At 38.2% G+C, this 136169-nt stretch overlaps 1 protein-coding gene across 4 annotated transcripts; it reads right to left on the reverse strand.

The window, feature by feature from the left end:
- Positions 1–52897: 52897 nt before the first annotated feature.
- Positions 52898–102959, reverse strand: gabrg2 (gamma-aminobutyric acid type A receptor subunit gamma2). Of its 4 annotated transcripts, none has more exons than XM_062432637.1 (10): positions 102844–102959; positions 92728–92867; positions 84820–84887; positions 80989–81209; positions 78863–78945; positions 76556–76693; positions 60414–60566; positions 57996–58201; positions 55833–55856; positions 52898–53176 (listed from the first exon to the last, which is right to left on the reverse strand). In XM_062432637.1, exons 1-10 carry the CDS (start codon positions 102957–102959, stop codon positions 52898–52900), a joined length of 1428 nt encoding a protein of 475 aa, XP_062288621.1. The 4 variants fall into 4 exon arrangements, with proteins under 4 accessions (XP_062288621.1, XP_062288619.1, XP_062288622.1 ...); XM_062432635.1 differs by having other exon boundaries at positions 52898–53179; XM_062432638.1 differs by lacking the exon at positions 102844–102959 and having other exon boundaries at positions 60414–60563; positions 92728–92863.
- Positions 102960–136169: the final 33210 nt, after the last annotated feature.

Below are 136169 nucleotides of genomic sequence, written 5' to 3' on the forward strand. Positions count from 1 at the left end.
GGTTATAATTATTAACAAATCAAAATGTAACAACATTTGATTACATCTTATGCTCCAGATATGCTTGTTTAAGCAGATGTTTTGAGATGATTTTATCTGGAAATTCCTTGTGTCGTATACAGTAATTTGCATCAGGGGACCATCTCTTTAGAAAAATCTTCCATAACTACAGTCAACAGCCACATTATCATTAGAAAAAAAACATCTGAAATGGACTGTAACTTCATGGATTGTATGTACTGTAATCATACATTTGTAAATAAATAGTACACTTCTATCAATTCTGCATTACTGATTAGTCTTCAAACTTTGATCATTATACAATCATTGTTTTGATCTTTTTCATTTTTAAGTATGACTACTGATATTCATATTGATGGTATCTTAATAAGACACTTTTGGCCTCTAACCTCCCTTGCACAATGTTCCATTTCTTACTCTTTTTTTATGTGCAAATAAACTAAACTATGGGCAAGAGAGCCAGTGAAAAAGTGATGGTTTCTGTTAGATGTGGTTGTGTAATGACTTAAGTGCACTTCACTCATTGGTTTGGATTGGGGTGTGTCCAAGCGGCAACTACCACGATTTGAGGCCGGATGGGTGACATCCATCTTTATACAGTGATGGGTATGTTAGACGCATTGTACCCCATCAAATACTTGAGACTGGGTGACGTTAGAAATTGTTAGACGATCGTTTATTTTCACAGCAAGCGCTTTAAGATTGGCCTTAATACAGTATATAAACAAAAGTCAAATTTCTGCATGTTTTTATTCGCATATTCTGCCCGTTACACACAGCCCCCCCCCCCACATAGGCTACTTGGTTTCTACCAGCTGGAAAGCGCCATGCATGTGCTCAGGTGTAGCAGTGAGTAAAAACATGGATGGGATAACTGAAGTGTAAGGTATGCATAACCAACCTCAGTTTACACCTTAAAAGTGTAAGACTTGAAATAATTTGTAAATAACTCATAACTTCAGAATATCTGTTTAATGTGTCTTAAGCATTACATGTTTAACCACAAGCAATGCTAGTTAGCATTAGGGTTAGCTTTTATTTATTATCTATTATCAGTAGCTAAATTGTTGCTTTTGTCAAAACAAATTTAGCATCAATAATGAAATGCTGCCAATTAATCCTTAACAAGGAGTCAATATAAACCGTGTAAGTAAAAACTTCTTAAAGTAATCAGTGTTGCTGGCTAGGTAACCAGCTAACTTAACATTACCCCTCAGTGTAAAGTGTGAATGTTCTTAAAATAATTAGTTGTGCTGGCTAGTTTACCAGCTAACATGACCACTGAGTATAAAGCCTTTTTGCTAAGGTTTTCTTTTTCAATACAGCTATTAAATGCAATATAGTTTTAATAAGTGTCATACAGTTTTAGGACAGTTGGGGGGTGGTTAGATCATAAACATATCAGCTATGTACTGGTAAAAGTTTAGTTCACACATTGGTGCATTGTGAAACTGTATCCTCTCAATACAACTGCATGACAACCCTGTGTCCTCCACTGTTTGGATTATCTTCAGTCAGCATTTATTTTTAACACACAGGTCCTAATCTTCACTAAAAATCTGTACACACAATCAGAATCGCTTTGGATGATAACACAGACTTGCTCATGTATGTCTTTGTAAATGTGTATCATTTGGCTTAATTATGTAATTATTTGACATTGGAGTAACTTTAAATAGAAAAACCACCAAATCCCTGCTTGCTAGATTCTGTTGGACAGTGTAGACCCCCTCAAGCCTTACATTTACTTGTTGCATGTATCACCTTTTAAAGATGCTTTTTTTCTCTTCTTTTGACACCTTTTCCTCATATACAGGCCACCTCAGGCTAATGAAGACTGAGACATGGGTGAAGAGAGATGACCATCACTCTTTCTGTCCAGATGACAAATGAAGTTGTCATTCTCCTCAAGTGTGACTGGCTATTTCAGCTGCAGGACATCCACATTTGTTTTGCCACCTGTGCTCCAGCCCTTCTCCAATGGACTGTAATAGCTCCCTTCAACACCTGGCCAGAACAAGCACCAGCAGGGGGTGGTGTTTATCCTCTCAACGTCAAATGCAACGTCTAGGTAAGACAAGATGGGCAGTAGTTGGAAGTGTGGTCTTGATTAATCCTCTGTCTTTCTGTCTGTCTATCCGTCCATCGATCCATCTACTGTATCTACCAGTCTTTCTTTTCCTGTCTGTCTTGTTTCTTATATCAATCTTGCAACTCTTTCCTTATTTCTTCTCTTTTTATCTCCTCATTTATCTAATTTTGAAGGAAGGAAGACAAGTTAGTTTTTACATAATCACAGTGGTATTGACTCAAATTGAAATACCACTCAGTCTGGTGTAGGCTTTTGTGTATTAATTTCAGTTTGACTGCTGTTGTTTCTGCATTATGTGTTGGATACCACACATACATCTGTTGTTTTCCACTAACTGACTCTTTATTCTTGAGTCAGCACTTCATTGCAAAGTCTGTCTGGGTTTAGGGATTTGCATGGCCAGTTGGCTTGGTACATGAAACTGTAACTTGTGGATGATGTGCGGCTGTCCTTCTCTTTTGACAAAGCTTATTTTCTCTCTCAGTGATGGTGGGAGGAATCTGATGAAGCTTTGAAGTGGAGAGTGCCACAAACACACCACCAAGCTGTTAATGAACAGCCTCTCTCCGAGAAGCACAATGCTTTTGTTCCATTGCTTGGTTGTTTGGTTGGGTGGGTGGTTGGTGAAAGAGTCTGCAGGGATATGGAAGATGTGAGGGGTTTCTCTCTCTGCATGTCCCTCCCTTCTTTCTTTCCCAGTCCACTTTTGTCTTAGGAGCTGAACCTGTCTCACAAAACTGAGACAGCAGCATTTATTTAGCTGTTGCTGTGTGGCGTTCTGCTCTGTCTTTGGCACATTCGCAGCTTGTCCTGTGTATGTTTGAGCGTAAGCGTCTACGCATATGCAAACGATTTTAAAGGCTGTGCGTGTGTGACTGTGTGTTACTCTGCACTTCAGCTTGATCTTCAAAGGCAGGCTTTTAGAAAGCTTCTCTGTGCTGTCTCATGCAACTCTTGTCCTTTTAATGAGGTTTCATCCACGCCAAAACTTTGTGGATAACAAGACAGTTTGTGGAGAGAGGAGATATGTATATGATCTTGTTTGTAGTGTTGGTATTACAGATCATACAATTTCATAGTGGAGAACTGCATAAATATCTCAATCACCTTGTGTATTATAAGCCTCCATGGTGCAATAATTTTAGGAAATTGAGTGCTCTTTAACTTTATAGGGTATGCTTTGTTCCTGAGCAAGAAATGGGCCATGCAGCTACACAGTAATGCTTCATTTAGAGTGGAATGCTTTAGTGTAAAATGCCTAGATTAAAAAGTTCACGAGTTTTGAGGACATTGTGTCACATCCTCATACAACTAGCTCCCAATAGCTTGCTGATTGTTCCAACTTCCACCTGCCGAGCTTGATTGATATTGGGTGGTTGTTTTCCAGGATGAAATTTGATAGCTTGTAGGTCACTGCAGCAGCCTCATATTATCCAGAGCAAAGGCAAAATTTGAATTCATGCTACTTAAGGCCTGAGCAATACACAAGTGGTATGCACAGTCATCTGATTCTTTTTTAATATTTGGTTGTTGACAACTTCTAGTGTTTTTCAATTTCAAGTGAGGATAAAATTTACAAACTAAATTTAGGATTAAAGATATGGTAGATCGCTGCAGATTTCAATTTGTGTATGGGAAAGTGATCCAGGCCACTTCCCCTTTGACCGAGTTAAGAGGAGGTCTGTTGGGCTGTGCTGGAATATAATAAGTGCTGTCTCCTGGTAAAGTGCCGCTTTTACAGGAACAGCATGTAATAGCATGTTTAAGTATAAATTGCTTAAGTGAGCCCATTAGATTCCTATCAAGAGCTTATTTCCATTAGTTCTAAGGTGCATTGATCAGATTCTGGCAAGCGTGCCTGATCAGCATTTATACTGAGTCAGCTACGATTGTGTGTGTATGTGTGATGTATGTATGCATGTGTATGGCTGTGTGACTTTTGTCAGGTCACTGCTGCTTAGATAAACACTTATGGTTAATTGATTGCAGTTTATTAACCACCTGCTTAACCTTAACTTATCTTAACTGCCCACCCCAAAAGGCTATGGGTTTCACTGGAAATCTCATTAAAGGTCATGGCAGACAAACCCATTTAAATGTTGAAATCTGATCAGGGAAGATATGACCTGAATGTGTCACTGGATGAAAGCTTAGAAGGTTGACAAAGATAATGAAGATAATTAGGTATTATCCTCAGGGGTCCCTGAATATCCGAACTACAAAGCAGTCTTACAAGTTAATTATTGGGCTGGATGGGTGGAAACACTGAGAGACTGACTGGTGGACTGATTTACTGACCGTCACCACCATTATTTATAGTCCAATAGCTGGACTAGAAGAGAACAACTCACCTTGGACAGATCAGTTTGTAACCAGGACTGGAAAATGAAAGCAAATAGAAGTCTTAATGTTGATTGTAGAGGGTAATGTAACTTTAGCTATATGAACAATTCTTAGAGGAGACAAATGTAATGATTTTAAAATTTGAGTTATTTTGTTAACATCCCCTTTGACAGTCAGCACATTATTGTTGTTGAGGGGCCACTATGACTCTGGGAGCTATGTTTATAGGAAAAACAGACCCCAGTAGTGTCACCTGAGGTTAATTGGTTCTCAGTAAGGACCCGTCTAAGAAATCAAAGGTCTCTATGGAACTGATACTTCAGGAAAGAGCAAACTAGGGATACTGGGGCCCTTTTTAAAGTATAAGGCCTAGAAAGGAGGCTTTCAGGCAACTAGAAAGAGCTTGAACCTCTCTCCATTACTTAGGGTGAGAGGCACTGTGTGTGAGGATACTCATGAACCTCCAGCTCAGCTCGGGTGTGTTAGAGTTTTTCCCAAAAGGCAAAGAGTGCCACCTCTATGTGATCCTCCTTATCTGAGGCCTGTGTATTCTGCAGTGGTGTTCCTCCGCTGCGCTGGGAGCAAATTGTATTTAAAAGCCTTGTTGACAAGCGAGTTTATGGTGGAATATAAGATTGACTGATCGTACATGCTCAGCAAAGATTTTTAAATGGGTGCAATCCATGTAACTGATCATATTTCATACATAAATATACACATTTATCATAATTGGTAGAGGCATGCTGCTCTCTTCTATGTTGCACAATGATGACAGTTTGGAAAAGCACCCCTCCCACAGCTGATGTAGAAGTTGACAGGCAATTTAAGATTAGATCATGCTGGGAAGCACTTTGTGTGTGTGTGTGTGTGTGTGTGTGTGTGTGCATGTGGCATGTGTTCAACTGTGTGTAATAATAGTGGGTGTGAGAATATATTATGACAATAAAAAGCATTTGTCATTTAAAACAGACATATGCACTGTTAATAAAAGACAGAATTATTAATCTTAGTCTTGTCTCGTCCATTTTTTTTGCATTGTAGCATCTGTGCTTTGGTGTAAATGCATGCTTGTGTGTGTGTTTCCTTAATCCATCACTCTTTGATGGATTACACACAGCTGAGGAGCCACAGTCAACTAGGCCGTTAGAAAAGCTTTATTAACACTGTAAATAATGACAACCGGTCCTAAAATTCAGAAGACATACTATAGCTTGAGCTGAGATTCTGTTATCACACACAACTGAAATATGTCAGATGATCCAATGTAACCATTTTAATATATATCAATTTTATATTGTCACAATGACAGGTGAGTGATAAAGATTTTTTAACCTAACCACACCGCACACAAACGACATTGTGTGCGGATAAAATACTTTGAAATGAATACTTCTTCAAGAGAAACTGAAACTTTTTATTCAACCCTCCAAAACAATCTGATTTCACATGCTCGATCCTTTTAGCAGTGACCCACTTTAAATATACATAGTTTCATTCATTCACAAGTGAGGGCTTCTCACTTGTCTGGGCATAAAGTACATTCACTGGAGCTGTGCATAAGTGCATGCTCAAGGATATCTACAGGGGGAGAGGATAACATAAAAAAACACTCCCTTTGTGCGCCACAAGTGCTTTTGTAGAAGCTTCAGGACACCATTGCTCTTACTGTCTGCACTCTGTACCTGGATTTAAACACACATCATACTGCATGAAAATAATGGCATTAAAAAATATATGATATATTTGCAGTGCTTGAATTATGTAGTTAAGTCACCCCTTTAGACATATCACTATTCAAAACAACAAAGTCTCATTTGTTGTTTGGCTTTAGGATGAAACATCCTGATGAGATTTAATGTGAGAGGTGCAAGTCTTTTGTTTTGAGCTGCCCATTTGCTGCCATGACAGTGAGACACCTGAGGGAAAGTTTGTCCTTCCCAACTACCTCTTGCTCCTCTTCAGCCCTGACTCATTCCAGGTGTGCATGTGCTTGTGTGTGCATGTGGGAGACAAAGAGAGAAAGAGCGCACAGTGTGTGTACGTGCAGGCAGATACAGGAGTCAGCGAGTGTTTGTATGCGCACTTGTGTGTGAGTCTTTACGCTGCTGCTTACGTGTCAGCAGACAGACACCCTCTGGCCAGAGCCAAATAAAGTCTCCTCACCTGTTTGTGGCCTTTGAGGAAGACTGTGTGTGTCACCTCCCAGGGGCCAATGCCATGCTTACTTAAAGCTGCTGGAACAATCAGCAGACTCTACAAGGCAGGGTCAGATAGAATAGCCTCAGCCCCTCTGAGTCCAGGATCAGGATCTGTTTTGTCTCTGTATATATGCCGGATGACTTTAGCCCAAAGTGGATGACTTTAGAGGATAAGTGTAGAGCATGAGCTGAAAGAGCTTAGACCAAGACTTGCTTATGTAAATTGTTTGAAGGGTGTTCCATGATGGAATTTAGGGATTAGGGGAAATGCCCCAGTGAAACTGTTTGACTTCTATTTCCATACTATCTCCACTTATTCCCATTCAGAACATCTCTGGTCAAAGGTTATCAGACTGGCAAAAATTCACTCCTTGGTGATTTCATGGCATAGCTGCATATGAAGAGGGAAGGCTTTGGATTCCAGACCAAATCCTGTGTTTTTGGATTGTTAGAGAACCAGATATCTTGCATGTGTTTAAGGCAGTTTAGCATTTTACAAGCATTTTGAAACACATGCTATCCCCTGTGCTAATCCTAACCCTAACCTGTCAAATCCAAATATAATATTCACTCATCTTTAATCCCAGTGTTTAAACACCCAACGCCTTAAAATATGTATTTCTATATTTGGCTTAGTAGATGTTTGACCAGATACTCAACTCTCTTCTGCCGAGTAGCAAGTGTGTCTTTGACCTCCATGGGGGATTTGGTGAGAGCTGGGAAGAACTAGTCAAATCCAAAATGAGTTGAAGGCTGTGCAGAGCTTCAGTCTACGCTGTTGATTCTCAGTGGGATATGCAGTGTGGGATGATTATCTCAGTATTACCAACCAATCTTAACCCTTTAACACCCACCTCCTTTTTGAAAATAATGGATTATTTTAAATTGGATGACCCTTGCAATGAATTTGGATTACGGTTTTCACATATTTTCTACACTCTTGGCTTGTCAGGCCGCTTTGAAGATTGTATGTTGGCATCTAGATGTTTTTGAAGTAGAAACGTTCTTCCTCTATTGAATTTGAGCTAAACCTGTAATCATGAATGGAACACTGTTGGTTTATATTCTTAATGTAGCAGTTCAGCAAATCACAATCATACCCAGAAATGTGTGTGAGCTACCCCCATCTTTCAGTCACAAACCCACACACATATGGTAACTCCCATTGGGGTCTTGCTTCCCCTATAGATAGATTATGCTGAGGCCAATGTCATTTCTATTCAGGCAGGTGAAAATAGCTTTCATAAATATTCTATTATGTGTAGGAATGCTCAGATGATAAATATTCCTACAACATTCAGCTTAGAGGGACCACACGACCGAAAAACAACAGCCTTATGAAAAGCTTTACTGACCTTCAGAGCAACCTTTCAAAAGTGTAGTTTCCACCAGGATAAACTCATGCCCTTTTCTAAAATCTGCAGTTTTGAATAAGAGTGAGATGAAACCAGGAGATATGACAAAATTAATCAGGTGTCACTTTCTGTCAGTATTTTAGCTTCCTTGTTTGTATAGTTGAGTTTGCTCACTTCTCACATTAACATCTCATTCATGTTAAGTTTGAGATGTAATCTGTGCTGCAAACCTCCTAAAAATCAGATTTACAAGCCCTCACTTTACACAGTCAACAAACAATTTCACACATGGTTTCAGAGGAGATTTCTGGGAAGCACGCTTTTAGATAAGTTTGTCTCTGTGAAAAGAGCTGATCATGTGCATATTGGCCCTTGCCACAGAGCTATCTTTTGAATTAATCAACCCTAGAATGGATAAAGTAGCGATTGGTGAAATTACTTAACTCTTAACTTTAACCACCTCATGAATTCGAACAGTTTAACCAAAGCAGATTGGCAACCTGTGAGTGAAGCAACACAGGTTGTTTCAATAATTCCTTCCATACCAACAACCAAAACACATCAGAGATCTCATCATGTGATTCTTGAAGAGAGTGAGTTTAATCAGGAAACTGCTGATTACCCTTGTAAATGTATGAAGGCATTTTAAACTCCTGTTGAGCTAGGTGGTATGACTAAAATTCACAATAATTGTTACATTTACCCTAGTAAGGAGTAATGAAATGAAATAATCTCCTTTTCACTTTACTGTCTTTAAGGATTCTCTGTCCTCACAGTAGACTTCTTGATCATTTTATAGACTGAACAATACAGATAAAATCAGTGATAACATCCAAGTAAGATTTAGTTAACTTGAACAACTCTTTTATACATTTGTTTGCATTTTGTCTGCTCTTTTCCTTTCTTGGCTCTATCTGACATCTTGTGACTTGATTTAAATAACATTCACGGCTTCCATTATTCCATCTGTGGGACTTCTTTTATTGCTTTAGTAGTTTGGAGTACCATGTTTGTAATTGGCTGCCTTTGCCCTTTTCTTGGCCATTCACTTGGTAAATTGTGTGAGCAAATTTCTTGTGTGTCCTTTAGGGGTGTGCTGTTACTGACCTTATTAAGCAGATAGATTTGTACCCAGATGTACAGTAGAGTTGTAAGAGAGAGTAGCACATACATTTTTCTGTTCTGCTCTGTCTGTTACTGCTGATGCATGTGCTTCCCAATAAATTCAATCTTACCTGGAGGCAGTGGTAGGTCTTTATGTTATATGTGCTGACAGTGACTTTACCGTTTAGCTATTGCAAAGTTAGCTTTGATTTATGTTCCGTAGTTCAAGAGCACTTTGTAATTTTAAAACATTACATTGACAACATAATCATTGTTACATGTTACACAAACCTCATTAAAGGAGACAGGCTCAAAAACAATGATGGATATGTACAAACTTTTAGCAACTTTTAGCAAACTGTATAGTGATAAGTACAGAGGTTTTTGACAGTATCTACAATAGTTGTGCCCCTAGCCCCCTATCAGTTATATTTGGTCATGTGGTTCATGGTCACACTTTGTAGGATCAATGCCACCTTGTTTTATCCTTTTCTGAATGATCCCACATAAGGCACTTGGGGTGGGCGAAAAAATTCATATAAAAATCATGATTCTTATTCTCTGTGATTCTGAATCGATTCACAAATGTTAAAAACTGATTTTCTGAATGTTAATTTATAATGTTACGTTGATGGAATGAAAAGGCAAACTCAACTGCGGGCAGTGCAGCACAGTGACAGACTACAGCACACACATGTTGTAGTTCTCTTTTATATCACCAAGGCAATAATTTGGTCATTTTTTGATTTAATGATGAAATAATTACCCTTGCAAGGAAAATGTTAAGTATATTTTGAATACTTTATATGTCGTCACCCAGAGACTAACATTAGCGGAGCAGCAAACTCCAGCAGTAACAAATGAAACTGGCAGACCAACACACACTGCAGCACTTGAAACAAGTTTAACCAAGTCTGGTGTGAAGAAAATAACTCTGAACAGTCTGTTTCACCTCAAAAACCCTGTGCCTGCTCAGAGCCTTGGACAATGATGGGATTTCCCCAGAGCTAATGGTGCAGCAGAGAGGCTGCTCTCCTCTGCTGGAGACATAACGTTAATAACAACACAGCAGAGCACTCCACTTCCCCTCACTTCAGACCAAATACAATTTGTGTTTAAAAAAAAAGAGAAGACATTTAACCATTGATGTTGGTCAGCAAATTACACTTTGATTTTGTTATTCTCATACAGGCAGAAGATGCTTTCATGTTAATTGATGAATTAATTAATGCAGGTAACTTTTTAAAATAGAAAAGCCTAGGACCTTTTATAACTTACAGTATAGTATATTGCAAGCAGTGAATGGTTTGGCACAGAGTGTTGTGGAGAAATAAACTAAAAAATAGTGCCTGCAGTTCTATCCATTCAATCAATAATTAGTTTTGAATTGAGAGTTGATTCTGAATTGAATGGTACACAAATAATCAGAATACAATTGAATAGTGACATTCCCGACGTTTCCCTCCCCACTAAACATGCAAGCACACTGATCCCCAGTGATAAGTTGTTAGATTTTAGATGTTTAGCTTAGGGTTAGATTCACTGTAGTACTTTCAGATGAATTAAAGATGTACGGTACTAGAAATCACAGCCTACCCGAAGAAATTAATTTACTGAGTATACTGACAAGACTTGAATTAGGTTGCAGATAAATCTAGATCTAAATTTAGGTTTAGAGCCCTGCCCCTCCCTTCCCTAAAGTTTGAAAAGTTTGCATTTGCCTTCTTTGAAAGGGCTAAAACTGCACTGCTGTGTCATGGATTTCATGCCTTTTTGTCAAGTGTCATTACATTTATATGGCCTTTTAATTTGATCCAAAAGAGCAGCTGTTGTAGCAAGAAGTGGGTTCCATTTATATGTCTGAGGTAGCTTTATCAGTGTGAACACTCCCAGTAGTCCAACAATAACAAACATTGTATGTGCATATGTGTTTGTAAGCGCATGTGTCTACATGACCATTATGTTGTGAGTATCATTTCCTTTCACATTCATGCTGGTCATGGTCTGTCGATAGAATATGTTGTTGCATTGCAGTATGAGATAAAAGGATCAAGAAGATACACCGCTGCCCTGGATGTGCGCTGGTGTGTTATCTCATTTTTTTTTTGATCTTTTTGAGAGAGCAAGCTTGCGATCTTTGCCTCTGGGGGCCTTCTTAATATTTCATGACTGTGCAATGTATCTTTTGACACTGAAATATGCTGTGAATTAAACATGACTGACTGCATAATCAAAAGCTTTTAATGCAAGTAGAAGGGCAAGCCTCTTTGGGTTTGCCTTTTAATTAAAGTATAAATGGCCACAGATTTTGGTGAATTTAACGAGGTGTACACTTGCTGGGCATAGTACAGATGTCTTTGGACATCTTAGAAAGGAGATCTCTCTGCTTTTGCTGGCCTCCTAACATTTATAGCCATTTCAATCACTTTCAGTCACACTGAAACAGATCCACCACTTTGTAGAGTCAAAAAGAAACAATAAAACTATGTTTTTTTGTAGAGCATTATCGTAAATGTGGAGGCAGCCTCAAAGTTTTTATTTTCCTGCTGAGGCTCTATCAACGGAGATGGTCACTGAGTTCAGTTATTAAGAGTTGTCATGGGAGTAAAATGCTAAATTGTAATTGGTATTAGTAACAATACTGGGCTGTGCTACATTCTCAGTAAAGTATATGGTTCAGAGTAAAGCCCAACCAATCCATCGGCCAATATTTATTTTTTATAGGCAGCATTTTATGTATAGTTGATCATTTTTCTTAATTCAAGTTTAATGTGTATGTAGGCTAAATGTTTTTATGTCTGTGTTTTTTTCATTTACAGTTATTCATGATTATTAAATTCCCAGTGAAGTTTACTGTTTCAGTGCACTGTATATAAGATTATCGGCCGATATATTGATGTTCCCCTATTGGTAAAGACATCACCCCCAAAAATCCAGTATTGGTTGGGCCCTAAGGTTATCTGAGAAACTCCTATTAAAGGATGAAAGGTTTCTTTCCTTCTCACATTGCATAATGAGCTATTAGATTTTTACAATGTTTTTTTAAATACCGCCCTAAAAATGTGTGTATGGGATCAAGTGTTTAACTTCTTTGACTCATCTCAAGCTACACTCATTCATGCTTCCATGTCATGCATAAATGATCATGCAGAACATCATGGAGCAAAGGCATATAGTGTGTCATAGAGGGGGAAGACATTGTCACAGATCTATTATGAATGCATTTCATGATCAAACATGCCACATATCCACAACAGAATGACACATCACTCATCATATTTCAGCTGGGACAAGCCCAGATGTCATAATAGTCTAGATATGCTCAGTAATACGTTCTTTTTTAGACCCAGCAGTTTAGAAGTAGTCAACATTTGTAGGAAATTAATATTTGATAAAAGTAATGATGATCTGGATGGATCATGATTACTCAGTAATTCTGCCTAAATCATTGCACTCTAGATGTCAGTTGGTTTGGTTGTATCAGAAACTTTGTGGTTATTTGTCTTAAGACATTATATATGTACAGTGTTTCCTATTAATTATATAGACTGTGGCGGCCCGCCATACTGTAATTTGTGCCGCTGAACATGTCTGTACACTCTCCAAAATGTTATGTTGTTTTAGGGCTGAGCGGTATATTGAGTTTTAAGACATATCAAGATATTTTCAAACGAGATATAGGATGAGACGTTGTCTTATTTTGTGTCGATTAAATTACTGAATGAAGTTGTGACAACTTTCTACTGTCTCTGACTCTGCTACACGGAGGTTCAGCTCCGCCCCTCTGAGACAGAGAGGAGCAGCTAACGTTATCCTCTGCTGCAGTTTGCTGTCACTTCTCGTCACGTTGCTGACCTCTGCTCTCAGAGAGTCTGTTCAATGCGGGAATACTACTACTTTATTCCTTCCTTCTGTATAAAAGGTCCAGACACTGAATAGGTGGACAGAGTTGCTCCGTTATTAAGCGGCTACAGGACGCTGTTATTAGCAGCTGTGGTCGAGCGAGGTATAGAGTGAATGAAATGAGGGAGCACTGACGGTAATAAAGCCGGTGAATCAGATCAATAAAACGTTATTTTCTGGTTGTTTTATAGCGCTTATGTTCAACAGCACAAATAAACTTCCCCACACACCTCCACTTAACCCTGCAGCTCTGCCTCAAACCTCTGAATCTGAAACACCTGCGTGCTGTTTAAAAGCGCAGCAACAGCTTTGTGCTGCTTTAGATGGTTCAGTTTAAAAAAAGCAAAGTCTTAATGTGAGATGTTTTTTATTTCCATCTGTAAAATAAATCAACTCTGAACCTGATCCACTTCTAAGACATCTGGAAGTCGAGTCTTTTATTCATTAGCAGACAGTTAGTTTACTTATTTGAAGAAACACAATGTAGAAAAAGGTATTTACTGAAACAGTGTTTTATAGATTCATGAGTAATTACCTAGTTGAACTTAGATAATCACTTCTGCTTTCTTTGTTTCACAGCGGATATGGGCATTGGTCTTTTTTGATTGTTTGATTGGAACATTAAATGAACTGGTAAAATGTCTTTCTTGTGCTCAGTGGGTGTGTCATCACCAGTTCAACCGGTAGTTAAATTACTAAAGAACAAAAGAAAAATTAGATGTAACCTCTTTATGATACTTTCAGAGTGCACCAGAATGATGTACTTGACTTTAAAATGTACACAATTTTCTTCCGGGGGAGCATCTCCCTGGGCCCCTTCTACCAAACCCTAACCCTTCTCAACTACAAGATAATGTATGTTTCAAGAAATTTGACAGTAAAATAATCAGATCGTTAGCCGTGATCTGCAAAGCTACATCTTTGTACAGTTCTCTTGCAGTAGAAGTAACAGTAGCATGACTAAAATAGCCTGAAGCATCAAAGTCAGAGGCGACGGCAGTTCAACCACTGTTCCATGCCCTCCTTAAGCTAATTATTGTTTTATTCATACAAACGATAATATAATACATTACACTCAAAAGCTATTTCTAGCACAATGTACTAGTGAGTGGCGACCAAAGTTTAAGATTTATCATCTTTTTGAAAGGAACAACGGGCTTCTCTCAGATCTGTATATTCAGAACATTTGTCATGACGCAAAGGGCTGAAAGGACCAATTGGTCAGGGTTTTTCACATTTTAATGATCCTCTCTGGGACTTACTCCCCATTTCGCTTTCTCTCCCTCATTCGCTCTCTGTCTCCCACTCTCTCCAAGGAGAAATCCCAGAAATATGGATAAGGATTGCCCCACAGAGAATACATGACCTCATTTCCATGTGTCACAGTGATCTAATAGCCTTGGACACTACGGGCAAGGATCTGAGGGGTTTAAACATTTTCGTACTTCACTCCTCTGACTGTTTGTCTATTATAGGTGAAGATAATGAGGCCTTGGCAGCAGAAAGGATAGAAGCACTTTAAAGTAAAATGTAAACCTGTTCTAGCCCTAGAGGAGAGGTCAGATCAAGTTAAGTAAAGAGACTTGGAAAAATGTAACATTTACTTGTTGCTTGCAGATGAGAAAAGTTAATTCTAAAAGAGAAAAACACACAGTAATCTAATAACGTTGAACTGATCCAAATAATTAAACAAATTTGACAAAATACAAAAGGAAAAGAGAGAATATACCTTAGAGAGCTATGTGCAGTAAGTTGGAGAAAATAAATCCTGACATTGCACTGCTGGGATTTTGTACAGAAACTATTCTAACAACCACTGACAGCTGAACATTAGCGAGGAACTGCACTGTATGTAACTAGCAACCATCAGCACTATAAACCAATTAGAAGGTGACAGGAACCAAGCAGACATTAACACAAGGCTATTAAGCAATCACAGAGCCCACAAAGGAGACGTCACTTCTTTTTTTGTAATTACTACTCCTGTTATTATCCTTGATGAGGGAAAATTATTTTATTTAATAAATGACTGAAAATTAAGCCATAAATGTATGCAAGTGTGTGAATCTGACATGCCTAATGAGAAGATGGATTTATCCTGCTGCTAATTATGTTCTGTACGTCTATGCCATCTTACATTGTGACATTTGCATTGTTTGTGAGGCCATGCTTTCCTTATCAATCAGGTATGCATATAAATGTAGTGAAAAACAACATTATAAAATATGTAATTGTAACTAAAAGATAATAATTTCACTAGTTTGATAATTCAAGAAAGTCCCAGTTTATACAAATATTTAGCATTCACTGCAGTCAAAAAATTGCTTTTTGGTGTTAAATGCAGCTGAATAATTACTTTATCTTTTATATTTTTTTAAACAGAGGATTGTATGATTCTGTGTATAGTTTTCTTTATCCTGCTCAAGAAACTCCACAGCTGTCTGCCCATCACAGGGCTATCACCATTTACAAGTCAACCTACTTTTCTTGAACAAAGCTGACATCTTACAGCAAACCACTTAGACTGTTCTCTCACAGCTGTTTATACTCACACAAATGGGATGTTGTCCATAAACCTTTCAGTTAGCACCAATCCCATGGGATTTTTTTTACACAGTGCAGACACCCTTAACTTTTCCATATTGAGGACCCACAGATAGATCTGTCATTGTCTTTTGATAGTATAGTATAGCAGCGATTCCTATTTGAAAAGCTTTTTCTAATTATATGTAATTCCTAAGATGTGGTAATATAGCCTTTTTTGAAGCATTTTTATTAGAGCCCAATCGATATGGAATTTTTGAAACCAATGCCGATTTCATTGTGGAAAAATTCACAGATAACCGATATGGTGGACGATATAGTGAATTTTTGAACTGGAATGAAAATAGACCTTTTCTATGTGGATTTTTCATTTATATGACTATTGTCAGCTTTGATGCTAACTCCGCCCCACATCCTACTGACAATATTGTGAACAATGGAGTCGAAGTGCGCTCTGCTGGACAAACTATGTAAGTTGTGTAAGAAAGTTTTTATATTGATGCATATTGGAAAATATGTATGCCGATACCATTATATCTGTGAAAGGCTCATATCAGCCGATAATATTGGCCAGCCGATATATCGGTCGGGCTCTAATTTTTATAAATACTGATTCTATTTTAAATGTATCTGTGCCATTTTATTCACAAACAGTTGTTTAGATTTCTCTTAACCTTACAGTCCAGATTCCCTTCTGTCCTCAATGCAAACACTGTCTACAGAAGTTACATATGCACTCATCGTAGTACCAGGGGATGGAAAAAAAACTGCGGCCCTATTAGTCACCATTTTAGTGAGTAATGCAGTAGTGTCAGTCGTGTCAATCAATTTAATTTAACAGTCTGTATTTGCAGACCAAAATGAAGTACAATTAAGAAAACAAAAATGCCAAAACTCATGTTCAGAGTAATCAAACCTTGAGGTCAACATTCAAATAAATCAGGTGTAATCCCAAAAGTTTTTGGCCAAACATTGTGTTTTTATCACTTCATTTTCATTGAGTCACATTGGGAGGACTGCCTTCCCAAAGCAGAGAAAGATAAATAGTTATTTCAATACCCCAGAAGTCATAATATGTAATGATTTAATATAGACAGATTATTATACTGTATGTGCTCTGGTGTAAACATTGAATAACCTTCCCACACAATAACTTGCATGTAATTGGCTTGTCAGAGAATAAAATACCATTTTCACAGGGTATCAAAAAAATAAAAGTCAGTGGGAAACTGTAGATTGTTATGAAACATGAGGCAGAAGAGGAGGAACACAATAAAAATGCCAATATGCTAAAATTGCATAATGTATAAATTGTATTTCTATTGTGCACTGATGCAAATAAGCAATATTCATATAAAACCATTCTCCAAATGTGGCTTACAAATAACAGTGACAAAAAAGACGCAATGGTGGAGGAGGTCAGCCTGGGCAGATACTGCATCAATTGTGTAACTCATGTTTTGAATGACAAGAAGATGCTGGCTGGAGAGCAGTTAGTCATTAATGGCTATGTCAGAAGTTCAGTCAAACAACAATACAGGCTGCTTTCTGTGGAAGGAAAGGGACACATTTCCTTATCTATTTAAAATACTGTGCACAGATTAAAAAATGAACAGAAATAACATATTATCTGGTGGTTTGTAAAGAAAGTGAGAAAACCTGCAGATGAAAACATGCCTACCATAAGCCAAGTTATCCATCCACCCTCTAATCTTTAACCCAGCACACTCTGACAGAGATAAACATGTTGTGTTGCAGCAGACAGTGCACCGCGTGAGGCCTTCATTAGGCCCTGTGTAGCTGTGTCCATTGAAGCACTGGGATCTCACTAAGATTGATTGTGGCAGACCACAGATCAGTTAGGAGACCTCCCCCACTTTCTGCCGCTGGTCCAAACCCAATAGTTCTTGCTAGGGAGGAGCTTAGGGACCCACACTCTACACAGAGGCAATATCATCTGATAAATTGCCTTTCCTGGCACGATTATACAGCGGAGTGTTCCCCATGGTCTTTGGGAGCTGTGTTTTAGAGCTTCAGCATTGGGGGAAGGTTCTAAAAGTGGGGCAATTTGTTATAGGAATGGACAAGCAATGATAGGCTTAAATCATGTGGTATATAGGCATTAAATCAAATGTAGGCATTAAAAGTAAATGTCACACTATCTGCAGTTTATTATGTGAACATGATATGTCTATATTCAGTGCTGGTTTGCATTTTTCCTTTTCTGATATGGAGACTGCTGGACACCCTATAATGTTGTCAGACCCAGGAAAAGAACTTCAGAGTGAGTGTATGTAGGAAATATGTTTTCCTAGATATAAATAAAGCATTTTCTTGTGCCTAGTGTGTCCCTATGGCCACCACGTCATGTGGTCACCAAGATGGCATTGTTTCAAAACATTGGACACAATGCAATAATCAATCAGCCTTTCATTATTTCTTCACAGTCAGTGCTGCACTGTTTTTTGGCTAACATATAGTGAAAGAAAATAGCCAGATTGTTTTATCCCCAACGTCATGCTTCCTGCTACAATGTTCTCCTTCAGAACGAGCTGTGTTGTGTTTTTCAAACCTCAAATAACTAAGCCCAGAGCATCTGAAAGCTAGCTGACAATGAGACCCTGGAGTATCTCAGAGGTTTTCCAAAGGGCTGGCTTGTGTGCCAGTTCACTGAAACAATGCAAAGTAATGTGGCTATGAGGGGAATGTCTGCCAAAACTGTTGGGTGCACTTTAATTATGGAGAGGGATTGTGTAACCCGCCTGACTGGCTTGACATTATTCAAAAGTAATTAGTTGCTTGTTATTTTAATTATGAATGAAAGGACACAAGAATAAAATTAACTCTGGAATGGGATTGCTGCCTGGCCAGACAGAGAGAGAGAGGGTGAGAGAAGTGAGAGGGGAGAGGGATTTACTACACTATATTTGTTACAACCTGCATGCCATAACATTTCTATGATCTAAAGTCCTCTCCCAGGGTATTTTGTTCAACTGTATTATAGATTAAGTCAAGTAATATAATTCTCAATCATGCCAACCTTTTTGGCTGAATCAATACACAAAGTTTGACAGACAAAACATACATTCACCAGGGAACCTGATAAGCACAGAAATGCCATGCTAAATAATATACACTGATTTTGGTCAAATAACCTAAACATCTTAATATTTATTCATGCTCATAAGCTGTTTTCCTTTGGTTGATTTCCTAACTGTCAAAATGTTGTAACATCATATACAAATGATGTTCTCTTAAATGAAAAATCCTAAGATCAGACCCATTCTTTTCCATTTTCAAACTATTGCTGATATGATTATTAGGCTAACTATTCTTACCACTAAGCAAAGAAGCATCACAAAAAGCCAAATCCCAGCAACCCTCAATACCTGCAACTTTGTGAAAATCTTGTTGTAATTCACTAACAGATATTCAACAACAATGTATTAAAAAGTTTTAACTAATATACCCATACTGCATGTATTACCCTAAGACTGACACTAAAATGATGGCAGTACTACAGAAAAACAACATTTTCTTGGGTACTTTAGTTTTTTATCATTATTCATGTTAAAATTAGTGCTCTCCTTCAAGGTTTTTATTTGAAAAAGTCACTGCACTGCTCTGCATGATAGACTACAGATCGCCTGATTCATTCTGTTTTTCATGCTGCCGACTCATACCGTCTCTTAACACCGGTCACAGAAACAAGTTGGCATGACTCATTGCACAGGATCTGATCAAACAGCCACAGTGGCAGCCTGCAACAGAGCCCAAATACAACGCTCTTCCAGTTAGGCAATATCGATACATTGAAAACATTACAGACATTACAGAAGTCTTGGAGCATTGGTTTCGACAGCTCCACACTAATGATTACATGTCTGACTCACAGCTAGTCCTTAAGCACTGGAGAGATACTTTGATTAAGACGACACATTTTAAAAGCTCCCCACGTGCATACACACATATACTGTAATGTACCGTCCTGAAATTTCAAAAGTTCTTCATGAAATTTTGTCCCAAATGTCAACAAATAAGCTGTTTAACATTTCTTACCAACCAGTGTGGTTGCTGCCATGTTCTATTGTGTATTGTGTGTATATTACAATATACATTTAACAAGCCACAAAATTGAATGAAAACAAAGAAAGTGTTACATGTATGCAGTATATGCTGTGCTATTCAGTTGAATGTGAAAGTGTGTCCAAACTTTTGACTGTTTCTGTATAATGTTAGTGGACTGCATAGTGTCTTACAATGTACTATTATCTTCTGGAGGAACAGTATTTACTCTGAGGGGCTTGGTTGCTGCAGGCTTCCCAAGGCTTCTTCAGCTTCTAATCTTTCCGAGAGCATCTTGATTCCCCTATGGAGCTCTTGATAGATTGCTTTAATTAATCAACAACATACTCAATGCACACATAACAAGTGCTAAGTACCGGCCAGGTCAACCGTTAAGTGCTCCAGAGGGAAATATCTGGAGAAATCTAGAAACCAGTGAGGTAGATTTTACACAAGGGAAAGGGAGCAATTGCTTATAGCTAACATGTTAAATAAGCTCTAGTGATGTGTGTATGTGTGTGCACAGTGTTTTCATGCAGGTGCAGTTTAAGTAATCGTTCACTCCATGAGCAACCCATTAATGTTATATGAAATATGGGTGATTGATTTTTTGTTTGTGCTGTCCTGCTTCCTGTCCTCTTAAGACTGCAGGTTCAGCAATAAAATGACATTCATTTATGTGTATGTAGGGTGAGTTACTTCTTTTGTATTACTGAAATTGTAATCAATTACACATTTAAAACATTTCAGGTTCTCAGCATACCTTTTTCTGAAGGCTAACTGCTTGTAGTCCCTGAACTAAGCTAACATGTCTTTCTAAAAAATATGCACAGAGATGGAGTAGACGCTGATCCTTTCACTTCTGGCGGGACAGCAACAATCCCATCTCCAAAACTTTCTTTTGCTGACATATTTTTTTGAGTGAATTTTATTTGGTGACCCATTAGATTCACCAGTGAAAGACTGGGCTAACAGTGCAGTCTTCCCTTTGTGCATTTCAGTCGATCACAATACATTTCATCAGTCATGTTTCTTTAAAACGATGACATCTCTCTCATCTAATATACAATAACTAATAATTAGCTCTATGTAATTAGTAGCTAGACAATGTAACCTACACAGTAACTTAGAATGTGGTTGCTAATGGTCTGACTACAGAGTTACTGTTTTCCCATCTGTTTTGTATTGGATTCGATTTATTTGTGTTTTCGTGGTTCCTTCTCATTTGACCCACATGCGCAGTTCAACTCCAATAATAGAATTGATTAAGGAAGTCATAGGTTTGATTACTGCTATGCCTGTTTAAGCATGTGAAATGGAGAGATCATATACATACTGTCTAAACATATTCATACACACACACAAACACACACACACACACACACACACACACACACACACACACACACACACACACACACACACACACACACACACACACACACACACACACACACACACACACACTGGTTTAATTCCTCCTCAGCATTAAGCTTTTAGAAAGCAACAGCAGCGGTTAAGGCATGACAGCTCCCTGGGGACCCTCAGTGCAACTCAGCAGAGAGCTCTTTGTGACTACAGATTACTTGCATTTCCCTCCTGGTGACAGAAGGCCCTTCCTGCAGCCCACGCCTTGTCTCATTCCCGTTTACCACACCCACTTTTCTTAATTCTCTCCCTCTTTTCATCTATCTATCCATCTGTCCATAACTGCCCAGTCCTTAGACACCCTGTGGGAACCAAAGAGTGCAACGATTTTTCTTCAAGCTACCGTCAACGTTTGGCATGAAGGCACATGGAGTCAATCCCCTCGGAAACCTTTGGTGTCAACCCTGGATGCTTTGTCTGAAATAATTAGGACTTTCATTAGCATCGGGGAGCATGACTCTATTCGTTACCTGCTTAGGGAATGGTTCCCATAATTGGCGTCTAGAGCTTGAGAGATTCACCTCCCTTGACACCAGTCTCAGAAAACTAGATGTCTTAGATGTCATGTTTTCCCAGGCCCTATCAAGCTTACACAGGGGAGCTGCTTCCGCTCCTTGTCTCTTTTCTAGCTAGCATTTAAAAGTTTGATACTACTTTCTCCTCTCCCCCTTCCTCTCCATTTCCCAGTGCCATTTTCAGCAGCCAGTCAAAATGAAGGCCTCATGATCTGCCTTTCAGCTTTCCATTCTGTCATTCTCCAGACATCGATGTGAAAAAAGAAGAAGGTGCACCAAATCTCTTTTTGACACACTGCCAGTGAAGAAGAGGAACTTTTGGAAACTTTGTAAGGTGTTGAAAATAGCAGCAGTGGCTTCTCGACACATCCTGTTCCCCGTATATTGTGGAGCAGTCACTCACATTCTGTAACTCACTTATATGTATTTACATGTTAGGTTGTTGATGGAAGAAACTGCTGTCACAAATAGTTTTATCACCTACCTGAAAATAGAGATGTTTTCATGTGTATGTGCTGACAGCATTCTTAAGATTACTAACACAGCAGCCTCATATAAATGTTCCCTTTTTAAAGTGTTTGTGGTTCAGTCACTTTTGAAATGTATTAGCTGCATGTAAACTTGGTGTATTTTCAGAATTAATAATTAATCAGAAAAAAGATCTAACTGAAAAAATAATAAACAAGAGGTTTTGGAAATTGTATAGCATTGTCTATACCATTGTTCCCAACGTTACACTCCAACACGGTCGGATCTCAAAGTGTTAATCTGTCCTACCTCTCACTTTGTACCCTTGCTCCTGACAATATGTCTTCATTTATTAATATAGCATATATAACTGCTATGTCTAAAATGGTGTTTATTGGTACTGTAATTAAATAGAGGTTGCCTGGAATTGCCATATGATAATTGCTGATGGACTTTACAATTTTATATCTCTATCTTTTTTAATAACGTATATGCTTTCTAAAGGCTAAAAGCAAAATTCTTCACTTTTCTTTCAATGATGGTAATTACATGCTCTCCCAGGCCACTGACCTGTCCCTCCAGAAGTAACTGGCCAATGAGGATGCAGCCCCAAATGAGAGCTTTGTGTTGAAAACTGAACAAATCCCTCTAGGTGAAAGAAAAGTATAATAAATAAGTATTATAATCAAACCATAGCCAAATTTGTTGTATGCATAAACATACTTGTTGGGTTCAATCATTTTGCAGTTTACTATTTATTGGAAATCAAGGAGTGGGTGGTTAGAGAACAGAAGTACAGAGGGTAATGAAAGTGCACAATTATGGAGTCTATACAACTCTTAATGATAATGTTGTTTTCACACAGATTAGCTGAGGTCCCTGTTTAGCCTGATCACTTCTCAGTTCTCAAATTAACTGCTGTCTGTGTTACTGCAGCTGAGGATCAAAGATTAATAGAATCAGACTTTCCACTTAGTCCTTCTTAAATACCATGACGCCATGTGACAACCAAAATACATCAACATATAAACTGTTCCGATGTACCAACTTTAATTTCACATTCAGTCAGATTAAGTGCTAAAACATGCAATGATATCATGGGATTTCATTTCCACATTAATTCTGTGTCATGTGGCCATATGTTCGCTCACTGCCTGTGTGTGTGTGTTTGTCTTTGCATGCTGTTTTGCACATGCTCTCATGTAGGTTTTATCATTTGCAAGTGCTGTTTGATGTTTACTTATTAACTATTAGGCCCACTTGTCACTTACCATCTTTAACAGATTTTATTTGGAATATGTGACTAATGTTTATTAATGGTTACAAAATATTTATTACCACTTTATTTATCAGTAATTAGCAATTTGTAAGAACAAAGTTTGGGTTGCTAGGTTGTGAAAAATCCTTTATGCTTATTGACTGTTTTTCTATTTTCCTCCAAGCACAACTTGATTTGTCTTTCTCTCTAGCTCTTTAAGTCTTCTAACAGACTGTTTTATCACTCATTTACAACTCCAGAAAGCTTTTTTTAATGAGCATTACAGTCTCATAGCCAACATGACTTGTTTTTCTTGTTTCACTGTGGGAAAAGAAATAACTGTTGAGAAGGTCTTCATATGTAAATTGTTTGGAATAACACTATCTTGAACATCTTCATCACACCTTTAAGGTCTTATTATAGCTCAAGAATATGCAAAAAATTCCAAACTGTTGTGAAATACAAACAAACTTAGTTCATTCAAAACATAATTGTAACCTAATAGACATGAACCATGAATTTCTAAGAGGAACCTTCACTGGTTTGTATTGTAATTGGGCTAAGCTCAAAACCTGTGTGACTTTTCATCTTTGCAATGACATGAGCACCATTGTTATGTTGCATTTAGAATACCACTCGTTGTTAAATAAAGCTACTGAATTATAATGTACAGGTTTGCTGTATTTCCTCAAATGAAAGGCGATAGTCAAGCATAGGTAACTAGGGTAACTTGGCTAAGCTGGTGAGCATATATCTGAGCATGCTACCCGTATGCTATAGCCAAGTGGTGCACTGCCAAAACATTATAAGTGGAACTCAAACACTAGAAATATTGTTCGGCAAATCAGAGTAAGTGAAAACAGATCAAAATCAAGGAGGCTTCATTTTAAAATACGAGCAAATATACTTATCAAATAGAGGGAATTAGAAATAAAGGCTTCTCTAATATAAGCCTGGAAGGCTGTTAAAATATAGGAATCTCAAAAAAAATTGCCAGTGGGACTTTGGTTACCTAATCATTAACTATAAAAAGCTAAAACAACAGAATTAGTCAATTTATTACAATTAAGCGACTGTAGAAATTATGAACAAAGTCACTCATGGCACGACATTTTTAGCAATTGTTGCAATGTTAAGGTATATCTTGATTTACTGTGGACAACAGTATAAAGCTGGTTTTAATCTCCCAATTAAAATGATTGGATACTAGGAGTGACAAAACTAAAGAATGTATTTGTAGAATAATCCATATTAAACAGAAATAAGACAATCCAGAACATGACTTGAAGTGTGTAAATGCAGCCATTTGTCGTTTAAGTGTAAGGTTTTGATTTGAAAACAACTCAAAAATTATTAATGCCGTATACATGTCCCAAGAAGACACTCCTAGTGTCAGGGAATTAATTGGTGAACTTCAAAACTGCACAAACTATTATACAGTATGCTAGCATATGGAAAGAAAAAACAAGAAAAAAAGGATTTGTAACACAGTTGAAAGGGTCAAAAGACCAATTCAATTTTTATTTATATGCTTCTTTGTTGCGACAACATATATCGCCTTTAGTGCTCCAGTACCAGTTCCCATGTGTTGCATATTAATAATTCAGTGTTTTGTAAATAAGTAAGTAACTTTATTTATATATCACCTTTCAAGAGCAGAGACGTCACAAAGCAAAAACATACATGTGGACATACAACGCAATAAAAAAAAAAACACAGAATAAATAGGAAATACAAAAAAGGGCAAGTCTAAACAAAGGGGTCTTGAGCTACTTTCTGGCCACTTGCACAAACGGGAGCGATGAGGATTGGTGGAAACTAATTCATGGAGTGGAAACAATATAGACGCTCTGATCAACAAGAGTCTGGTGATCATACACCTGAGCCACAAGACCATCATTGACAAACAAGAGAGCGAACAGAGCTACATATAGAACATTCAGAATACATCGGGATAGCCGGGCAGTGGCAAAACCAAGCACAGGCCCCATCACACCTGTAAGTGAGGAAGTGTTTTGGGAAAAAAGAAAATCAATAAACATTTATGTTACATGAAAGAGCGTTCAATAGCATCTTCCTGTTCAGTGACATGGCTTTGGGGAAAATACTTCAACACAAGCTCTTCACAGTAACATGTATATGATGTTCCACTGTCTGAACAGTGACTGGAGGGGCATTACATTAAACATGCCACTAATTTCTGAATCTGAAATGTGTTCGCTGCCATATTGAGACTACCTCTCCTTGTATTTATGATATTTATATATGAATTTATGGGAACTAACCGAAGGGGGTCAGGTGAGGTGGGTAGTGTGTGACTAACCTTCATTTCTTGTTATGAATCTGATGTTATCTAAGATGTTATCTTTGATCATTTGCACATCAGCCTTCGGTCGTCCATTGAGCTTTTCTGACTGTAAGAGAACTAGAGTTGCCTCTCAGCCTATTCCTTATGCATTGGCTGATCGTGGGGCTTTGGGAAGCCAATTCAGTGGAGGTACATGTCCACTATTCGATGAGTATAGTAAGTATTTGGTTTCTTGCTAGCCCCTCGATTGTTTTTATTAGTAGGCCACTGAAGGTGTATTGCCCCAGTGTGGTGCACATGAGGCTTCACTTTAACATTCATTTATTCATATGTCTTCACAATATTCAGTGGAATCTAAGTCTAGAGAGGGTCATTTGTAAGGGCTGACTCAGGCAGCTAGAGTGAACAAGTGGTTTCTCAAGAGAATGGACCATCTTAGATGCTGATGTCTTACATTTCGAACTGGAAGGATGGCTGAGCTGTGCTACTACCACTGCACCAGACCATTGCTATTCATGCTCCTCAAAACATGCAGCCCCAAGAAAGGGTGCAGAACGCTAGATGGCTTGCTAGCAAAGCTGCAAAATGATAGCAACCAAGGCCTTAATCACCAGTATAGGCTCTACATTTGCGTTATATCAGCTGCTGACACAATACCTGACAAATGAACTGCTACGAGTTAGCTGCTAAATACAGTGTGATACGTGTCTTTGTGCCTGCAGAAACTCTATTTCACTTTGACTTTAAATATTGTCTAATTGACATTGTTTGAAATGTTCTGATCTTCATGACCACCCAAAGAACCACCCGTATCTACATGCTACCTCCTGTGGAAGTGGCAGTCCTTCCGAAGTGACAGCTGGTGTGTCCGTGGAATTGACTACAGCTTATCCTCAAAAATCGAAATCTTCGGTAAACTCAGACAAGCCCCATTAGGACAGATACGGCTCCCTGGTAGGTACAGGTCTCTTTGTCATACTCACAAAAGCTTGTCTCACAATAAGAAATCGAGTATCCAGCGAATATCCCACTGCCACAGAAAATACAAAATTGGGTAATATCAAGAGCTTCTCTTTTGACCAGAACAGGATGGCTCTGTGTGTTTGTGTGTCAGGACAAGGGAAGGAGAGGAAAGGAGGAAAAACTGGTCTTTTGAGTAGAGTCTGGCAGCAACAGTAAGTACAGTTACTCGTGGGAAAAGAGATCCATTTATCTTGCTGGTGGTTGCAGGTGTCATTTCATGCTTATATAGTGATGATCACTGGAAAGAGACCTGGTGTTACTTTCAAGAAATGGGATACATGGGATCCATGCATCTCTTGTTATGAGGTGCGGAGCTTTAAAAACGACATGGAGACTGAAATGAAGCCCATACACTGGAATTTCTCTGCATGATATTACAAGCCTCTGTTCCCCATTCTGAATGTAATCACACTGACGATTCCCACAGAAGAATTTCAAGTAGTGTTTGATAAAACGTTTTGACAAGCATGTGCCATGTCTGATAAGAATGAAATATACACATGTCTGCACGAATAGGGTGCAGAAGAATGCATTCAAGACATAAATTACATGTTGTTGCTTTTTTGTAAATTTATTGGCAATGGTAGTGTTTAATAAAGAAGACCAAGGAGGCACTGTTGACCTTATATATACTGGATTCATATGATTAAACTGAAATGCATTGATCAGGAGGTTTTCATTATACAGCAAGCCATGTCATTTATTGACCTTTCCAAAATGTTTTGTTTTTACCTATAGTGTCAATGATGTCTTCTCTACATTTCTTTCACTGGCATTGGGGCTCAGTTGCTTGTGGTACTGAGAGACCACAGCTTACTGCACTGTTAGCTTCTCCATTGATGTCTTGTTTGCTAACATGCCTGCCTCCTACCATAGAATGGTCAAATAAGGCCATCTATCTTAGTCCAAATGAAAACTTTTAGCCAGGTCAGTGGCAGCAGTGGCAACCAGCCAGCTGTTCACATCAGATCATTAGCGCCAGGAGCCTGACTTTGATCTCTGTGAAAGGATTGAACTTACAGAATCCCGGTTCCTGCACATTGGTCCCCTGTAGCTATCCCCAAACACACACACTTGCAAGCACATGCACACCTTCACATCTGTAGGGCGGAGTACAGCCTCTGACAGCTTCACTGAACAAGCAGTAACCCTGTGCTAGTTGGCTCTAGCTTTAGGCCAAGACAGGTGGTGTTTGAATGAGTGTGTTTCAGTATGTTAACAAGGTTCAGGGACTCTTTCTTCTCCGAGGTCTAGTTACTCCACTTTCATTTCTTTCATTCTGTATAACTTAAATTTTTTTTGGCATAACACTCAAAGTTTTGGTCAATATTCCTGCTTACAAGATTTTTTTTTGATTATTTATCACACATTTAAAATCAAGCTAAATGGATTCATTTCAGTAATTATTGAGTGCATTTTTCTGAACCGCTGTACTATTTGTCAATTTTAGTTTGCAATGTTGTTGTACATAGTGACATCTGAGAAGAATTACAAAGAATTATTTAGAGAAGAGGCTTAATATTTCACATACATTCTCACTAGAACATATCAGGATTATTTTTCCTGTGTATGGGAGAGCTATTTAAAGACAGTGTGTGACATTTACAGTCAGTATGATGCATTTATTTTCAGTGTAACTGGAAGTTACACTAAATAGCACTAACATGATCAGAATAATTGTACTTCTAGCTTCTCTGGCATTGCTGTAACTCTTTTCAGTAATGTGTTTCAACATGTTTTACATACAACAGTCTTATATTTTTAGAAATGAGAAACTACAGTTCTATGAGTCTAAGACATTTTACACATTTATCTGCTCATTCCAAAAAAAAACAATATCATACATATGAGTAAAATATCCAAACGCATATTTCACCATTACACATGAAATGCTTTGGTTAAAATATGTCTTGTTGTAGACAGGACTTTCATTTAAGCTTCTGCTGGTCTGAACAATACTTGACCTTGTAAATGACCCACAGGCTGGTCATATATAGGGTTTTATATAATCGATTATTTAGTTTTCCCAAATATCATGGGAACAGGACCCCTTAGGAGCAATTTTAAGACAGCTGTTGACTTGGGCCAATTCTCATGTCTCTTCCAAACGCCTTTGCCTCCAGCAATAACACAGGCAGTAATATGATTCACTCAGCTACCCACCAGGTGCTGTAGCAAAGGTGGCTTGAGAGCCAGGGAAGCAACAGGAATCTAAGAGGTGCATTGGTATTGAGATATGAGTCATTGCTTGCCTTCTGGATGTGCTGAATGTTGTTCCCAGAGGGGCGGCTGTGAATGCTGGAAGCAAATGCACCTTCACATCTCCAACCTTAGCTGCTGCCAAAGGCTTGAAAGCATGATAATACAGGGTTGGTGGCTTCCTATGGGAATCAGTGAAAAGCTGTATATTGAGGGGGCAGGGACACCTATATTGCTATTTGTGATAACTTGCATTTTGTCAAAATCCAGAGAGAGTTGGATGGAATAGAACCCAACTATAAACCAGCATGTGACAAGAAAATAAATGAGGTTTAAGACAGGGGCAATTCTAGGATCAGACCTTTAGGGGAGCTCGGCTCCTAATGAGAATTTGACATATAATGCCCTGCGAGTGTTCAAACCCCCTACTAAATTACTCATTTCAGTGAGTAAATTACAACAATAAATATGAATACATAGTAGATTGGTCTACTATAGTGTATAATAATAATGGTGCCAGAATAAACAATCACAGATTTCTACAGAGAGGACCCTAAGATAGTTAATGAACCTTGAGGGAAAGACACTAATAATGATGACAGAACTCTCCAAAGTACATTAAACCTATTCAGATACAACCATTTGAACCTGTAGCATAAGTGTTTGTCCCATCTCTAACATACAGGCTCGCAAAAATAATTTAAGTTGTGTAAAATATTTTTTTTGGGAAAAAATAACAATAATTATTTTTAGGGGTGCTTAGATCAAATCTAGGGGTGCTTGCTCTAAAATCGCCACTGGTTTAAGAGGTTAGTAGCAATATATGATGCCATTTTTAGCCATGTTTAAATTGTGAGTTGAATATGAATAATTTGAATTATTCATTGTGTCAGAATAGTTGAGAACACCTTGGATATTATTTATGTTTCAAGTAAAGATCAGAACGCAGATTGACAGCCTTATTTTCTTTGAAAATATCGGTGGTAGTACATACTTGTTTATATTTGAGAATTTCAGAGACAGCTGGCAAGTGGATAAACGCCTACTTCTACGGCTCACAGTGGCAACAAAACAATCAATTACATCCAGCCATATTCATATTCAGTGTAGAGAGAGGAGGCACACTATCAATGTATAAACAGACTAATGGAACCACCAGTAATGATGATTTTTGTCCACAGAGGAGAAGAGTGTTTTTCCAGCAATATCCTATCATTACAGTGTTAGTAAATGTATATGTAGAAATAGTTTGTGAAGATAAATGGATAGAATAGTGTTTAATCACTGGCTTTTTCTAAAAGCATCAATCACACTCCCTACACTGGAAGAGTCAGCAGAATTTTTGTTTGAGGAATTCATAAAAAAACAAGTCACCGGCTTTAATCTCCTCACTTCACTGTCTTCCTCCTCAACATCAGAGATGAATCAGGAATCAGATAAAGAGAGTGTATCCACAATAAAACAAAACAAAAAAAACAACCATACTAACCAACAAAATATTATGCTATATTGTGTATATACATGGAATAACTACAGCACTCTGACTCACAATTTATTTGGTCACACTGAAACAGTTAAGATCATTTCTTGAGACTAAAATATTTTCCTAAAATAAATTAATTTTCTAATTATTATATCATTATAATGTTCAAGATGGTGATCAGATAAAAACCTCCAGACAGGAGAAGTTGTTTCTTCCATGCTGTCATCTAATTTTTGTGAGATTTTTCTAAGAAGTAGGTAGTTTTTCTTTCTCAAGAAAATGAAGTATGTTGTATTGTTAGGTAATACAGTTTGTTTATCGTGTTCATAAAATCTGTTCAGCTGAGAAGGGGTTCAGTGTTAAACATTCCCCAAAACGTAAAAAACAGAGGTAGTTAACAGTATTTTCTGAGCATAGTCTATTTCCGATTCCTTTGTAAAGGGGACCAGGCCAGTGAAACACATACATATTGAAAAAAGAAAATCTATTTCTCTTAAAACCCCCCAAGATATGTTAAGAAATTGCAAGAAAAGAAGAATACAATGCAGGGAAGATTAAAAGTAATGTCTGTCAGCCTGCACTGGAGGGGCCAAAGCCATCATTATCACAAAGTCTCATTGGGGAAAAGGGAGAGACAAAAGATAAAAGAAAGAATAGTGCAACTTTTCAATAAGATTTGCATCATTTCCCTTGCTCTCGGGTAGGCAGGAAGCTTAGTTATGATAAAGAACCAATGTAGGAAGACCAAGTTATTTATTCCATGGTGATGCCAAACTTAAGTCTGAAAAAGTGCTGTTTGACATCAGGTGTAATTAACACACTGCAATGTTCATTTCTGAAGGCATGCAGTTAAAGGATCCTGTCATTACTTAAGGCCGCAGTCGAATGGTGAACAGAAGATAATCGTGACATGTATCTTATGGGAGATTTCACCTGTGTGTGTTAAATGTCACTGACCGATCGTGTTACTATTATTTTTTTGTATTTTTTAATACTTCACATCTTGTGTGACCTGTCAGCCAGAGGGACATTTCTTAATATTTGCGGGAAGGCCAAACGCATGACACAGTGAAACACTGCTGTTTTCACATGCAGTAAATGATCTGCAGTCAGTTACCTGTTTCAGTCTGGCTGATGTGTCTGCTCTCTCCCACTCACTGAACACAGCTGAGCCCCATCCACAGCAACCAGGTGGACTGCAGATTCAGAGTTTAATTGGGGGCTAATGTCTAGCAAACAGTTGCTAGTCATGTGACCAGCAGTTCATTAGGTCATTTAAATACCTGTTCTGTCTTGGAATACCTCAGGGGGAAAGTTAAAGATGTTCTCCCCTCTCTTACTTACAGAAATGGTGCAATGTAGCACTGGATTTAACCTGCAACTGTAGAGTTCAAACAGTAAAGACTTGTGATTGCAATTGGCAGCTGCCAGGAGTGAATGGGAAATAACTATATGAAAGTGAAGCTTTAGTGCTGTAAAAACAAACAAAAACAAAAAAGAGTGCATGCATGCTCAGGTCCCTGCAAACCTACGTTTTTTTCCCTAGGGGTATATCAATATATGTATCATATTATATATAGTATAGGTATATATCATAGTTCGGATTGTATCATGGTTTTTAGTCACGGATTGGATCATTTCTCAGATTAGCCAAAAAATAAAAAAAAGGAGACAAATATAACTTTGCTTTCCATTTATTCTGTAAGACACTTAAAGCAAAGAGCTTCTGTCCATTTGAAATAAATGAAATATTTTTTACTCAATTGTTAAATTTAGGTGCAATACGAGGCATGATATCTCATTTCTTTTAAACATGGCAGTGAATGAAAAAATAGCCTGTATCCACATCATCAAAGCTTGATGATAACTTACAAACATGAACACACTTCTTGTCCTGCAGCTTGTTCAACGAGCCACCATACAAATATTCACGGGGGAAAAATGCACTGCTAATGTCAGTTAGCCGGTACAAACGTGATTGGCTGCTCAGCTGCAGAATACTGTATTAAACAGCATGTAAACATACCTGCAAATGTCACCTCGGACCTGTTAATATGCTAGATTGGTCGTTGGTATTTAAAATCCCTGTAAGCGACACGCTGTCTGTCCATGACTTGTAGCTCCTTTGTTTACTTTGTCTCCAATTAAACAACACATTTTGCAATTAATCTGAGGTGCACATGCACACCGAAACCATGGGGGGCGTTCATACAAATCATGTATCAACTATATTCCTTTATACCACTATTTTTCCCGCTAGAAAAACAATAACAAAGAAACAAACAAACAAACAAAGCAAAACAAATGTCATGTTTCTTCCTGACAGGTGGGACATTTCTTCCTTTGTAACCACTCTTGGTTGCTGCTGCTAATCATTTAAGCATTTGATTATGCAATCAGCTAGGACTAGTTGATTACAATTTGTTTTATTAAGTACATTTTTTTATTTGCAGTCAGAATTAATAATGTTAAATTTTTCCAGTGGAAGATTATGGATTGGCTCTTTTTCTAGTATCTGTCATTCAGTCAAACACTAAATCCCTAACTACACCAGCTCATCTGCTCTTTTAAACAACAGTAGAGAAGTATGGTTGTACGAGCAGCTTCCAGGTATGAATGTAGACCTAGATGAGTGTCAATAGAGTTGGTGGAAAAGCAAGCATGCTCTGTCAACTTTCTGTGACTTTGAGCAAAATTGTGGTAACCTCTGTTATATAATGTTGGCTGCAATATTCATTTCAGTTGTTTCAAGCAACGCAAATATGAGCTGAAGTTTAATGCTTGTTGGTTGCACATGACAAAGCACGCTTTAACAGCTGGCACGTTCAGTTTTCATCAAACCTTTTGGTTTAGTTGTCTCCTCTTTTGCTCTTTAATTTTCATAGTTGCTTTCAGGCTATAATTTCACTCATATTATCTCTCAGATTGTTTTGATTTATTGCTTAATATGTTTGGTAGATATGCATTGTTTATCTGACCCAATCTACAAAGGTAATATAAAAGCAGTTATGAAACATAAAACACCTGTACTTACCAGGTGGGGGTGAACATCTGTTTGAAAAAGTTCAAGTTCAAAAACCCTAATCCTTTTTGCATGCTTCCGTGGGTTCTGCAGTTTATATTCTAGTCTATTTCACATCAAAAACAAACTGCACATGGGCAAAGTGTAGAGCATTAACGTAATTCAATTACACAAAGTCATGCTGATTGAGTTATGTAAAGCTTGTGTTACACACCCTCCGTTTTGATGTAATGGTTTTCATCTGTCAGGCACTCCACAGACTTATTTTGAAAGGTTCATCAGTTGCAAAACAGCTTATCTTTAAATTGCACCATAAATTCACAATTTGATCCATACTGACTATATATTTTTTCACTTAGGTCTTCTGAACATTCAATAGAAGGTCATGGTTTTTACACTGCAAGTGCCAAGCATATAGAATAACCAGAGGAAAAAAAAAATCAAGGAATGAATCAAAACAAATCTGATTAAACACACATTAGCATCTAGAGTAATCTCATCAATCAATGCTGCATTCCTTAGTGTACTCTAAAGGCCATCCGATGCCTGAGGACTCTGTGGATTTATTTTTAGGTTCAGACTAAATAATTAAATAAAAAGCTCCTTAAACCCCTGACCTTTCGTCAATGCCCATGATTTATCCTCTGACTTGACACTGACAGTCATTTGAATTCAATGACTGTGCTCATCGCAACATCCGCTGTGACATTTATATTGATAAATGATTATATCAGACAGCTGACAACATTTTTCACTCACGACTGTGACAGTGGATTCAAGATTTGAATGAGGGATACATCACCAGTTACTTGTTGACCTTGTTGCTGTCTCATCATTCATGTTTGACTTTTTGCTAAATTTGCTACAGATGCACTAAAAGAAAAGAGCCCCCCCCCAGCCCACACACACACAGTTAGGTCACTCCAGGGGACGTTGCTTTGATTTATATTTATCCCTTGAGGCTCATGATAATCTTAACCATAACTGACACATACCTTAACATGACGCCGATGAAAACATCTACCCATCTATTTTCTAGACTGTCTATCCTGTTCAGGGGTTGTGGGGTTGCTGGAGCCGATTCCAACTTGTACTGTGCAAAATATGGTGTACATCTTAGACAGGTTTCTAGTCTATCATAGAACTAACAGATATAGATGAACCCATTGACATTCACATTCACACATTCACACTTACAGCCACTTTAGAGTTTCCAGTTCACCGAACTGGAGAAAAACCAATGCATACATTGGGAGAACATGCAAACCCTCCTGCTGTTGGGTGACAAAGCTGTGCTGAATGTAGTGAATTAAAACTGGGGACATTTTTTTCCAGGTTAGGCATTAGTTGAAAGTGAAACACATGCACATGGATACACACAGCACATACTCACGCTTATACAACAAAGCAGGCTTGGTAGGAAATAGACTATCCAGCAGTTATATAAGCTGCCCATGTTCCAGATGCCACCCCCCTCATTTGCCTCCCTGCCAGGCCAAATTGCAGGACAGGAAATTCCTGGAAGATGCTAGTCTACATTTGAACATCACATGGATAATAATACTTCTAGGCAGGCATCAGTGCTTGTGTATGTGTGTGAGTTTTATTTATGGTATATGGAGTGTGCAGGCATGCATGTTTGATCTAAATTATAAGAGATCTAGATGCCTCTAATATAACAGGAAAGCTGAAAGGGTGATCATTCATCATGTTATGCCCATTAGGAAATCAATGAATTGTCATACATTTGTGTGCATGTTTGTCTAAGTTAATGTACTGGATGAGTTGAGCATATATCCATATGTGCATGACTGCCAGCAGTGTTTTTATAGAATGGTCTGCAGTTACCCAATCATTTTCCCTTTGGAAAGGCAAAAGGGCTGAAATCATAATTTCCTGTGTTGTCCAGGGTGGGAGGTGCCGTCAAATGTGTTACGAGGTCCTGTCTGGGCACTGCGCCTATGTTCTTAGCAGCAGTTTGAGCTATTTTGCCCATTTGGTGTTTCTGGATGGGGTTCCAAAGAGGATGCGACTCTGCTGGAGGACATAACCATTCATTTGGGTAGAGACAGGGACACTTTGAGAGGTTAATTAAGGAGAAAGGGGCCTGTCTAATCTGAGCATGAGTGCTGTTTGATTATTGGATTTCTGTTATAGTGTATGGTAGTTCATACATCTACAGGGTACCAGACTATGTCATGCCAAGAATGATAAAAAAGCCATCAAAAAAACAAAAACAACAACCAACCATAAAAAAACTCAAGAAAACATCCACCAACTATCATGCAGTACTGCCTAAAAGTTTTACAGACTGTATATGTTTAGATTACTATCCATAATACAATATGATCAGGGAAGCCTCTGATTTGTCCAACATTTCTTCTGCAGCATGACTATAACCACAAACACATAACCAGAGTCAAAATAATTGTTTTGATCCACAAGAAGAACAAGGTCCTGCATCAGATGAAATTTTCTCCCTGTCTGGCAGCTGCTTGAAGATGTGGCCGCCCGGAAGGTCATTAGTACCTGCTGTCTGGTTGACAAGTTTGGCCTCAAATACTTTCTTGCACACTATCAGATGACTAAGAAATAAGAGGTAGGGCCTTGTCCAGACTAAACTTGGCAAGGGATATCCACCTACCTCAAATGAGAACACTGATGGGCAGAAACACTTTACACTCAGTGATGCACCCTTTGTGAAAAACCTGCTGAAAGAGATGCTAAATGGCTTTCGATGTAGTTAGTCTCTTGTTGGGGATAGTTGTAATGGAATATCACTGCATAGCCTCAAAAGGCTGATACCAGGGTGCTGGAAAAGAAGCTTGGCCAATTGTGAAACCTCTGAGTCAGGAGAATCATTGCAAATTCTGTCCTGGTCATGGATCAATGGAGCAGCTCTTTACTCTTGTAAGGACATTTGAGTATCCTTGTGTCATCAAAAGCCTTACACCATTGATATAAGGGACTACTTCTGAAATGAGGTCGCAGTGCATTGTATTGAAAGGAGGCAGCTGAGGTGGTTCAGGCAGTTGAACAGAATGCCTCCTGGATGTGACCCTGTAGAGGTAGTCTGGGGACATGCAACTGGGACAGACCCACAACATGCTAGAGGCATTATTTATGTCACCTGATCTGTGAATCAGCTCAGGAACCTCCAGGGGTCCCTGCAGGAAGTGTCTGGGGTCTTACCCATTTGCTGTTGTGACCCATTCTCAGACAAGCAATGGATTATTGATGGATGGATGGAAGTGAACACACAAATAACATACCGTTGCAATATGTCACTTGTGATACATTCTCCTAATGTCTTGATCTAATCTAATATTTTCCACCACTCAATGTGATGATTTGAAGTGAATGTCTTCTTCTGTACACATTATTTATAAAAAGCCTTTATATACTCAAACATTTTCTTCATGCCAAGGCAAATAGGTAATATACTTTTGCAGTATGTTCATGCCTGTGTCTTGTCTGTGTTCCCCCTCAGCTGTGTGCTTGGGTGAGTCACTGGGACCTGGGGGGACGGGCCAGCCAGTGGAGGCAATGTCTGAGGCACGCAACCATGGGCCTTTAGCCCTGTGGGCAGAGAGAAATCCGGTTTTCTCGACTAGACAGGTCTGAAGCTGGAGCGACATTGCCTCAGGGAGTCCAGGCAGGGACAGTCACGTGGAGTGAGGTAGTGTCAAGGGCAGTGTGGTGGAGAAGTGTGCTCCAAGAGTAGAGTCGTGGATGTGCATACACAGAAACACCTCTCAGGTGGAAATATGCAGATACATACACTGCACACTGACAAAATAATTGGTCTCACTGAAAGAATTAGCTTGCATTTATAATAAGATTTTAGCTACTTGAGTTTGTCAATACCTAATCCATAGTAAGCTTTGTTGAAAAGCATACAGAAAATATTGTGTGCATATCTCTTTATAGTATAAGAAAATAACAAAATTGAATTCAACCTCCATATTACTCTCTGAGGATGACTCACCATATAGGAAACTGATGTATCTGTCTTAGTGCCTGCTCTCCATTGAGTTTTGAGGCTGTGCTTAACTGGCACTATTTTTTGAGGTTGTTGATAGTAAGACTACCCTACAACAAAAGCAGAGCTCATTGGTTAACATTTAAGAAGTTCAAACAATCCTTTTGTATGACCATCCCCTAAACTAAGCCTAGACCTGACAGGTCAGTCCATCTACTCAGTTGATAGATTAGATGAGGCAGCTGCCGATGGTAAGACAAGCAGTAGACTGTGAGTGTGTGTGGGTGTGTGTGTATGTTTACTTGCAGTAAATATGGTGTAAAAGTGTAAATACATAGTTTTAATAAAACACTCCCCAACTGGTAGGTCTATTAACCGCCATTAACACAAATGATGTGTAATGTGGTTAAAGCAGTGACGGTGAGCAATTTGCATTTATCTATAAATGATTAGTGATTTTTAAATTATCTGTTGTCATAGCTGATTTATAATGTATGTTCATTCAGTTCCTTAAAGTTCAGTTCATTAAATCCCTGTTGCCATTGAATGGCAGATATATTAATACATTTGCATCTAAGATCTAAGTGCCATTACACAAGGCCATCTACTCTCTTTCCCTTTTTCTTGAATCATGTGCAAACAACATCAGACTGCTACACAATTACCACACACACCTCTATACACACCAGACTGGTTGGTTATAACTTTGAGTTCTGCCTGCAGGAATCGTTGGATTACCAGGGCTCATCTATCCCGTGCATCATTTAAAAAAAAATAAAAATAAATAGTGGCATTTAGTGTTTTGTTTTGAAATGCAGATCAATTACAGTATGATGAACATTTACGATGCAATATAGCTTCGGGATGATGTGATCATATATGCCTAAGCAGATTCACAAACATTTTTATTTCTATCATTATGGTACTATAATTAACTGTAAAAAAAACAACACACAATCTGCCTCTGGCTGCAGATTTGTGATGCTGTGTGTTCGCATCACAACACTGTGACTACACTGTATCTGTTCATGGTTAAAGAGGGTAAGATTATGGTTATGTAGAATAACTATAGTTATGGAATGGATAGGATCAGGCATCTAATACACTTAGTTGATGCAAATGCATGATGGGAGGCAGAATCACCTTTATTTTAAGGTACACTGGGCTGAAAAGGAAAGCCTGAGAGAAGGTTAACCCTGGTCAGGCTTCCTACTGGCACAGAGTACTTGCTTGTAGTTTTCCTGTTTACTGAAATGAGAGGAAATAGATCAACAGCATTTCATTAAGCTGTGGAGGAACTGTATTTAAACCCTATTTTTTATTTAGCACATTCACAGATAAGCCATCTAAGCATCACATTTTCTGTAAATGGGCTGTAAATCCACACAGTCCTATAGGACTAATTTAAATAAGGTTAGGGTTCCATATCCCTTATTGTATCTGTGAAGAACACTCTTATCACCATTCCAGTGTGTGTCTGTGTGTTTGTGTGTGGTAGAATATATGAACAGCTCTCACATGTCTCACTGTCACAGCACATTTGACTCTCCAACAATTGATAACCTAGTACAAGGTGGTGCAGGTGTGTTGTTGGGGGGGGGGTTTTATAACATTGTGTCACTTCTGTCTGCACGCTCCATCAATCCTGTCAAAGCTCATTGCCACAGTTCAGCTCGAAACCAAACTGTGAAACAGGCCTGGTAATGGTATTGACTTGACTTATCAGGCTTTGATTATGTCTGATAGTCAGTCAATGCTGCACAAACAATGATATGAGGGCCTTGGCCCTCATGCTTCCCTCTGTCTTTTTGCATTAGTCGTAAATTTCATTGAGACTGACTGAATGATGCTGCATCACAGAAAATCAAGATGTGAGTAAATGTGAGTACACCTGTAAGACCAGAGAGTGTAGATGAGAGTAGACTGAAAGTGTAGATAATTTAAAATCACAAGCAAAACTCTTAAATCTTTTATCATGGCTTTAAAACTAATATTTTTTATAGGGAATGCAAATTAGTTTCTAAATAAGGAATGTCTTATCTGCAGAGTTACCCAAAGCAACAGAGTGTTCTAATTTCACAGATTTAGTCACGGTATAGAAGTCAGTCAGTGTGAGAGATTTAAACATCTCTACACCTGCAGCTGTCTCTCCCTGCAGGGCCACCATGCTAATAAGGAACAGAGTAGATGTATCAGATCCACGAGGCTCTGAGGGGTAGTAGAAAAGTGGAATTACTCACTACAAAGGAAGTTGAATGACTTTTAGTTTCCCAGTAACGGTTGTATGGGTCGTAATGCCACTTCATAACTTTTTAAATGCCCATTATTATATTATTATCTCTCTTAATGACTCCTGCTTCTCAACCTTGCCAGTTATTTGGATTTTCACCTTTTTTTTCAATCAAAAAGCTTGATATTCTTCTTCTTTTTCATCTTTGTCTCGTCATTTCCTCCATCTCCTTTGTCATCTTCTTCATCTTCTTAGTCATCTTTATTTTCTTTCTTTAAATAAATAGTTATCTGTCTGTTTCCAAAATTTAAATATCTGCAGGTTTTGAAGTTTTACTGGAAATGTCAGGGTGGATACACATTTTGCCTTAACTGTCTTGTGTTGGCTTAGCACTTATAGCCCTGTTTCCACTGCAGGAACTTCGGGGTAATTTTAAGGGGCCAGGGCTATTGGTGCGTTTCTCCATAGCAGGAACTTCCCCCCAAGGACAATCTCCCAGAACGTTTACAGGGGCTAAACGAGTTCTTGCCTCGGGGTATATACTCCGAGCGGCCCCGAAAAACTCCTGGGTGGGGCTTGAGGTTTACTTGGTGCTGATTGGGTATACACGAAGCGGGATGTGGCATCAACAGAAAGCTCCAAAATAAGCAGCATTTTTATAACCCAGCAGAAGAAGAATAGTAGTAAAAAGTGTCTACACTCCCGAAAAAAGTTCATGGTGTCCACCACCATGTACAGGAACACACAAACCAGAAACGTGGCAACCACCTCAGTTCCTTCCATGTTTACCTCCTCCTAAACACATCACACAGATTGCATCATATGTCATTGAATCATACTGAATCGAATTGTATCGTTCCATTTTAAAATGTATAGTTCCTGAATCGGATCATACCTCATGTATCTAAATACATAAAGGGTCGTCTTATACTGGAGAGATGCACACCCCTAACTTCCACCTTCAAACGGACAGAAGTTATAAATTGGTTAAAAAGTCGGTCAAAAAAGTCGGTCAGCCTTACTAAACCATACTGCACCTGCCACTGAGCTGCCACTATTGCAGTGATATAAATAAACATGGATGAATACCATGAAATCCCATTTGAAGTTGGTCAAAACCAGCCAACCATTCATCTATAATATGTGCATGTTTCCCAGCCTCCTGCTCCCCAGTGTTTTCTTGTGTGCAACACCTGAGGCTTCCTTGAAAGAACTGAGACCTTAAAATATCATATTTTATATAGGAAATGGGGAAGACTTCAGCCTTAGCAACAACTTAACAACTTCACCCCCACTTCATAACTCAGATATGATGAATCTTTAATGATCCCTGAGGGGAAACTAGCTCAACTGTATCTGTTGCAAATAGCAACAGAATAACAGAATACAGTAAAGAAACATCAAAAATATAATAGGTAGGGAGAGATACATAGAGATGAAGATGGATACTATAGCTTTTTGATACTACTTTGCACTAGTACTGTTCCAAAATATTGCCATACTGTGTGCTAAAGACAATATGTAATGCAAAGTAATTTGTTCATACTATACATTGCATGCATTCCAGCTTGGATAAGGTGAGGATTGTTTGGGTAGAGGCATAATGCTGTCTTAGGACTGCTGGCAAAAGTGATTTTAAGCTGCAAGTTGCACCATAGAGGGCAGAAAAAAAGGTGATAACTTGAGACGGTGAGGGAGTGTTTTTCAGCTTTGGATGCAGCACAGTCCTTGTTCTCACCTCTGCCGCTGCCTGTGGGGTGTCTAAGCTGAGCCCAACAACAGATTCAGAGTTGTGCACGACTGTGGTAGCTCTCTCTGCCTCACAAACCTAATGTTAACTCCCTAGCACACCAACACAAAAAATACTAGCCATTACAAATTGGTAGAACAAAAGGCCTTCTCCCCTTGATGTGGTTTATTGCAAATGGTGTATCTTGGCCTTAGGTGACCTTACTGTACATGTCATTTGTTCCCAAGGTTGGGTAACCTTTACATACTGTTCAGGGTCAAATCTGACCCATTTCTTTTTTTACATTTGCGAGCTGCAAAAAAACACCATATACCATACCATGTGACTCACAGTATACAAAAATGGAATTAAAATATTTTTTTTTGTTTTTTTTTGCAGCTGATACCCATTTTATATATCCAAATGTACAAGTTTAACCTCTATTAAAAAAATTCCAAAATCAGCACACAGACATGTTTTTATGTTGTATTCTTAATAATCTATAAAATGTTCCCCTGGACTGTAAAATAGTGATTGTGATTATCTTTTTTTCATAAGATTAATAAAACATTTATTAATAACTGACGGAAATTTGGTGTAGAGACTAATTATAAGTAAGAATATGAACAGTATGCAAGGGTTAAATTGTGCGCACAAGATAAGTGTACTTACAGAGAGAGAATAACATACCAACCTTTCTCCCCAAAACATGAATAGTGCACCTGCTTCAACTATCCGGTGTCAGACAGTGGCAACACACTGGTCCTAAATAGTTACGATGGGGATATAGTGCAACAACATAATGGGATGAGTAAGGATAGGATGCGTAGTAGAAATTTCTGGTGTATAAAATTATTTAAGTAAGATTCTGAATGCAATTTTATACTGTGGTATTGCAACTTTTTAGTATAAACAGGCCCAGCCCAATGATTTATTCATTGATTTAACTATGCAATAACCTGAGAAAGGCAAAAAACTCATATAAAGCTGTTTTCAAAATTAAATAATATATTCTTATTCAGGGCAAAACAAAAAATATTCTTTTAATCCATGAATGGTTCAAACAGCTGTTTGTGGCACACGTTCCTCCACAAACTGCACTGTCAATTTTTCAGAAATAACAGTGGCGCTATCCATTGTTCTGTTGCATTGCCAATATATTCGCTGTTTTTGGTTTCCACAGATACACAACGCTTAAACAGAGGAGGCAACAATATAACTGAGGGGTCTATAAACCCCCTTGTGAAAATTTGTGGCACTTGGCCAGTGTAAAAAAGTTATCAGTACTTCTTCCAGAGGGTTCACCCAATGTGAAATCACAAAGCTTTTGTCTCAGCTGTGATTTGATGTTTCAACTCTATGTTAACATTTACCAACCTGACTGGGGATGTGTATAGTCAGAGACTTGACAGAATTCCATTCATCATCCTGTTAGAATCAGAACCTCTTTATTTTCCAAGTACATTTTATATACCATGAATTTTCTACTCTGTATCGTCTCCTTACCCATCTTATTAAATGGTTATAATATGTCCCCATCCTACCTATTTAGTAGCAGTGGGCAGCCACAGTCTGACACCCCATAGTTGAAGCCGGTGCTGGTTCTCTGTAAATACACTATGTATGTATGTATGTATGTATGTATGTATGTATGTATGTATGTATGTATGTATGTATGTATGTATGTATGTATGTATGTATGTATGTATGTATGTATGTATGTATGTATGTATGTATGTATGTATGTATGTATGTATGTATGTATGTATGTATGTATGTATGTATGTATGTATGTATGTATGTATGTATGTATGTCTCCAGTCTTCACAATAGCTTAACTTATTTGTATATTTCTTTTAATTAGTTTTTCTGTTATCTAAAATAATCTAAATGTATTAATCAAACCTAAATTTCAAAGCATTTCCAAAGCTTTCAAGAAGGTCGTGTGAAATGCATAGGGTAATTTAACTGAAGGACTGTGGGATGCCTATAGTGTACAACTCGAAACATGAGGGGTCGTTGAGCTTAAGTTGCCCATAAAACCTGTGCTTTATGGTGCTTTAACGTCCTGTTAAATGTACCATGTCTACAAAGTCATTGCCATTGTGCAAGGCCGTCATACTGTGTGAAATCACAGCTCTTAATGTTTAAAAGAGGAGAAGATATAAGACTCTATGTGGGTCAGATTTGTACTCAGGAAATGAAAAAAAAAAAGAAAATCACTGTGCATATTATTATGGTCAAATGCATTACATTTTTAATGCACTTTTAGCAAACATCAGCTGTTGCACACTCCAGGTATTTCAGTTGCATTTTAAAAGTACAAGTGCTTTCAATGTGGATTGTTTTTCTTTACTCTGAGTCACCAGAGGTTCAATTTGCAGCTAAAAATAAAGGGCTTTGCAGACCTGAAAACACTGCATGCATTGTCTTTGAACTTAGAACAACAAGATGATATTCAAGGGTATATATTTGACTGTCAGGTTTCTCAGCCTATCACTGTCAGCCCTAGTGGTGGCCTCTTGTTCACAGCTTCACAGGCTTCTTTCTCCTCCCATCTCACCAAATATAGATTGCAATAATTGATTATTGTGGATATCACTCAAATCAAAGCTTCAAAATAGCTATTCAGAAACCTTGGTTTTTTTATGCCACTTTTCTCCAGGTGTATGATCATGTAACTGTGTCTGCTACTGAGTACTGTATGTACATATTAAAGTATTCTGCATTAGTGACTTATGATCAGTGGTAAGTCAGTGATGATTTATGTTCAGTGTAAGGAGTGGTGTTACATTCATGTGGTTCAGCGAAAAGTGATAAAAAGTGACTTTTTTCTAAAGATGGAGATGTAAATTTCAAATAACAAGGCCCAATGTACCCGGTTACTATGTGAAAAAAGGATAAGCAATGAAACAAAAATGCAAAGAAAGGTGCATGTATATTATCAAGGGGGAATGGTGATCATTTAAGCAGCTTTACTGGTGCAACATGTTTATATAACCATGAACCAGCCCTCTAATCAGTAGCTGCAAAAGCTCAAATATGTTACATTTATGCTAATTACATAGTTATAATATATCTGGTTGACAGTGCTTAACTTCCATACTTCACTCACAATACATTAAAACCTATTTTAACTGGTTAATTGATTACATCTTACAACACAGTATCAACAATTAGAACAACAAATGTTTTGCCGTCTTTGCTTTGCTTTTGTTTAAGTGGGTTAAATTAGAGGCTTTAACTTTACCTGGATCATTTGTTGTTTCTCTACACTGCGTTCTGTATGAGTAACCTAATGAAAACATTGCCATTTAATATTTTGAACACAATAATATTTGCAGTATGAACATACAGTCCAGTATGCCAAGGGAAAAAGGATAATCTATTCAGCAATATGTGTCCTACAAAACATATTTGATTGCCCAAAATAACTGCATATGCAACATAATTTACTGGGAATATGGTTTTGGTCATGACATAATAACAACAAGTATACCTATTTTATTAAAGATGAGAAATGTAATAATAGCTGTTTTGGAGGAGACTGCCGGCAGTTGCAGCTTGGTGGTAATTTAAAAGCATGAATGTCAGAGATTTCTACAGGCTTAATGCCAGTCTCTCTGCTAATTACTGAAGTTAGAAAAAAACAAAACAAAATAAATCTCCCCTCATTTGTCTTTTACTTGTGTTTGTTCTCTTTGGCCTTTTGAAGTCGGGGATATTACACCATCATTATGAGTTGTGGGACTTAACTGCTTTACAGTGGTTTCTTATTGGATAAATGAAGTTTATCCATCGAAAACCTTTTCAGAGGTAAACAAATGAAATTAAAGGTTTATCTTGTTCATTAATGTCATAGATGACACAAATGGATGTGTGTGTGTTTGTATGTGTCTGGGTGGTTCAGGAATTTCTGATGTCATGGGGACCTGCTTTTTGTAAGGGAGGCAAGTCCCCACAACATGACTGTGTCTTGATGTTGCTGTCTTAATGTAAATCATACATTTTAGGGTGAGGACTTAAGTTTAGGGTTATGTTACGCTTAGGTGTAGGTTTAGGGTTAGGCATGTGGTGGTTATGGTTAAGTTTAGGATAACTCTCCGGGAAATCAATTTAAGTTAGTGTAATGTCCTCTGAAGTGATGGAAACACTGTGTGTGTGTGTGTGTGTGTGTGTGTGCATGCACAGTAGTATCTGTGCATTTATGATCCTATTCACCATCTGCCTGTAATGATTGTGGATTGGTGTATCTTGACAGTAAGCTTTGGTAATTAATCCCTGTTTATACAGAGTGTCTTGGCTAAAGGAAGAAGTTATGCAACCATCCCCCCGTTACCCTGCTCACACTTACTGAGCCCAAGCAGATTACATTTGAGCTGTTAATGAGGGGTGCAGAAAACCAGCCAGAAACATGCACACACAGTAAAATACATGTCACAATCATAGGCCACAAACATTAAAACTGCAATTAAAAAAATACCTGGAATCACATGCACAGACATCAGTAGACACACCCAGCAGCCCTCAGTGACACCATAGGGGGCATGGTCTAAATTTATGTATAAGGTCAAATTATTTAATGGCTGACATTTTACAGCGTGCATCATTGATTGAACAGTTCAAAAGTCATTAAATGTCATTTCTAACAAAGTCTGTAGTATATTGATATGATGGTAATAGGAGTATCCTGACTTTTTAAACGTTACTTTTAAAAGAGGTCACCATCAAAGGCATTGCAGATACCAAAGTAGTTGGTGGCTGAGTCCTGCATGGGTCCAATTTAGCCTGCATCCGCAAAGTTCAGTACCAAAACAGACCCATGACCTGCAATTATCTCCATGTTAACCCGTACCCGCCCAGACCCGTAAAGACAGGTGACCCGACCTGTGATTATACACTACATATGTAGTCACAATTTAAATTGCTTTAGTTTACTTGTTGCACAATCATAATCTGTGTCTCTGCAAGAAGGCCAGTACTTGCACATTCACATGTGCCAGTGCCTACACACAGATACGCAGTGGCAGACGGCTCACTTGTATGCCTTCAAATCGTTTTCATTCCTGACTTTGTTTATTTTTTATTTTTTGTTCCGACCTGCCTACATGCCTAAAGTCCATCTTTTCCTGTGCCCATACACATGAATTGTATATACTGTATATTTATTAAATTTTTTTATATATTTTACCCGTTACACACATTTTTTTCAACTTGACCCACGGGTACCCTACCTGATGCAGGACTCTGCTACTGTTTAGTGAAAGGTGTGATGGAATCAGTGGTGATAACTGCCTGATGAGATTTTTCAGAAAGTACAATTTAATTTAAAAATAGATATGCTAAAGGGATCTACATAAGCCATACAGCTAGATCACATCAGTCAGTTGGCTGGCTGATCTATTGTATATTTGTCCCTTTCCTTAAACACCCCTTTACATTTTCCATCTAGCTCTTGATTCAATGTTCCACTCATCCATGTTTTGTTATGTCTGAAATGCTTTTGTGATCTCCTTACAGAGCATACTGTGTTATCTACTGCGGGTGAATGACATGTTACCCTTACTTTTCATGTACAGTATGTGCTCATACAGGCTTTGGTATCATTTTGAAATAGTGTGTGAGAGAATGATTCATTAAATACATGTACAGTCAGAAACTGCAATTATGTGTAAACAGTAATTAGCAAGATGGCAGTGTCGCTGGGTTCAAACAATGCACCTCTGCAGTTCGGAAATTCAAGTTGTAAATCATGAAAATAGTGCTTGCATGAATTTATGTGACAATGTATGGTGCTTGATCACACAGTTATCATTATCCTCTGCAGGGGCCCTCTATAGGAATTCCAAATGGAATTGAATCAATACACAACACATGAGTATTTATGGTAGACAGTGATGATTAATTCAAAGTTAACTATAGTGGCTGTGTTCATGGTAATGAAGGAGCATGTCACACAGTCTAACTGTTTGCTAGCAGCATAGCTTTAGGGATGGTAATGTATGTCTCAGAGTCGGGTGGTCCATCTCTTTGATCCAGACTGAATCGATTACTATGCAATTTTGTACAGACATTCACGGTTTCCGAATAATGAATCTCTCTGACCTCTAACGCCACCATCAGGTTGACATTTTTGCTTTTTAGTGAAATATCTCAACAACTATTAGACTGACTGCCATGACAGTTTGTTTGGAAGATGTTGTTTCCTTTTTTAATATGTTGGAAAGGTTAACCTTCTACGTAATCCTAATTAAGAAATTCACAGACATGGGTTGTCCTTTCTGTCTGGACAATCTTGGTTGTGCAAAAAAAAAAAAAAAGTCACCAACTGCTCAAAGTTAATTTGTTTTCAGAATACATTTGACCTTCCTGTAGTTTTATAATCATGACTCTTGAGATTACTGATAATTGTCAACAATCTCTGCACATTATTAACTTCTCTTGAAGGAAAAAAAAGTCAATATATTTATATTTGGATATTTCATTGCACATTGCGATGAGAGCGTGGAGGTGAAGTCCTTAAAACGTGAACCATGTGCAGACTGTATTACTGATGCAGGGCTCCCTGCACTCCCAGTTCTGCAATCACGGAAGAGCTTGTACCTCAGCTGATGAAAGGGCTAACTATGATGGCACGGTGCTGTGGTACATTGCAGAGGGTTGTGTAATAATCAGAGGGATTCACTGGCTGTCCTTTGCAGCTGCCATCCTGCCCAGTGGAGGGAGAGGTGCCAGTGCAGGGGTCCATCAGCCAACTGCTGCTCTGTTTCAAGTGCACTTTTCTGGAAGGAAAGTCACTGAACAAGACAAGAACAGAATGTGCTATTCCTATAATAAAAACTGTCCTATTTAATGAAAATATGCTTCTGGTAGAGGTATGTCATGCCTAAACTAATGTCCTTAGTCGCTTCCAAAAAGCAGGTTTGTACCAGATGCATCTGTGACACATGGTGTGCAATCATGCCTCAACATTTTGCGCTAAACATACTCAGTTTTTTTTTTCATATTAAAATCCTAACACGAATAACATCCGCTTTCTGCACCTTTTAACCTGGGTTGGCTGTAGGGATGTTGGTTACCTCAGTTTCAGGGAAGCATGCTTAGATGCTATACACAAGAGGAATGTTTGGTATGATTTCCATCCATCCCTTCTGGACAATTTACAGACACTATCACAATGTGTTTAAGGAAGTTTAAGTATCAATTAAGTTGGTATGGGTGTAGAGTCTATCCATGCCAGGACTTCTACTTGGTGCATCTCCTGTTGTATGTTTTAATTGACTAAATCAAATTAATTTATTTTCACTGCTACACACTGTTCTGGCTTTAGTGGGGCTTGCTATTAATTTCCACTTTTCTATTCAAAGCAGAATTAACTTGCACATTCTTTAGCCTCTTTGCATCAACCTCTGTCAAGGTAGACTCTTGGCAGGTTGACATTAACCTCAATCTATGGCTTGACTTTGATATTATTGTTCACTGGTGTTGTGTGGGTTCACAAAATAGTGGTCACCAATTCACAGTTGCATGGCAACAAATGGTTAGTTTGATAATATAAAGGGCATCTGCATCATTTAGCTGAAAGAATTGCCATGGAAAGTGGAGAGAGTAATTTATAGCCATGTACTCCACTACCTCTAGCAGGTTTTACCTAATAAATTCTGATGTTTTTAATTCGTTTCTGCAGGGGATTACTGCCATTAGACAGTCTGAGCTCCTGATAAAATGTCAAAATGGACATACTTTACCCAAATACCATCTTATTACAACACATATACACCTCCCTCCTTCCAGTTTTCTTTGGTGGTTAGTTTTACATTTTTAAGTGCATAATGCCAGATGTAATTATTCTCTAGCAATACAGAATGGCACTGAAATATTACAAATAAAAGTACAAATAATGCATAATAATAATAAACCTACAATATACACACACTGATAAATGCAACCATTTTATTGTAAAATTCCACAGCTATGTGCAGTTCCCTTATGAAAAGGATTATTCCAGTACATGTATAGTTATGCAGACCCTAACAGAATTGATCAGTGCCCCTTGTATACAATACTCAAGAAATATACATAGATGGCAAACAACTAGCATACTGTATGTATGAGAATCATAGGAAATGTATTTTGTTTTTGAATACCTTTTATGGAGCTCTGTAATTTCAGTGCGTGTTATTTTCTTTTCTGCAGTTTGACAAAATACATAACAATAGAAAATATCTACATGTGCTGTTCACATATGTCTCAGTTGTGGGTCCCAAAATAAATATAATCACTTTGTTAAAAATAAGTACAGTGAAATAAAAGTCCATGTCAATGCAAGCAAAGGACTGAGGCCAGATGAAACAATGTTCAAGTTAGTCCCAATTCTTCAAAACATGCACGCTACTGAATATAAACACGCTTCAGTACCTCCTATACACCTTTATATCTGCATTTACAGTGGAGCTCACAAATAATATAAAAACAAATAATAAATGAGCTTTAACCTTCATGGAAAAAATAAAATACCATACAGTTTGTTTTCTGCACCACTGCTCAAACACAAGACATGCTTGTTTATCAGTATGATAGGTTTGTACAGTAAGTCTGGTACAGTGTGGATCAGAACTGTCCTCCAGTTCACCCTGATACAGTAATTAGTTTTTAGTAGTCTTGTCTACATTTGAGCACACGCAGAAGCACACAATGCATTTCTTGCTATGCTTGGTCAAACATAATTGTTCTCATGCTTTTGGTTCTTTACTATATGAAATTTTAATTTGAAAAAAAATAAAATAAAATAAAAAAAAAACAACAAGAATACAAACAAAAAAAATAAAATGAAAAAAGCACCTGCATATCCATGTTTGAGAGAAGATCAGTGTGGAAAACATTGGTTGTATAGAACACTCCCACACATGAAGCTTCTTCCACAAAGCAGATTCACAAATGATATTATAGTTTGATATTCTCTATTGCATGTGTGTCAGTTTGGCACTTTATAAGATGTAATCACTCTGGTACACTTCTTTAAAACTACTAAACACTGATGATGACCAGTCTACTTTTCTATTGACACACATATGTCCTTGAATATGTGAGAGTATGTGCACACTGAAGACAGGTTTAGACTACTAAGTGGCAGCTTCGGAACACAACAGGACCACCATTAAAATACAAAAGGGAAATAACTCCAGGAAATATGAGATAATGTGGTAAATGCATATGTTAGTATCATAACTGATGCTTTTTATTAATCATGGCAAATATCAAGACCAATGAAAATAATTGTGGCGGTGGAAAAAGTGGAAATAATTAATAGTCACTTCGACAAGCAAATGTTCTTCTTCTGGTGGCTCAGGAACTTTTTTTTTTTTTTTTCTCCCCTGAAAATATTAGTCTACAACTCAGAAGCTGCACAACAGATAATGTTGCAACTCACTAATTTAACAGATAAAAAACAGTTTGACAGGCTTTTGTGAGAGTAGTGTACATCGATCACAACATAGAAAACACAAGATAAATAAGCTCAAGCTTCATTGACACATCGACTGAAAAATGTATCTTTGATAATAAATGACAGCATTCTGGGTTTTTTTTTCTTTTCAGGGGCCGTATGAACGTAAAATACAATGTCTTTCAATAAAATAAATAAATAAATACCATCAATGAATAAATAAATAAATACCCCTTCCCCGAAAGTAGTCTACATGGTCAGTCCAGCATAATACAAGAAGTCTAATATACTGTATGTTGATATACTGTAACAATGCTGAAATTACAAAATATATACCCTTTTACAAAATCCCAAGGGCTTGACAAGTGTTTTCCTCCTTTTATAATTTATGTACATAAACAATGTGATTTACACCCATTCTGTGAGAGGTTACAAATCATACTGATGCACTGTCTCCATTTGTTTGCATACTGGCATCTATCAAAATTGATCTGTTAGGGGTTGTATATCATGTGCGTTTTCTGTTATTGTATACAACCTTTACAATTCAGATGCTTTCGCTGTGTTCTCTGCTCTCATCACATAATATTACGGCATTCAAAACAAATGAAAGCCAAGAGAGAAAAAAAAAATGAAAATAATGAATTTCTGCTCAGTCCAGTGAATCTGTTTCCACAATGTGATAGTTTACATTCTTGATGTGTTTCTTCTCAGAGATGGGGAGTGAGATGCTTGATAATAAGGCGTACACATCTGTTCTTGACAGGAGCAGATGTTTGTTTTTTTTTACTTGGATGGAGCTCTTAAGTTTATTTATTAATAATTCTTTTTTTTTTCTTTTCTTCTTTTTTTTGTTTTTTGTTTCTCATCTGAGAAAAATGACAAATACAGAAGAACAAACGTCCTACTGCAGATATCTCTAAATCCTGTTTATCTGTCTGTATTGTCATTTGCATTAAAGTCTTTGAATTTTTCTTTTTGGTGGCAAAACTCAACTTGTGGTTACTCAGTTGCAGTTATCGCTATGCTGATGCATAGATAAAATGGCAACTAAATGATACGTTTTTATAGGAAAACAAAACTTGTTTTAATACAGTGCCACCTATAAAAGCTTCCATAACCACTATATAAGCAGTGTGTCATTATGTAAATGCATGCTTTTAACAGTAAATGGAGCAGAGGATGAGACGTCAGTGTGGTTTATAATGTAAGCTAATGACTGCTAGGAAAATGATTAAAACAGTTGTCTGTCCTGAAATTTTGAGCCGATCCTCCCACCTGTATGCGAATGATCCCTCAACTTTAAAGAATAAACTGGGTACATTTTTTGTCACTTAATTTTCCAATTTTCCTAGAAAAAAAGTATAATTAAATCCTGAATGATAATCAACAGTGCTCTTTTTATGTTTCCATAGCCAACAATAGAAGACCATAAAACATGTTGATCTTTTGGCCTGAAAGGTGCATGCAATAAATGTAAACCACTATGTAATAGTAAAATATATACAGTGTCTGTACAGTTGAGCATTTTCCATAAATAACATCATCTCTCTGACCACACATGAAAAATGTGATGTTTAATTGTGCTAACACATTAGCTAAATAAATTAAAAATAAATTAGCATTATCACAATGAATTTTAATATCACTGTTTAACATAGCTCTATTAAAGTGCTTCAGATTTAGTGTTTTAGTATGTTCAGTGAAAAAACAAGTGAAAATAAATGATATTACATAGGTTATGTCATTTAGATAGATGTTTGATTTGATCTGAATTGCTTAAAATATTAACTTTAGAAGGAAGGTACAGTATTTGTCTAGAAATAAAGCATTGGTAAAGCTTCCATTCAGCAGAAATTAACAGGAAATTATGAATTAAGCCCCCCAAAACAAACAAAAAAACAAACAGAACTTAGATTTGTGTTAATCGCTCACACAATCAATGTTTTCACAACACCTCTTCATGCCAGTTAAATGTAATGCTACAACATTTGCAATGTCTGTCAAAGTTAATTAAAATGAGTAAAATTCAAAGAGATTAAAACATAGTAATGAAAGGGAATGCTCTAAATCGAATCATTGGGTATTTTAGTGGGTCCCCTCTTTTAAAATGTCCCTTGCTGGCGCAGAGCATATGTAGAATGAAATGAGCTGAATGATAAGGCTGGATACACACCCGGGCCTAGAGATAGAGATAGGAGACCCAGTAGACCAGGTTGAAGAGACCAAATGCAGTGGGGAAGAAGATGCGTGCATACGAGTCTATCTTTGCAACGCGGATGTGCAACCTGCCATGCCGCCAGGCTCCAGAGCGGCAGTCTTCGAAACAGCAGAAGAAGCTGGTGCAGTCCTTCCCGTCCAGACACTCGTAGCCATACTCCTCGTCTCGCTCCTGCATGTGCGTGGCGTTGTTCATCTGAATGGCTGTGGCCGAACGTGGGCGGATGTCTACTGTGGGTGTCTGCTTTTAACAGAACAAAATGACACAGTTAGCCACCAGAGCCCCAGAGTGCCATTATCAAGACCTCGCTAACTTAACAGGGGACCTAATTTGAGATGCCATTTTCACTCTCTCACTTAATTTTCTGTCATTAGTGCAGTGAAATGCAATTTGCACCTTAAACTTGCCAATGGGCCCTTTTAATGTCAAAAAATACAAATACACCCATAACTACCTCCTGTGATTGTAATTAGTGAGACTTATAGTGAACAAGGGTCAATCCCTGTGGACCCCATGATGCGAATTACACCTTTGGGCTCGAGGATAGCTGGTGGCTGAGGCAATCATACTATTTTTAGTAAAGGAGTCCATATTACTTTGTTTGGCAGCTATATAAAGCTAGTGCTGGGCAACGCCACTTCATTTTTAACATTCAAATTATGCTACTGCTGCACAACATTAGAAATGCTGTTAGAACACTCTAAAAACAGATGACTGTGCATAATTTGTTTAAAAGCACAAAATATATTTTTAATGCCCAGTGACTCAACAGAATGTCAGAATTTGGACCTGTATGGGTGTTTTAAGCATTTATTTTTGAAATAAATGTATACAATGTGTTCTAACTGGCTTATGATGCATCCTAAAGCTAAGCTTTGGGAGGAGCATCTGTTGGCAGATGTGTTGCTAACAGTATTTCTCCAGCCCACTCTTTCTGTCACTCTTTCTGTCACAAATGGGTTCAAGTAAACCTCCCTTTCAAACTGTGCTCACCACTGGAGGGCACATGCTTTTCATTTGTGAAGATTCCTAAAATAGGACAGTGACATCAGTGAGTCTGTGGCCCTGTCATTCTACAGGGAGACAATTAGTATTCAAATAGGCGGTTTACATCAGCTTTTATCTCAAAATGCCATGCCACCTTTGCACAAATTGGAATTCTGGCTGTTTGGCAGATTAAATGCTTTCCCCCCCTTTGGCAGAAATGGCAGGTTCCTTGACCTTGCTGATAAACTATGGTGTCAAGCTCACCATTTGAAAAAGACACACTAAGCTGAGCATACTCCACAGTTCAACTTCTAAGAATTTCACATCACTGCTTTCCCTCAAGAAAGTGACTAGTAGCTGTCAATTAGTTTGATCTTAGTTTTTTTTTCTTTTTAACGTTGGAACAATATTCTATATATGACTGTACTAGTACTCCAGATATCTTTTACAGCTGTCTGTATGCTTTGTGTTAAGAGAATAGAAATACTTATGAAGTTCTTTTTGAATTGCAACAAACATTACAAAACTGTTGGATACAAACACTAAATGTTTTTTTTTTTTTTTTATTTATTTTATCACATAAACATTTTTATTCTGTATCTTCAGTGAACATGCTTGCTGCAAAAAATGCCATTGCACTTTTAGTTTGAACATAACATTATCTGCTGTCAGCATGCATCCTCAAACAAGCTTAAAAAACTTAAACTTGATTTAATTGTTCATTCCCTAAAGCTTCTCATTTTGCCCAGCACTAGTGCACAAACCTGCTGTCCCTTTGAAAACGATACATAACCACAAACAAAGCAACATACGGGTTAGTTTCAGCATTTTTGTCCTCATTAACGGACAGTATGTTGAGTTAATGAGGGGATTAGCAGAACAGGTTATGACTCAGTTCTCAAAGGGGATTGGTTGCACTGTAGGAAGCGCAGCGGAAGCTCAAGCAGAAGGAGCATTAACAGCATCCTGCCGCATGGCCTGGTCAAGCTGGGCTGTGCCGAGTTGGTGTTAGCAAAAAAAAACAAAAAAACAAACAACAACACAGTGGCATTGGCAACTTTAACTGGCTGAAAGTAGACAACCTCTCAGAAAAGACAATGGTGGAAACACTTGGGATCATTACTGGAAGATCCCTTGGCTTATGTTAAATATTTGATGGTAGTGTTTCCATATTGCAGGTGGATTTTTCTGTCTTATGAGACCCCAAAACTATTCCTCCCAGTGAAATTTTGATGTGGATATCTATGTGGAAAAGCAAATTATCTTGTCATGACTTTTGTGTTAGTTTAAATTTAGATCTTTGCTTGCACCCACCCAGCCTGGATGCTTTCTGGGTGTTTGAAGATTACCATGTGTTAATCTTCTGAATGGACCTCCAACTCTAATTAGACTTAGCACAGTTCAGGGGTTGTCTGTTTCAGTCTGTTAAGGCTCTGCTGACTCTGTAAGAAGCGTCAGGTTGAGAAGCCCAACAAACACAGAGGTAAAGATTTACTCGCAGGAAAAGGGAAAGAAGAGGAAGCTGTTGCAGCGACTGCTAGTTCACTGTGGTTACAACAACAACAAAGAGTGAAACAGGACAGAGGGAGCCAGAATGAGTCCACACTAGGCCTGGACTAGTACATTCCTCTGGGCACGGGATGTGTGGGATGCTTATTTGAATTTTAAAAAACGGCATAAGTACGTCTGGCTGGCTGCCTCCGCACTGTGCACTGCAGAGTGCACTTTTTTAATGTTATCTCTGATACCTATTTAGTAACTGAGGAGGAGTACAATAATAATGCAGAAAGATAAGAAGGGGATAGAGAGAGGTGTATCTGCTGTAGAACAGACAGAAAAGCAGTGAGGTGCTGGGGGCTCAAAGAGCCAAAATGCAGCAGACACATGCAGTCAGACACAGGCAATATACCTTTGAGGAAAAGAGCCGGAGGAGCTTTTGTCCAGACAGGAAACAAAGAATACATGGAATTGAAAGAGAGTCACACATAAACACAAAGAATACATGTAAACAGAGAACATAAAACATCAATAAAAGGAAAACTAAACTGAAACACAAAGATAATGTGTGAAGATTACAAGTACTGTACTATTTAACTCAAAATGGAAAGATTAGAGATATACTGTAAAGAGACATACATGTCATGAACAGACACGGGGAAATGCATGGTGGGATAAATGTATCTCACATGCTTCTTACATCAGGATCACCTTTGGAAAAATGTCAGATGCAAAACTTGAGAGATTAAGTAAAATCTATCCAAATACTATTCGTGAGTTGACTGTAAAGTGGTGGCGATCTCAGTGAGAAATAGAAACGTGACTTTTTGTTGTACTGTACCAGCAACTTAAAAAACCAAAACACCACATTTTCATATTAAAGATACAATATGTAATTTCTGCCACCAGGGGTCTCTCAATCAAAACATTAACAAAAGATGGTGTTTGGGGTCATGGGAGTTGTTTTCTTCATTGTTGGAAAAAAAAAAAAAAAAAAGCTTCTCCCAGTTAGGATTCCTTCAGTGTTCATCGTTCAGGGTTTTTTTCTCCATCTTTTCTTTTACAGGGGTTAACGGGTAAAAACACTGAATAAAGCATTTCCACATTAAAAATCTGTTTCCTTAACGCTGTTCAGCAGACACAGGAAGTCTGGAGAAAACTGAATAAAAGTCCATTTATGAGAGTTTCTGGCAGATACGCTGGCATATTATCTTTCGCTGTTGTGGCAGATAACCACAATGCCGACACATGCACACTCTTTGGTAGAGGTGGTATGACCCCATTGACAGATGGGAATGACGGAATAGTTACATATATGGCTTTAACTCGTAAGGATTTGATAAAATAAACAAGCTGATTAATTTCATGTTGTGGCAATGCTTCACTGTGTTTTAAAAGAAATGAATGAACTGATATGAGGAAATCTGATCATCCGAAATTCATCAGCATTTTTACAGGACTAACGTCACATGGAGCCCAAGCAACTTACAGGAGGTAAAAGAAACTCTTGAAGTTCTCGATTTATATTTCCTTGATTTCCTGTCATTTCCATATTTTTTTAACTATTCATGAACATCAAAATAATTTTAGTCAAAGACCTCCTTTCATGGCGTACTTCTTTCTTCCCACATCTTGGCAAGTCATGCAGAGAACCTAGAAAGGCCCCTCTGAGATAGCAAACTGGCATTACACCTTCCACTTCATTATTCATGTATCCATCCACGAGACACTTAGACCATGTGCAAAACCTTACAGTTACAGGGGCTGAAACTAGAGCGCCCCACTTTTCCCTCAAGTTCGAGTTCGATACTTCTTTTCACCCACTCACAGTATACTTAGAAGTTTAACATTTAATATCTTTAAGGTTTTTTGAATCCAGTCCAAAAAAATGCCATGACTTCAAAGTTGGATTTCAGTTACAACAACCCTTAAAAAAAACAAGATAACTTGGTTTATAAAACTGCATAACAAACTTTTTTTCCACTTCAAGTGGTAAATTTGGACTAACTTTCAATTATAAATCTTAATTTCTAGAACCATACGCCAACTCTAGCTGATTAGGGAGAAGTGCTAGTCTTCCTGACGAGGGTCACAATTCCCTTCATATATTTGGCGAGAGATCATGGCTTGGTTGAGGGGCCATGATCACTGAGGGATTTAAGGCTCATATGAGACTTACTCTCCTGTCATGTGACGTGGGTCTAAATTACAACTGTAACAGATGTGTGGCGGATTAGGAGAAGGTTCAAGCTGAATGCCTCGCTCATTGAGCAATTTGAGATGGTGGCCTCTGGGAAGATGCTCCCTTAGTGATACTAAGCACTGTATAGCTTTTTTCAAAGGCGTATCCCAGTGCTGTAATACAGTAGGGGAGTTGGGGAGAGTATGTGGGTAATCCTTGACCTTTCACCTAAATGAAGGATACTGTAAACATTGTTAGGATATTACACATTCTAATATAGTGCATTAATCTAAAATATATTGTTTGTAGCTGTATTGTTAAACTGAGAAACCGCCCTTTATTAAAAATATGAAAAAAAACAACAACTTCAGTTAGTTTTAGAAAGACACTCACCGGGTTTTTCTTCTTCCTGTCCTTTTTTTCACTTGGCTTCCTGTTGCTGACAAAGTAGTGCAGCGTGCCATACTCTATTAGTGCGGCAAAGACGAAGATGAAGCAGACGGACACAAACAGGTCCATGGCTGTCACATAGGAGACTTTTGGGAGAGATTTCCTGGCAATGGTACTCAGCGTGGTCATAGTCAGCACAGTGGTGATGCCTGGTAATAATATTGGAGAGATAAGAGAAAGTTAGATCAGTTAAATCCAGAGTAACCAGAGATGTGTAATACAAGCTCAGCCACACCAAGCTCAATGGTATTTCATGGTCAATTTTACATTTCACATTTATATATGATGTAAAAATTACTCCTAGTATTTTCTTCGTTATTACATTTGTAAAGGAGTATTTCCTTAGAAGCCTGCTTGTCTGATATTGTTAAAAAAATAATAATTTTGCAGTTATAAGGAGCTGAAACAACACTGGAAATCCAAAGGCAGATTCAAATTTGGAGTGGATTTTTAAAATAATTTTCACAGATTGTGGACCAGTTTTTTCAGGTGTTAATACATGTTTTAATTCATATAGTTATAACATTTTTTTTAAGAACACGTCCTCCTGGATGTAAAAAACATCACTATAAAATTGAAATTGCATGACTGAGGGTCCAGATGTTTCAATGGGAGACATATTATCTGTATTCTATTATGTTGTTCAGAAATAAAAAGCCAGGTATTTATTTTTACAAAATTCCCTTAAAACCTGTGATGACATAAATTTAGGATTGTTCCAAAAACAAAACAAAAATGACACCCAATAGATTAATTAATTTAGGTTTTAAAACTGAGACAATGCAGAATAAAAATATTACATTTTCAATTGATGTATGTTTAAAAAAAGAGGATTAATGGCTGTTTAATTGCAAGCTCTTAACAGTTAGATGCCTGTGATGGAGGAGGGAGCAGCTGTTTAACTGTCCCCTTGATCCACATACTTTACTGGTTTATGGTTCAGCTGCCATTGACCAAACTGACATACTACATTTATATATCCGCCATCTGGTTAACCCTCGCCCCTTTATACTCACTCTGTGTGTCTGTAATGATAATATGGATGGAGGCCGGCTGATGGCAAACTGATACAACAGATTAGCACCAACATCTGCAGTAACAACCCACAAACAACAACAAACAAAACCCCCTCCTTCCCTTAAACAGACTGTAAGAGTTGCCTTGTTTTTTACACAGTAAATGATTTATGTCTAAATTTAATGTGGACTGAAATACATCAGTCTACTTCAAGATTATAATACTGCAGTATTGTGAGTGAATTGATATATTTCTGGGTGGCATTGAAGGATTAAGAATTATGTCATCTGCACTAATCCACTCCCTCACCACCTGGCTGCTTGTACCTCCTGCATCATCTTTCGAAGAGGAAATTAAGATATTTGACTCTGTACAATTTAAACTGGGAATAAATAGTGTTATTATTTCGACTGCGAATCACGTCTGGAGCTGCAAAACCTTGAGAAAACAAAACAACCTATTTTTAGAGAGACTAATGACGGACAAACTAATGATGATAGTGAGGTAGAATGAGGGCTTATGCCTGCAGTGATTGTTTTACATTCACTTGTGCTCGCTAATGATCGCACCACATGGACTTGAGGTCAGAATTTACAGCCCTGAGGGGCAATAAGGAGAGCTGACTAAGGGAAATGTACCCAACTGCATCACGAATGAACTTCTCAGGATGTCCACTGGATGCCAAGGGCAAGTTCAAGAGCTGACAAATTTCCTTGAAATCCTCACTTTTACCCTCTTTTTCATTCCGTGTCCCATTTTTGCATTCAGTGAAGAGGCCACCTGCATTAATATTGTGCTGAGGTTGCATCTCTGCATCTTCCCTGCTGTATTGCATAATTAATGCCTCATTAAGGCATGCATGAAAACATATGTGCCAGGATAGGCTCTTCTAATCAAGATGGACTAGATTCCTAAGAAGCTGCCCTGTCTCAGAGGGGGGAAACAAAATGAGGAGGAGAAGAGAGGATGATGAAGGAGAAGACAAAAGAAAGGGAGAGAACAGCAGGAAGGAGGAAGCTTATGTAGACTGCTCTTCAATATGAGATGTTGTGTGTCCACCACAGGGTTCTTGACGTATTTCACAGTAGGGAGTAATTAAGGGCAAGATGGCTAATGAACCTCACTGGTATAATTGCAGCATGTATGTTTGGGCTAGGTGGGCTGATTATGTAAAAGAAACAAAGGCAAAAGGGCTCTGTCAAGGCTGATATTACAGAAAAGAGGAATATACAGCCTAAAATAAAATAAAAAGTAAATTATTTATACTAACTGACTCTGCACTTTTAAAACTGCATTTTCTATAAAATATCAAAGTCTTGTGGCAGACTTTGCATCGCTTTTTACCTAATGATGTCCTGGCAGGAACTGCATCCTTGTTGATCCAGAATGAGACCCAAGAGAGGACAACGATCAGAGTGCATGGGATGTAAGTCTGGATGGTGAAGTAACCCATTCTCCTGCTCAGGTCAAAGAACACAGTCAGCACCACATAGTCTCCTGAAAAAGAGGTAAAGAAGAGGAGAAAGGAAAGTGTGAGGGCATTGTGCAGTGTATCATGAAACAACGGATATATTAAGATTACATTAAGGGTTAAGTTCACTACATAGGTGTAAAAATTGCAGTGATTTGGCATTGATATTGATGTTCATAGTTCATACTATATACATGATACAAGGACAAGATAATTTAACACCTTTTGAGAAAAGGTAGAAATTATATAATATAGTACACTCTTTACCTAATGTATGAAGTCATATCATATCTTATTATGACCAAATAAAGTTCTCAACAAAACACCAAATGTACATTAAACAATCTGTTCGATCACAGAATAATCAAAACATTATGTTGTGCAACCAAAAACTTCACTGCGTGTTTGCCAAAGGCAACTCAAGCTTGTACCCAGCCAAATCTTAAATGAAATGGAGTGATTGAGAGAGCTGCAGCTGGTCTGACTTGGACAACACACACACACACACACACACACACACACACACACACACACACACACACACACACACACACACACACACACACACACACACACACACACAAACCCTCGTTTCCTGCCAGTAGTTAGCTGGAACATGAACACCGGCATCCAGCTGATGATGAGCCATCCCTGGGCAGGCTGTCTGACCCCAGCAGATGTTAGGTGTTTAGAGGTTGAGGTTAGCTGAGCCCAGATAGACCTGACCATGACAATATGAATAATCTGGCCTGCCTGTTTAAAATGCAAGCTAAGCATGCATGCATGCAAAATTGCACACCGGAATCAGGATGTATTGAACCAGGACCTAACGGAGAGACAGGCATTTAAATGAACAAACTCGTAACTCACAGACTTTCAAGTGGCATCCCTGCCAGCTTGACAATACGGCAATGCTTGCCAATAGCTAGTGTCCCCCATCACTGTCTACCTATGTACCCTACCCGTCTGTCTGTTTCTCTGGATTTAATGGCAGTTCACTGCTGGCCTCCAGCTCAGTCAGATGTCTGCTAATTGATTAACATCAAACTGTTAACATCGTCGGAAAGCTACCCTGGCCTCTCACTATGGCTTGTAACCTGCAGGGCACAAACCTATTCTCTCTCAGCCATGTGTCTACATGTGTGAGATGTATATGTGTGTGTGTGTTTAAGCACTGGCAGCACATGGAATAGTCTCTATGCAGCTGGGGAATGAACAGCTGGCTAATAATTTTCCTCATGAGTAAGAGTGCACAACACATACTGCAGTTTATTGAAAAACAGCCAACATCTGTGTATTTGTGTGTTAATGAGAGACAGAGAGAGAAAGAGATGAGACTGTCAGTGTGTATTATGTCTGCGAACATGTGCACTCTGTGTGAGGGAGCACTCGTAGTGTCTGGAAAAGGACCAAAGCCTGTGATTTATCCCAGCATGCACCTCTGTTCACTCAGCCATTGATAGCATCATTAAATAAACCAAGTGTAATAACCCCAGAAGCAGAAACATAACTGTTCATATCTCCACATGTGTTTTCTGCTGATGCAGGCAGGTGCAGGGTATATTATTGCCCGTCGTCTAGGTTAGTATGAGTACTGGAAACATGTGAAGGCTGCTCTCAGGGGTCCCGCAGCCAACAATTTTGTTTTTATTACCATTACATTAGCAAGAGCCCAAAACCAAGACCCCTGACAGCTGAGAAACTGCTGGTTAATACACTTATTCCAGCTTGGTCAGCAGCACAAAGCCTCCTTCCAGTTTCCTTAAACTCTTAATGATAATGGGTCTACCACCACAGGGGTGAGGCCGGCTGGTGTAAGACTCTCCTGCCATGCGCCTCTCCTCGTTTGTTTGCCAGTTTCATTATAGGCCACAGTGCTTGCCAGGAAGACACTTTGAGAAGGTGTTATCGACCAGTGCTCTCTATCCTGGCAGGCTGATGTATCAGTATCAGTTCACCTGCCATTATGGCTCTGTAGTGATGCATTAGTTTGTTTAATGACTTCCTGATTCCACTCAAAACAAAATGGTTTCCAGTTCCCTCACTGGCTTAAGTGTTCGGCCGGGATGTCACAACATTATTGAACACTTTACATTACACAGTGTGTTTGCATGTAGTTTATACTATACTAAGTAGACAAGTGTAGAATTATTATGTTATTCAGTTGTCTGTCACATTATTTAGATGGCATATGTTTTTGTTAAAAAAAAGAAGAAAAAAAAGCAGTCCAGGTGAACACTGGTGAAGTCTTTGTGAGCTGGGGGCTGTAGCAGTGTGTGTCAGTATGCTTTACTACCCCAAGGGGTCGCCAATGCCAAATGGTTTTGAATTTTACACACAGAGGCTTTAAATATTAATGTTACTCAAAGAGTATAAACAGTTTATGGAGCTGTCCCCTCTACACTATCGACATTATGCATGTCAGTGTTATCAATAGTGTCTTCTTGACACCGTATGATTGTTATCAAGCTGCACCTCAGCAAGCTTAATACTTCCAAACATACAGGAAAATACATTTCATTTCTCCTAACTATAGTACAGAAAATATTACTCAACTGAAAAGATAAACGGAAAATATGGCTGTCGTATTGGACATTGCTTATTGTACATTTTAATGTTCTTATAGAAGAATACAGATATTAAAATAATTATTTTGACCATCTTTGTTGCAGGTGCACATGTATCACACCACCATACATATATCCACAACCCACACACTTACACATTTTATATTATCCAAGTCTTCCTTTTATCAGTGAATGAACCCTTTTGCAATCTTCGGTGTTGTGTAAATATGAAAGTATGGAAACATGAAATAAAATAATAACTTAACACCTTTTCTTTTTGTCCATTTAATACAATTGAATGTACCGTAGGTGGTACATGTGTATGCGTGCATGCCTGTGTGTGTGGGATGAAAGGTCCCTGTTTATTTCTCCTATGAGATTGTAGCTGAGGGTATCAAAGCATCCAAGCTTGCGTGCCTGCGTTCCTCCTAATGAGAGCCCTCAAACTAACCTTAGCCAGAACTCCCCATCTGTCAAGGCTACAAGATGGGGGTGTGTTCACAAGCCCGATCACACTCTGTGTTCACGGGTTTTATAGAAAGCACTTCTTTTTCAAGGCTGTTACCACCGAGGTCGAATTTACCTTTGGTGGATCAACAATGAATATAAAGAAGCCGTCATATGATGTCACAGCCTTTCACATGTATCCAACACCGCCCACATCTTCTGTGATCCTCCAGGCAGCTTCAGTTCTTGTTCCTTACTAATCATCAGATCAACTTCAAGTGCTAATTTGTCCACTAACAAGGACCCACAGAGTACAGATCTCTGAGGTCTATCTGGCCATTGTGCCGTTTTTCTCTGTTAATATAATTCCTAAAAGTTCTAATTTCTTATCATCCACTGCTGTAATTGCATGCTATTAATTCAGCCCGTTCCTTTTGAATAAGAAATGCTGATGATAGCTGTTTGAAAAACCAACTATTCAGACAACAGCTCAAATCTATTGTTTGTGTTAAGATATGGTTTGACGTATTTTTATTAAGATCACACATTTCTTTGGCAAAAGCGATTTACTACGAGCTGATGTAATCTACGGAAAGCAATAAAAACTAGGCGGGCATGATCATTCATCAGACAACAGTGTTGCTTTGTTCTTAAAAGCCACAGAGACAACACACTCAACACGCACAGAGCAGAGGGGGAGGATTATTCTTCCAGTATACTGTGGCGGAATTACAAGGAAGTGATATTTTATTATTATTTGAACACAGAAGTTGTTATAGAATGTTGTATTTGATGGAAGAGTATGTTATTGCAGAATAGCCACAGGGAAATTCACAAGAATGAAACATGGTAATTTAAGATTATCGACCTGAATAAGAAATTACATTTAAAAAAACCCAAACAAACAAAAAAAAAACTGTCACATGTGAATGTCATTCTGCTGGCTTCCGGGTTATTAACTGGTGTGGATATGGGCGGGCAGGAGAGACCTGAGGCACATGCTGGCCATCCAATGAAGGGAGACAAGCCAGACACATTGCAGAGCTGCCGACAGGCTGCCTTACTGAGTTCCTCTTCCATCAAGGGTCATCTATATCAGAGGGGACAGCGGATGCTATTTTGCATGTGTGTGTTGGTGAGAAAAGCAGGAGGCTTTGCTAATGACCAGGGTTATGCCATGGCAGGTTGCCAGAGTCAACAATACTTAAAGAAAATGTTAACTCACCACATTGTGTGGCATGACTATGGGCTATATGCGAGTGATTAACTAGTTACCATGGTCTTTGAATTTTGCCTCCACAGGGCACTGCAGCTATTCCTACTTGACAGTGAATGGCGAGATGATGTCACGGCACAAAAAAAGGCACAGCATTGTCACAGTGAGTAACTGCGGCAACACAGCAGCATGATTAAAAACCACACAGGAATCTACGGAGTTTGACTGTGACAGGGGCAGATGATGTTTCTCTCTGAGACACACTAATAGATCTGAATTGAAGAGTTTAGTAGAAATGTTAGAAAAATAATTTAATGTAGCAAGGATTTCTAAGGGATCTTATTTCAGGCCACAGACAAGCATCTTGTCCCCTTCATTTTTTTAAGGTCTCATACAGGAATTTTTAAACAACTCAAACTCCATCTGTGAGTTCTTTTCCATCACGTCATATAATTAAAAAAAACGCCAGCACATTCACAAGCTGCTCTCTCAGTCTATATACGTATTATCTGTGCTCCAGCTTACCTTGTCTAAAAATGGCTTCATTATTTCTTATTCACACACTGAGTGAAGATGCGATTCACACTCATTACATAAGCTCCAAGTTCTTAAATTCAATTCTCACTCTACTTTCTTCCCATGTTTAATATATCAGCTATTTCTTTTTTCGGTCTCATGTTCAGTTCTAACTATTTTGGCTGGATGGACTTTTTCTAACTAAGCAATCATGGCACAGATGACTAAACTTACGTGTCCCACTTATATGTGCTTCTTTAAAAACGACAGATGAGCTGCAAATTAAAAATGAACACATTTAATTTGGAGAGGAGAGCATGTGATGCTGTGGCAGTGACGGAAAACTACTAATAAGCAAAATGACAAAAAGCTTTCCAGAAGCCTTTAGATTGGGAGTCTGTTCAGCTTTGCATATGCCTTAAAACATAGCATATATATCTTAACATATACAGTACCAGTCAAAAGTTTGGACACATTTTCTCATTGAAGCAAATGGGAAGGCATATCCAAACCCTTGACTGTATATATAATTATAGTATATAATTTAGTATATAACACAAAAGTGATATAACACAATTATAGACTTTATGCATGTCAGCTTTTGCCTCTTACCTTACGGTTCTTTTCTGCACACCTAGTGCAGAATACTAGATTTCTCTTTTCCAGGAAAAAAAGCTTCGCAAAAAAATCATGTTACAGCAGACATCAGGAAGAGCAGTGTGTTTGCAATAAATAGAAGAAGCACAGTTAGCTTCAGAGGTAATAAGCACTGTGGCTAAAAAAGCCTGCAAAGCCTCAAACTGAAAATCGAAGGTCAAGGATGTCGCATTGCTGGTAATATTTCTAAAACTGAGAAATTATCTTGTAAAATAGAAAAACTAAAAAAACTAAAAAAACAAACACCAACAGTAATAGCATAATCATGCAAGATGCTTTAAAAAAAAAAAGTCCCTCCCATATTTTCCCCTTTTAAGAGTGATGACAGCAGAAAATATTCTTTGCTCTGAAATATCACACCATAAAATGACATTGTGGAAATGGTCTTACACATTACTGAAGCATTCCGCTGCACAGATTACAGCCATTCACTGTATTTGTCAAGGATGGCAATCAAAACGGAGACATTTGACAGTTTGAAGAAGTTGAGGCAGGCAGCAGATCAGTGTTGTATGTGATATAGAAACATATACTTACAGGAAGTACACTTTTACTATATGCCTTTTTACTTTAATGAACCGTAAGTGCTGTAAAACTATTACTCAATATATTCAGGATAATTTTCTGTCATGATGGCACAATGTTCTTATCTTTACAATAGCAACAATGTAATTTAAATCTAAATTGGATGGATAAGCTCAGACAAATATTGTAAGAGCCAAGACAATCATTTTATTGCCAATGGCTTTCTGTGAGTACAGATTAAGAGTTTGGGATCCCTGGTTTTAAGCGCTGAAATCTAAGCAGTCATATTCAACATACTGACTAAATTTGTCCAAAACTACAACACTGATATATGTCTGTTGAGTGTTGACTGTTGTGATTCATTTTAAGTACCTTCATAATCACAACGCTTTGTAAAAACGCTCCCCCCAAAAAAACCATGAGTATGCTGAGAAAAACTGCTATTTTCTATGTAGCACGCAGTAAATGTGCTCTTTGTACATGATCCCAGCTATAAGCATGCATATTAGCAGTCCGTCCCCTCATAGAGATTCATGGACAGTTTCACTGAAGATAACATATTTGCATGAAGGCAGGTTAATCCTCTCTTAGTAAACAGAGTCCAGGCTTATATGACTTATATGAAATTTAATTGCACTATAGCCTTTGCTAAACTTACCGGTAATAGACCTCTGATACATGATAGCATCTGTGACATGCATTTACATAATATGCACAGAAAAGACATACTGTACTCTACTCAAAGGTTAGTGAAGTTCAAATTCCATATGGCATTGACACTGCAGAGTTTTAATAACACAATAACAGAGAAAGCATGTTTCTGTATTAAGTGTTTTCCTTAATACAGTTCTGTACAGTGTTATAATAAGAAACCTCAAACTGCTCATTCTGTTTTCATTGCATTTCTGAGATTTATCTTCCCATGCCATGCACTGTATTAACCAACAGAGTGTTCCACAGCGACTCTATTCTTTCTAACGGTTAATTACTTGGACACACTGTGTTGCAGAATTATTACACCACGGCCAATAAGTGCACAGTGAGATGAGTATCTAGCACCCTAGCATGAAATTTTATAACACTTTATTGAGCAACGATGGCTTGGCCTGGGTAAAATTGCTCCACAGAGCGACATCAACTTTGTATTGGTTAACCTTCTAAAACAACTTGTTCTGTCTCAACAGATTTGCATGAACGAAGTTATTTTTATGTGTGTGCATGAAATTGCGAGCCTGTACACAAACCCAATTAAGACTACTGTGTAGTAATAGCTATTGTAAAGATTTATAAAGTCCCCCATTCTGCTTGTGTCTCTGAAAAATGGAGCCCATTTGTTCCACTTTACAATAACACTTTTAACAGTAAAACTGATTTCCCTAAGAACAACATGGTGTGAGATACAACACACACATATTATTAATTTATTAATTAAAAGTACAAGACATTTCATTACTTAAATCTGCTCCACCTTGATCAGCTACGTCATTATTATTATAATTATACTGCTTGTATCCTAAAGTACCAGAATATAAGATTATGAAAGGAGCTAATCTGCATTATGAAAACATTTATTTATTTGATAAGATGTCCACACTTTTTCTTTAAAGACGCAACATTTTGATGCAGGATGTTTACATGTAATTGAGTATGATTTTATTTCATGTATTTCTATGATATTTTTTAACAACAGTAGCAGTAAAGTTGTAGTATCAGCAGGAGTCGCAATATTGGCCTTGCACCTGCACCTTCAAGCTTACAAAGTCTGTCATTCCACCCTTCAAAATCTAACACCAACCACATCAACCTAAGTCTGACCTTCCAGTGCTGCTACAGTGGGAATGATACTTCAGATTGACGGATGCACACAAATCTCCATACCACGGCTTTGACCTGTTTTGGTATTGGTTGAACATTCTCTTTTTTTCCTTTTTTTCCTATTTTTTTTTCTTTTCCTTTTCTTTTTTTTCTCCTTGCATATCTCAGCTCAATGACCTCCATCCTTGCCTACAGGCATCTTAACTGAAAGACAAGAAACAACACAACCTCACTCACTTTTTTTTTACGTCCATTTGCTTTCCCCTCTCCCTCTCCCTTCTTGCAAATGAGATGATTTTAATTTTGTAGGCAATATATTCCGGTGTCCTAGTTTATCGCTCTGAAACACATGTTGCAACTGCAGTTCTGTTGTGCAAGGGTTTGGTGTCATTAAAGGGGATGAAAAAATACATGAGTAATAACAGTTCTGTATTTATATATTAAGGTAAAAGGGGGTTTACGACTTGAGTCCAGGAGTGGAGGAATATATGCTGCCGAAAAAAAACAAATATTATTCTATTCCTTGACCTTCAGTCACTGTCCTCAATCCATAATCTTTTGCACCTCATGGTCTGTCCTTTAAAAAATAACAAACATCTGAGCAGGAAACAGAAAACAAAGGACTGAAAATCAAAAAAATCTATTTCTCTAACTGTGTTCTCCTCTACTTTGCACCACAGGCTAGCTTTTACATGCAGGTGGTGGTCGATAGGGAGGAAAACAAGAGCCTTATTTTCCCAAAGCAATCTCCTGTCCTATGGCCTATCACCATTCACTGTTTTCAGGTGTTAATTACTGGCTTATTAGACTGTCAGCTGAGAAAGGCAAGTGAGAGCGAGACAGAGAGGGAAAGCAAGAGGGGGAAGGGGGAGTTAAAAAGTAGGACACAGGAATACACTAGGCGCAAAAAAGAATCTATTTTGCAAGAGTGAGCAGGGGAGAAGGTGTGTATGTGTGTACATTTGTAAATGTGAATACTGTTAGTGTATAGGGTAGTGTATAGGATGTGTGTGTGTGTGTGTGCGGGGAGGAGTGTAAATTGGTATTTAACTTCACAAAAGGAGGATTCTGGCTGAGTCAGAGCATTTTTCCTCCCACTCCTGCCCATCACAACTATCACCCAGAAGCAAGAGGGAGAACGCATAGAGAAAGGGATGAAGGGAGGGAGAGATTAGAGAGCGCAGCTATTATAGCAACAGAGTCGCACCACAGCTAATGGATTGTTTCAGCGCTTCTTAACCTTTTTCCTTCAGCAAAGATTGGGTGATCGTCATCTCGGGAAAAGCTGCAACGTGTTATTACTGTGATTAAATTACTGTTTTCGTATACAGCATAAAGTCATGGCTAACCTATTGTGCACCTATACTGTAGTATTTGTATTTCATTTGCTCAGTTCAGAGTGTTTAATCTGGGGAGAGATGATTAAAAATGTAATTAAAAAAAACAGAACAATACTTTTAAACTTGTCATAATTGTTTGATATAAAGGGTTCAACATGAATCTATAATAGCCCCCCCCCCCCTACATAGAGTTACTCATCAAGGAAACAGGAATAATTTCACACAATATGCTTGAGCTTCCACAGCTGTTTTATTTGATCAGGGATGAAATGTCTCAGTAACAATAAAAAAGAAAAAAATATTGGCATTTGGTTTTATTGCTTTTTGCCTCCCTCCAACTTTTTTTGATTAAACCAGGCAGGCGGTGACAAGCATCCTTGCCTCAGTGGCATCATTTTTTTTTTCAAGGAATTTGATAACATTTTCTCTTTAATTTGCTTTTCTGTTTTTTTTTGTTTATTTCTGTTATTAAACCAGTATGTGTCGTACCCATTACTGAACCACCGCTGGGGGATTTCACAAACCTCCTGACACCAAGACAATAATCCCTCATACCTGTCCCACAAGTGAATTTCCTTAAATGAACACCACCAACACAACACAGCCTTGATGAAAATCAACTAAGATGACACAAAGATCAAATGACAGTGATTTTCTTATAGAAAGACTCCCATACATGGTATATGGACTCATATGTGTACAAAAGAAGAAAGGAGTAAAGAAGAACCGCTCTTCTGACCGTGGCATAAAATCATTTTACACTCTAAAGATTCCATCTTTGGATCTCAGTATGTGATTCCTCACCTTCTATTATTTTATTGCGGCGGAACTGTTTCTATTCTAGTTGTGCGTGTGTGAGAGTGTGTTTGTGTATTTGAGGATTCAATTTTGGTCTAAGTCCCCATTCGCAGCACACAGTACCTAAAGATAGAGCAACGATGCACTCCGCCATGCTATAAAGGGAATCCTTTGGCATGTCAGAGAGTGATTGTGCTTACATGAGTGTGTTTACGTACACTGTGCGCATGGGTGTTCATGTATTTGTTTGGCTGACTGTTTCCCCTCGCTGGGCCACTTCCTTTCAACCACAGTGCCTCCAGATTTGCCCCATCAAAGAATCATCTGCAAACTGTGGAGCTCCGTAATCGGGAGAGGGCCACTGATGTGTCCCTGGGCTTTCTCCACTCAAACTGAATCACACAGGCGGGCGCACACGGACAACAGGGCTGCACGCCATGGCTTTTGGAAGGTCACTCTAAGAATAGCTTTCAATACATGGAGGAAAAAAAAACTTGTACCGAGTGGAGAGCACACACTGAAATGTGCATGCAGGCAAATGGACACATAACAACATTAATTCATGGACACAGGCACACACCAAAGCGCTTCGAACTCAGCTGAACACTGCCAAACACACACTGATATATACCACTGGCTCGTACATATAGCATATACTGTAGTAGTACTCATTTAAAAGGGCAGTAAAATAACCACTTCATGTCCTGCTTAAACCATCACATGATTCATTGCTGAAAGAAGCGAGGGTGGCTGCAAAACAAGACAGAAAGACAGCAAATGGCATGGACTCCATTTATGCTTGTAAGGAAAAAGCCTCTTGCCCATCTAAGCAATGCTTTTTTTAGCTAATTTATTCCACTAATGTGCAGGGAAGATGGGTCACAGCTATAGAAATATGGAAGCAATAGTATTTGATTTGATGTAAATGCCCCACACTGGTTACATTAATCAGTGGAGTTGGATAAACTCACATTAAGTCTTCTTTTATGTCCCTTACATCTACAAAGCACTTGCATCTGTATTGTTTTAATGTATGCATGCAACATACCACTGAAGAAAACGGATGTGCATTAAACAACAACAACAACAATAACAACAAACAGATTATCTCTGTGAAGGACTGAAAGTGTGTTAGCAAATTCCATTCATACCTACAACACTGCATATACATACATACTGTATATACACACATAACACACTTACAGGGTCATACTCCATTCAGATACTTTGCTGACACAAATCTGAAACATAACCTGGAGAGGGATAACAATTATACATTTCTAATTGTTCACTTGCAAAAAACTACCAATAGGAGAGCGATTTTATAAAATGTTGCTTATATTATTATGACATAAAAGACCCAAAATAGATTTGCTATTAGCCTCACATCATTATACACTAACATGGATTCTGTTCTGTCTCTTTCCTTTGCCGGACGAGTAAAATACCAAAAAAAAATAACATCCCTTACAGTTTTAATTCCTTCACCCTTCCCTATGGTTTGTCCACTTCTCTTTTTATCCCCTGCTTTCTCTTTCTTTTCTTTCTGTCCTTATCTGCACTCTGATGTTTCTGATCATTCCTCAACTCCAGCCTGGCAGGAGGGTGACAACATAACTCCCAGCATCAAGCTTAACCCAGTCACAGAAGGGTTAACTGTGAGGTTAACTTAACGACAACATGTAGCTGTGAACATAGTGCCTGCACCCATTGGTAGCATCCTGCACCCAAAATCCTCTGCACCTATGTTATGCTCTTCCTATCGTATGCACTGGTTTCCTTTCAAGGGCCCTCTCTTGTCATAAGCAGCAGTGCATGTTTTAATGTTTTCTGTTTGTTTTCTTCTTGTAGACCTGAGAGTGTGTTCGTGCATTGCACATGTGTGTGTGTGCGTCTGTGTTTGTAAATGCAGGTATAGGCTTCCAGGCACTACAGGCAGCCCTGATGTGAAGTGACATGTTGAGAGACCAAGCCTTTGGACACTGGCTGAGGGAGAGAAAGGAAACCAAATAAAAACAGACATAGCCTTTATATAAAATAAAAAAAAATCTACACTGCAACTGCATCAGAGCAACAGATGGCATATCAACCCCCAGCCCTCTTTCATTACAATATCACTCATCGTTCTTTAATCATACATCACTTTTGCATGATCCTTTTGTATTATTAAAAAAAAAAAAAAAAAAGATACTGTGAGAATATGAGCATAGATACATGAATGTGGGAGAGTAGTGCTTTGACATGTTGAGCCTGGGATAGACTGGCTTGTCTCATAGAATGAAAGGAAATCTCTTTGTCTAGCTATTTGCTACAGTCATCATTGTCTGGATCAGGCCAGTTCACCTACCTGCCTGTCTGCTTACCTTACCTATATGAGGCCCTCTGTTGCCTCACCTGTCCATTTTCAAGCCAGTTAAACTGATGATGATTCAGTGCTGTGCTTGAACAGAAATAATACAGTTGGTTTTTAACTGTAAATAACTCTAACCTTCCAACTTGCCCTTCAATACAGACAGGACAAAGAGCCCTGGAGCGGGCAGAGATTCAGTATCTTGCTCATACATAGACAGCTAAGTATGGTACACACCAGCAGATGCTGAGATGAGAAATTGACCTCGGGGGTCATGTGGTTGAAGAAAGATCTCCCTGCACTACTTTACAGTCCCCTGCTTGCAGAACTCCTTGAGAGATTAGAGAAAGCAGCAGTCGACACAGGAGCAACGTAATGACCAAGCTTCGAATTTAATCTCCAAAAAACAAACAACAAAATAATAATAATAGTGTATACTGTACTTATTTATATGCAGCCTTTCTTTCAATGATGTTTCATATACCATGATGAAAATAAGCCAACAAAGCCATCACATAGATATGGGCTGGATATAACGATAAACAAAATGCTTGGTAACAGTTACACTTGCACTAAATTGTAGTTCAACAAAAAAGCCATTTTAAAACTACCATGTCAGCATCCTCCATATATGTTATCAACTCTAAACAGGACTGCTATTGAATTCACTGCAAATAAATTAAACTTCTGTCAAATAAGTGGATCTCAGTGATCAAATAAGTAAAAGTAGATCATATTAATCACTGTACAACACAACTGTTTATACTGGTTTTCTACACTTCAAATGCATAAAAGGAGCTGACGATGATGCGGCATATTAAGCAATATTCATATATTTCTAGCACACACTTCAGCAGCACTGCCCCGCTGCATGGCGAGTACTTGATGACTAGGTAATAAGGCCCTAAATGACTGCTGCTTTTTGAGACAGATGCTGTGTTCATGAATCTTGAAGCAGGTCAGATACACAAACTGACTGCAAAATGAGACAAGAGATCTCTCAGCCGCAGTCAAGGTTCTCTGCTCTGACAAGAGAGCAGATGGCTGTTTGTGGAAATAACAAACCAGATCAGAGAGAGAGAGGGAGTCAGAGGGCAGTACAAATTCTCCACTACAGCTCGTCCTCCTACACAGATTGCATGTTGTCACTTGAAAAATGTTTTGATTAAAACAGAAAAAAAGAAAATTAAAAGTGTTTTTTTGGGGGTTTTTTGGTTCAGTGAACTCAACTCTCCCCACTGCAGTCCAGGCGATTGGTCATGCACGCTCTCTCCCTCACCTCCCTGTGAGAGTATGGAAATGTGTGAGCATTACATTGCAGTGACTCTCTGTTGAACTGCGGCAAATTACAGACGATTGGGTGAATTAATTTGCTCCCATGGCTTCTTTGTACACAAATGCATAGAAGTGTGTTATTGTGTGTTTCTGAAAGACCTGGTTTGGTTGGCTATCTCTGAACAAATAAGCTTTCTGAAATCTGATACTACCATCAAACTGGTCTTGATCTAAAATATTTGTTAAAAGTTGATGATTCATGGTGTTTTTATTTGTCATCATTATAGAGCACTGGGTTACCTAACAGGGGTAAAAGCTATCATACTCTCAGCAAACACTCCAAACACAATAATACCTCCAACTTGAGGGTTCATAGGAAAACACTATTTATTTGTCCCATTACTACCCACTGACATTATACACTCTTACTTAGTGGGCTCTACATGCACATACAGCTGCATCATCCAAAAACCTCACATGGTCACACACTGTGTGTTCACATTTTAAATGACACATCCCAGTTCTATTTAAAATAATGGGTTTTTTATCCTCCAATTATCTCCACATCTGCTGGACAAAGACACAGGTTTATACACTGGATCCTTACTGGTACCCCCACAAATTGGATACATAAAACCAATGTTACAGACTTTCTAAAACATAGACATACACCCATCTAAAATTAAAAGCACAACGCACTAAGCAGTTTTAAAAAAAGTATAAGCATTTAAAACTGTTGTCAACAGGCTGTAGTTCTCTCATTTTGCTACTTCCCTATTTGACAATCTGCTTTTCACAAGGGAAGCAAATGACTAGACATACTGATATGCAAACGACAGCAAGAATAATGACCCTACTGCCACATGTCTAATACAATGACCTTTTCTTTCTGTAGCCTTTCAGCCTATACTCTAAACAGATGGAGTACAGCCAAAAAGCATCCATTCCCCTCTGATCAATACTCGCATAACACATGGGCTTGAATGAATTGAGTATCCCATAAAAGAAGAATTTACAATGAGCTACAAATGAAAAAAGATTGCCACCGCCAAGCTGCATGACAGCTTTTCTCTTTTAAATCATTTCTAAAGCTGCAAATTTGGTTATCTAAGCAATTAAACAGTGGGATTCATCAAGAGATCTTTTATTTGTAATGAAATAATAGAAACTTTATTTAAACTCTTCAGTCAGTTCCTCTGGATAATGCAACTGATCTAATGGGGGCAAACTGTCCTCCGGCCAAAGTTAATCTCCCCGGCAGCCTATCTTTGATTCACACCGCAGACAAACATAGAGAATACATATATTTCCATGAAGAACATTACATACATTACTTACCGGCATCTCATGAATATAAACATAAACAAACAAGCATATTGACGCAAATGCCGTTTTTGCCCCTCTTAAACATCAACAATGTCCAGGGAAAGCAGCTGTTTTTCCTCAAGCAAACATTCATATTCCTGCATCATTTTTAATTGAATCCAGCCACTACACTATTAAACATGTGGTATGAATGATGCATATATTCCCTCACTTCTTTGTGTATTTTAATGGAATGAAAGACATCTGAATCTGATCTAATATTATTTTGTAAACAAAGACTGTAAAAAATAGCATAACATTTATAACTATTCCACATTGTGGATTAATGTCTTGTCAGCAATCATTCTACGTATAGAGTTGAAAAGTATAGAATATGGAGCAAAATGTTAGCATGTTGATACTACATTAATACAATGGATGTCTGCAAGGGACAGTTGTGCAGTAGCATCCATAATATAGGGGTAGTCTGGTTCAGAAATAGTAATAAATACATAGATTGTGGGTGTAACACTAAGACAGAATTACAAAACATATTCAAAATGTCCTTTTAAGTGATAAAATGAACCATCACGTCCAGAATTATGAAGCCACAGAGGGTTCTATGGAAACAGTATATTTGTTTTATTCATATATGTGGGTAAACAATGAGCAGTCTTTGTATGAAAAAAAACAGTAAGCCATTTTGGAATACTGTTATCCAGTTCTTACAATAAATCCATAGCTCCTGTAAATGTGACCATTCCCGAGTCAGTTTTCTGTTGAAAATCTGTCCATCTGTCCAATGAGATGCAGGAAACCATTATGGATTCTACTCATAACTAAACATGGATTAAAAACATTGCAATTTTGAGATGAAGAGAGTATCAACTTTATTTGGTAACACAGTTGGAGGCACGGAATGCACAGTTGCGTGAGCCTTATAATAATAATGCCCCTCAGATTTTCATATATGAAATGTCACTACGTTCATCGCACGATGATGATGCTGCCTGCACTCGCTTACCCACCTCAGATTAAAAACGTCATTCCCGATATGAATTTTGTGCCATGTAATGCCATTCTAAAATGATGTCTGTCACGCACACATCTGTCCAATGTCACAAGCAGGATGTGTATTCAATCAGCCCTTTACTGAATGACCAAGAATGGAAAAAAACAAACAAACAAGCAATTGTTTTCTTACCTGAGACGGTCCTGACAATCTCAGAGGTGTTCCTCAGGCCCACGAAGGAGAACTGGTAAAGCCTCCAGGAGCGAATGTCCCCAACCTCCACTGAGCTCCTTTTCCACTTGTAAACAATCTCCTCCCTGGGGTAGCCATCTGAACAGGAGACAACAGAGTTAATATGACATGGAGCTTAGCTGAGGAGAGTACAGGAAAGAAGTCCGGTACAAACATGAAAACAATGTTTGTCAAAGACTAACATTCATCCCTTTTAGGAAATATCGTCAGACTTGACTCTATAGATCTGTTCGCTGCTATACAACAAAATATGGTACAAAACAACTTGGTGCAAAATAGTTCAATAGATAACAAAACCATAGAGCACTATCTGTTTTATTTCAGACAAAGCCATACCCACAAAGTCAACTATCTTGCAAATCAACTGTTTCATGAAAGAACCATTACATAACAGACTTCTGCACAACATGTTGACAAAATATCCAGTCCATCTGTGAAGGGAAATCTTCTTTTTTTCTTATTTTTATCCCAAGTATATGTTCTCTGGTGGTGACAATCACAATGGTAATCGTACTTGTTTTTACTGATTAACTTAGATGTGCAGATGCATTATTATAATCAAATCATAGTTCTTATTATAGTTCTTTGTTGGCTTAGTATTTAATTTCTGTCTGGTAGCAAGTTGGATTTGGAATTGGACTCTGTATCCTGTGAACACATGTGATTAAATGCTCCCAACTAAGGTGGTGAAGTATAACCGTGATGATCTTAAGCCAATTCTCTTTAGATTTCAGTCTTGTGTCATCTGCAGTTTAGCGATGAGCAGTGCCATCAGCCATCGAAGGAGTGGCTTGAATAATGCACATGTACTTTCCTTACTGCAAACTTTAAATGGCTTTATGACCAATGTGCTCTCAGACATCCAGTAATGCTGGACCTCAGAGAAGCAGGAGATGGAAAGATCTGCCCATTTGCCACATTACAGCCAGACAGCCAGACAGGCAGTCTCCTCCTTTGCTGGCAGTGCATCCAGGTCAAATTATTGATTCAGTGTTCTTTTGGGTAGCTAGAGCAACAATGCCCTTGTGTGTCATGAATTGACTTTGCAGCTACTTGTGTTCTTAGATAAGTAAGAAATAATATACTGTATCATGTGCAAAGTATAAAGAGATCTGTAAATTATTCAACGTGATACACTGTGATCCATTCTCGTCTGGCCACAGTCAAAACCACTGCAGAAGATCTGAATAGCCCCATGTTCTGTGCCATGTGTTGAAGAAATATGCCACACACTGCTCCGCCTGCTGCTTTTGAGATTGAGCTCATGTACTGTACATCAAGCGGTTTTCGAAGTTCTGAAAACATCCATGGCTTTCATCAAATTTAAATGAATGTTCCACTTTTAGACCCGCTACCCCCCCGGTTTCTTTTTCTTGTTGCTCTGGAGCTATTTAGGAAGCAATCTCTTTGGAGAATATCCCATGGTGCATCTCTCCGTAGATCCATAACCTCATTAGCATAACTTACCCCCAGTCCACTCCTCACACATGGGGACTGACTCATTTGGACTCGTGTCACTATGTGAAATGTCTTCAGAGCAGTGTTGATAAAGTGTAGGAAAATCTAGTCTGTTGCCTTTGGTTGAGTTGGCAATGAGACATCTATTATTAAACCCCTTGACTGAATGCCAGTACACAATTTAAATGAATGAATGCATGGACCAGTGCTTTCATGTAACATATTCATATATATTGTTATTTTTTAAATCTATTACAGAGCTTATTTCCATCTAGCAAATAGAACAAATATCAAACAATCAGAAATATTAGAGTTGCTTTCTGTTTAAGCAATAACATATACTGTTTGCACACATACTTTAATACATGCATATTCTGTTAAACATAAATACACACATGAGTCATGATTGTCTTTCAGGAGATTGGTGTGTTCTGAAATAAATCCTACGGCTTTACTGCAGCCTGAATTCCTTTCATCCTTTGGCCTGTTGCATAATGATTCCTTAAATGATGTCTTTGTTGTACTCATATGTTGCTTGTTCCTTGCCACAGTGTGTGTGTGTGTGTGTGTGTGTGTGTGTGTGTGTGTGTGTGTGTGTGTGTGTGTGTGTGTGTGTGTGTGTGTGTGTGTGTGTGTGTGTGTGTGTGTGTGTGTGTGTGTGTGTGTGCGTGTGTGTGTGTGTGTGTGCGTGTGCGCGCGTGTGTGCGTGTGTGTGTGTGCGCGCGCGCGCATGTGTTTGAGATGAAACGGAAGAAGCGAGGGAGGGTATCAGCATATGGCAAAACTTACAGCTTGAAAACTCCAGGGGACATGAGTGCTCATCCATAGGGAAGTTGTTCAGTTTAAGCTGGCACTCAGCGTCAATGGTCAACCTGCAGGGACAAAATATTTGGATCCAGTGACTCGGTAAAAAAAACCCTTAAACAATATGTAGTTTAAATTGAGGAGTGTGTTGGAAAAGTGTCAAATATAGCCTGCACCTTGTGAGTATTAACACGAGGCATTATTCATTAAAATTTCACAACACTAAATTGATGTTTTTTTCACAGCAACGCACTCATCTCTTCTTTTCACACTTGAGGGAGTTCGAAGGCAAAGTCATTAAACTTCCCCTTAATGAGAGAATGACCTTAAACGACTTTACCCATCCATGCACTTGCTATTGTCATGTATCATTGTCCTCCGAGTCACAGCGGCCATCCTAATTAACCAGTGCTTAAATTCTGAGTTCCTTAACAAATTAATGAAGTGGAAGGGTAGTGTTCTGCATAGGAGAACATCCATCATAGCTTGATTGAGTCCACAAGAGTTCACTATCTCTTTCATCGCTGATGATATATTGCAGTGTCAGTTAAACGTGCACTGTATTTATGATGGCGTGCAAAACAAGATAATAAACTCAATCAATATTTCCCTTTAATCTGCCCTCCTGTTTTACACACTTCACATATTTCTGGTTGGTGCCGCAGCTTTTAGACTTGCAAACAGTGTGTAGTCTGGTTATTATTGAGCAATCCATAATTTTATAATTAGGAGGCCAAAAGGCAAAAATCATCTAGCAGTTCCAACCCATCAGTGCTTCCTGGGTAGGCTACTATAATTTTCCAGTATCAAGCTCTTCAGGCAAGAATAGGTCATTAGACTATAAAGCAATTTTTATAATTAGTAGCCTATAGTATTTATACTACTTACAAAATCTTCCCAAGCATTTCAGAAACTGAAACTAATTAAATAATATTGTAGAATAAAACAAAAACAAAACAAAACTCCCAATTAATTGCCATAAACTCCATGCAAGAGCACCTAAACACATTAGTTCAGGGAGATGTAATTATAATGTTTCTTTGTCATATACAACCTCCTGTTTCAGTCTGTAAGACAGATTTACTGCACTAATCATGTCAAATTTAAAATATATACAGAAAATACCAAAATATAAAGATAATCTTCTGGCCAAACGGTGCTGTCAGTATATATGTAACTTTAATTCATTCTAACATAGCTGGCAGGTGGCAGTAATGCACCTTAATACTGGTTGACAACAGCCCCATGTCTGTAGTTATTCACTCAAGACACAACACTGGTTTTAAGCACTTTAATAACTGTTGAATCTTTCCACATATTTCCATGCAAAGTTTTCTTTTTTGTACTGTATCATGGAGAGTAGTATCTATCAAGAGTATAAATAGGTACCATTTCAATAAGCAGTATTGATATCAAAACAATTAAAAAAAAAATACCCATCCATACTGACATTTAAAATTCCCCAAGGCTTGTTCAGGGAAATCAGTACCATGAATCATTTATGTAGAGAGGTTGTAAATTGTTGGGTATTTCAAATGCTTTCTATAGTACAGGCTTTGATCGTTGGTGGGGTGGACTCGTACAAGAGAAGAAAGCATCATAGTGGCAAAATGTATGTATACATATAAATATATATATATATATATATATACTGTAAAATAACAACACACTAAAAATACAACATTGCAAAGTTGCTATTGTCTTATTCAAGCTTTAAATGCTCAAATTGTTGAAACAAGACCAATTACAATGTATCTACATTGTTATCTGTTGTTTTCTGCTTTGTTCAGCTGAAATTACTGCAGTTAATTGGTTATGTAAATGGATTTTTGAACTTCCCATTACCTCAGCCTTCATTACCAAATGGGAAAACAAATGTTTACTTTTTTTCCACAAAATTTGTCTCTCTTGTATCTTTTTAGACACCCCAGCATTTAAACAATAAGTATGACATTATAATACTCTGCATAATGAAATGTGTATAGCTAGTCAGTCGAATCATTTTGACACCCGGTCACACAATCAATCAAGTTGTATGTTGCAGATGAAGAATACCTTAATAAGTCATAACTATTGCTAATATTTCATTTCAGGTATCACTGAATTTTTACCTGAGGGTGTAGAGTATTCGCCCATCATTCCAGATCCTTAGCATGCGATTGGGTGTGGTGATCCAGTGGGCGTCGGCCTTTTTCGAGTTGCGGAAAAATGTGTCTGGGATCCAGATCTTTCCGACCATGTTGCTGTTGAGACGCAGAACCTTCATCGTGCTGTTGAATTTTAACCTTCTGTCATACCAGGTCTGAGCGAAAAAGATGTCGATGGTGTATTCCTGATGACACATAAAACAAGCCGTATTGTTATGTTAAACCAGCACTGTCACCATTTTGTGGCTTTTAACTGTGAGATGCAACAAATTCAAGTCAAAATTAAGGCTGTAGAATATCTGCACTGTTTTTTGTGTTTGTTTGTTTTTGTTTTGTTGTTATGTTCTTTATGAGGGGAACTTTTCTATTTCAGTGGAAACTTGTGGAACAAATGCTGGATATATTTGCAGGCAGTTTTTCCTCAGACAAGATAGTGTATATTCGGGCCAAGGGGTCCTTTTGTCGCTACTAAAGAGTGCTGTTGAAAAAGACCATCTTGACGCCCTCAACCTGAAAATTAAATGTTCAACGGGGCAATTAATAATTCCCATTGTTTGGCTCAAGTATTATCTAACCTCATAACCTGCTGCCTTGGCAGCACTTTGTCCTGAGCTTGACAAAACCATCTGTCTCCTATTCAGTCCTTGTGACAGCCGTGTTCAAACATACATAAGAAGGATGAAAAAATAGGCGATTGAGGCATGGGCAGAGTCGAAGAGCTACAAGCAGAGGTGCACTGTGGTCTAATGTGGGAAGAAGAGGAGAGGCAGTGACTGAGAGGAAGCTATCAGTCTTATTTATTTTGTTATTTGGAATGGTTGAGCCCTAAGGTTCAACGTGAAGTACAGCAAGAGAGAAAAAAAAATCTGGGGATTTGTGTGCAAGAGGGCATAGAGGCATTAACTTCCTGACAAAGCTTAGCCCAACAATAAAGCCTAAATCCATGCCAAAGAGTCGCAAACGAGATTTGAAAAACAACATTTTCACCAGGCAACATTCCCATCCTTTCAGTATCCTTTTTTCATAAAGGACAGAAAGACAGTTTAAATCCAATGAGAAAAACTGAAGGCTTTAGGATCTTGAACTGGGCCTTGCTGAGTGGGATAAACATCTTTTTTTTCTTTCTTTCTTTAACCGCATTCTGGGATGTGATTACACTTCTTTCAATTCAAACAGCTGCACAAGTCTAAGAAGTGCTCAGCTCCAGTGGCTGCAAAGCGTCAATTTATGATTCTTTTTCTTCCTCAAACCTTGATATCTCCCTCTCTTGCTCTCTATTAGTCTGTCCCATCCAGTCCCTCTCTCTCACACTCAGATGAGTTGTAATTTTGCCATATTTCATGGGTCCCTAACACATAATTAAGAATTTAAAATTGTGTTCATGCTCAGATGCACATCCCCGCACCATCGGTCTATTCTCTGCTTGTTGGAAAATCGACACACCTCACCACATTTGTCATGTCACGGTGTGAACACGATGGCCCAACCACGCTGATCATATATGAATGTAATCAGTCAACCTTTCATGTCAGCAGAATGTCCTCGTTACACGCACATACTCATGCATGCAGACAGACTACTTAATGTGAGCACAAAAACACATTTTCTAACTGATCCCACCGATGCCTCTATTCCAACTTCACTGTGACTGCAGTTATTGAGAGTGGGTGTTTTAACTAAGACTAACTGAAATGGAACCCCATGTAGAGAAGACTACTCTGAAGAATTAAAAAAGAAGTGGGTTCTCAGCGTGGATGTGCAGCCGAAAACAATGGGCGTCATTCAAGAACATTTTCTCTTTTTATTTCTTTTTCTTTTTTTATTCCTTAAACTTTCCTTAAACTCCATTCTCTGAGGTTTGGTTGTATAAGTGTTTCAAGTTGGATTCAACAAACTCTTTTAACTGCCTGAACTTGTCGCAAATCTCTACTTTCAGTCTGATGTAGTAGAGAGTATGCGCAGGCCATTAGATGTGATCATTAGCATAAACCACACCCTTAAAATTTTAAAACACAGCACACTCCTGCTTTCAGGAATCAGCACACACATACCAATTTTAGACGTGTCAGTAGTTGGAGACCTGAAACAATAAGAATATATGAATCCTGCCAATGATGTGTCATCAGAGCAGCTCTACACTGTGAAATAAATAAAGAGGGAATGCTTTGTCATGAAGCTAGTTGCTAAAAAAAAAGTCTAAATCCGTGATGGGAGGGGATCAAGGGATGCCACACACTGAGATATAAACGAGAGAATATTATAGTCTACAGGTGATGTTACACTGTCAGCTGCAATACAAGATGATACTGGACAAGGATGCAGACACAGAGGCAGCTGTCACAGTGAGAGAAGTTTCCAACAACTGCTGAAAGATAAAAGTTGCTGTGCCAAAATATGGTAATAAAAATCATAGAATCGAAAACAAACCTTTAAGTAAATTGGCAGCTATGATGATGATAATATGGTAAACAGAATATTAATTTTGCATTGAGTTTGTTTTAGTTACATATTTAATCTCCAAATTATTTCAGATAAGGGCATTATTATTATAAATCGAAGAGTGTAGAAAGACATAGATTATCTCTTTATGACACCTATGTCAGGCCTGGAACAATCGTAAATACCTAAGAGACAATTCTAAGTGCAAGAAAATTGATGAATGCCACATGTTTTTAAATCACTCACATCTTAAGAACGAATCTGTTTGTAAGAGTGCTTCTTGCACGACGCCCAATAACACATGACGCAATGCTGATGGGAAATATACGAGGAGCTCTCAGTAACATAATAAGCTTGTTATGTCTTAAAGTAAGTGGTTGATAATAGAATGTTATTTTAGTCAAATTACTGTATAGCTAACCCTACTTCAAATGTTATTTCAGGAGTCATACTCTAGAAGAACATCTTGTAAGTTGCTTTGGATAAAAAGTGTCTGGCAAATGACAAACAGTAAATGTAAAAGTTCACAAAAATACCAATTCCAAAGCCATTCAAATATTTACAGAAACTAATACTAACATTTGGAAAACAGATAGTGTGCCGATATATTGTAAATGCACTTATCTTATGTATCATCTAACTACAAGGTTAAATTTGATTGTTCTTTGGAATAATATTCAAAGAAAAAAAGGTCTTTAAAATATATATTTTTATCATTTCAATCCAATTCTCAACAGACAGAAATAGAAGCCTAAAATATCTTGTTTTCAAACCAGATCCAAGAAAAATCTCAGGTGTAAAATTGTAGCTGGTAGATTTGGGAAGCACAAAATGAGAACACCTTAGGATTTGCCAACACACGCGTGTTTGCAAATATGCTGCTTTGAAATCTGGCCTGTGTGATGAGTAACACAACTGATTAACACACTGACTAATTATTTCTAATTCAAATATATGAAGTGTTCTTCTAAGTTGTCTGCAATCAGATGCACTAAATAGATCACTTGTATCCACTGTGGTGTAAAGGCCAGTGCACGTACGTTTCTGATTGACACCTGTATTGTGTTGCTATACTAGAAGGGCTGTGGGGCAATGTAGTGATTAGGTGGACCAACCAATCCCCCATGACAGTAAGCATCTGCTCTGCTGAAGTGTGCTTGAGCAAGACTTTGAATCCCTGCCAGTTCCAGCAAGTAAACCTACTACCTGGATCACTGTGTTCTCACCTCCCTGATGATGGATGCAGGTCAAACACAAATTTAGGCATACACATTCTCCTTTGGTTATAAATGGTGTATCATGCAGGTTATTAATACCAAGAGTGACACATTAACATCATATTCCAGTATTACTCACCATGTTGATGGCATTTACTGGCCCGATGCTGTTGACAAACATGTCTGTGTGGACCACTGTTGGTTTGACTGAAGAGAAGAACAGGAAAATCCATTTAAGAGATGAGCAATGATCTATAGAGCACTTACACAACAATTCTCAGGAAGGTGTTCAGTTCAATTTTGTATACAGTATATCTCCATCACTTTCACTGAAATAGTGTAAAATACAGTAAAATAATCTTCCCATTGTGAATGTGAGTCCATGTGCTGATTGCACTGCTAACTTTCACGTTTAAGTGTTGTCTAACCTACATCTCGTAGACACACAGGTAGGTGCATAGTAAAAAGAGAGCATTTAATCTGGTATTCTGTCAGCACTATATTCCCTGGAAATGCAATGTTTCATTGTGGACCTTTACCAGGCATCTAATTTACAATATGAAAAAAACAACATCTTTATACTTAAACCACAGACTGAATCCAAAAATTACCCAACACTATAAAACACAATGAAAAAGTGGTAATTGAAAAAATAAATAGATGGCATTGCAATGTAATTTTTATCCCGAGCTAGGTTCCCTGTATAGGAGAGGCGGAGGGATATCTGACAACACACAACCCTGTATCATATCCAAACTGGAAATATCTACAAACCCATTAAGAGAAAACATCATACAAAAAATGCAGTATTTCAAAAAGTATTTTAAGGAAGACAAGAATTAAGTAATCAAATAAATGTTCTGTACATTTGATGTAAATAAATTAAATTTTACAAATACAACTTTTACATTAATCAGTTAATGTCCAATGATTCTGATCCGAGTTTAAAGATGTCTGTATATTTATATTGTGAAATTAATGCCATGATGACGGCCCATGACTGAAATGTTTAACTTGTTTTTTTTTATTTTATTTCACTACTAATACTTTATCTTTATCAAGACAAGTAGAAACTTAACTTTAGAATAAAGAGGGGCAAAGTTGTGGCCCTTCCTTTTAGGTTTACTGCATATCTTTAAGGCATTCAGTTCACTCCATTCAAGTATATACAGTAATTTACTTTAATTAAAAGATCCCACTTCATGTTTAAGACACTATTAGATTATCTGGATTTTACTGGGTCTAAGATACATCAGATACTGTTAATGAAATGGAAACCATGGCTCAGATTTCCCTTTGTCTGTGAGTAGACTACATCAAAGCCCCCTCCGATTGGGCCAACTTCCTTTTCAGAGGGGCTTCCTACCAATGTCAGAGGTCCACACCCTTTCTCTGTATTTACAGCCAAACTCCTGACCCATTTACCAGAATACCTTTGTACCCCATACAACATCCATACCATCCCGTTTCCTGTCCTTCCATGCTTTGGGGCCTGTGAGCCCCTCCTGATAGCCAATCTCTCTCTTTTCTAACAGACCTGCTGGTGTTTTCCCGGCGCTCATACAGAGACTTAGTTTCAGGTTGAAAGTGCCTGATGAATATTTTGAAATGATGTGATTTGAAGAGAAATTACTATTTGTAGGTGAAAATACCTCGCCAAACAAATATGCCACATAACATTAGATCAGCAGATGCATTAGAAAACTGCTAAACTAACTTATAAATGTCAGTTTACTTGAGGATATTTTATTATAGGGTAACCAGTGAACACACGATTAGACACACAGTGAATCAGTGTTGTTCCAGCTGCTGTGTGTGTGTGTGTGTGAGAGAGAGAGAGAGAGAGAGAGAGAGAGAGAGAGAGAGAGAGAGAGAGAGAGAGAGAGAGAGAGAGAGAGAGAGAGAGAGAGAGAGAGAGAGAGAGAGAGAGAGAGAGAGAGAGAGAGAGAGAGAGAGAGAGAGAGAGAGAGAGAGAGAGAGAGAGAGAGAGAGAGAGAGAGAGAGAGAGAGTGTGACTAACCACAGTATGAATTATATACTCTCTTGTGTCAGTGCTTGTGTGAGTTACATGCATGCCTTAATTTATGAAAATGAATTATCTTTGCTTTTGCACCTGCATGTGCTCATCTGCCCACTGCCTTGTGGTACACCTTTTGGTGTCTACTGCCTATGTCGGCTTGCTGAGATGGACAGGCAGATGTCAGACAAAGTATGGGTGATAGAACTGGACAGCATGGTGTCAAATGAATGTCCATGCTGTGTCAGGTCCTCTGAGTCAGCCTGGATCAGCTTCCACACTTTGCTATCTTTAATGCGTATGTTTATGGATGACTGGACGTGATGTCTGAGAGGAGTCAGGTTAAGACTCAACCGGCTTCCAGGCTTGATGTGAGAGATATAGTGAGAGTGAGAAATAGACAGAGGGAGTGAGTGCAGGTTTGCATCCATTTTTCATGTCACTCCAAGGCATACATGCATGTGCATTCCATCCCCACCCCCAGGGCACACTTGCACATGCAAGAATAAACACACACACACACACACACACACACACACACACACACACACACACACACACACACACACACACACACACACACACACACACACAACAATGCTCTTAATAGCTTCTACTTTATCTCTCATGATGTTCTGATCCATTAAGTGGGGCTTTTGCCTTGATATATTAGTGATCGTCTATGAATACTACTGCACTAATGCATTGCCATCAGGGCTGGGTGGTATGGACAAAATCAAATATCACAATATAATATTGTATTGATATTGACAATATCCTACAGATGACTATTGGTGCTTTCACAAAATATGTTCACAATGAGATTTTTGATGAATAATCATTAGTTATGTGGTTATAATGAGTGAGTGGGTACATGCACATAATAGAACAGCTAGAGCAGTCTGGTAAGTAACAAAAAAACAAATAAACAAAAAAAAAGTATGCCATATCATGATATAACAGGATATTCTCATATCACAATATCATATTGATATACCATATAACCCTAATTGGCCCAATTAGAATTTATGTAGACTGAAAATATAATCCACAAAGTATGTAACCCTGGACTTGATTATTAGCAAAATCCCTTATAAAGTTGTGGGCAACACATACATAGAAGGTAAATAAATAAAACAAGCATAATTTACTTATTTTACACAGCCAACTGAAAAGTGGAGGTTTTTCATTTATGCACAAACATGTGCCAAGGAAGCATTATTCCAAGATTGCAGTGAACATAAAGCTGCAGTGCAAACATTTCCAACTTGCAGTCTATGTCAACATAATATGTGCCAATACACCCACTACAAGCATCCTGGTAAAAGGCTGATTGAATCATAGCTCATAGAGTCTGACCAAAATGCATCACCATGCATTAGCAATTATTCAGATCTGTTCATTAAATTAATTCAACTCACTGTACAATGTCCTGATCACTGTACAATGTCATCGTCATCATTCTGTGAAACAATCCATTTATATACTGCAGGGCAATGACATTGACCAATGCCTTGGATGTATTATAAATTAAACATTTTCAAATTCTTCTTTCAAAGGATTTTCAAATTCTTTCTTTCAGACTCTGTCCTATTTGCTTCAGTTTTCATCCGTACAGTACTCCAGGGGCATTAAAATTAAATGAGCATCACAATGGACTTCAAAGGGAAACTGTAGCACAATCAGCAGTGAATCTAAATCCATAGCATTTCAGTGCTCTGAGGAGTCGTGAAGAAACTTTGCTTTGCCTTGGTATGGTTGGTTGCTTGGTTGATTGGTTGGTGGCTCAGATGACAGTATAGCTGGCTAATTATAACCCCTCTGTAGCTGTGTAACTTGGCAGCAGCTGGAAGACCAACACTGAGAGAGCGAGATCATAGCGTGTTTGAAGATGATGGTTAAGACGGTGGCAGCCAGCCGCCCAGCTCTGCAGCAGCTCTCTGGGTTGAAGCTGTACCTCAAAGAAGATCTGAGCTGCTCTTCAATTTATAGCACAGGCCCACTTCTAAAGTCTTAAGTATAAAGATGATGCCCCTCATGAAATGTGTCACATTTATATGCAAACGTGTACATATTCTACAGTATATAGATAAACAATGAAAGCAGCGGAGTGTGCGTATAAGCAGCCGAGTCAATCAGATTTACTATACATCCTGCTATCGTCATGCACAATCATTTCAGTTATTTCATTAGTCCTGCTTTAAAACTGAATTAGGTCAATAACCAGCAGTGGTACCTCCGGCCTGGTCGCATCTTTCCAGTTAGCACAATGGGCCATGTTTGTGGTCGGGAAGCCAGTGAGGGTATTTCATTGCACCTGCTGGTGTAAAGAAATGGCTGATGAGGTAGTGCATCTGCTCCCTCCTTAGATCAACAGTGTAGTGACCACACAGCAACAACCACGGCTTGAGGCTGCAGCCAATACGGAAATACTTTAATGTGCAATGCCACCAACTGTCACTAGATGCTGGCTTTAAAAAACCCCGCTTAATTCAGAAACTTTAATAAGTATGCTGATGGTCATTTTGTACATTTTTGCTTTGTCCATAAAATTTGAAGACTTATAGTAGGCTTTGATGTCTGCCTTGTGGGTGCTGAATGACAGCTGTGATTGACAGTTTGCTCACTGCTGTTCTCCCCGAACATGGGACTCCCATTGCATCAACCTATTGTTGCAATATTTTGGTAGGTTTACCTGCCCTGTTAGCATAATGTACCCAAAGTAGCTAGTGTTGGCCCAAGTGCACACCACTCAATGTTCTCAGAAAGCTAACAGTCTCTTCTGTCCATGGTAGCAGGGCGTGTTTCGAGAGTGTGAATGACAACAGCCCACACTCCTTTTAAAAAGGTCCTTGTTCCAAATAGGAAAAATGACCCCAACCATAATATGCAACTCCAACAAAGCAATGGCTAACGTTACACCTCACTACATTTATCTTTACGTACGGTCTATGTCAATGACAAAGAACCACAGTGCATTCAAAAGAAACTAAAACAACAAAAAGAAAAAACATAAAAGTGTAATGTGCAACTTTGCATGTTAGTGGCACCAAGTAGTATGAACACAACTGAGACTTGTTTTAGCTTTAAAATCATGTGCCATTAGTTTAGTCAACTAAACAATATAGTCATTTAAAGCATGCTAATGAGTCTATAATTATTTTTTTAACAGAGGGAAAAGCTCCAACAATGCTGAGTCAACACCTTTTTCTATAGATGGAGCATTTTGTTGCTGCTATTTGGGATGTTGGTAGTATATCAGTCCATATTTGTCTCTTCCTCTTCCTTCACCACAAGGGACAAAACTTGATTTCGACAAACAAAACAAGTGTCTTAACTGTAACTCTATGACTCAGGCAGTTATACTCGAGCATCATTTCAAACTATTGCTGTCATTTGCATCTTCACAGCACTAGCCAGTGTCCCCCAATCCAGCCTGAGTACTGCAGTGGGTTGAGAAGCAATTCACCATCACCATAAAGAATGGCATATCTTTATCATTTTATGAGTGTGACAGATACTGACTTCCCAGGAATACTGACCCATGAATCAAGCATTCAAAGGTGCTGAGCATCTCCCTATTCAGCTCCTGCAGATGGACGTGACAGGCTGTAGGATATATGTGCACTTCTCTCGACAAGGGAACTCTGCCCAGCTGTCTGTTAAAGTGAAAGGAGTAAGCCACTTCTCTATTTCTCAAACTGACAAGACAAGGCTTGCAGGACCATGACAGACTGCTATCCTGACCACAACACATACATGGCCATAAACACAGGTACATGGAGGGTACAATTTGCCAGAGGGGATGATGGGGATTTCCTCCCCTTCTGGTCTATATGTCCCTGCCTCTGCTGAGTTATTTTTATCCCTGTTGGGGACAAAAATGTATCCCTCTTATAGTGAGGGAAACATGTGAACATTCTATAGTACAAAAAACAATACAATCAGAAACTGACTTGAAAATGAGTGACAATAGAGATGACACAACATCTAAGCTACATGATGATGGCATTAAATGAAGCAGGGGTTGCCTCCGTCCCTGCTCTTAGATTTGCAGAGATGTGGCAAAAAGAGGGCAACTAGCTGCAGATAACCCCTCAACGGGAAAGCATACAGAAGTCCATCATTAAAGCAGACTATTTTCTTTGTGTGACAATAGGCATACCTATTAATTTTTATGGTGACATCACATTGTGCTATCCCATGCTGTGATTACTTTCTCTTCAATGTATAAATGTGTAGGGCACTGCACATAGAGCTGAACACTGACTTGCAAGAGTGACATTAAGTGTATTGAAACGTCTGGCCGAGTGGCACTATCCACATAACTGAAAGTAACATTGGGGGATTGAATTCTGGCATGTTAAATTGGCATTTAACCTTTTGTTTTGTTGTATATGATCACATCTTTTAAGATGTGATCAAAGAAAGGACAAGGCATGAACTTGACATCACATCACTGAGAGTGAAAATATCACACTATTTCTGACACACACACACACACACACACACACACACACACCAACACTGTCAACACATAACACAAACACTTGCATAGAATGAACACAAGCAAACCCACACATACCCATTGTAATGCTTAGCATTGTGTAATAATAAACTGTGTGCTGTGTGTTCTAAATCCTGTGTTTTATTTCTACAGCCTAAATGACGTAAATAGGCACTGGCTATCCTGCTACAGCTGGCCTCTTTTTTCATTTCATGCCATTAAAAAAGTCATTATTTCATATTATTTTCTAATCTGAGGCAAATATATTCTAATATGTATCAGGTGGCAAGACTTAAGATATGACCAGCTACCAGCAGAGTTGGGCAAGTCACAAGCATATCAAATTCCCAGGTTTATCCATTCAATTTTTAACATTTGCCCTTCATCAAATGCAATGTGATTTTAGAACTTTTGAGTAATATTTTAGTACATTTAGTATAGAAATGATTCATGCTTTTCAAAATGTGTATTTATTACTTTCAAACACAATTGATAATATTTAAAATAAAACAGATAAGGTGTGTCTTGGTATGTTATTCCTGTTAAAAGAGTTGGGCTTCGATAGCATTTTATCAAGACTGAAACTGGTTTCAAATCCAGATACCAGAGATCACATTAACCATCCTTTTGGTCACAGCATCAATGCTATCAGGTGATATAATCTGTCTCTGGTGACCGTAGAAATGATTCTACCAAATGCATATAAAGTTGGGTCTACAATCATCACATGCGTGGCTCAAATCTGACCCAAGTCATGTGACTTGGGGCCCACACCTACCTCACACAACAGAGTTATTGTGTGAGACACTAGTGACTAAAGTAATGTAGATTTTAATTTGTTGGCTTAAATTGAGGGCTCACATTCTCTTCTTATTGTCAAGGGTCTAACTTTGTGGGCACATAAAACTCTTTGAAAGCTCCAAGAATAATGAACACACAAGACAATCTTTTCATCGCCTTAGAAGTTGGTATGAGTTTTTTTCATTCAAAAACATGGGCTCAATGAGTATCTGCACAGACAAAATGAGTATCACTAAACATAAGAGTTTTTTAGAATTATTTCTTTATAGTTTGTAAGTGTCTGCTCTCAGTTTGCTTAAGTGCCTTACGATGCGGTTTCTTGAAATGCTTTCTGGCCATAATGAACTGTACAGGAGTCTAAGTATTCACTTAATCTAATGAGTTTTATTTTAGGAATAATTGCTGAAATAAGTCAATATATTTTTGGGTTGGTGTGCTTTCATTGACAAGTGTTCCAGGCTTTTCCCATTTTGCACAATTATGGATTATCTGTCCTCAACAAGTGAGTAAATGGGAGGCTTCAGGCTTGAAACAATCAGTCCCTTCTAAAAGTCAGTGAGTGACATTGGAGATGCTACATCCCTGTTTTTGTGGGAATTTTCTCAGTACATTGGTGAAGTTCTTATGTATATGTGCTTCATTGCAAATTTGCCTATAAACGTGGGTACATTTCTTTGTGATTCTGTGACTAAACGGATCATCTGTGAAAAATCAGCGCCCACCTCCGATGTCAGGTCTCAGTTTGTTGTCGTATCCATCTAGTAGGCTGTTTAGGATGTGTGTGACGTCACTCTCAATCACTTTGGGAGTCAGCACCCACGTCTTGTTAGCCACCTCATCGTCATCATCAGTCTGGAAGGAGCTGTGGTGAGGAGAGAGAAAGAGAGAGAGAGAGAGAGAGAGAGAGAGAGAGAGAGAGAGAGAGAGAGAGAGAGAGAGAGAGAGAGAGAGAGAGAGAGAGAGAGAGAGAGAGAGAGAGAGAGAGAGAGAGAGAGAGAGAGAGAGAGAGAGAGAGAGAGAGAGAGAGAGAGAGAGAGAGAGAGAGAGAGAGAGAGAGAGAAGCATGCAGTCAATAATTTGTTCTCCTAAAAGGAGAGCAAGCTTTTCCTTTCCCAGTGTGTTATGATTCCTTTATAATGAATAGAAGAGCCAACAATAAAACAATTACTAATTATTGATAAAGAGACAACAGTATTTAAATAGCAGTTGTGAGCAAAATAAACTAAATATACAAAATAGTAATCATGGTTATGAAGTCAATGGTGCACATAAGGTGGCAACAGTAATTAGATGGTAGTAGTGCAATGTATAGTATAATATACATAGGTCAGTGTCTTTTGGTATATCATCCATCGCACGTTTATTGTTCATTGTTCATGGCTCTAATAGCTTCGGGGAAGAAACTCTTCCTCAGTCTCTCATTGTGTGATTCGTGGGTGGCAGGCATTTGCCTGATCGCAGCTACACAAACAGTCCATTGCTGGAGTGGTGGGGTCCTTTACCATCCTAGCCCCTAACTCTGCTTAATCCTGTTGGATAGGCTCTGCAGGGAAGGGTGCATGGTACCCGTAGTGATCTCAGCTGATAGAACAGTTTTCTGCTTGGCCATAGTGTCCTGTGAGGAGACAACGGAGAGTTTAACTGCCATACCAGGCAGTTAAACTCTCCGTCAGATGCTCTCCGATGCTCTGCACTGCAGCAGAGTTGAAGGCTAGCAGGACTCTCTTTGAGACCTTGAATTTCCTCAGCTGTCTGAGGTTATACAGGCACTTTCTTGCCTTTGCTGTTACAGTGTCATATGTGTAGTCAATGTTAAGTCCTCAGTAATATGCAAACTGAGGTACTTAAAGCTGCTCACCCTCTCCACTGTAGTCCTGCTGATTTGCAATGATATATAAGACCTCTGTCATTTCCTTGCGATCAACAATCAGCTGCTTGGTTTTACTGATGTTCGGGGAGATGTGGTTGGCCTGGCACCACTGCGACAGGCCTGCCACCTCCTCCAGATATGTTATTTGTTTATTATTATATATTTGATTAAATATCCCTTTCCTATAAGGTCCCTGTTATTTCTCATTTAAATAATATAGTTGCATCTCTGAAAAAATGCTAATATGATTTACAGAAAAGAGTGATTAATTATGTATGACATATGACGTACTATATTGAGCAGGTTGATGGGTGAATTAACTAAGCTACACATTCAGCACAACATGTAGACACTATTCAAAGTTCTCATTAATCAAATATTTATATTTTTGGTCTATTGTCCTGCATTTGTACTGACTGGACATCCTGTTGTTTTCAACATGTACCACTCTGCGATATACTTTTTTTCCCACTAAGAAATGCCTAAACTATCGCAGCAAGAAAATAGCAAAACATTTGTCCCTTCAAACATGCTTCTTTAGTTTGATAGAGATTGATATTCTTATCAGATAATTTGAACTTAATCCACATCTAGGACCATTTAGGGAGCAACGTTTTGGTGAAGAACAAGCTATGTCCTATCTGATCTTTGATTTAACAGAAAGATGAAACCATTTTGCCTTTTATGTTGGCATTCCCTGCATATAAATTACATTTATTTTCCTTTTCCTGTGGATTCTCAGTCTTCCTGGTGCCATAGAATACTTGTACAGGATGCAAAAATTACAAAAGCACAAATCAGTCATAGCCTGAAAATGGCACAAGCCCCATAAACATGTGCTCATCTAAGACAATATACAGCTTCTGTCTGATGGAAATTGTGATGTTAGATATCTTAAAGAAGATATTTTAATATTGTTTGATTGTTTTGACGTTTTTTTTTCTTCCTCATACCAGTTAATTACTAAGTATTATCATCTATACATTTGTTATTGTCATTAACTTTGTCCTCCTAGAAGCCTTGTACACACCTCTTTCCTATCAATAGGTGTAGCTAGTTGTTTAAAGTCCTGTGCTTAGACAGTCAACAACTGTGGTCAAAGTCACCAGAGTTTGAACAGCTGATTTTAGCATTGATGACAAGAAAATTGGAAGCAACACTAAATTCCTACCTGGACAGATACATTTTGAAGGCTTGTGAATTCCAATAACAGTTCAATAAGTGTTTTCCCTATAATTTTAAAGGCTTGGCTGGCTGCCAGGTGAATGAGAACCCCCACCAGGCCAAAATGACAAAATAACACCAGATATCCATTCATTCGGAAATCAATAGCTTTTGGGAGCCTCTTCTCCAAAATATGAGTCAACCTCTGTGTTGTTGCCCAAGAAAATCATGGTAGCAAAGCTCCTTGAAGGACAGTGTGTAATATGTGTGTAGCGACTGTGTTGTTTAGTTAGTGGGAGCGGCAGAAAAGTGACAGTGAATGGGAGTGGAGCAGTAGTAAGGGTTATCAGTAAGTCATCAGTCTGGCAGTAAATGTACAGTACAGGCTACAGTGTGTCAGTTGATAAAAACTGCAGCTTCTCAAGACAAATACAATTAGTGTCTATTTTTCCCCAAGTGCTGAAAAATTGGATCAGGTTAGCTCCAAAACTAGCAACAATTAGTTAGCCTAAGCATTCTGAGTCCCCCAATTTTTGACAATTTCACTCAATATAGCTTAGAATTTTTACAAAATGGCCTGACGAGTTATTGAATCAAAGAAACATCTTTCATGTGACAATGTCTGTCATTGCAAAAAATGGATGCTTGGACAACAATTTAATTTAGAAGTCCAATATAAGGAATGGTTATCCTGATTTTATCTTTTTTGTCCAATTTGTCCACCTACACTAACTCCACCTACATAATACCCCACAACATAATAGATTTTTAAGCAAATACAATAATTGCACGTACTCTTACTGTCAGACAGCTCAGGATTTGAATAATGATCTCCACAATAATGTTCATTAATAGCACACCTTTAATTTGCCACCTAATGATGCAAAAATAATGAATAAACTTGTAGATGGAAAAGTTGAGGTACTGCACTTGACGGAAGACTTGTTTATCATATCAAAAACAGGGGTTTGAGGGCTTCTAAGCCTCTGTGAGACCTGGAGAAGATCATCCAATTTTCATATTGGTAATATGTGTTCTCTGCTTTCCCACAGACAAGTATGATCTTGGTAAATTATGTGTCTGAAAGTGTATCCTTTGTTGCAATTACGCATTACATTATCACGCGTTACACCCAACACTGATTGCAATAAATCATTTTTCAGGTTGGAGACCTGAATAGGAGGTGGATGTATGTGATCCCTATTGATAATGCATTAGGGACAATTAATCAGTATGCTATCATTAAGTAGGACAATTAAAGCAGACTAACTTAGCATTGCACAGTGATGTCTGCAATGAAAAGGAAGTTTTTACCGGCATTGGGCAGGTTTAAGATGCCCATGTGAATGTCAGAAAGAGAAGACATATTGTATGTGTAAGTGTGTGACAGAGACTTCGGGCCAGATTTATGTACATTAATGCACAGGGCCAATTTGCCCTGCACCTTTTCATTCAATTTGCGCTAGCACAATCTGTGTGTAATTAGTGTGTGATTTACTAAGACAGCACTTCATTACGCAGTCAGCGCCTGGGACCGCCTTCTACATAAATTCTGTGAGTGAAAAGAGAACTTTAAAAGGTGCATTTCAGTGATTAGCAAACCCAAAATAATGTAAAAAACAAAATCATAATAGTTTGTCAAGAAATAACAATATTCCAACATATTTACTAAGGCTCTAATTAAATGCTGCCTGAACACTTTTTAGGTGTCTATTATTGAGTTTTAATGATAAAATGTACACCAATAACTGCAGAAGGAGTCACATGAATGTCTAAGAATTCAGATGAATATCACAAAATAGCACAAAATAAAGGATGTCATGGCTAAACATGGAGGAGCAATGCTCAATACTTTAAGCACTAGTATTTTCATCAAACTCCCATAAGAATTTAGTTTTGCTCCAACTCAAGGCTTGAAACTTTTCTTTTCTATTAATATATTGCACTGCACTGTTGTTATGTTATTATGCTGTTTAATCTATTTTATTGAATGTTGACTTTTTTTTACTTTCTATTTTATTGCACTCTTGCTATGTGTTTGTGTTTTGCAGTAAAACGGTCTTCTTGTTTTTTGTTTATATTTTTGCTTTATGCCTTTTTATATTTTATGCAAAACACTATAAATTGCCTTGTATTGAACTGTGCTCTAAAAATCAACTTCCCTCTTTTCCATGCCTTATCAAGAGTAAAATCATAATCACTGTACTGCAGCAGCTCACCAAACTCAATTTCAGATTTTTGTTAATCAAAAAGCCACAGTGCCCAATCTCCTCTGGGTTTAGATTTAGAAAAAAGGACATACCATATAATGTATTGCTCTTTGTTCACTTCCGCCTTCTTTTAAAATATGTTTTAAATAATAAGGTTTTTATTGAATAAATGCTAATTATGTCTTTATCCCACTACAAACTTATCTTAATACACCAGTATACATTTGCACAAGAGACATCATTTTCCATGCAAATGAGAAAAAGAGACTTGGGTGATTCCTTGTATTCATAAGAATTAAAGAGACGTCTACACGCCTGTTGTATCTCAGATGATTAAAAAAAACATGCATTAGTGGCTGTTTGATAAATTGCACAGATTGCACAGAATGTATCACAAACAAGACTGAGAAAGAAGATGGCAGTGATAGAAAATGTGAAGGATAGATATGTAGAGAGAGAGACGAACAGAAAGAAAGGTTTGTAGAATTTCAGTACTGTCAAATCCTCAAACTGCCACAACTATGGATCTCTTATGCATCTCAAGTAACCCTGAATCAAATCAAGGAGGTAGCCAACAGCACAAAAGAGTATCCTTGAACAAGTTGTGAGCTATCAGCAAGGCTTTCCAGGAATCAGTGTAAAGGAGACTTCTGGATGAAATAATAAAGAACCCAAAATGGGGAGAAAAAAAACTGTTTCCATGGTAAAGCAAAAAGATAGAAGCCCTGATAGCTTTCTCATGTTCTTAGGCTTGGTGCAAGGAATAATGTTTTGACTATCTGTCTTCCTTAGAATTCCCTAAAAGCTATCAAGTACCGTCCATCTCCACTATACCACCAGCACCTAAAACATTAAATCTTAATTATCTTACTCAGGTGGACCCTTTTAAATAAGTCTTGAAGAATGTAAGAATATTCAAGGAATAACAGTCTCCAGAACAGACAGACAGACAAACAGACAGATTTGATTGATGATGAAAATAGATAGATAGATAGATAGATAGATAGATAGATAGATAGATAGATAGATAGATATGATAAATAGGGCAGAGAAGGCAGTGAGAACCCTTAAAACCTCTGCTGTTTTTTTTTTTTAGGTTGCTGCAATTTTATCATCTATATTCATCTCACAGAGTATCTCTGTGTATATGGAAATGCTCCAAAGACGAGCAGATCAAAGGAACAGCCATGTGTTCTCCACTGCAGGCAGATCTGAGGTTTTGCCTGCTAACTCGGTACCTGAAGGTCCACAGAGAGGCATGTGCCAGTGTGTGTTGTGCTGCATGTGCGCATGCTGTTGTGGGTTTGTGTTTGTTTTTCCATACATATGTATGCCCATGTCTGTGCATGTAATGATGAAGAGTACTGGAGTTAAGTGTTGCATTCACAGCTACTCTGACTGAGGACGATCTGATTTCATACATTCTATCCTTCACATTTAATGCCCCCATCAAGAAGCACTCTTGCTTGACATGCAGCAATAAAAAACCTGTCCCGACTATTGACAAATCTCAATTAAAATCCCATCTCAGGTTTCATGTAAACGGGGACTGAACTACCTCATCCTTTGAACTTTTACCTATTCATAAAGAGGTCTATAATGAGGATAGTGGCAGCAATATCAGCAGCAGCAAGGAAACAGCTATATGATGATATACCATTAGCATCCACATCAAGTTCCCGTTGAGTTATCATCCTTGTATGTTTTAAATTGTATTGAATGAACCCTGCTAAGTATTACTCAACATGGAATTACCCAACATATGCCTCTTGCACATAAAGCTGCAATCCTCCCTTAACTCGCTCAACCCTTGATACAGAAAATAATAATAATACATTGGCCACTTTATACTAGTTAATAAACTTGGATCATTTGATGCCTGTATCTTCTTTTTACAGTTCTATGGCTTTGCTGTGTTGTTGCACAGATTCAAGATCGATTTCACATAGCATAACTATGATTATCTATCTATCAATTTAAAACATACTCACATATAAGACTGATAACCAATCACCTGAACTATGCCTGCCTGATCTTTTTAACTGACCTCTGGAAGCTAGAAATAGTTACAGGCTTCACTCAGTCCCATCTAAAACAGATCAAACAGATTGGATAATACTGGCATGACAGGTTGACTTGTTTCTGTGGTTAAGTAAATACAGCATATTAGGCTAATTTGTAAAGGTGCCAATATTGTGTATCAACTTAAAGATCTAGTTAGTGAGACTGACATATACAACTGAACTGATTTATTTAAACTGTTAATGTCAGCCTTAAGTATAAATGACTCCAATAGTTTTTATAGACTTTTCCATGCATGTAAAATCAGGCCACATGTATTTCCGGTGAGGGAAACAAAACATCAGCGGACTAGTTTTAAAGTCTTAAAGTATCCTCAATTCACCTACACTGTAATTGTGTCCTTAATAGATAGACATTTACCAACCTTTTTGGATTAAGCGCAGTCAGAAAAGATCTATATTTTATCCACGGGATGTCTTAGGATAGTGAGAGAATTATCAGGGCTGAGGCAGCAGGGATGCACCAGGGTTTGAAAAGACTCTCTTAGCTTGGAAGCTACTTCAGGTTTATTGTGTCACACCTACTGGGGTGAATAAATGGAAGTAATCACCACTGTGGTTAATTTAAACCCTCCCAATTCTATCCCCATAATCTGAAATCACTCCAACCTCACTACCTCTACCTCAAACTCTCTAAAATGTGAAGGAAGAGGCAGCTGTAAGCTTCAACTCTCATCTTCTACTGTCCTGCGAAACGACTGATCTGTATGTTATCAACTCCATTTTAGGAGTTCTGAGATATACATATGATACTCATCATGGGATACATGACAGACTGACAGTTCCTCCAAATCATACACCCCAACCCTTTCCAAGTGATGACAAGATGCAGATACTGTACGAGGGCTAGACTAAGTCCAATGCACTGTGATTTCCCCATTTAAGGAGGTCTAATTTTAAAGAATATGTGAGATGAGAATGAATGCAAGTAAGGGGGCAACAGGCATGCAACAAGTGGTAGGTTGGACTGTGGATGGTTGAATGATTACTGCATGTATTATGTTCATGCTTGCTAGCTAGCTAATTATATCAACATGAGGCTCCAGGAGCCTCATGTTTGCGACACTGTACATCAATGAAAACAAGAATTAATGTAAGTCACTTTGTTATTATTTTCTTTATATAAAATGATGTCAACCGTAGATAACTGTGTCGGTGTATATGTTGGTGTGAAAGTATATTTTATATTTTTTTTAGCCAAACAAGTTTTTCTTTTTAAGCCATAACTACATGAAGCAATTGTGTTGGTTTTGTTATGTTATAAGCTGTGCATTGCTGACATGATACATGGCTCAAGTTTCCATTCATAGTTTTCCATTTAATTCAATCAAGTATTGAAAAAAAAACTTATATTTGAGTAAAACTAGAAAACTAGTGTTGGTAAATGAAAATCTGAGATGTGATTTACTGTATTCTCATCATTTTCATTAAATCAATATGAACACCATCTGAACTTGTAACAAGGGAAAACTAATAGTGTGCTGTTGGTTTGTTTTTTAAATGAGAATTGTGAATTATAAATTCTAGTGTAGTTATAAAACAAACAAGGACAAAAATAAATAGGAAATAAATAAAACTGGAGTGTGTTCTAAATTGTGATTATGTAATGAATTTCCTCTGCCACCTGAAATGCTTGAGGTAAGTTTGCAAAACAGTAAACATCAACATGGTGTAATTAAAAAAAATACCAGAGCTTTTGACATCACCCCCTCTTGTCAAGGCCATGATCCTTGGTTCACAAACTCTCCTGGTGGATCATGGGCCAGCATCTGAAGCCTAATTATCAACCCATGTAACTTTAAGACAAACCGACTGCAACAAAGTTTCTTACACAAAATGCCTGACCTGCTATGGGTCACTTGAGGGTGATGTGCCAAAACTGGATCCTGTCATACCTGTCATCTGAAACAGTAATTAACTGACTGCGCTCTGGGGTTAATGTATGGTGATGCAATCAACTATCACTACACATAGTGTAACTGTCAATGAGTCACAAAGTAGCATAGATTACTGAAAGCATGCCAGGGGCCTTGAGAGATTTCTTATGTAAGAGTCTCATACTTGAATCACAAATTACTTCCAGTGCAACTTGCCAAGCAATATAGCATTTTTTGAAATTATTATTATAAAAGCAGACTCACATATTATCTGTTTAAAAGGAAAATATATCTGTCGCTGATTGATAACTGAGCTTTGAACCACAAATGTGATCTTTATACAGGTGTTTACATTACAGAGCTCACATTTGGCCATGCTCTGCTTATTTCAAGAAGCACCCATACATCACCTAATTTCTTTGATTAGTTCACTAAATCACTCATGCCCAAGTTACACAATCCATAAACTGCTGATAGATCTCAATTCTGAATGTAATTCAATGGCACAAGGTGTACTGTTTACTCAAGCATACTGTGAACACTACTTGTGCATACAATTAGAAACACACAGGCCTGACAACCGAGGTTGGGCAGGGAGCCCTGATGTTGCGATCAGCATGACGGTGATTGAACGTCGTCTGATTTATCTGCCTCCATTTTTCACCCTCCAGCGCAAGACGAGAGCGATGCGGGGAGCCAAACCATCCGCTTCCTCTGGCCTATTCTTATCTTAGTACACGGGAATAATGTCTTGACAGGGGGAAACCAAACACCTTCTTTCAGCAAACTCACATCTGCGCCTCAGCTGAAGCTGAAATGGCAGCCCATTGCCTGTGTGTGTGTGTGTGTGTGTGTGTGCGTGTGTGTTTGCAGGACAAGGATCAGTGCATATGTGCTATCCTTGTCCTTATTGTGCCTTTACTCTTGTATTCTCTGTGATTGTCTGCCATTTTGAAATGTTTCTTTTATTATTTCAAATAGCTTACGTGGGGGTGAAACCTACCATCATTCATTCCCAGGTTTTCTTCCTTGCAAACAACTGTTTTCATATAATTACTCCAGTTCCGACACATCCGATAACATGCGTTCAATAATGAGGCTTTGGCTCTTAGAAATAGACTTGATCCTTGAAGACAGCTTAGCAGAGACTATATGTAGCCTTAGCTTCACTCAACTTAGCCTGCTTGCCACTGAGCTATTTGTAACGCAGGGCAGATTGTGAGAGATGCCGGACAACACGTCTCTTCATTGAATTATTTATCTGCAAAAATGCCCGATGTCCACAAAGCAACATTTAAGACAGTCTTTAGGTGTTTGTCGCGTTTGTTCTCTATCAATGAAATGATTATGACACACGGAATCTCACAGTAAAACGATGCATGTGTCACTGTTGCTATAATTAATAAAATCCTCCTTTGACGTGATGATATATAAACTACATGCCTTGATTTTCTATAAAAAACTAGACCACCCTCAGCTACTTAATCGTTGAGGTTCACACGAACAGCAGGGTTGGGTTGGCATTTAAATTGGAGGCACCGCAAAAATTGTGTTGGTAATATGAGAAACATGTCACCCAGCAGAGCCGAAATAGAAACACGGTTTTGGAGGAAAATATCACGCATTAACATCTTACCTTGTAGGGAGATTAACGGCAATAAACACCCAGAGAAAGAACTTCAGGGGAAGGGAAGGCTTCGCCATTGCTGCCGAGCATTTGGAGGCTAAATTTGGTGAAGCCATCATCACCATCTTCGTTTCCTCTTTATTGCAGATGGACGTGTCCGTCTATTTACTGTGTTTCCTCTCTGCGATACATTACGCACGTTAGCAGTAGCGGGTCTGCAAATCTAGACCCGAGGCGGACGTGCGGTGGAGTGAAATCAGCCAAAACAAAATCGATGCCAACCGAAAGCTTGATTTCGCCTCGCTCGTTTTTTTTTTCTCCCCCCTTTTTTTCTTTTGCGTGTCTGTTACCGAATCGACAATCTAGCAGGGCCCCAAAAAAGCTACCACAGACGGCGGAGACCCCGTAATAAACTACTCTTAATACCGAGCATCTGAGAGAAGAACTGAGCCTCAGACTGAATGCAGATTAACACTGGGGTCAGAGATGCACGTTGCTGCAGCACGGATCAACACATGCGTGGTTTCACCAAGCGGAAGCAGAGCTCCATAGACTAGAGGGGGAAAAAGCCTTAGCTTGATGCTACAGGAAAAAATGGTGGTTCTACCTTTACTGTGAGCAGATTGCTGCTATGTACCACGTGACTACTGTTAATATAAAAATAAGATGGTGGGAATAAGTTATGATGTTGACAGTACAAGTATTGCCCACTGATGTGAATGTGAAAGTTACTCCCAAATAATGTTATGCAGCAATTACCAAAATTTAAGGCAGGGGTCTAAAATGACATGCTGGGGGTCCCTCACAGACTAATGAGGATTGTGTGTGTGTGTGTGTGTGTGTGTGTGTGTGTGTGTGTGTGTGTGTGTGTGTGTGTGTGTGTGTGTGTGTGTGTGTGTGTGTGTTCCTTGATGCCATACAGGTCTATTTAGAATCCTATAAATGAGCTGCAGGCATGAGTCAAGTCCAGTCATGCTTTCAGCACCTTGGACAGCTTCATTACTTGCATCTGCATTACAAACCACCAATCAGCACCAAGGGCAGCTCCTGTCAAATATGTTGCTGCTTAAATCAGAATAATTCTCTCTGTCACGGCCCAGTTGATTTAACATAAAATGAATAAATAAGTAAGTACTGTCATTCCCATAATGGAGCCTGGAAACCTGATTAGTTAACCTAAAGTATTCCCTTCATGCATTAATTGATTGTTTAACTGAATGAGATTAAATAGAAATGCAGCCCATGCATGAGGATATATTTATATTGAGGCAGCATACACAATGCCTCTATGATATATGTGTTATCCTGTTTTTTTAACATATTTTGAAACCAATCAAGGGAGAGTATCCTGAGGTTTGCATCGTCCTTTTTAAGGTACTCGAGTAGCCATTTCAATATCATTATATAAGTATGCTAATGATCCCTCCTTTGGTAGGGTGTAACTTATTTCCAAGGACTCCTTAAGGGGATGTTTGAGGAAAATGAACGTGTTCATAATCTAAAATACTAAATAGTTGCCTCTCCCACACCAGTCTCATAAATTGCTTTGATACTGCTGTTACATTTCACTATCTATCTGTCTATCTATCTATCTGTCTATCTGTTTATCTGTCTATCTATCTATCTATCTATCTATCTATCTATCTATCTATCTATCTATCTATCTATCTATCTATCTATCTATCTATCTATCTATCTATCTATCTATCTATCTATCTATCTGTCTGTCTGTCTGTCTGTCTGTCTGTCTGTCTGTCTGTCTGTCTGTCTGTCTGTCTGTCTGTCTGTCTGTCTGTCTGTCTGTCTGTCTGTCTGTCTGTCTGTCTGTCTGTCTGTCTGTCTGTCTGTCTGTCTGTCTGTCTGTCTGTCTGTCTGTCTGTCTATCTATCATTTAATGTTTCATTAGGAGAGCATGAAAATAAAACTAAATAAATAGATAAAACAAACAAACAAAACAAAACCATACACACGGCATACAATTGGTGCTTGTTAGGCATGTGTGTGTGTGACGCTAGTGATGTGAGCAAAGTAGGTCACATGTTCTCAGCAGCATTAGTCTGTCTTCTCTTTTTACTGACCCAAGGATACATTTACATCTACCAGTTTCCATTTCCCTGCGTGTGTATGCTGAAGATATATTCAGCTCCATTTATTTTACATCGTTATCTTCAATTAAAGAGGGTTACATAATTATTACAGAAGTATAAAGTAGATAAGTGGAAGTAGACATACAGTATTCAATATGTTTGCCTCTTTCCAGTTACAATGTTGATGACATACAAACTGCAAATATTGGTAATTGATCTCATTTAAAGTGAAAACCTACCCACATGAAAGATGCAGGGGGGGGGATGGCAGCACAGAGGAGAATGACAGGTGCAGTCGAAAACAAGCAGGTGCTAGCAGAGTCATCGTCTTGTCATGGAACATTAGCCCAAATTCCCCACAGAACATGTACTCTACAGGCATACAGACAGTGAACATGCTGAACTAACACTTTTAGGGTCCCATGAGGCTACAGCCTTGGTTAACTGTCATTCAGTATGCATGTGGCCTTGTGAACTCATTCACTCAGAACGATAACCATCCATTGTCTGGATCCTGTTTTTAAACATTAGTTATTCAAATTGGACTGTGGCAATCAAAGTTGAGTGCAGCTGTTGCCACCTAAATGTGACATGCAAGGAAGATGAGGTGTACCTGATTTGCAACAGTCTTGTTTATTTGAGGCAAGTGAGACACCACGTATATCATCCTGAGAACAGATGCCGCATCAGCAATACAGCACTCCTCAAAGGCAAGTTAACCAGCCAACCAAAATGTTTTTTTTATTCTTGTTCCTTCAGTTGGATGTTTGAGCTTCACTGTTTAAAAGACTGTGTGTGCAGCATTTAACACTTAAAGGATGGTTTTGCATTCATCTGTAGAAAGTGAAAGTCTATCTGTGCTTATATAAATAGAAATGTTAAAGAGCATAATTTGTGACATCACAAGCAGTTTGGAGGCAGTTCCTGGTCAAATATGCAACTTACACAAGTGTGATGAGGAAAATTAAAGTATGCATGGCACAAACACTGATAATTGACTTTACATTGAAGTAGGAGACATCTTGTGTCCAACTGTAAAATAATGACATACTCATATATTCTGGGATTATAATGAGACGGAAGGAGGAGATGTAATTTTAATAACTGCTAACTATAGGTAATTGAACTGTTTTGTGAAAAACAACAACAAAAAAGGGGAAAAAAATAGACACAAATTATTATTCAAATGAGAGTATTCTTAAAAGAGGAAGTCTATTGTCATATATAATATATACTTCTGTAACCAGTTTGTGATACACATTTCCTGCTTATACTTCAAACATCTTCTGTGGATACAGCTTTCACAAGCTTAAAAGGAAACATGAGAAAATGTTTTGACACTCTTCATATCTTTAATGATTATAAATATTTAAAAAATAAATTAAGCAAAGTTAATTCAGGCGTAGAACTAAAGTTATGCTTGCATCAGCTAATTGGCATCAGCTGTCACAAAGTCATTGGCTTATGATGCATCATCTGTTCAGCAACCACCTGACTAGTAATATTCTTTCATACAATTGTTTTAGGCAGTCCTTATTGTTAACTCCATATTACACTGCTGATTGTCTGTTTATAGGTCTTGGGAGATACAACCACATATGTGAAAACATGTTTTGTAAAGTACTTTGGGGAGAAGACTGAAGAAACTGTCAAACATGTTTTGGTTGGTGCTGAAGGCTACAAATTTGAAAGAGAAAGAATCTGGGGGTGTGAAGTTAGAAATATGTGAGTTTACCAGACCTCTGTAGCCTGTTTCTCATCTTTGCTTGAGGCTTGTGGATAGAGACCACATTAGCTTCTATTAGTATAACACACCCTAATCCCTGGCCAATCTATCTTGACTGACAGTCGGGTTGCATTGACATTAAAGAAAGATATGTGGAATTAAAAAGACCATATCCTTTGTTTTGCTGCATCAATTTTGATTCTTTTTTTAAACTGTCCATTGTTATTCCAACAGTGCAATACTATATCAGTGGAGTACTCTTTTAAGCAGCAAGTACTCCAAATTAAACAACAAAAGACATTATTTAACCATACAATCCAGAACTATGATAGGAGTGTTTTTTAATCTGAAGCCCCTATTGACCGCAATTGGCAGGACACAATAATTTGTCTGTAATTTTCAAAACTGTTACAAATCACTGTTAAAATATGATGATATTTTTTGATGTGTCAGTGCTGGGATTAAGGTCTGGTTAGTTTTAGGCACATAACCACTTGGTTAAGTTAAGGGAAAAAGAACATGGGTTGAGTTAAAATTATAATGATCAATGTTAGAGTAAGCCCACCTTTGTCATCATGGCTACGAAAAAGTAATCACACGGTTAAAGGTTAAACATGTAACTGACAGCAAGCATTTAAAATGATTACTGTAGCCAAAATTAAAAATATTGGAGAGAGTTGTTTCCCCCTATATCATGCTGTGTTTGTGTGCCATTGTTTCATATCTGGCAACCTGGGGTGTTGAAATGGGTGTCAAACTGATCTCACAGAAATATGTGAAATGATTGCAATCTCTTAACACCACTTTATGTGGTGATGGCGTTAGAATTATGTGCCAGCACCACAACCAGGTTGAATGGGCAGTGGGTGAAATCACACAGGCCAAAACAAAAACAGAGGTTCCTCACCTGAATGGAAATTTCAGGCTGTAGTATTATGGTTGCATAAGCCAATATTTTAACTTTGCATGTTTCCTTAATCTCTGATAACATATCATGGTTATTTTATGAGTAAGTACAGTAAATATTGCATCGTCACTCCAACGTAACTACATGTTATTTTTGGGTGACTGACATAATAACCTATTGTGTCATTTTTCTTGGGAGGACACTCTCCTTTAAAGTATGGGGGATTAGTTAAACAATGTGCTGAATTAAATTAACGGCAAATTGAACTGTATAACGATTCACAATAAATGGTCAATTCTTTGATGCAAGTGTCTCTAACTGAACTATATTTCACTTTTATTTTATTTAATTCTCAAATTTGTTAAGTTAAAACACTTATTAGGTTTAGCTTATCATATAGTGTATGTTAAACTGGTCTAAATACATTCACACACACATACACAGCCCACATTATTCAGTCCCCAGGGCCAGATATAACTGTCAGCCCTGCAGCCATGTCACCACAGCTGTCAGTGACTCAGGCCATGCAGGTCATGCCCCAGTCGTCAGCATTAGAGATACCGGTTAGTGGTTGGAAGTATTGATCTAGCTAAGATGGAAGAGGTAATTAAGGTAAATGCTACCATGCCCAGTGGCCACTAAATTGTAACCGTTAATTAAGCCATGTGGATATATTTTGCTAGTGGAGGACATCACAGTTGGTTGATAATTGGATACATGACTGAAAGGATGTCTTGACTGAAGAGATGATGTTGTTTTCTTGTTTGCTATCACAAGAAGTGACTAGATGTTTACCTTTAATCTGAGAAGCTTGTTTCAAACTTGTACTCTGATGATACAAGGCAGTGAGGTAATATCCCTGGAAGAATCTGCTTCGGTTAGTCTTTTCTATACAATCACGGAGACACACACAGAGGGATAGGGAGGGAGTGAAAGAGAGATGTCAAATTAGATTCACTTGCTTCAATAGTCACAGTAGAAATTTGAGCCAAATTGGCTCATCCCCATATTATGGATGCACCTGGGCTCTCATGCACTGACCTTCCTCCAGAAACCTATCCATCTGTGTCTTTATAACAGTGAGAAAATACATGCTGGTAGTCACTTATACTGACATCAACTTATAGTACTTAAAAGTTCAATATGTAGAATTGTGAAGCAATTTACACATATCGTTGCCATTGAGTGAATGGATAAGAATGTAACTTAATGATGTCGGAAAGAAAGAGACCTTTCCCAACTCTCTCACTTGTCTGTGACAGCCTGCAGACTTATATCTATTTGAATTACTGGGCCAGATTTTCTATGACAATTCAAAGGATGTGACATTTTTGCACAGTCCTTGCTTACCTCTCTCCCACTAATGTCTAATTAGAGATATTTCAGTTTCCTATATACAGAACATTTAAACATGAAATCAGTGTTATACAGATATATGAAAAACAAGCATATGACTTCATGACATATAATGACAATACAGCATAATATAAATAACAGCAGTCTGTTACAAAGCATCCAGCGTTTTCATTTCTATAATCAAAGATATTGCGTACATTGTGGGCAGTAACAGCAGTGGCATGCAAAAACTTATTTCAGTCAAGTGTGTGCTTAAAAAAAAAAAAATCAATAATGATTTCATCTTTCATGGCACCTAGTCTCTCTGCAGAAAGAGGGGCATGCGTGAGTCTGGCTGCAATGATATGTTGTGTCATCTTTAGATAAGAGCTGGGGGAGGTATAGTCTCCTATAATGGCATCACTGAACACACAGATGCCCAGTTCCACTATCATTCCAGTTTTACAACCCACACATATGCTGTCACAGCCCCACTCAGTTAGCATCAAGCTGTGGGAGCAGAATGATCTACTGTAAGCACTATTGGGTATGAGAAATAGTCTGGCATTCAGACGAAAGTGATGTAACATTTGAAGCAAAAATCCAAAAACAGTGGAAGAAAAACATACACACCACAAAACTTGTTCATGAGATAATGCCACCATGGTTCTGCTACAGTGATAACACAAACTAAAAAAAAAAACTAAAGGCAGGTCCAGTATAAACTGGACATCTCACCCCCCTGAATGCTTTTACTATGGACATGAACATGAGAAAGCACTCTGAGTGGTCTGACATTTTTAAACCATATCTGAAATTTCACCAGACTGGATCCCCCTTTGTCTCAAAATTGTCTTCAGCCGAACTGATTCCAGTGTCTTATTTCCTCGCCTGTTATTTTGTGCAATTTTCTATGCATCTGTCCTTATTAGACCCCACTTAGAAATTATTCCGTTATCTAACAATATGTCATGCTGTGTCATTTGGTGTTCTCCGCTGAGTTAATGAGGGCCCCCCATTAAGAGTAACATCTCTGCTTCTCTTGATTTGCTGCAATATGCTTTTACCTTCATGTTGCTAATGGTTTCTGCCATACTTTACAAATCATGTTAACTAGATACACAGACTGAATACAAACCCAGTGCACATTTTCTTTAGGGAACAACATATTTGCACCATTATTGCATTTTTTGCATACTTTGTTCACAAAATCTCATTGTATAGCTGGAGAGCTTGTAGGTATGCATCTGAACAACACCATGTTATCACCAAGGAGGATAATAACCTAAGAATAGACTTGCCTTGAGATGCCAACAATCCCCTCACTGTGGACAGGCAGCTGTGGAGGGTGTGAACTGCTTCATATTTGCAGGCATTCAGATCTGTCAAGCTGAAGGGGGCAGAAACCACCAACTCAATGGCATGATGACACACCTAAACTGACTTTTACCCTGACACTGTTTTCAAATTAACCTAGCAAGCTATGTGGAATCGTGGGTGGATCTCACTTTAGAGATACAGTGAAATAAAAAATAAAAAACAAAAAACACACACATTTCCCAGTTTTAATTGTGTGCATCTGTGTTAATTGTTCAGTTGTTTTATGCCATATAAATATATGTTAAAATATATTTTGTGAGTATTTTTGTATCAAATTAACTATGCCAACTTTTCTCTTCCTGTAAAACATTTATATGTGTTTGATTTGGCATGTACACAAAAATGTATCTAATCAACTGATTTGGGGCAATCAGCAAACATATAAAACCATGGTTGACCCCTTCTTGGTAGTCGGTAGCAGAGCACTATCATTCAAAGGCAGATGTAACTGGGCAAAAAACTTTATTTTCATTCTCAAAAGAATGTGGCTGAGGTCTGATTTATTCATTTCTCCATCCTCTCCTTTAAGCAGTCCAATCAAAGTGGAAGGCTTTGATTTAAATCCCTCTTGTAATTGTACACCGCCCACATATCCTACTGGGAAATACTGTGGGTCACAGAACAGACGCTAACTTATGAAAAATGCCTCTATGACTGAGCAAATGTCATTTATGATTTTAGGCCAAGGGTTATGTGCAGTTTCCCAAGATGTAAGGATTAACCTGTGTATTGAAGCAGTGAAATATATTTATATAAATATGATATTATTCCGAGAGTTTTTTTTCCTCCTCCATATGTGTAAAACAGAGTTGGCTTGTGATATAGGAACAAATCCAGAGGGTTTTGACAGTAAAGTGAAATCTAATCTACAGTAATCTATCTACTAAGGGTGGTTGTTTACTTTTGAAGTATAACATAAAATTTAAAAAGTCCAATTATTGGAAACCAAACTCAAATGGCCACTTTGGGAAATGCATTATATATTGTACATGTTTAGAATGGTGGAAAACATTGTTTGTTTTTTCATTTCATTTAACAGTGAAAATAAATAAATAAATCTAACACACATGTTTTATACTTATATTATATTTTATCTAAACTGGAGCAAAGATTGGACTTATGTTGTTTCTCTTCCAATGTAACCCGCTCTGTTCAAATTTGAGCAAATTACCTTGAAATCATAGTGGGACTAGAAAAATCACAGTGAGAGTCAACCATCAATCAAGTGAAGCTTTTTTTTTGTTGTTGAAAGAAAGTTCAAATAGACAACTAATGTGGCTCTATCTAAATTGTTATGATCCAGTAAACCATCCATTGTATAAGGATTACTTGCAAATTCAGTTTGTCTGTAACAGTCAAGCTCATTCATCTGGTTTCTATGAGGCTTGCACTGTGGTGTGTGAGGTGCCTGCCAGCATCTAACCACTCCACTGTGATTAGGGGGGATATTTAGCTGGCTGATTTCATAGCCTCTTTATATAGTATTTGGTCTGCTTGACGTTAAGCAGGTATAATCTCCACTCCCAAAGGTAGATCACAGGGAGTTTCTGCTTTCAGTCCTGGTATTATTCCGGAGGCTTTTATGTTCTCTTTAGGGTCACGGCTTTATCAAACGCAAACCCCAATTGAGCCCAAAGTCACTGATGCAGATACTACAGATTATGTATGAGGGGGAAAATGCCAGACTGTAGGAGTGGTGCATGTCACAGGCAAAATATTGCCAAGTAAGTTAAAACAGACGGACACTGGAATATACAGAGTGGTTTTTAGAATATTTCTGTGTTGAACAAGTAGGACATGAATTTGTCTACTTTTTTTCTATGCCATCCTTGTAAGGCAAACAAACCTGGTAACGACACAGAAACACCTCCACTCAAACACACCAGCTGCAGATGCAAACATATTTATCTACTTTGTGATGTACTTACAGTGTGATGCATTTTTATATCAAAAGTAAATCTCCCTATCATTACACAACAGTTGCCATCAAGATTAGCTGTTCCCCTGCCAGAATGCTAATGCCCTGAAAATTCCAGTAACGCTCTTAGTGCCGCTAAAAACAACTTTGTAGTGAAAAACAAATGCTTTTTTGCCTGTGGGCTTCACTGTACCATGATTTTCCCAAAATAAAATTGCTCCTTTCAGCACTGCAAGTATTGCTGTTATTTTCACCTTCAAGGTGGCCTTTCCATTTCAATATACCTCTCTTGTATTTGAAGATGTACCAAAGACCCACTTTGGCATCTGAAGATCAGTAATGCTCTGCCACCCCCCATTCACCACTGATATGAGTTTCTGAAAAACCTTTGAATGCATATGTCATTCCATTTATTTAACTTTATTGCTATTGTTACGACCTTTGCTGATCAGGGGTACACACAGGAAGCAACACACCGGAGTTTGAGCAGTTGTACCCACAAGAGGAAAATGACCTCGGGAAGAAAAAAAAAACTGAAACCTCTTCAATAGTTAAAGGTAGGGTATGTTATGTTGTTCAGAAGCACTTTGTTATACTGGGTGAAATGGTCCTTCTATTATCATAGGTATCAATACATTATGACTTTAGAAAAAGGAACGGGGAAAAAAAATCAGACCTCTGTGACAGCCACAGGACTGATAAAACTCCGACCAATCCATGCTCTTCGCACCGAAAAGCAAAAACCAATCAGGTGCCTTCATGTCTAGTTCTGCATCCGCCCCCCTCTCTCCCTGCCTACTTCGCACGTGCAGTCTTCACCTGTCGCTGTTGCCGGAAAAAAACAGCACACTTCTCTGCAGAACTACAGAGTTGGTGGGGCGTGGCTTGGACGGACTCACTGACAGGAGGGGGGGCAGCGGGGTGGAACTTAGAGGAGGCAGGAGGAGGTGCCATTTTCAAATCTTGCTAGCTCTCTTGCTAGCTTTACAACACTACATACCCTAGCTTTAAGTGTATTTATTGACAACTATCAACAACAAGGTGATGTTAGGGGAAATTGAAGCCTACTGAAACGTCAGGGTCTCCAAAACAATAAACAAAAACCCCACGCTAACTAGAAAATAATGGATCACTAATGCTATGAACAAAAAAACACGATGCCTGGCTCCCTCACTGACCACAAAACAGGAGAAAAAAAGAGGATAGAAAACAAAATGGCAGAGAACCCCTACTAGGGGCACCAATAACTATACAAGACATAACAGCAATCAAAATGTCAGGCAGCAGCAGACCCTAGTCTTAGCAGCGACACCAGCCCATCATGCAGCTATGTGGCCAAAAGGGCCTGAAGTTCTGGTCCTGAGGGGTCTATATAGTGCCACTGACGAGATGGGAGTCAGGTGCGATGAAAGAGAAAGAGAGCAGTAATGTCAGAGGACGTAACAGCTATACAGACACATATTTACTTTTTATCACAAATAAAAAGCATCAGTGTGGCCTGACCTCAGAAAGAGTGTAAATGACTAGTGCTAAATGGCCAGTCCCAAGGGAAACCTTTATTGTCACATCGATCATAGGCTATAAGGTCTTGTCTCTGTGGTTTTTAATGGTTTCCAACAAAACACCACACCGTGGGGGAGCAATTAAGTCTATATATACTCTGGCTGCAGTACTATACATTCAACATCTCGTTAGACACAGAGCACGTCACCTAAGTCATTAAGAAAATAATGGATGTGTGTGTATATATATATATATATACTGTAGTTGTTTTTTTTCTAAAAAATATTTTATACAACTTAAATTATTTTGCAAGCCTGTCTGTTAGAGATGGGACAAACAATTATGCTTCAGGTTCAAATTGTTTTATTTGAACAGGTTTAATGTACTTTGTACGAAAGCATATTACATTCACTTAAAAAAAAAAAAGCATGTTTTTCTGAATTTATTTTTTCTTATATATGTATGTATACAATTATCAATATACATTTTTAAAAGGCTTTCCTAATGGTGGCCAAAGGCTCTAACTCACCCCACTGTGGATGGAGGAGCAGAGCGCCGCTGTATCTTTAGTTATTTTTTAGCAACATGGTGCTGTCATAGGATATGGCAACGCCATCAAACTTTAATTGTAGGAATGCTGTATATGGAAAATATTATGGACAATATTATGACTTAAAAATAACGTTTCAACCAGTAGAAAGTGAATGTCTGAACAAAATGACATTTTTACCATGAAATACTGCTAATCATACAATATTATCTATCAGGGAAGAGGAAGGAAACATATGGGTTTTACTGGAAACATTAGTCTTACAGGATAGAGCAATGTTTCCACTTTACCATGACATTCAAAAGGACTAAAGAAGAAAAAAAAACAGCACATCATTGTTATGTTTACGAATATAGGGTTTGCCTCACCTAAACAGTGCAGTACATCTTGACACACCTCAGTGGTTTTTAATGCCTTTGATTTAAATGCATTGCATGGGAGAATGTTTTATAAAGCTCATCACTCTTTTCTCCATCACGATGCTTACATAACATCTTGTTCAACCCAAGGCCATAGCACTCTGTCCCATCATGCATAACAGACATATTGGTTACTCACAACAGTTGATAATTTACTCGACCTTGCTGTGGTCATGGTGGAGGGGCTCTCCCATTTTGTTTCTGAGTAAGAGGATACTGGCAACACAAGCTGACATATTCACAGAGCTCCAGGCCATTAACTCCCTGAAAACACCACAAAAGTGTTGAGAACATAGTTTCCATTGCAAATAACAAAAGAGGTATTGTTTAAACAAATTGCAAAATGTATCACGTTCTATTGTTGTGGGGACACATATGGCTTTTTTATGTGTTGCACCATTACTGTGGTGGCAGAGTGTAACTGGTTTTGGGAGGTTTGGGACGGTTGCCCCATCCGACAGATGAATTTGGAAATTATTTTGTCTAATATCCTGAAGGGAGATTAGCTATAACACAGTTTCTGGGAGAACAAGAAAAGAAAAACAAACAAGCAAAAAAACAAAAACAACAACAAACATATTGTTTCTGTGTGGATGAGCATGCTTATGTTGAGTAGCTTAAACCCATCAGTAATTAATTAACACTAGCTTAACACTATGATTATAAAACAACAAACTTGCTGTCTTGAATTGTAATCAGAAACATAATTAATTAGTTATTAACTTATTAATTAATGTTGGAACAGCTGATAAACGCACCTGATGAATGCAACTCCGACATTCACTTTCCTTTTAGTCCTGTTTTGATTGATGTTGTTGATATAAAAAAATAAAAAAAAAAGATTAGTGCAGCTTTAAAGATTATAAATGTTTTTTGCTATCATCACTGTTTTACCTATTAGACTTTAACTGCCTTCATTTTACATGTAGAAACAGCTTCAGTATTTATACAACTCACTAGTGCCTCTATGCTTACCTGTATTACTGTACCCTGAATTAGGATTTAGCTGCACCTGTTGAGTGCTGGTCGTCAACAGTCTGTGTCTTTGATCCCTCTCTGCTGAGCAGTGGGAAGTCCCTGGAAACATATTCCTTTCTGCTCCTCTGCTCAGCAATCTTTAAAGGCCCTGGCGGGAGCCCTGGTACCAGCCCAGCTTGCTATATGAATTCGGACAGCAAAGATATTGCTGTGTGCTGTATGTCTCTATGAATTGAGATCCTTGGGCACCCCACTCAGAAATACCACCAGAGGAGTCAACAGAGGTAATATTCAATGCTGGGGTGCTATTTGGAAACATGCCAAGTATAGGACTCGGGTGTTTGACATATGGACAACAGGAAATCTGCCAGCAGCCCCAGGCACACCTAAAGTATGACAGGGAGAGATAATAGTAGTTAGAAACAAGCTAATAGGTAAAGTTGAAGGAGGTGAAAATATGCAGAAGTGCAAATAAACAAGAGACACTTTTTTTTGATATATCATCCTGACAAAAGTAATTCACATCTGGAATTGCATCAGCTTTCATATAGTGACTGTGACACATCATTTTTACAGAGAGTGCTTTGTTTATAAAGCAGCCAAATGTATTCTGTATATTCAGTGGGAGTGTCTTCATGTGTGTTTCATAACCTAAGGCCATCTGCTCTTAATTCAAGGAGAAAATAAAGTGCCTTGGGCTGAAAGTGATGCACTTGGTAACTCCGACTCTTACAATAGCCAGGAGCACTAACTAACCAAGTGGTATCAATGAGCTCGATAATAACCCTGCAGAGGTTAAATACCTGGAACTCCTCGCCACTCTGGTAGAGTTGAAGAAGGATGACAGACGAAATGTCTTCAAGTATCTACAACTAAGACGTCCAGTCACCCTCGATTCAACCCTGCTTGAATAACCATGCCCTGGATGACTGAGGGTCTCCAAAGGCATCGAGTGAAAAGGTTGTGTGTGGGACTCAGCTTTGGGAGTATTCTTGAGTTCACAGTAAAACCCCTGGTTCTGCTCTATTCTTACAGGCTTTATGTGATGAGCTGCTGCATTCACAAAGCCTATTAATTTCACTCTCATAATTCTACAGTTAGCTAGAGACTTATTCTTATAACATCAAAACAGTTGTCCAAACCACTACTACTCTGCATAAATATACAGACAGCCTGCAACAACAAGATTAAAACAACCTTCAGAAGTAATTTCCTTAATAATATTTCTTTATTTTTGTTAAAGCAGCTGCAATCAATATTGTAATTGAACTAAGCATCAAATGACTGTTTGTATGCGAAAGGGGTCACTCATATTTAAGGACCCACAGATAATTATGACCTGACTCTGCAGTAGCCTACCCCCTCAGCTCATTGTTTAGATTTCCTGGCCCAAAGCTCATGCAGACATACTGCTTTTCTCCACAGGGGGAAAACATTTGTTTGACTAAATTAATGTGGTGATTAAATATGTTGCCAAAATCAACTAAAAGAAAAGAAGAAAATTAAAAGCTAAAATCAATCCCATGGCTCACAGAGGATACAGAAAAGACCAAAATAGTTGACTTGTTGGTGAGCCACACATCGAGCCGTTGCTTTCACCGCTGCTGATTGACATGTACACTAATATGAAGCAGGAAGAGTACAGTGAATGCTATACAGTGCATTCGGTGCATTTTGAGTCATTTTAATTCTGAATATTAAGGGGAACAAAATACATGTTCACCTTTTGGCCGGGTGGGCACATTTCTATTATGCACCTGCTACAGGGCAGTAACATCTTTTTCTTTTTCTTTTTCTTTTTTTTTGTTCAATTAGGATAATTTGTTGCCCATTTCTTACGCTTGCTATACTTCTGTATTTAACTGCTGACAGTTTTTGTATTGATTACACAACATATCAAATCATAAGTTTAATTCCAAATGTGAACAGACATGTTCTATAAATATGAAGGACAGGACATTTCAAACACTCCAAACCTTTTTTTTTTTTTAAATTTTGAATTAATATTTATGAACAGGAACAAGTGAACCCCATAGCTAAAGTCCAAACAACCATTACTATGTGATCAGGGCTCCATAGGTGCTGCTCTGTTTTCAAAGAATGGGGCCCCGACTCTGCACTCAGCCACTGTAGAATAACTGTCAGGTCTTCTACACCAAAATAGATTTTATTTCATAAAAGTGCAACGAGCTCTGAGCCAAAGGATGTGCTTATATACCCAGAAAATAGCCTTGAGCACTGTCACACTATTCACAAGCTTGGCCCATCCACAGTAAATGGAATAGCTCCAGGTGGTGTCACTTGATGACATCAAAGATTTGTCTTCACTCTGTTGTGTATGACTACCACAGAGTTTGCAGAGGTAGACTGAATGAGTCAAGGTCATATAGACATCGTGCACACTTCGACTTGAACATTTCATTCGGTTCAGGAATACTTTTGAGAGATGCAATGGATGTCAGAGTATTCAAGGTTAAAGTGACTAAACAGCTGTTTAGTTCTGTACAAAATGTTCATGATACATCCAGTTGAATCAGAGAGAGATCTTGCAGTTGTACATTACTGTAATATGAAAAGTCTAAAGGGAATCTTAATACAATTGAAATATTATAATAGAAAAATAAGAAGAATAAGAAGAAAGACTGGGTGGGCGATGGGTGCTGGTGTGTGATGGGGGAGTAATTGATACTGGAATTATACGTTTTGGACCAAGTAGAGAAACAAGTTGAGAGCCAAAGAACTGGCCTGTATTCAAAAAGCGGAGACAGTACATGAGTGCACTCCTGTTGATGTTCTACATTGAAAGTTGATGAGATTCAGTGTCCATTTATTTTTTAAGGATTTTTCAATTATACAATGCTCCCCTTTGATAGGCGCCATGTAAAGGTCAATTTGGGCTTCACACATTGAGGGGTTTGAGTAATTCATTTGCTCTGGCACATTCATTTTTCTCACTTGCAGCAAGACGAATGAGAACTAATGTGGTCTGCCTGCAGTGTGTTGTAAATTCTTTGTCATCCACTAGTATGTTAAATACTATATGAGTTTTAAAATTGTACATCAAGCCATATTAACAATTTTTTTTATTAAGTTGGAACTGTTTTCAAAAGAAAATGTACTTTCATGCTAACTGCTATTGCGTGACCAGTCCCAAACAAGTCATAAGGTAAAAATTAAGCAAAAAGCTCAGCTCTGCCGATCAAGACCATGGGATACAATTGAAAGCCACCAATAAGGCTAGTAAATAGTCACTGAGTTTGGAATATCTCCTCAAACCAATTTATTTCAGTTTTATTTTTGATCATCCTAATTTAAACAAAAAAGTAAAACATAATGTTATGCAGAGGATAGTCTAATGATAACACTAAAAATAAAACCACGCTTAAAAAAATAATATTACAATTATATGTGTGCTATAGATAAAATAATCCTGAGTCACCTACTTTTCTATGTATGGCAGGCTATATATATATATATATATTGTGTTGACTTTGAGAAAGGTACTTATCCTTCATAGGTGCCAGTGGTCCTACTCAGCAGAGGAAATAACATTGTATATGGGGCCCTTTAACAGTATTTACGTGCGTCACAGCTGAAAAATAACAAACACAAAAGTCTGCCTTTAAAATGATCACAAATGATTGCATAATCCTTTTCACCATCATTGTTGTTGCTGCATTTGATATCATGAGTCTTAGTGGCAGCCTCCTCTCATGTTGTTCATTGTATTATCAACATTATAATCATGATCATCTTATTCAGACTTCATCCTAGGCCTTTCACTTTAACCATTCCTTATCTTTTGTGTCAGATAGGATAGGGGGAATGAGCATCCAGGGGGTGGAGGTAGGATATGGCTTTTCTAATGTGAGAACAATTACCTGGATGCATGATTTGATTTAGAGCAGAAAGGCATCTGCATCCTGTGAAGCATAATGGATTTAGCTAAGTAACTATTAATGCTTTTTCTGGAGAGTATTCAAAACCCCTATTGGATTTGTTTCATCCCCCCCTACACACACACATACCTTTTCACTGTCCCTCCATCATTCCTCACTCTGCATCTCTTTCTCCATATCACTGTCTATGCAACACATACTCATAAAGAAATGACCCCATAGGTTGATTGTATATAAACTCCAGACGACTCCTGGCAGCATTTCCAGAGCACTTCCAGGGGTACTTGCTAATATACCACCTCTATCAGTAACACATCACTTGAAAAATGGTGTGGGTTAAGGTTACCTCCTTAATGTTATGCAACCTTCGTCCATCATGACAACAGTAAACACCACAACAATCGAAGTTATGGTTTTTAATAAACTGTCCCAACTTGCACCTTAGAAATCGGAGGCAAACAGTGGTTTCCTGTAGCTAAGTCCACTTTTTGCCATCTATCTATCTAGCCATCCACCCATCCCACCACCTCCAATTATGGAAATGTGTCACCATATGTTGACGTCATCTGATCTGTGTTTAATACTGGCTGAATTTGCAACCTATACAGTCTCTTTTTCTTGAGTCGACAGGCTACACCTCTGCCTCCCGTACTACCTCTGCCTCTATATTGCTTGGTCTCAAGGTGCGTGTCAGATTGAATATGAAACTCGCTTGGACGGCTTCAAGACAGTGTGAAAATGTCGCTGCAGAGGCAGAGAGAGAAGGGCATTTGAGATAACGGTGGTCTCACTCTTCCCTGCCAGTGGTTTATCTGATGATCTGTCAATCGCATGCTAACCTACCGTGGACACTTACTTGAAATTCAGTGCATAAAGTGCTTGACCGGCAGAAAAGAGTAACATAGTTTCTTTTTTGTCAGTTTGTTCCACTCTGCTTGATTTCTTTTCCCAGCTATGGGTCAACAAAGCATTTTTTCAAACAATTATACAATTGAGTATTGTATTGTATTATAACCACGATGGCCTTAACAAAGTACTTATTTTACCCAAAATCATGATTTATCACTAAACCTGACCAAACTAACTAAACATTCTTACAGATGTAGCCTGCTCTGCTTGGTAAGAACAATAAATTAAAGTGTTTCTTCTCTCTGAAAGAGGAGACTAATATGTTCTTATTTGACTTGCATAGCAAAATAAAATATTTAAAGAAACCCAAACACAGTATGGAATCAAGATGCTTTCATGCTTGGTCCAGTTGCCTTTATGTATCATAAACTGAATATGTCACCTTCAGGGGATGTTAATTGGCACTTTGAATGTATACAAATCAGATTGTGTTGACACACATGCATCTGTTTAGACATTTGGTTGCACAGCATATTCACGGAAGACAATTTGCTTCGTATCTGATTGCATTTCAGTCAGACAGAGCTTTTCCACTCAGAACAAAACACCAAGTTATGAAAAATTCAAATGCAAGAATTGTATGTGTTTCGCTTTGAGACATAATTTGGAACAGAAAAAGAAGCAGCGAGCTGAGAATTGTGCAGAAATAAGAGGAGAGAGAGAGACTTGTCAGTGGTCTGGTTTGAAATACAAGAATGATTTATTTTGTGCTAGAAAAATGAAGATCTTACATGGCCATTCTCTGAATGAATACTAACCCACACCAAAGGCACACCAGGACTTGGCTATATGTGTTTGTCTGGGCTATGTGTTAATAATGTAGAAGAAAATATCACAATTTATTGTTTTGACTCTACAACGCATAAATAACAAAATGCAAAATAGCATATGTTATGCTTTAAATGACCAGCTATTGGTAATGTAATTGTGTTTGTGAAGAAAAAGTCAAACATGGAAGTGGATTGACTACCTGCTTTTTTAAATAAGATGGTTTTGCTTCAATGAAGCAACAGCAACTTTAACCAATTAGTGTCAAACATGTCAATGAAACTAATGTTACACAGCTTGGCACTACATGTCTGACTAATTTAATGACAGTCTAGAGAAATATAACCCATTAATTGGATGGGACATGGTATTGCTGCAGATTGACATCACCATTCACACTAGTTAAATTTGACAAAGTTACACGATACTGCTGTGCTGCTCGTTACTTATTTACAGTCCAAGTAACCATAAGGAAGTTGCTACAGTAAGCAAAACAAGACGGAAATCACAGCAGAATCCTCTACGGCTGCACAATAGCTTTGTTTGACTTCTAAATTAATAACGCTAAATATTATCTGACATGGACAGCTGTCTCTATAGTGGAATTTCAACACATCCCACATGTATAAAGAAAAAAGAGGACTATGTCTGGTTGTTTGCCTCCATTTCATTCTTATTTTTCACAAATCCTAAACATGTGATTGCAGGTACCTCTTCCCACAACCCACATGCTCTCCATTTGTGTTTGAATCAAGTTCATTAGATCACAAATCCCATGTGAACTGGATTACCAACTGTAAGTAGACAACTACCCCATGACACCAGACCCTCAGAGGCCTGAGGGCTTCAAATTCAAACCATGGCAATTAGTATGTGGTAATTTGATTATTTGCAAATGTGTTGGGTGATACTGTATGCAAAGCTGCGTGCAAAAGCACAATAAAGACTGAATCTAAGTCAAAATGATAAAGGCATCTGCACTATTACATAATCATGAGGCCCCTTGTTGTAGTGGGGTTGTAGAACACCCACCCTATAGCTGAAGATATTGCTTGGCATTGGAAAAACCTTTAAGAGTCAAGAGTACAACATGCACATTGTTTGGAGGCTCATGCAATGGAGGGAGATTTGGTTTGACAAGGAACCAAAATCCCAAAACCTTCCATCATTCTTTTGTTCTGTGATAATGTCCATTTACTTGCATTGTGAGTGATACACAGACATACAACTCTGACTCCATGTCTGGGCTCCTCCCAATATCCTGCTCTCCTCCCCACTCTCTCTTCCACACTCTCTCCCACTCTCACTGCCTTCATAAATGTCAGAACCTCCCATGTGAGGGGAAACATTTCATGGTTTTAAACAGCTCTTTCACTGCCCTGCTCCACATGAACCTCTTCCAGCCAAGTGAGTCGGACTTGGATGCAAAAAAACAAGGAGAGACAGAGAGAGAGAGAGAGAGAAAGAAGAGATGAAAAGACACATGCACTCTGTCTATTCGATATCAAAGCACCCGTTAAGTGCCTGTGGAGTTTGTATACCCTGTTTTAGGGATTGCCTCTCCAGTGTGGAGAAAAAGTTGGAAAGTGCAAGTGTGTATTGGATAAATGTACATGCATGTATTTATATGTAAATTGAAATGGGATTGTTTGTTTCGCAGACAGTAACCAACCAAATATTGCAATACCTCCCCCTGCTGGATCTGCTGCAGTGAGATGAACAGATGAATAATGGAGGCACTCTTTCTGTCTCTCTCTATCTCATTCTTCCAGTCTCTTACCCTCTTAAGCTGTCTCTTTCTCTTTATTTTTTTATTTTTCCAAACCTCTATCTATCTATCTATCTATCTATCTATCTATCTATCTATCTATCTATCTATCTATCTATATATCTATATATCTATCTATCTATCTATCTATCTATCTATCTATCTATCTATCTATCTATCTATCTATCTATCTATCTATCTATCTATCTATCTATCTATCTATCTATCTATCTAGTTAGTAGTTTACATGGTGGGCGGGGTCAGAGTGCCAGATGACACAATGTGAAACAATAAGGGGTGGATGAAGAGGGAAAATGCATTGCCTGAGGGTGGAACAAATGTCAACAATAACAAATTACATCAGCATGAGCTGTGTGTGTATGAGAGAAAGGGAGGGTTACGCACGAGAAAACAATTTTTCCTGAAAGAAATTTAAATATTTGTCAGTGTTTATGGTAACCCACCACATAATTATGTACTGGATCAAATTATGATAGATATTGAATTTATATTTCCTCAAGGTGACTCTGTGCAAGTGTGTGTGCGAGGGTCTGTGTCAGTATGGTATGCCTGCAGAGAGCACAGTTTAGCGTCATGTCCCTCCTCTTTTCAAACTGAAGAGATAGAACACGTTAATTTTAAAATCATACAGATTTTGAATATTTGAGAAGGAACACCCCCCCGAACCCCCAATCTGTATCACCCACTGTATCTTGAACTCTGAATCTCACTTCAAACACTGCAGTTGCCCATGAGAGCTGATTTAAAAAATGAGAGAGAACCAGATGAAACTAGTGACAAGGCACCATACTGCAACAGAGTGCTCTCTGATAAGCCTGGTGGTTTTGCCCAATGCAGTTACAGAACTGATTATTGTACATCATCCCATTTACACATTAATTACACATTAATTTCTCTCTCATGCATAAAGATGGGCAGTCTTCAAGGGAAGTGTGGATTGCAAATGTTTTTGGTGTTTGAAAATGTACCATTAAAATGACTGAATATTTTATTTTCTCAGATGTTTTAATACTGAGACCTGTAGCGGCATCAGAAAGTTGTGTCTAGGGGAGCTAAAAAAAAGAAAAGAATGTCAAATACATCAAATAAATACTGTAACAGTTCAGCAAATCACTTAATTATCCAGTTATTGTTAGGAATACATTAAATGACTACAGGAGTAGACCTTAAATAACGTTATTTTTTACAACTGTGGCATTCAGTGTGAAGTCACCACCAGTGACAGGGATGCACACTGATCGGTGCTTGAGTATATACGAAGCCACAGAACCTGCACTGACTAACTGCAGACAATGCTTGATATTACTGCTAATGGTCGGACACACAAATGATGACACAATGCACACAAATGATCACATAATGTATATTTGAGCCAAACAGTAAGCATTACAAAGTCCCTTCTACCGACAGCTAAGAGTCACTCACACAAGAGAGCGATCCACTTGTTGGATTAATTGAAACGTTGTCGTTAACGTTATTGATGTCCATTTCTTCAGTTTCCCACTATTGCTTATTTTAATTGAACAAATCCATCCATTTACACACCCCACAGCCACACTACAGGGTGGCAGCTAAAAATATTTCATACAAATCTAACTGTATACGCTAACACTCAACTAGTACAGCCAAACTGTATTTCTGCAAGCCGTGACAAGCAGTAAACAACCCCTTGAACTCCTGGGCCGCTGCTGTCATTGCAAAGGCCAATAGTAATTAAACATTCAAACTGTATAACTATGCAAGCTCTGCCTGACACTGTTACATTTATTTTCTCATTGTTCTTGTTCAAAACTTAAGATTGGATGCTTTTCCTTTCAAGTTTCATGGCTAGTCGATGGTGAGTCAACTCTCACAGCAGAAGTCTTTTTACTTTGAGTCTCAGTTTTCAGTCTAAAATTGTGGTTTGTAGTATGATACGATATACTTTATTGTCCCGCTTAGGGAAATTTCTCTTGGACTCAGCAACTGCGCCATAAATGCCTTGACAGCCACAATGACAACAACCAATACATCACCAGCCATACCATCCCAACCACAATTACATAACAGTATTGCACATATCCCATAAAATTACACATAACACATATGTACACCAATAGTGAACCTACTGATTTTTTTCATGTCTCTGCTATGGTTGCCTGACCAGTAGACCTTACCCATCAACCTACCTTTGTAGCATTCTTGTTGGTTTGATGAGCTTTTTATGCACACTGACAAACAGAACAATTGCTACAAAAATTAGACGCGAATTCGCGCTCATTTTCGTTGAAAATTTTGAACTTTTGTGGCGACATCACGTGACGCTGTGCCGCAACAGCCTATCGGCGTTGATATTCTCCCGACGTCACTGACGTATAGCCCCTGTTAGCATAGCTGGCTTTCCCTTATAAAGTTTTGAAGAAGAAAAAAAAAATAGCTGGCATTCCCGGCATAGATTCAACAGTTAATTTACGTGTTTTTGTCAGTTGATATGTGTCGCAGAAAATGTAAGAGCCTCAGGAACCTCAGGGACACTTATGAGTGAAGAAGAGTAATGTTGTTGTTATCTAGTGAATATGGGCGGGCTCGCCACACACGCGATGGCGCGATGACGCAATGAACCAAATTTTACATTATGGTCACAAAATGGTCACGCGTCGAAACTCGAGCGATAGCGCGACAGATTCTCGTTTTGTCACGCGAAAAAATCACGTTCATCGCTTTTGGTGTGAATGCCCAGTAAGGTTTGAAGCTGCAATTTTAATGATTAACGATTAATGTGCAGCACAGTATCTTCTACAACAAGTAACAACAACTGCTATTCAGTACACTAAAACACTAGAAGAGAGCCCCTTGTGGTTATTTTGCTTATAATCTGATCAACATCTATTTGATTCCTCCAATGTTTGCATTTAACCTGCTAACTCTAGACTGATACTTGAACATCCCATGCGTCCCCTGGGAGTTGATGTGAGCTAGGTGAAGATTCAGTGTACACAGTCTATCAATATTTATGGTTCAGCACAGTCCAGTACACGCTGCCTACCATACACAGAGCAGCAGATCAAGAGCCAAACCATACATCTGAAGATAAAAGGCTCTAAACAGGCTCAGGTTGGTTAAGATGGGTTGTGACATTGTGTTATGTGAAAAAATAACAACATATGTGGAGAAGCATATTCTCCTCAAAGCTGGTCTTGTTGAAATGATTCTTCTCATAATTTTATTGCAAATGCATGATGTACCTTTACTATACATCCAATTAATGTTTTACACTGTGCTTCCTTGGTCGCACACCATGTTATCCTGTAAGTTATTTATTGATTCATGCTCTTGAGACTGTTCCCAAGAGCAAATTATATTTTGTACCTGTGCAAGCCAATATATTTATTAGGGTTGTAGCTGGCACAGTGTCATACTCTCAGGAAGTCAGATTTACAGGGTAATCCTCAGTGTGAAACACAGTAGAGCTTTTTCTGAAAGTCCACAGCAATTATCTTGAGTGAAAATTGTTATAGGAAGTATAAATTTAAAAAAACAGAAAAATGTTATGCTCTTGGGATTGAATTCGATACAGTCTGTGCCCTTTACATAAGAGGCTATTTTTTTCTCCTGGAGTAGACAGTTTCAAAGGGGCATGTCATGGTAACAAGATATGATTGAATGGCAATGTGTGGCTGAGCAGAAGTGAGCTTCATAGCGTTTTGAACTGCAGAGTTTGTTAGAGATATGCACGGCAACTATTGGTTTTGACAAAGAACATCCGGAAGGCTTTGGAAGAGAGATGGAAAATTGGGAGGGATGGGAACATACTGAGAGAAAAGAAAAGGGGAAAAAAAAGAGGGAGGGGAGGGTAACACAATATTACAAGAGAGGAATGAACACAAGTGATCCCTTTTGAATCCCTGAAGGGTGAAACAGTGCTCAGGTTAAACAGGGCACAAGACAAATAAGTCCCATAACCAGGTGATGCTTGGGATGACCATGGCAAATGTGGGTTTATACAGTGATTTATAGGGGTGAGGAGTAGAGGAAAAATGCTCTAGGCGGGACACATGCAAGCCCATGCACATTCACACATATGTGCATTGCATACACATAAGAGCACTGTATGCACACACAGGCACTCACACACAGAAAATACTCACCATAGATACACATTCACACCATGTACCTTGTGGTGAAGGGGAAGCTATAAATCTATTAAGTTCGTCAGCTTTATACCTACCTGTGGGCAAGTGTGTGTGTGTGTGTGTGTGTGTGTGTGTGTGTGTGTGTGTGTGTGTGTGTGTGTGTGTCTGCTGCTTAACATGCCTTTTGGCCATGACAGGAGCAGCACTGTAGCTGCATGAGGTCAATACTGTACAGCTTACTGTAATACAAGACAGCTGACAGCACACACATTTTGATAATACCCAGAAAGAAAGTAATTTCCAAACAAAAAGTTGCCCTAAATAGCCCTGCACTGAACCAAGCAAACATATTGTCCACGTTGGATGCAAGAGTATTTATGCTTTGACCTTCAAGAATTAGGCAGTGTTTACTGACTGTGTAGCCAACTAGCTTACTGCAGCAAATATGAAGCCAGGGCCATTGTTTGGAATAAAAGAAGTCAAAACCGCAAACGGGTTGAAATTTGTTCCACATAAATCCAGTTGTAGCCTATTACAATAAAGAGTCGATTGTATTCTGCTAGTCTCTGAATCCTAAAGCACCACCTTACTGCTGAACAAAAAAAAAAAGAGTGCACTGCAAATTGAGGTTATACACGTAACTTTAATGATATTTAGTTGATGCAACTTGAAAGATCCTGCATACCACAGCAGTTATTAAATGTAATTATTAATGTTAAAACATCCATTATTTCATAAGTGCAAAATTAATTGTGAAGCGGTCCAACACTACAAGTGGCTCCATATGCCTCTATAATGCACTGTGTCTGTGACTCTTATTAACGGTGGGTTTGAGGGGGTGTTTCTTTAAGCAGTCAGAAAACTAGTTAATTCCACATGAAAGACCTCACTTGCAATTTAATGGAACAGGGTACATTTGGTGATGTAAGCCAAATAAATTACCCCTCTGTTGTCTGGTATTAAATATAACCACAGATTGCAACAAGCTTAAGACCCCTCTACATTCAGGATGCTCAGCTGGCAAGTGCAAAGCACACAAATGTAATCCAATGATGGTAAAACAGCAACTTTTAATTATGTTACATAACTGTCCTTATATAAGGCAACCCTACAAACAAATTGAATGTGTATCCCACAGAAAAAGGAAAGCAATTTTGGAGATGACAAAGCAGCTTTTGTCTTATTAAAGTCCAGAATACATATTTAGAGGTGGAGGAGGAGGATGTAGTCCATGATTTGTAAGAGGCAGATGTGTCATTCAAATATGTAAAAAATAGGAAACAGGAGGTTGGGAGAAAACAGTAAGGGAGGTTGTGACATAAAGGGGAAGAGAACAGTTAAAATAGAACATGATCAACCGTCAACAATCATTATATTTTTCACAATAACTTGTGTTTTTCATGTGTTTTGCAGGTATTGTTCTTGATACTATAAAATTGGATTCACGCCCTACTACATCCTTGCTTTCTGATCATTCCTGGGTCTTTCTGTGCCCTTTCTGTCAAATCATTCTTCCGAGGCAATTTTTTTCTTTCTGTTTACCGCCTCCTCCCATATCACTATATCACCCTCCACACACCCCAAACTTCTTCCTCTTCACTCTCCTACACAATTAGCCTTGTTTTTCTTGCACTTTTGCCTTCCATTCTGTCTTACGATTGCTCCTCCTTTTCTGTTTTACTTTCTTCTCTGACTTTTTCTGCCTCTGGTACTTCACTTATCCTCGTTCATCATCTACTCTTTTCCTTTAATCTATCACTTTACATGCCCTTGTGCACGCTCCTCTCCTCCCACCCTAGCCTATAGCTCCTTCTCTATCGCCTCTCAGTTCACCTTTGGTTACTCAAGCTCTCTTTCTGCCATACCTCATTCCAATCTTGGCAAAAGATCACTCCTCTTTTTGGAGAGCAGAGCAACAATACATCAATTGCAGTCAAAACTGATGAAATGGTTGAATAGGAGATCAATGGTGTTGTGGTCAGGCTGACCCTAGATGTCAACTTCAAACAGCGAGAGAACAAGGAGAGAAAGAAAATGAAACTGAAAAAAAACTAAACTGTGAAGATGAGGTATTGCCATTTTTCTTGACTAGAAAGTAAATAAAGACAATGTCATAATGAGATCTGGGGGAAGAATAGCAATATGTTGATGATATCATGATGGCCTAGAGAATATGTCCCATTCTCATCGCTACCACCTCTCAGTCTTTACTCTGGACTGACGAGTTTCGCCTTTGGCCACTTCCGGCATCATTAGCCAATGTTGTGTGTTGTGCAGTGTTCAACCAAGACTTTAACGACTAGCTCATTTAGATAAACCTGTCATTGTGGTGGCTCTGCAAATGTTATTTTATATGACTAACATTACCCTTATTGCAAAAGAACAGCTCGTGGGCTAAAGTCTGCATCGCTCTGCCTCTGCAAGGTGCTGGGCCAAGTTTAGCAAGTCATTTTCTGTGTTCTGTACAACATTAGGGCTGGAAATGGTAACATACCCCACAAGGGACTTCTTTTGAAGTATTTGCATCTAAGCACATTTGAGGTTGATGTTATCATCCTATCGGGCTGCTTTGTGTCTCGGTAATTTGTGGAAATCTCATGCAGCGCGACAGAGCCCCTTGGGGAAACTGCTCTGTCGTCCAATGACGCTGAAATGAACAAAACACAGCTCTGGAGTTCAGTTTGGGTTGAACATCATGAACAGATAACACAGCACACGAAGTCAAATCACAAGTGTTTGATGGACGTGATAACTTCACTTCTCACATTGTAGAACTGTTGAAGTAGTGTTTTTGTTTATAATGACATCAGCCGAGAGTTCGTCATGCTTGTGAAGTTGAGTCAGTGACTGCAAATTATTCTCACAGCAACAATGCAAAAATACCTTTATATGGGTACCTTATGTCCCAGTATTTAATAAAAGACACTATAAAGAAGGATTATAGAAGAAGTATTCAAACCATTTGCTTTATATATGTTTTTATACTTACAATGAATTAAAATCAATGTAACAAAAATTAAAAAAAATCTTGTAGTGATGAACACACAGGGAATTATTAACCGTGCTCTGTGTTTACTCTCTCAGCCATATTGGATGTCATAGCTTTGTTTCAGCACATTGTTCTGGTTATTTCTGGTATTCTGTTCTGGTATTACGGCTGACTCCCAATAATCTCATTGACCCTGATAAAACTGGCACATGTTGTTGGACAAAATGCTCTACCAAACCCACCGTACACAAACTGCTCATCACCAAAGGCGAATTTAAAGGTATATTTAGCAGCTAAAGAGCCAGATATTTTTAAACAGGAGTAGGTGGTGACTGAACCAGAGCTAAAAAGAACACATTACTGCCTAACATTGTTCCTCTTATGGATTCGACATTTACATTTATCATATATTCTATCCAATGAGATAATGGGTTAATTCACAATGGAAACACCTACCTTCAAGAGCCCAATTCAATATGATAAATTAAATGACTGAATCTTTAAATCTCTAAAAAAAAAAGAAGGTATTAGATGGTTGGGATTTTCCATTGTATGTAAATGTTTGCAGCATGTGTACAGATGGGAAATCGTGTTTAAAATAAACAAAAAAAGCAAACAATGCAATGCTGTCCTTGGGCACAACCCCTTTATAATGGAAACATTTAATTTCAGTGGGTGCACGACATAAAGTAATTATCTTTTGCCTCAATTGCGTTTTCCTTGCTGTTTACGTATTCATTTATTCATTTCAACTGTGGGAGAAAAACAAATCACAGATCCTGATACCTGGCCAAGTAATCTGTGGAGTCTTCCCAAGGAGTAATTGGGGAAAGAGAGACAGCGGGCAATGGAAGAGACTGAGAAAAGGAAGTAAAGGGACAGAAAAATGATCAAGCAGGGAGAGAACTAATAGAAATCTCAGGAGACGCGAGTCCGTAATATGGCTATTGCTTGGGAATGTAATGCCTGGAGAATTGAATGTGGCACCATATACCTTGGATGTGTGTGAAAGACAGAGTGACTTTTGGCTGATCTGGAGTGTCCATCATACAGATGGAGAACATAACCATTAACATGAGAAATGTCAAATTTATGGTAAAAATACTCTGGGCACAGTAGTAGGCTAAATGTAGCGCTTATTTTTGTCTCTTCACCAGCAAAATTTTAAAAAACGATATCCACACCTATCCTTCAGGTATCAAACACTCAGTGCCCATAAGTTTGAAAAGGGGCTCTGAAAAGTTTAAAACTTGCTCCCTCACAAAAGGCATCTGCTATATTCAGCTCAGATTCACAACAGTCATAAAGCATTCCAATTGGAGATGAGGAAACAAAAAAGGGAAAAAGATGAGAAAGCCAAACAAAACTAAATCAAACAACATACAGCATAATCCACTTCTCGCTTTGTTGCATAAGATCTACAGTCTACAGCCATGCTAACATCAAGGCGTTTCAGAAAAAACAGACAAAGGTGAACCTGACGGTGGTGCTAGAGGAAATGTCAGTGGATCATTCAAAGTAGTAGGATTCATCACCTGGGAACCACAAATGTCTTTACCTAATTTAGTAGCAGTCCATCCAATAATTGTCGAGAGTTTTATTCATGAACAAAAATGTCAACCTACTGATTACACTAGAGGACTAAGGTAGTAGAAAGACAACCAGCCATTTGATCGACTCACAGATTGACATTACTGTGCAAAACCATGTGTAAATTCAAGCAAATGCCATAAGAAAAGGTATATGAAAGTCTTTCTCGGGGGACGAGCTGAACGTGAAAATAAATGCCACAAGCAACAAGGAAATGCTGCACTAAATGGCATTCAGACATTTAGTAAATGCCTAAACAAAATCAATCAAAATCCAAGGAAAACAAAACAGCAGTGTCAAGCATAGTCTACAAGAAAAACTAAAGTAATATACCAGAGGCCTGTACCATGAAGTGAGACTATTGTGTTAGCCAGCTACTTTTGGCCTTGTGCTGCATGGCAAGCCTGCTTCGGAGCTAATTTAGAGGTAATTTAGAACGTTAAGCTCTGTATACACTGTGCGATTTCGGGCTGTACCAGATTAAAAGTGACCAATATGAAAGAAACATGGCAAAATCTTTGGTCGTGGCTCCAATGCGGTGGTCGTATGTCGCACTGTGAGAGAGGTTCAAATATGGACATTATTAAGGTCTTGCGACCTAGAAATAAAGTGGGACAAAATTCTGCTAGTGTCAGCAATTTAGGGTAACCATCTCACAACGTGACTGCTGCTCCGACCTACGTCTAATTACCCACCAATAGGATTACAGAATGGAATGAGGCACTGATCAATGCTAAAACCATTAAAATACCTAACATTACCTCAAGCTGTGTTTGAAAAATCAGCATCCCAAATAAACCTCTTTTCCTTAGCTAAGACCAGGTCCCTATTCTCCTCCTCCTCCTCTTCTTCTACACATAAATAGCACTACTGCAAGGGCTCAATTCATGCTTACCACTATATCCGTCCATCCATATCCATTGTTACCACTATAGTGGTGCAGTTGGATGATAACATTTTCTGGTATATTGACTTGCATCACAGCCTACAATTCAGAAGGTGTGATCATTGAACAATCTCCACACATCAAATTTGATGTTGTTCCCAAGTTTATTAGATTCATGTTGCACAGCGTGGCTTGCAATAAAATATCATGTTTCTGAAATCTCACAGTTTGTAGGTGCTATTAGATAATAGAAGCTCCTAGGTCCTGAAATATATGTTTTTGGATGTTAGCCTGCAAGTCAAACTGTTTTTAGCAAGTTATGGGCTCTGGCATTTTTAGTCGATACCAAACTGCCACTATCTGTACTCAGATTTGCACCTAGCCCAAAATAAGCAAGAGATGGACAAATTAGACTGGTAATCAGGTAACCAAAGATAAATAATTGTAGCTAAGTATAAACAACTGTGTATTAAAACTGGATTTTGTCCATATTGGAGAAATATGAAATGAAAAGTGCAAATTGGACCTATGAGGGTCTGCCTGAAGAAACTACCAAGGGTATTTTACATATTATTAAATGTAATGTTTGATTTTATTAATCTGAGGATGTAATATTGATGCCGAATTCATTTATTTTGCTTCAAGAAGAGCGGTAACTGGTAAGCATGTTTCTGTTTTGTCTTTTTTTGTGAAACTATTGCTGGTTGAATTTGCATTTATTTCTGCAAAATCACAATTCATGGACAGATGGTTAAATGCTCTACACCGAGTTCCTTGGGAAACAGGAGACTAAGGACAGGATGATGCTTTCTTAAAAGGGAAAGGAGTGTTTGTACTTGTGAGAATAGCCATGCACGTAATGCTTTTGTGAAATTCAAATGTGTGTCTAAAAACACTGATAAGGAGAAAAAAAACAGAATGTGCATTTGAAGGAGAAACAATTGATTACAATTCATTCTGTGCATAAGACTGAGTGGAAAATGTGCCCATGTATCAGCCCAAAATGTGTGCCTCTGAAGGAAAAAGTGACAGACAGAGAGAGAGAGAGGACAAGGAGGAGAACCAGGCAGAGAGAAAGAAGAAAAAAAAAGCCTCTCCTCTTTGCTCTTCTGTTAGCGAGAAGCAGCTTTATTACATAACAGTCTCAGGGTTTGGCAGCTCACATGCTTTTAAGGAAGAAGCGCACGTTCCCCTGCACCTGAAATCTCGTGGCAGGGTGGGAGAAGACAGGGATGAGGTGGAGACTTGAGAGCAAAGGCAGCAAGAGAAGAAAAGAAAGGGTGCAAAGAAAAAGTAATAAAGAACAAAATACAGATTTCAGTTAAGACATGTTTGGACTGGCCTTTTTTGGTGGCTTGAGGAGAGGCATCAACCAATTACCAACTGTAACTTGCACTGCAATGTAATCTCTGGAACTTCAAGCCAGTTTCAACCACAATATAAATACCTACAGGCAGATTTATACAGTAAGGAATGATTGTGACTAATTTACAGTCACAAACAAACAAAAAAACAGATGGAAAGTGATGCATTAATATGAAGTTGGAAACCCAACTAGGGCAGTAAGTTAGGATTGTCAGGAAAGTTAGGAATTTTGGAAAAATGCTACAAGGGTTATAAGGTTGTGTTGCTTGGGGTTAGAGTTCAAAGTCAGAACAATCATCCTGTTGCATAAACATTGGCTCTAACATATGCAGAATATCAAACCCCACATGCTAGCAAACATAAAAAAAAAAAGATGGACCTGCATAATTTGCTTCATACACTGCTGGGCTTTTATGAGAATCTACTATACTCGAGCATTTTATTAAATTGGCTAATACGAGCTGTGTATCACCTGGAATGATTCTCCCCTCCGAGATACTAGAGAATGTCAGGCAGGTGAATAAGCATGTGTGGAGAGAGTGAAGATACTGTACTGCTAAATTATATCAAACACCTAATTTAAAACATTTGTAACATCCCGTCAAATGGAGTGGACATTTCATCATTTACCAGTAGAATATTATGGTCATTAATTTAGGCCTGCAGAAAGATGTAACGTCTGCCCTGCCATGTTTCGGGCTTTTGCTGCTATCCTGATTGACACCACTGGTTTATTGTCAATGACTTATACATTCTTATTATACATTTTTATGTTGCCTGTTAATATAGCCAGTTTATATATTAATTATTCCATCTTCTTTTGCACTTGCATTTTTTTGCATTCATCTTTCCAGTGAGACTTTTCCAGCAAATCTCCTCTTGATGATTTTACGTCACGCATTAAATACTGATTGCTGTAAACACAAAAAGGACACACATTCTGAAACTGACACATTTTATGATTTATATTTTTACTACTTGTGATGTATAAGCACTGCACTTGAATCTCGTACTTAATATCTTAAAGACAGATATGTATGATGTCAATTAGTAAATTAATCCTTGCTATAGCCTTGAAAATCTGTATGTGTCTGGTAATCAACATCACAAGGACAGAGGTATAGCCACAACTTTCATTTGTTTTCTTTTTATTTAAAGACTAATGCAGAGAATCAGATTCTACAGGGCCATATCATAACCAAAAGAAACAAAAGAAAACATTTACAGAAGGTTCACCATTTCATCTACATCCATCAGAACCCTTTGTCATTATCATTGAACTACCATCACATTCCTGTGTACTGCATGTGGGTGTTTGTGTGCGTTTTTTTACGTGTGTTTGTTGATGTCCATATGTATACAGTCTCACTCTAATTTTTCTCTTGCCCTAATCAACTTTTGTGCTTTAGAAAATTAGTTTTTTTTTTACATTTCAGTGAAAATCAGAACATATTTCGCTTGATAAAAATACAAGAAAAAACTCCAATAGGTATCTAGGAATAACCAAAGACTCAATGTTGAAAAGCAAGTGCTGCTGAGAACTGCAATGGACCTTGCATTAAACATGATGAAATAAATGACTGGTGTGCCTACAAATGTGATATATACATGTACGCTCTGCATATGAGTGTGAAGGAAACAGTTGGAAGCTCATGATTGCACTGTGCCTCATATTTCACATTCTCTCCCTGGAGCAGTAAATGTAGCAAAACCAGACCTGGATCAAATATATTTGAAAAAGATCTACTACTGTAGTGGTCTACTGTAGTATCTTACTTTGTTTGATCCTGCTTGGAGTACAAGATAGGGGCTTAGCAAAGATATTCCTAACAGAATAGTTTACAAAATTCACTTTGATAAAGTCAAAAACTTTCTGATCGTCCCTGTGTTATCATTGAACTTTGGAAAGCAAAAGATAAACAAAATGATCCATTTAGCAAAATAACATTTACACCTGCTTCCATTTTTGTAATGACAAACAAGCTCAAGGAATAAAAAGAAATCGTATTAATAACAAGGTGATCTTGTTACAGTTTTGCTCCTGGTTTTTTCAGTTCAATCACTTTATTGCATGTCTCTGGAGAAAAAGTGCAATCCACAATGAAAGCCATTTTCCCTTCCACCACTGACAAATCCAAAGCGCAAACAAAAGAGATAATCCGCTGTTTTCTTTGATGTCACCCTGTATAGCCATGGTTTCATTAAAAAAAAGAAAAAAAGCTAAT

Source organism: Scomber scombrus, chromosome 14, assembly GCF_963691925.1.
Source record: "Scomber scombrus chromosome 14, fScoSco1.1, whole genome shotgun sequence".
In the NCBI taxonomy this organism is placed as follows: domain Eukaryota; kingdom Metazoa; phylum Chordata; class Actinopteri; order Scombriformes; family Scombridae; genus Scomber; species Scomber scombrus.

Excerpts from the sequence above, each read along its gene's own strand:
- gabrg2 (XM_062432635.1), bottom strand. The coding sequence starts at position 102,959 with ATGGTGATGATGGCTTCACCAAATTTAGCCTCCAAATGCTCGGCAGCA. Across the intron at positions 58,202-60,413 it reads TCCTGCCAGGACATCATTAG|GCATCACCACTGTGCTGACT; the intron begins GTAAAAAGCGAT and ends TATTATTACCAG. Across the intron at positions 55,857-57,995 it reads ACAGGAAGAAGAAAAACCCG|CTCCTCCGGCTCTTTTCCTC; the intron begins GTGAGTGTCTTT and ends TCTGGACAAAAG.